Below are 132,969 nucleotides of genomic sequence, written 5' to 3' on the forward strand. Positions count from 1 at the left end.
TGAAATATACCTATCCGCAAACACACATATTTATTACACAATATTTCTAAATGAAAAGTTATATATTTATTCATTTAATAAGTACAGTGACAGACTACAGGTTAAGACAATCGAGAAAAACAACAATATAAACCCCGCCAACTCTCATCCCCTACACCGCACTATATCGCAAGCATGTCGGAATGCTTGCGAAGTGGCGCGTCCCTCGCTGTACTTATATCACAGTAATAAACATTACTCTCGTATATTGCACGTGAAACCGAACCCAACAGTTATTAAATATCTCTTTTGTTCAGAGGTGACGATGCTGTTGCTCTTTATCGAGTAATCAGAAGTTGTAAGTCTGACAACCAGTCATACTATGTACGTTTGGATTTGCCCAGGTGGATCTGGTTTGAGGACGTCAGTTAGGCTGGCAATCGACCCCAACATAAATAAGAAAAAGCTAGGCAGATAATCGAATAATACCTATGTAATTTTTCTTTTTTCATTAAATTGTATGATCAACCACTACGTGACTACCACATGCTTGCATTATAACAGTTCCATATTTGCTCTAAACAAATGACGGCCAAAACAATACGCCTCACAAAAGTCAAAACACATTTCTACTCCTATAAAACCTTCCATGTTAAGTTTAACAAGACCGCGAAATACTTCTTAAATTTCTTTATATACACAAAAAACTGTATTCAATACAGAGTTACAAAACGTATAAAAACTGTAAGTCTTTGCGCATTAAACACAGCTTTACAAACGTTGCTTACAGAGGCACTATACAGTGTACAGCTAGTTTCATATTAAGTCATAACCCGGTGCATCCAGGGCTATTAATTTAGAAAGTGTAAGAGAAAACACGAGAGGTACCACGGATTTAATAACCAACTGCCGCTACTGGGGAAACTCGACTCGAATGGGTATCATGCTACACGTATATTGGCTCTCGATACTGTTAGGAGTGTTTGAAGAAGTGTTTTCACGTGTAAGTTTGATTGAAATGGGTCCAAAATCTTTTTCTTGGCAAGAAATGCGAGTTAAGTGTTTTACGTCTGTTTGATAGAGAAGAGAGACAAGGTATCTTAAATTGTTCAATTGCAATATCAAGAGTTTTTACTAAATATATTTTTAAGTACTTATGTTTCCCACTGTTCCATCCCTAGAGATCTATTTCCCATGCTAGCGTCAAAAGCAGCACTCCTTAATCAGGTTTAGATTACGTTTGTAATCTTTGTCACGAAAGCGTGATAGATAGACATAAGTTACTTTTGCATTCATAAGACTCGAAAATAAGTTCCAAATACAAAATATACTATCGGCCACAAAAATTGAACCGAGACTTTTCACGTGTTCAGAAACTCGTGTTAATCCAACAGAAGTTAATTCAGAGTGGAGCCACACTTTGATGTAGCACCCCACATCACAAGCAATGCGAATTATAAACATTTGTATAAAGAAACCGCAGCAATTAACACGAGTGTGTGAATAAAAAGTACTTTCTAACTTCAGCATTCAGGCCCAGACTGAAACTCTTGGCTTCTTGGCCCAAGGAAGCCCGAATTTAATTATGTCGTGATGAATTACAGGATGTTGATAAAGAAACCTCGTGTACGCAGGTATAAATAGAAATAGACTCGGCAATCATTGTTTTTTGTCTTAATTTGGTGGTGGCTCACAGAAGACTATACGGGCCGCATGAAAGACCACTAATTAAAGAAAAAATCGCCTAATTTAGTCTTTAATATTAATTGAAGCCTCAAAAGGAGCCTCAAAAACCCAATAAAACCTATAAAGCAATGATATTCGTATGTGCGCGGGATTGCTATATTTTAATATTTATTTACCTGTGGAATTATGGCGAGAATTACCTAATACAAGAATTTGGTTTTTAAGGTAAGTAACACTCAATCAACAAAGTGGTAACTCTTTGTGGCTTTCGTATCGATCTCGTGTTGAATATACGTACGTTACGTATACGTTGCTATACATAACGTATTTATTGTAGAGGTGCTTTTTTCGAGCGTTCTAATACAAAAACCGCTTCCGCCTATGAGTCGCGCCATACATCTCACCAGGCATATTGAGTGACAAAAGTGCAAGCGAACGCGTCTACGAGTAATTACGTTTTGAGCGCGACTGTATCGAGTGACGGCGAGACGTGACGCACTCGTGTGCGTGATTGTACTTCAGACGCGGGGCTGGGGAAGGCTGAAATAATACGGAGAAGAAAAGGCTGGGGAAATTACTGCTGCCATTTAGTTTACAATTCATGTAAGATTGATCAAGTTAAGTTTCTGCAAAGGTGAAGAAAGACAAGAAATAGGCAATGTTTGTATTGTAAAGTAAGTTGAATCTGTTCTTCAAATCAGTTAATGTTGAGTGTTGTTATCTATGTCTGCTCCAGTAGAAGAGAAGAGGCTTATGCTCAACAGAGGAACAAAGACGCTGACAATAATAATGAATGACAAGAGAAGATAAGACATAACTATATTATGACTCGGCTCACATTGGATACTGACTGTGGTCTTCATGGCTTCTCGTGAATATAGAATATGCCATATCTAATTAAACGTAATTTGGACACTAGACGCTATTGCATATCCAGTCTAATTTTCAGCTCCAACATTAATTTCGCCACAAAGTCAAATTCAATTTCAGCAAAGGCAAACAACAGCACATTTTCAGGCCAAAAACTGGCAAAAACAAAACAGGGCAACAAATAAACTGCTGTTACACGAGTCTGTTTCACGTCGCTGTTACAATGCGTCGCGACTTTTTCCCTTTTTCCCGGGAGCGGCGCGTCGCCAAGAGTGGCAACACTTAGCACCGTTGTAGCTTAATTGGTACCACTGCGCTTTTTATTTTCTTAAACTGTATTTTTTTCCCCGTTTAAGGGGAGTTTTTAGTTTGCGTTTTGTGTTTTTTTTTATTTTATTTTTATGCAGTGAGGGATTTTTATGGAGCTGTATTGATTTTTAGATGGCGTTTTTGTAAGGCTAGGTGGGTAAGTTTGAATAGGGTACAGCTTGATTTAACTTATGCTAATGACACAGTATTGTAGTATCCACAATTTGAAATAAGTAAGCTTAGGTACCTACTTTTGCGGGTTAGTATTTCACAAATATAATTTGAACAATCAATTTATTTTTAATGCGTTAAAAACATGTTGTAAAAACTGGTAGGTAAGAATTTGTACCATAAAAATTAAATGTATCAATTCATCCACTTCTATCTACCCCAGTTACAAAACAACATCATCCAATCCTATGCTCCGTTTAGCACTTTACCACAAGCTACTAAACTAGCAAGTGTCACTGGCACGCGCCTCACAAGAACCGCCTCGGGACAAGTAAGATTAGATTCTTGGCGACACTGCGCCAGTCGCCACTGATGTCAGTCGCCACTGATGTGACTCGCCCGCGGCGTCTGTGGCGACAGAGGAAATTGACAATACTGGGCAGTGAGTTACTACGACTGGTCGCTCAGAGAAACTTTAAGTGTGTTGGTGGATCTTGAGAATATGTCGTTTACAGACGATGATCGTACGTTTGGGTACAGAGTCGTATAAACCTTAAAAATTCTAAAACCAATTCTATAAAAGGCTACTGATATACTTAATACTTTTTTTCAAGTTTAAAACTCAGATTTACTTTAAACATCTAGCCAAGTGCCGTCACATATTTTGCACCGTTTTTCTTCAGGCCCTACATAACTTTGCAAACCTTTGATGTCGACGACAACATAGCTATTGAAGAAGAATGTAACTTAATCTATATTTACAAGAAGATGGATTCAATCAAAATTGTTAAAGTTGTAATTACGATCCGATCTAACTAAAGTATTCGCCACACAAGTGACCAGTCGCCGGTACCAAAAACAATAGTTTCTACATTATGTTCTTTTGCTTAGCTTTAACTTGTTAACAAATAGGTATGAGCTTGCCCTTACCTGGTGAATCCTCCGACATGTCGGCGTAGTGGTGCGGCGCGCTGGTCGTCTGACTCGCGTACAGCAGGTTCAGCTCCCGCGCCTCGTTCTCCTCCTGCGCCTGCTGCCGCCGCAGCGCCACCTGCGCACACGCACCGCCGTGTAAGAACTATGTGCCGTACAGCACTGGATCATTCGAGTTTCATTCAGGGTAATTGTACATATATTGTGGTCAGATTGAGCACACTGTGGACATCTTTGGAATACTTTTTGGGCAATCAGCCTCAGCTGCTAAGAACTGTGCAGTGAACATGTAAGGTTGTGTGTACCTGTGCAGCCATCACCCGCTGTCTCTCCGCGATGAGCGTGCACTTAGCGCAGACACAGTCGCGCCACCGGCAGTAGCGCTTGTGTCCCTTGAGCGCCGACACCACGCCGTGGTTGCGGCAGCGAGCACACTTCGGGGTCCGCTGGTGGGGCAGAGCAGACTGGTTATTATGTAGCAACTTCTTTTTACTATTGGAGGTGAAGGTAATGTGTTGTTCAGTGCACAAAACACAGGTGACACTGAATACGGGTAACTCTGAACACGGGTGACTCTGAACACGGGTGACTCTGAACACCGATGACTCTGAACACGGGTGACTCTGAACACGGGTGACTCTGAACACGGGTGACTCTGAACACCGATGACTCTGAACACGGATGACTCTGAACACGGGTGACTCTGAACACGGGTGACTCTGAACACGGATGACTCTGAACTCGGGTGACTCTGAACACGAGTGACTATGAACACAGATGGTTCAGAGTCGCCCTCTGAACACGGGTGACTCTAAATGATAAAGGAAGATAAGATGATGTAAGATCGATCTGACTCAGTGTCGTTCTATTCTAGCCAGTAGGTACTAAATGTGTTTTAACCAAAATCATTTTTATTTTGCTTTTGGACAATCTGTCACTGACAATCTGGTATACACTTTAGCTCCAATATCTAAGTTCGCCTTTAACGGTCACAGAACCGCAATCTTTATATTAAGTATAAATTTTGGAATTTGGAATTTCAATAGCAGTGCCATAATAAAGCTACCTGGTCTGACAGGGCCTTTACAGAGTGTCATTTTATTTATCCATCATAGAGAAAAAGATAAATAAATTGTATATCATAGACCCATCCTTCGAATTAAAGACTATGATTTCATTCTGTAATAATGTCAAGTTATACGTTCAGAAATTGACATAGTTTTCCAACCTTATGCAGATGAACAAGCAAATACACTAATTAATAAAAATACACGGTATTAGGAGACGATATCATGGAGCATTGAATCGCCCCGTCTTTGTCTACATAACTTAAATTAAAAGGTTGGATTCGACGCAGCTGAACATTGCCCTTCATAGCAAATCAAATTAAGTAGCTAACCTACAATTAACAATATCCTAATAGCCCTAATTCCGGCCACACACACGCAAAACACAAAGTTACAAAATAATCCCTTTTGCACCATTCATAATTCAATAAACATTACAAAAACTATCCAATTACATTGCGATTACTTACAAATAACACTAACACAATGATTACAAACAATGTAAGTGTTATATTACAATGTTACAGTGTTATTGTTACGAAAGAGGGGAGACACGATACTATAATCTGTGTAATTATTTACAATTTGTTACAAAAGGAATAGAATGTAATGTATAGGTTACAGGAAGTGTTATGTGAAACTGATATTTGTTAATATTTTGTGTTAGGGTCAAATATTTGCATAAGTAGGGTTCTTGACAGAGTATTACCAAAGGAAAGTGAACCCATATTCAAATCATGTTTAAGAATTTATTTATTCATTTTATATCTTACGTAGATAACTGCTATGGTAACGAAAACCTACTAACTCTAATTCTCTGAACTATGAATAATAACCCAATTCAATACAATACTTACCAATTCAATAAATATTATGTTACAAAATAGCTATACCGCACCTAGCAGGCATCTAGGTCCTGGCGGAATATTTTATTAATTAAGATACAATCAGACACTTTTTACCCGACTGCCAAAGAAGGAGGGTAATGTTTTTTTTATTAATATTTTGATGTCGCGTCGGACATATAAGGCGGCAATCATTAATAGTACCTACGTTACAAACGACAACAACATACTTAGGTACTTCAAAATGCTTTACATTTTTTTAATTGTCTAGGCAATAGAGATTAGACGCTCTAGGTATATATTTTACCTACTTATATGTGCCTAAGCTTAAATCCCCAAATAATATTCTCGTACATTACTCTTATATAGTGTTAATGACATTTATGCCTTTGTTTCGGAACTGACCTAGGCTCACGAGGCCTTGTTCACTATTGTTTACATAAAGGCTCGCACCTCTATTATACCAACTAATAATAATAATGTACTTCCTGAACTAAATCACACATTCATAGCTAATATTAATGTTTTACCTCATAATTATTCCAAACTAGATAGACGTTAAACTGTAGGTCCCGGCTGTCATTAAACATCCTTGGCAGTCGTTACGGGTAGTCAGAAGCCTGTAAGTCTGACGCCAGTCTAACCAAAGGGTATCGGGTTGCCCGGGTAACTGGGTTGAGGAGGTCAGATAGGCAGTCGCTCCTAACATAATTGGGAAAAAGGTTTGGCGGATGATTATGAGGTGAACATTATTCCCCATTGGGTGGACAAACGATCTGACCAAGGTCGCCGGGAAGCAGTGGATGAGGGTTGCTGAAGATTGAGCAATGTGGTGAACCTTGGGGAAGGCAGCCGTCCAGCAGTGGATATCTTTCGGCTGATGCGACTTCATAATTCAAATCTACATTTTTACCCGACTGCCAAAGAAGGAGGGTAATGTTTTTCGAGTGTATGTAAGTATGTATGTATGTCTGTTCCTTTGTGACCTCCTGTAGCCTAAACGGCTTGATGGATTTTGATGTATGAGGTATCGTTAGATTTGTCTTGATTACGGGAGTGTCATAGGATACATTTTATCCTAAAAGTCCCACGGGATATTTTTTCTAAATTTCCCTTTAAAAAAATATGTATGCGGTATCATTAGATTCATTTCAATCACGGGAGTAATTAATATAGGATACGTTTTTTCTCAAAATTCCCACGGGAACATGTTAATTCTGCGTCAACGCAAAGCAACTCATGCGTTAGCAAGCAAAAAGCGATTCTTTTGGCGATACAATCACGTCGTCTTGATCAAATGCATGAACGTCGTCTTGATCGTCTTGAACGTCGCATTGGCGGTAAATTTATGTTGCGGAGTAACATCACTCGTAATCTAAAGCCAAATGTCGTCGAAATAATTTAAAATGGTACTTACATATACATAGTCTTCTACATCTACAACATTTTCGTTAAATAAAAACAGCTAAAAGTTATAAATAAAAGAATTATTATTAAAAACAAAATACCCGACTGCACACTAAAAAGAGTAAAACAAGCCCCACAATAATATTGATCAATACAACTTTACTGAATATAATTTATAAATATTGATGGAAAGCATCGCAGGCGGGGACCACCTTGACCGCCACCAACGAAAATTCTGCTAAATGGTGCACAACCGAAATGACTATAAATAAGCCTCTGTTGGTCCCCGCCTGCGATGCTTTCCATCAATATTTATAAATTATATTCAGTAAAGTTGTATTGATCAATATTATTGTGGGGCTTGTTTTACTCTTTTTTTAGTGTGCAGTCGGGTATTTTGTTTTTTAAATAACTACCTCCCGCCCGCGGTTTCACCCACGTCCCGAGATTGCTGCTTCCCGTAGCCGGAAAGAACCAAACTCTCGAGTATGAGGGTGAGGGTTCGAATCCAGGTCAGGCAAGTACCTACCAATGCAACTTTTCTAAGTTGGTAACTTTCTAAGTATATCTTAGACACCAATGGCTGATAAAAAGGTGAAGGAAAGCATCTTGAGGAAACCTGGACTATATAGTCTGAAATCAGCAACCCGCATTGAGCAAGTGTGGTGATTAAAGCTCAATCCTTCTCCGTGGGAGAGGAGGCCGCAGCACAGCAGTGTAACTGTTACTGTAGCCGGATAGTGACAAAAATCCTACTTCCTTTCCCCGGGTCTAAGCTTCCTCCCCTCTAATTTTCAGCTTAATCCAGCCGTAAACTCGTGATGACGTGACCAAGGGATGAAGGGATTAATTTTTATATGCATTTACTGTCACAAAAGAAAGCTTTTCTTACATATATCTAAACTAGGATACAGCAGAACGATTAAAGGTCGAAATAATATTGAAACCACTGACTCCTAAACTAACTAACTTGTATGTTGTGTTGTCACTGGACTTGCCACTATCTATAGGTAACTGTTTGCTATTATCTTGAAGTTCACACTCGACTGCCGTGCTGCCTTTGAACGCGACCGCCTCGTGTAAACAGGGCACCACTTGCCCGCGGATATTATATCCACCTCTAATGTTTGTATAGGGGTTGAACGTAGAATCGTGTTAGAAAACACCCTTTTTTGATCATACTTTTTATAACAAATAAATTGATTCAAGATACTTAAATACTGTGTGAAAAAATACCTACTTAGTTACACTATCCAGAAATATCGCAGTTTACTTTTTTCAGTATTGTTACATCACGCCGCCTTGAATACTTTTTACCGACTTCAAATTCAATACACCTATGCACTTATTCGCCTATAAATAAACAAATATTATATATAAAGATTTGACGAATGACACTGTCTCTGGATGATTGTCTCTATTTTTTTTAAGAACCCCCGATACGTAGGTAAATCCTCGAGAAACCTAAGTAAAGTAAATACCCTATAACCTAAGTATAAGAAAAAAGACGCAAATTCAGTCGCATCAACTGTAACTTACACCCAAACAAATGTTTTCATTGAAGGCTAAAGCATCAATCAATCAAATTATTAGAATTTTGCGACTTGTTGTGAAAATTGAAATGGAATAGGTAATCCAGTAGCAAATGACAGCCGCATATTACAGCAGATAGGGAATATTAAGTAGTCTGAGCTATTAAAAATAAATAAATCTGTTCAGTTCACTCACTCGGTAGCCTGGCTGCAGCTGCCGATGAGAAACAATTATTTTAATGTGTTCTTATTTTAATAAGTACAGCAATCTACCATAAGAACTACGTATAAGTACTCATTGGCTAAATTACATAAAATTATGATTGTTCCTACTTCAGGACAAGGGTCCTTTTACGCGGAAATCTGTCTGAATTAAGAATTTTTAATTTTATTTATTTACTAGCTAGTGCCCGCGACTTCGTCTGCGCAGGTTTAGTATTTCAAACAATATGTTTACAAATTGTAGCCTATGTGTTATTGTAAAGTTTCATTAAAATCCATTCAGTAGTTTTTGTGTGAAAGAGTAACAAACATCCATACATCCATACATACAAACTTTCGCGTTTATAATATTAGTAGGATTTAAAAACATACACACTATCATTACAGTTTATAAACCAAATATTAATTTATATTATAACTTAAGCGTGACTTGAATACTACACTATAATAGCTGAATTTTTTTGAGCTACGATAGATTCAGAGCCACCCGTCGCGAACGTTTGTCGCCGACCGACGCGCGACAACATGTAACACAAAGCATTAAATTAGATTACTAAATACATTGGAGTTTAATTAAAATATTTTAATATGCAAATTCATTCTAAAATATTCTTTATTATTTTCAGTTACGCACTTGACTAACAAAATCTAACTTATCAAATTATCTATAATTTTGTGTGTAGTAGGTATGTGTACCTAATGTGTCTCTGCGTATTTTTTCTTCTATTTTCCATAACGAGGCAAACCTGAACTTAGTCTTCTACACTTTATAAATAGTCACTTACTATATCAAATAGGGGAATCAAGCAAGTTTACAAAGTCACAGTTTATTTTAGAGGATTCCTAAATTGCAAACCAATGTCGGATCTATTTATCTATCATAGATGAGTCTAGTGGTTCAATTATAAAATAAATAGAAAGCTTCTAATTTAATATACCTCCACATTGTAAGCATCAACAAATCCACGGAAATTCAATTAGGTACCTGAGTAGTAAAATTATCCCTACACTACTTATGTAAAAAAAATTAAAAGAAATAACACCAGAAAACACGCTTTGACAGGACGTTTTCAGAAAAACTTACACGCTAATAAAACCTTTTCAACACTTCACGCTATTCATAAATATTAATATAATATCTACCTGATATCGTTCCGAGGCTCTGAGGAAGAATGGCGGCAGCGCGGCCAACACCGGGTGCTGCACCAGCTGCGACACGTCCACGCCGTTCGGCAGAGACATTTCCATTCAAACAGCCAACAAACCAACCAACCAACTAACTAACCAACAGACTAACTACTAACACTGCAATAACATTCTCTTACAACAACACTCAAACAAAAGTCCAATTTTTAAATTTCAAAAATAGAATTACTATTCGAATTTGGAACGCGAACGTTACAGTTAAGGCGACGCACTCCGCCGAGTTGTTTCGAACACTGTTGATTCATTTTGAAGCGAACAGTTGCTGCCGTCCCGCGCGACAGAGACGGAACGAGAGCGAAACGACACACTGTATTCAAACGTATATCTGCGTCCCGCTCCCACTGTAGTGTTAACTGTATATGTTGTATCATCCGGTTATATAAAATGTTGTAAGATGAGAGGCTCTGATCCGCCAATGAGAAAGCTCCGAGGCCCCGCCCCTCGCTCCCCATTGGTTACTCAATGCTGAAACTTAATTTATAAAGGTGACTTTTTTGAGAACCAGTTTTTTTTACGCGGACAAAGAGTGTATTGAATGAATCACAAAAAACACAATTATGTTTGTTATTCGCGTCGTGGATTCCGTTTCGTTTTTATTTCTTTATTGTTTGTGAAGTTTTTTGTTTAATTGTTTAGTTATTGTGGTCTTAATGCGAGGAATATGCTGGAGATGTGGCGATAACTTTTGTTGGTCATATTGTCGGCTGAGCACTGCTGCACTGTGTGATGCGATGTGACATATATGTAGGCTAGCCTTTGTTTCGTAATATCTTGTCATCTTAATTATGTTCCGCGTTTAGATTTTGGGAAAATGCATATTTGTTGCTCGTTTATGTTTAAATAATATTTTATGTAGGGACAAAATTCACCCTTGGGAAAAAATAAAAGCTCTTTCGAAAATCAATTGCGTTATGATGGATTCACATACAACAGACGAAACTTTATTTCGCTAAATGAATGATCCGATGTTGATGTAATGTTAGCTTTGTAATAAATTATTGTTCTTTTAATATACCTATACAGTTCTTTAGTTTATTTTGATAAGTCCCAGTTAAAAATGTTATATTTTGGATGTTAGATTTCAGATCTACTTACTATTGTGATTTGAAAACAGAAGCATTAAGTATTCTCGACTTGTAACAATGAATACCCACCTAGTTGCCTGTTTTAAATCTAGTAGAATTATATAGGAATTAAGTAATGTACCTAAGTTTTCCTTGATTACCAGGATAAAGAATACAATCAAGTGATTAGGAAATAGGTAGGTCTCAAATTTTTAATCAGGCATATTTCGAGTTTACAGCAAGGAAAAACTTAGTAGAAACTCAATTCAACAGAATCAGACTTATCGGTAACCGTCGCCATCTTAATTCCAAATTCAAATATCGAACGTCAGAGCGGAAGGTGCGTTCAAATTGAAATATTTCAATTTACTTGTCGGCGGGAATTCGATTTAAATTACAATGAGAGGGCGGGAGGGGGTGGGAGGGTGACGAGGGTAGGCGGGGGAGGGGGCGACGAGTAATTATCAATGTATAACTGAATATCTGCGCGTTTTGTGTTTAAAGCCGATCGAGAACTTTTGTACGGGGTGTTCGGAGTGCTGAGTTGGTGGAGTTCAATAATAGGCGTCAGGTTTCTTTGATAATCAGGTTTAGATAGCTCTCTAAGTGCTTTTTCTTAAGAGAAAGCAGATTTTTTTACTGTGATTTATAAAGATCTAAGTACTGCTGATCAGAAAATAAAGGTAGATAATCGTAACAAGAAGCTGAGATGACACAAAAAAACTTAAAACTTTACCTTTATAGACATAAAAAATATCATCAGCATAACACTAAAGGTCAACTAAACGACCCTCCCACTACTCTACATTTTTTCTTCTTTAAATTCCCACGTACGTTCTAAATATATTATTCGAAAATCCGGAGCATCCTCTATACGTAACAGATACAGGTGTGGCTGTGCCGGGCGAGCGCGGGGGTGAGGCGCGGGGCACGCGGGGGCGGGGGGGGGGAGGAACGAGGCGCAAATGAGAATTCCGCAGAGCAACGATCAATTCGCGAAATGTGAACATTTCGCAAACGTCTCAACTTGGAGCTAGGGAGGAGGCTGTGTCGATATGTTGTGTTTGTATTAAGACGAGTTATTTTTAACTTGAGAATTGACACACATTATCTAATTAATACAAATACCTTTCAAGCTTGGAGGATACCTGAAAATGGAGTGTACCCAGAAATAACGGGATAATGAGGCGTCGTCCTAATTGGCTGCGATCGCACGATGGCGCGATGCGTTTTTCATCTCACGATCTCACTATCTCACTTGCGAGGTTCAAACAGGACACTCTGATGAAATCTGTATGTTTGAACTCATCGAACGACGAGAACGCATCGTGTCATCGTACAATCGCTGTCAATTAGGACGACGTCTTAGATGAAAAACGCATCGCGCCATCGTGCGATCGCTGCCAATTAGGACGACGCCTGAGACTATTTCTGTTGATCGTCCTCCATCCGCAAAACAACCCTAATCAAACATACTCAGTCACCTGCTTCAACTAAGTACCTGTAATTTGTCTGTAATTTTCCTGAAGATAAGTACTCAGAAATACCTATATAATATTTACGTGCATGGGAGATAGGTATGCCTACTAATCTACAAGAACTTACCAAAAGTATTGCATATGATGAAGACAACATAATTTTTCATATATTTTTTTACAAACATTCCAACATACCTGTGATCATAAAAATAAATAAAACCAACACCTCCAAAAATCTATCGACATCCAAAATCCTGATCGAGTCCATCTCTACAGAAGCGTGGGAGCGCGCGAATATCTTCGCAAGCGTTAAAATGAAATGTTCGCAATTTGAATATCGTTCTACCCTCCCCCTCCTCCCCTCTCCCCGCCTCGCCTCACCCCCGGCGACGCCCGGCCGCTGTCATACAGTGCTAGTTTTATTTTAAATTGCTTTTTCAGCTTCAATGTGGTTTATTTTAGGAATATTTTATTCTCGTTGTGGGAGATTTTTGGAGGGATCAAAAGGGAATTGTTAAAGTATGATTCTTTTAAAGGATATTATAAATAGGAATGCACAATCAAGTATTAAGTAGGTGTAGTAGGCATAGAAGTTATTTCGTAAGCAGTGTCTATCTTACCTAATAAATGTCTCCCCACGTTGAAGGTTTACAGTTGTTTATGATCCTACCCAACACCTACAAATTCACACCTTAGACATCTTAAGCCTTTAAGTTGTTTTTCTCACGACATTTCCGGATAACCATACCTACATAGTACCTATTACTACCGGATAATCATACGTACGTAGTACTCCTATTGCAGACAGTATAAAAGGCACAATATAACGAGAGAGCATATTCCCAGAGATCATAAAGAACAGTTGAGCAGCAGACACAAGTAGCCCCCGGAACAGCGCGCTAGCATTTGTCACGGAGAGACGAGGTACGAGTAGCTTTGAAACAAAAGAGATATGACCGGGACGTATGCAGCAAACGTTTGGATATGCTCAACAAATGATAAAGGTAGGTAACATCAGAGAATATGTATATGTGAACTTGTAATAAGTACGTACATTGTTTTCTAATTTTACCTACCTGCTCAATAGAAATACTCAATAGAAATACTTGAGTCAAAAGCTGGTGATTGTTTGTCATTTAAACTTTATTATACTGCTGAAATGTCTGTTCTATATCTAGGTAAGTTTTATTCAAGTAAAGGTACTTTATATATCCCATACCAAATCCTTGCACAAATAGCAGGCTTTATACCAAGAGCTGACGAGAACTAAGTTCTTACATAATTTGACAGTTCTTGGACTTCTATCAAGCTACATTGACCAAGGCATTGTATACCACATCCTCGCCAATTTGTAGATCCTGTATGTTCTGGCGGATATTGTGTTGAGCAAGTAATTCAGCGTCGAGTGCCGCAGTGTGAGTGCGCCTTTATCTCAGCGGAGCTCGGAGGTGAGGCGCCATTGTACTCGTTACTATTACGTTTACTTATTATGTGACTTTGTAAGTACTGCCATAATGAAGATATGTAGTAGGTATTGTCATTTGCTTGAGTCTATCTTATGTTGTTCTACTCTATTATAAAAAGAGGGCTATGCTATTAAACATGGCATGAAATTCTCATTGGTTGCTAAATGAAGTATGATAATATATGAAGGTAGTAATTGTTAGTGTTTGGAGTACTTAAGTTGTTCTCATGTAGTTTGAGAGAGAACTTGAGAGAGATGGCGGACATTTCATTAATACTACAACAAAATAACTGTTTGTTACTCGACAAACAAGATACCTTACAAACTTACACTTAACGTAAGTTTCTTTTCACCTTACCGTTTATTTACTTACCACCTAGCAGTACATAAGAAAACCTCTTATATACAAAAAAATACTGTCACCACGCACCCTCCCCCTACGCACATACCTATCTCTAAAACAAACGACGCGCAAAAAATCTCTAATTTTAGCGACATTCGCCTTAATGAAGTGCCCGCCCCCGCGCGCCGACCAATCGCGGCGGTTGAAACTGTTGCCAGCGCGCTCATTGGTGGAAACTGTAGCAACTGTGTAGCAACGTTCGGTGAGCCAACCGCGTTTGAAATTGGAACGTAGCCTATGGAGGGATTGCCTACTGAAAGATACATGTATATACTGAAAGTTATATAGGTTGTGTACTTTTCTTCGTGGAAAGTTAAGTTATAGGATGTTGGTCACTAGAATTCTTCTACTTCTTTTGCTAATCGGCATAAACAAGGGAAGAAAGAGAATAAAACAAGTAGCATGACTTTCATGGTGTTTTTAGAGCACCTATAGATCTGCTTGTCTCAGAAAAGTAACTAACAGGACTTTCAAGCATGATTAGGTAGATTAAACAGTAAGCTTTATGTTTACTTGTTAGCCACTACTTGGCTAATAAAACCGTAAAAAACGCTATAAATTCTACTAGTATACGAAAATGTAACATTATTATAACAAAGTGCTACGAAAATGTCGTAGCAAGTGCTACGCACAATCTCGTAGCAACAGTCGCCTACGAGGCGCTACGCTTATTTGACGTAGTAACTATTTATCTTTTATTGTTTTATACAACTAAAAATCGTGTTATGGCTAAGTGACTGTGGCATTGCTTATAAGCTTTAAATAAGCTTATGTTGGGGTCGGCTTCAAGTCTAACCGTATTCAACTTATTTTTCAATTCAACTGAGTACCAGTGCTTTGCAAGGAGCGACTGCCCTATCTGACCTCCTCAACCCAGTTACCCAGGCCACCCAATACCCCTTGGTTAGACTGGTGTCAGACTTACTGGCTTCTGTCTACCCGTAACGACTGCCAAGGATGTTCAATGACAGCCGGGACCTACAGTTTAACGCGCTATCCGAAACACAGTCATTGGTGTCTAAGATATACTTAGGTAGAAAGTACATACAAACTTAGAAAAGTTGCATTGGTACTTGCCTTGGAATCGAACCCGCGCACTCATACTTTAGAGGATGGTTCCTTACCCACTAGCCCACGACGATATTTTTGGGTATAGACTCTATGTCATAACTAAACTCGCCTCTCTTAACATGTTTAAATCGCGGATAGTACATAAACAACAATTGTTTGTATGTTTGAAAGCGCTAATCACAGTAACTACTAGTCCAATGTTTGGAAACATTCTTTCAGGGTGCGGAAGCTAGAAGAACTATGATTTTTTGAAAAAGCTTTGAGTTTTAATGAGTTGATGGTGACCTACAACAGACTTCACGCCACGTGCAACCTATTTTAAGTTCTAGGAAGACGTCAAGTTCAGTGCACGAGCGACTAGGAATAGTCAAACTTTATAATAGTTCTATTTAGATAGAATAAGAACGTAAGTATTTGGCTGAAATAATTATTACTTAAAAAAGTTTATGAGTAGTTATTTTGTCTGTCCTGTCTGTTATAACTCTAGTAGATATCGACTTAATTATATTTTGAAATAGATTTCGATACATACCTGTCTACTCCTGTGTATTTGTATAAAGACACAATAAAACAAAGACGAGCTTTTTTCCAGGAATGTACATAATTGCTTCAATTGCCGTACCTAGTTAAATTGAAATAGTCTGGCATTGATATTTTTCTACATAATACTTCTGGAAATCATAAAAACATACCAGAGATAAGTCTTCAAATACTCGGAATTGGGAAATAATCCCGAAACAGCCATATTCAAATAGTCCAGCCATTCATTTAATCGGAAGACATTTCCTCGGGCGACACAACTAGCCGGCTTATAAATCACTCACGCACACATGTGCACAGGCGTGTAGTCACACACGCACACACAAGCAGTGGTCAGCGCACAAATGACGGCGCTGTGTCACCGCTGACGCGGCAGTTGATGGCAGAATAGAGAGGATAAGACACGAGGAACTATTTTTAAATACTTATTGTTCGCATGTACACCCCGTGCCGATCAAGAATGGGATTAGAAATTGCGACAGCTGTATTCAACTCTCGCTCATGTGCTATACCTAGTGTATGAGCGAGAAGTAAATACAACTGTCGCGATTTCTAATCCCATTCTTTATCGGCACGGATAGTATATTAATGCTTTAAATGACAAATCTTTATGGGGTTAAGAGTACTATTAGCTAGTTATTTTGGAAGAGTATATTCAACCCCTACACACGAATTTTCAAGTTCTCTAAATAATAGATAATAGAAAAAGGAAGTTTTGGTGTCTGAACTATCGGTGGCTTTATCTCTGCTCCACTTGGACACTTATTTTTTTGAAGTTTTCAAGTATTTTTTTATAATAATTCACCTGTGTTATTCTTTAGAATTATTAATGTTATTAATTATTAATTAATTATTAATTATTATAACTTAGCCTAACTGCCTACCGTATAATCTTTTCCTTCTCGTCTCAATCCATCCTAAGGTTGTCTGGAAGAGATCGCTCTTAGCGATAAGACCGCCCATTATGTCACCTACCTTAACTAGATTTAGATCAAAATTGTAAAATTGGTGTACCTAATAAAGTATATCTATCTATCTATCTATCTAATGACTCTACAAGTTAAGAAGTATACATAAGACTTCAAACCTTACCCTGATTTTATTTAACTTTATGTTTAATTCAATTTTAAATTAACCTCCATCTCCCACTTTAAAATGGGAGTCACAATTTCAATACCAAAACGTTTACTCACTCTAATCCGGTCACGTCCACACTGACCCAACATGTACCGTCAACACAAACCGCGCACTCAGCAACTGGCCATACACACTTCTTTTTCTACTCGTTGCTGTTCGGCCTGCAAGTGAGTTTGATGGAGAGCCTCTCTCTCAGAAACGTTGTTTTTTTCAACCCTTGCCCGCTGTCGAGTGGCCACGACTCTTTGTCGCGTGCCCACAGAGTTCACGTTAGAACTTATTTCGAATTATTTTGTGTGTGTTTTTTGGGCGGGTTACAAGGTACCTTCCTATGCCTATTGCGGTGGTTTGTGAAATAAGCTGTAGGTAGGTTGAAGCTTTGGTTAAAGTTGTGAATGTTTGCTGTTATGGAAAATCATTTAAGGGCTCAAATACTTACCTACAATATACGTGTGATAGCTCATTGTTATTAAACAAGAACCAGCAAATATCATCTAGGCAACGGCTACTCAGACAATTATTTCAAGTGAAAACTATTTTAGCTGAACTTCGATGCGAACCGTCGAATAATGATTATTCTACAATTACATAAATTACGATTATTCTACGTACCTATTTCGACATTAATTGTCGGCATGTGGCATAATAATTATTAGTACCTAATGGAATTTCTTATTTAATTTTGTACCCGTGCAAATGTTTCTTGTGTCACGAAAGCCGATTAAACCACATGCAGCGACATCTGTTGCTGAATAGCGAAACTACACAGTCAAACTGTTGTCTGATATTAAAATGCTTATGCTACTCCCCACAAGATGGCGCTTATCTCAAAAGCGCTAACCAAAAAAATGTATTTTAGACATTTTTCTAAATAAGCCTGTTTATCCGTTTGATGTCTTGCTGAACATTTCACAAAGCAGTGCAGTTCGGTTTTGAGTTTCAGGTTTGAAACCCTGTGTCTTGGAGTCTAATAAGTAATAACGTTACACCAGAACCTGGTGACTACTACCTACCTGCCTGTAAGATCCTTATGACTGCAAGTACTTACTTATCTGTAAATATGCATGGTAATACACCATAATACCTCCTCAGTCCTCATATGCACAAGTAGTATTAAGCAGTCATTGATTCAATACAATGACAAATGCCGTCTTTTGATTACCAAAACTAATAAACTACATTGACTTATAAAATTTACTAGCTTTCGCCCGCGGTTTCACCCGCGTCCCGTAGCCGGATGGTGACAAAAACTATCCTAACACCTTCTCTCGGGTCTAAGTTACCTCCCCTCTAATTTTTAGCCAAATCGGTCAAGCCGTTTTCATGTTGTGTCGTGACAACGGAAAGCGGGTTTTATTTTTATATAGGTACGAGAGAATATAGATAGACTAGCGACCCGTTCCGGCTTTGCACGGGATAACAGTATTTAACCACTTTTTAATGTATGTGATTGTACATATAAACCTTCCTCTTTAATCACTTTATCTATCAAAAAAACCGCATGAAAATAGGTTGCGTAGTTTGGAAGATTTATGTGCACAACGGAACACGAGAACAGAAAAAGCGACTTCGTTTTATACTATGTAGTGATTATATCACAAACTGCATACATAAGAGAAGGCGACACTTAACAATACTTACACAGCAGTTACCTCTCTCGTAGTTAAGTCACAAACAAGTCACGCGCCAAAGCCAAATATTGTTGCAAACACCGGACGGTTAGGCAAACACCCTGTGTTTACAAACACGCGGCTTTGAACACATCCTGTAGCTGCGGCTAATGTCGTTCATTTCCACTCGCACCACGGCCTACCAACAAGAAGCTGCTCAAAGTAAGTAAAAAAAACTGTGTAATATTTTCTAATTTCTAAAAAGTACCTTCTTACATACCTACTTATTTCAAATATCTAAGCTCCGAAAAAAGTGTGAAGATATTTTTATTAATATAAATTCTAGGTAATAAAAGTGACAATAAGGCAAATCATATTATATATGTTTTGGTAAGATGCTGTCTATAAAATTCTGCTTCCAAGATAACGATATAAACGAGCATAAAAAAGTAGGTTTAGAAATCAGCTTTATTATTTTCCCACCATTGTTTTCTACCAATAAAAAAACCTAACGAAGTAATTAATGACTTCATATTTATATGTTTTAGGGCAACGCATAGAAAACGAAGATAGGTATTTTTAATAAAAATAAATTGAGAAAATAGTAGTAACGAATGTGTGGTTTGTGGCAGATCGTGGCCGGATAAACAAGGATAAGCTCCAAGCTCGGCCGCTCTGACGTCACAGCTGTCCACAACAAAATGTCCGCGCACACGTGACGGGAGGAGTGTTACACCTGCACGCACAGTGAGTAAACAACAAGCGAAGTTTACTAAACAATACGCTCCACGAGTAAACCTTATCGACCCTAACTCTAACATTGAAATTGTTCTAGAAAGTACCTACCAAAGTCAGAGATGAAGCGGCTACATTACAGACTGCTGTTCTTCACGTTGTACTCCGTCCAGAGCCACGCCATGGTGCTCAGAAACGACGCTCTCATCTCTAAGATGGTGTCAGACTTCCAGAAAGACAATCCGATGGCAGCAACACCACGCAGCAACGACCAGCAATTACAGCAGCAACCTAAAGATGTGATGTCCATGATGCAGAACGTGCTCTGCAGGAACTTCCCCACCATCCCCTGCGACATGATCCAGGAGGATGACACGCTCAGGAACCTCATCGAGCGTTCCATACAGCAGCTCAAGTACAAGAAACTCTCCATGGAGAAGACCACGCCGCTACCCGGCTACCATCTCACACTGTTCCCCACGGTGAACAGCGAAGACCTATCGAACTTCCTTCAAGTGAGCGATACTGGTTACTACACTGGCAAGAATAAGCCAGAGAAATCGAGATCAAGGAGACATAGAAAGAGACTAAAGAATAACGCAGAGACGCAACAGACTGGAGAGAAGGAATCCAAGAAGAAGTCCAAAGCGAAGAAGGACAACTCGAGGACGTCGCTGTACAACGGCCGCAAGAAGATCAGGAAGTTCTACCCGCACAAGATAAAGTACAAAGACAAGCAGAAGGGAAGGAAGGACTTCGGCGACTACTCGGAGGAGAAGCTGTCCATGTCGGTGGAGGTGCCGGACCTGATGCCGGGGCCCGCGCCGGCCTCGCACAAGCGCTTGAACTACAAGGTGGACCCGGCGGACCCGCCCGTGTGGCGCATCGACTACATGAAGCACGGCGAGCCCAGCATCAACGCCTTCCCCTACGAGTCGGAGCGGCTGAAGGAGAAGCTCATCAAGACGGGGCCCAACGTGATCGTGTCGGACAACATGCTGGAGCAGGCGTCGCGCAAGGACGTGCTGCACCCCGACGTCTACATCAGGAAGAACTTCGTCAGGAAGAACGCGCTCGACATCAACTCCGCCCCCATCGACTAGTACCTACTGAGTCTTCATTTATTTTAGGAATTTTTCGAATAAAGCATAAAAAGTTTTACAACGTTTTCTAACTTACTATAACTGTCCTGGTGAGTTATTATCTATTATATCATTATGTCTATCATTCTTTATTCCTAGACTGGACCTTTTTTCTTCCTACGCAACAAAGTTGTAAGAAGATACAAAAACTAGGTACAGCCGATATAATTCAATCAATTAATACATAACATACTTATCACAGTAGCAGTTACATTATTTAGTTATCGCTTTGGGGATAACATAAATACTGATAATAGAATATTGGTGGCTCGTTATCTACGAGTGACGTCCGGGGGGCCTTATGAAATTAATATGTTACAGTTTTTATAGCCGGTTAGACTTGAAGCCGATCCCAACATAGTTGGGAAAAGGCTAGGCAGATTATGACAGTTTCTATTAAGATATTAGAAGATCAAGGCGAACAACATAGAAATCGTAATTTGTTCAAAGTTACAATTATCGTAAACCCGGTGTAGGTAAGTTTTCTGACAGCGCCTGAAACATTAACTTTAGCAACGCTAACTTTACGCTTACCCACATCCGCAGCGTAGTTGCTCTTTGTTTTCCTGTAGGACCTGAAGGACTAACAAAATTATCAAAATAGTGCGTTTTATTATTGTTGATAGCCTATAGAATATGCAAATACAACAGTCTACTGAAAATTATCAGTATTGCCTCGCTTCCTATCTTATAGAACACAAATAAGTATGCTAATTACAATGTAATCTAAAATAACGTTTATCTGTGAGAGATTAGAGTCCAACGCTGTTGTAATTAATAAACACGACGAGAGAAAACATCTTTATCAAGTAGTTTGCGTTTCACCGGCCACGGAGATACACGTAAACAATGTCTCGGCCAGTTTTATCGTCGCATGTATTAGATACATCTACTGGGCGCCCCGCGGCAGGACTATTTGTGGAATTATATAAAAATAAAGACAGTTCGTGGACATTATGGCATAGTTCTATGACGACCAGTGACGGCAGGATACAGTTTCCGTTTTCAAATGACTCCATGGCGGCAGGAACATACAAGCTATTGTTTAAAGTCGGTGATTATTACAAAATGCACGATAAGGAGACGATATACCCATTTGTCGAGGTATGTTGTTATTGCATTTTTATTCACTTCTAAACACCACATAAAATAATGGTTCATCAATTCAATTTCGTAACTACCGTCTTTTAAAAAAAATAACAAGGAAAAAAGGAAAATATTTGTATAGGTAGATATCTATCAAATCCCTAGTTAAGATTAGATCGAATGAAACTAATGTTTAAAGTCAATAATAGATATCGCAAATTAGATAGCTTCAATGAAATTTCACTTTTTGTAACATCTACCTACCAAGTATGGATTGTATTGAGAAAGACTCAAAAGTAAAATAAAATGGTAGATATTTCTAGTTTATGGCCGATAATATTATTCGATATTAACATGCTACCATAGAAGTCAAATAGTCGTTGGTTTTTATATGTATCATTATTTAAAATAATGAATTCATTATGATGTATTTATATTCATAACGAGATGAGTTGGAACAGAGTTTGCTTTCCGCTACTGGGGCAGAGGGCAATGAACTGATGACCTGACCTCGCGATATCAAACGACGTAGTTTATGATGAACCAACCAGATAGTGTTATTTAATTATTTGAATATATTACTAACAACAAATTAAATTATTACTTTCAAAGCCTTGGGAATGTTTTCTATGCGCCATCTATCGGAACCGAGCTCGAACTGACGCTTTTTCTACTCAACAATAGATGGCGCTGATAGTCCTGAGTTCCATTCCACTTTTCCTCACAGTACAATCTTGTAATTTGTTTTTTTTTCAGATCACATTCAACACCAAAGACGGCGAGCACTACCACATACCACTACTGCTGAGCCCCTACGGATATACTACTTACAGAGGAAGTTAATCTACTACTATTAATATTACTAGTCACCACTTTTTAATAAATCTATCTTTACTATTCAAGATGCTTCGTTATTTTATTTTAAGTACCTACAGCAACAAGACTGTTTGGCGACTTTAGGCAGCTATTCAAAATTAATTTGGCTAAAGAGTGCCTACTAAGTTACTTTACTACTGCCGTGACCTATCCTTTCGTGTTTGCGGGAAATAAAAAATAAAATAACATTTCATTGTAACCTTTTATATTGATGCTCAATAAAAACTTAAGCAATCTAAAAAACCTGCAAAATTGTATCGTGTGTAATTACTTAATTAATTACTGTTCATTCATTATCAACAACATGATTGTATACTAATTTATGGACGAAACAAAACATAATCACGTTATGTTATGCCGTTAGAAAATTGTTAGTTGTGTGAACTAACAATTTTCTACTTTTTTGAATGTAATTAGGTCACTAGACATGTAATTACTATCACCACTCGAATAGTTTACGCTTGTAAGGCGTAGTTAAACTATCCAATTGATTATTCGCTCATTAAATATTTTGTTCAAATGCACGAGCATAGCCATCGAGCCATAAAATGAGTACAACGGTTTGATTAATAATCACTATGTAATCAGTACGCGGTGAAATGGCCATCAAAGCGAAGAAAATAGCATAATGTTAACTGTGGTAATAATCATGTTGGTTTAGATATTAGGTTTGCGGCGAAACGTAACATAAGTGTGTTTTGTACGCATCAGAGGTCCCTATAAATTATCAAAGTGTATAATATAATAACATTCCTATAATATTGTAAATAAATGGAGTTTGTTGAGGGATTATCATCTATTAGCTAAAACAAATTAAGTCTCTATAATATTTAAAATATGGAAATTCCCTAAAATTAGTTTATATTCTAGATAAATCCTACTTTATTTCTGGGTGGAGCAGACTTAGTTGTCAAATAGTTTAGGTACTTGTTATAGTTAATACTAATATTATTGCGTTCTTCAAATCGATGACCATTTAGAATCTACAATCATTTGGAAAATGGCAAAAACACGTCACTCACAATTAATTGTACCTAAATTAAAGTATCTCCAACAATTAGGAGCTTAATTAGTGAATAAGTCATTGACCACCCTGCCACAATTACTTATATGTAGACTGCCAATTATTATCTAAGATAATTAACAAACTAAAATAAATGCAATGTATGTTTCATTGTCTTCAAATATGAATATACTTTAACAATTCAACTAGCTATGAACACGAACATAACAACTAAACATTTTGAATATAATTCTTTAAAAATATAAATAAAAAAATAGACATTAAGTTTTACATACTAAGGGCTAAGGAGAGCACATCTCTACTTAAAAAATTGCTTTTCATTTGTAATCTCACAATGTGTGTTCTAGTATCTATATATCTATGAGTATACAGGTTTGTTATAATGTTTGGCAACTCGCAGCGGGGTCTGGCATGTAGTCTCTGTAAGGTAAATGGTCACATTCATCAGTAATGAGCCGTGGGTCGGTCTAGACACCGTTTCTTCAAACACAACACTACAGTCACAGTCTATCACATCGTGTCCATACGTCCGGGTCTTCCTTGCTTCGGCTCGTACGACTTTACTACTTAGTACTGAACATTACCCGATATCGTTGCAGGTATTCAAAGACAAAGGAAATATTGAGCTTGTCATAAATTAACTTTATGGGTTGCAGTCTTCATTGTAATAATCCTTGAATGCTACCTAGTTTGCAAAGGTCACAGCACGATAAATACATTTCCTAAACTGCCGGCTTAAATCAATACTGACTTACTTGTATTCTATAATTTAAACTTTTGGACTTGAGACACATTTAAATCAATGAAAAATAGCAACTTTGCTCTAAACACAACAAATTTTCCTAAATCAACACATCAATGCAGACAAATTTCACCTTATTCTGGAGAGCTAAAAATCTTGATACTCATAAACAAACACATTTGGAGTAAAATTTTGAATGGGCCTCCACTGGCCGTCAAAGTAGACTCGGAACATGGAGTGTAAGACCACCAGACTGTTTCATCATGTAATACATTTACCTGTAGCGAGCTGTGGAAAAATTAGCGTTAGTGTACATTGTAGCGTGATTCAGCCAGAATCAATACTTACCATGTAGGACGTCGAGAGTTCTGAGTGTCGACCCTCAGAAGAAGCATTGAGCGCCGACATCTAGTGTAGTGAAATCAGAATCAATCCATTAGAATCAGAGTAATACGTATGCCAATGCACCACAACCTTGGAACTCAGTGTGAGCCGAATACTTTCTTATGCAATCTTGAGTAATTTTCTTTGTAAAAGCAGTTTCATCTTTACGTTTATGTTATGTCTCCTATGTTGCATTCTTAATAAGAGCATACTTAGTAAGTGCTTCTTAATGTAAATAAGAATGTTGAATTGATATTATTATCTTATCAGTCTAGAATCTTACAAGATAATTGTACTACAAAACCTTGAGAGATCATGAAATAACACTAGATAATGGTGACATAATATGTCAGAGTAGAATTTTTTGACTAGAAATTGACTGACCTGAAATCCAAACCCTGTAAATGAATGTTTGTGAAATAGAAATGAATTATGTCAAAGGACCCACCTATTTCCCTTCCTCTTGACCGACAACCTCTTTATATCTGGCAATCATTAGTTTTTTGACTGTGTCTCTGTATGTCTCCCCAGGGGTTGGAGTATAAATGCCTCTCTTCTGGCCGAGGCCTGCCAAGCTTGGCCTCTGTTCAGCTTCTATGGGAGCGATCCTTCCCTGCTCCTCTTTACCTAGACCTCTACCTTCAGACCAGCCCATTTTTTGCAGCATTTTCCCTCCAATCGTGTCGACGACGGAGGGCGGTGGGTGCGGCGCGATGGGCGGAGGCATCGAGTCTGGCGGCTCGTAACGCTTTCTTATAATAGGCGTTTCGTCTTCACCGAACTTCATTCGCCTCTCAGCCGCCCTGTCTCTGTAGCCATTCATTTGAGGAATTAATTCATTCTTTTTGCGGTACTCCAGCAGGTTCTGTTTGTGCAAGTCTGATAGCGATTTGTGTTTGTTGAGCACTTCAGCGGACGGGAAGCGACGCTTGCAAATGAGGCAGGTCAGTTTGGCCCAGTCTATGATGCCTTCATCGCTGTCGAACGCGTGCTCGGCATCCGACACCCTCTTCATCAGGAACTCGTCGCCGGATGGCGGGGGAGACAGTTCTCTAACGTGAGTCAAAGAAGGTCCAGACCCTAACACTGAGAAACCAATGTCTGCAGAGCCCTTACTGGCACCCATGTCCAGGGGCTGCTCCATTACAATATTGCTCCTAGCATTCTCTTTCTTTTGGTTCAAGGTCCGCGCCCACCTCTCCATGTCTTTAGCTATCTTTTTGGCAACTTTAACTTTGTCTTCCTTGTCCCTCTTCTTCTTTTCCTCTGGCTCTTTAGCTATTGTGTTCTCTGTGGTAGCTGTCGGTGGGTTTGGCAATTTAGGCTGCTCAGTGTTCTGCTGAGCCTGTGTGGCAGCTATGTATGTGCTGCTGGTGGCATCCCAGTACATGTACTGGCTTGTCTGACTGTTGTAGAAGTACTGACTTGTACCATCATAGTACAACCCTGTGGCTGGGTCATAGTAGTAACCGGAAGTCTCATCATACATAAAAGTCCTTACATCAGGGGGAGAATACACAGTCTTACCATCACCTGTGGGGGCTTTAACTGTGGGAGCTGATTGAGTAGTGGAAGACACAAAAACTGGCACACTGACGGGTGTCCAGGCCATGTGGCGGGCCTGAGCAGCTGAAATAGCTGATTGAGCAACGGCAGCGGCCGCGTTTACTCGGTCCGCCTCAGACATGGCCTGTGCTGATGAACTATAGTTAGACATTTGAGCATAGTAAGATGAATAGTCAGCACTAGGGGGTTTTGAAATTTTCTTTGGTTCATTATAAAAACTAACAAGAACTTCACGGCCATCAATTTCTAAAGGAGGTTGTAGGGAAGCCAATTCTGAATGAGCTGCTGTGGAATCAGCAATGGAATTAAAGTTAATATAAGCTAAACACTTGGAGGCCCCAGTTAGAGTCTCTCTGCCAATTGTGATACCAGCAATGGAATCTAAAACAGTCTTTGAGCATCTTTCCTTCAGTACCTCTAATATTTTCTCTTCAGTAGTTAAAGCGTCCAGTCTTCTGAACAACAACCGTTTCGTGATGCCTGCACTTTCAGACAGAATGTTCCGTTCACTGTCACCACCATAGACAATGCCATCTGACCTCTTTCCTTGACAGTTTCGTCTGTAGCACACTTGTCGCCTCTTGAAGTTGTACAGTCCACACTTGCAGAACCAATCCCCCGGGGAGGCGTTGATTGTCTGGTTATCATCGTGTTTGTCTCTAGTGTCGTACTTGCTCTCGTAATCTAAGTCCATTCGGTCGCGACTGCCCGAGCGGCTGCTCGAGCGGGAAGTGGGCCTGCGCTCGACGTCGCTGATGTGGGGCGGCGAGGGCGGCGGCGGCACGTCACGGTCGTCGTGTCGCTTGCCGTCGCGGCGGCGCTCGCGGTCGCGCGGGCGGTCGTATCGCTCGCGGCGGTAGCGGTCGCGGCGCTCGCGGTCGTCGTCGCGGTCGCGGTCGTAGCGCTCGCGCTCGCGGTCGAACCGATCGTGGTGGTGGCGCTCGACGCGCGGCTCGCGGCGCTCGGGGCTGGCGCTGCGCCGCGGCTCCCACACGGGCGAGCGCGGCCGGCCCTCCGCCCACCTGTCGTCCTCGCCCCACCTGGTGTTCCTCTCGTCACGGCCTCGCCACGACATCGCACTGGCCTGTGAACATCACCCGTACGAATAAAGCGACTGTACTCACAAACCGTTCGACGCCGCAGTCCCGTGTCCTCCATGTTGGTTGGCCTATAATCACCGTTCAATAACCTTTCTCCTCGCCGTTCTATTGTTTACCTGCGTAGCAGTCACTGGGATGATAACCTAAGCCTTAACGCAACACGTTTATCACAGTACAAGCTAGTTTAAATTAGAAATGATAATACAATTTGTATTTTTATTACTCAAAAATTACACGAATTATCAAAGAAAATGCGTCGAAGACGCCATGTTTTCTGTAGTAAAGTAAGCGCTAGTGATTTCAACAGTCTCTGTCAATGTCAATAAACTAAAATTGGTTACTAAAGTGTTTAGTACTTTCTAAGATTTTAACACTACAAAATATGTTTTTATTATTACCGTGCAAACGAGTTTACGAATATGTATTTTATTTTTAAAGGTATAGTGTGTGTTTATTACTATATTTAATTATTCTTATTCCATGGAACGTAATCGAGTAAATCGACTAACTGGTTGAGCACCATCTTTTATGAATCGTTTACGCATTATGGCTGCTCCACATCACATGCATCTTTGTCACAGTTGAAATATATTTATCAAATCTTTATTTTATTCCATAGTTGTAGTTTTGCAATGAAGTTCTCGCTCAAAAGTAATTTTCTAGGGTGTTCGTGTAGCTCACGTCCTTATGTATGCCATATGTATAAATAACACGCTTCAAACTGTTCAGTTTTTTAGTACTTTACCATTATAAGATATAATGGAAGTGAGTAGTAAAAATGTAGGTGTAGTACCGCCACTTCAATATACCTTTTAAGCTTTTTTGTTTTTGTAAGCTTATTGCAAGTGTTTTATATCTTCCTTACTTTATATTATTATCCGTGAACATGATGTTGGGGTTGTGCGACGCTGGTGTGGTTTAGAAGTCGCTTACCTAGAAGTCTATTCATACATGCAAAAATGTGAATTAAGAACAAAAAACTGCAAATTTTATTACATTTATTTATTTGAATGACCATGTCATATATGCTAATATTTCATTGATAAAATCAATAAGCAATATACTTAATACCTAGCTAACTAATGACTAAATCGAAATAAGCGCAGAATTCGAAACTATACCTAACTAGCATATAAATCTGACATACGTTATAAATAGTTACATAGACTAAATAATTTAACAGAAGTGTCAATAAGCAAAAATGCCTATTTTAAAATGATCAAATCACTCGCCTGTTTTTGCTAAAATATACACAATTCTAAATAAAGAAACATTCAGTCGTATTTTTATATCTAATGGCATTGTTATGTTACTAATGATAAAACGTGATCCAAAGTGAAACTATAATTAAATTCTAAATGCAAATCACGACATTCAAAATAGTGTTAAACAACAAGGAAGCGTAATCTGTAAACTGTTTACTACTTAACTGTATAATTATCAAGGAATGTGGTTACAATTCATGTAATGCGATGGTAATTGATACATACTACATATACTAATGACACCAGCGTAATATCTTAGTTTAACATCTATTACAGTGTATGTAAATAGAAAACCACGAATCTAAACAGGCCGGGTAAACCTGCGGCTCATTTTATGCACCTATGATTAATGAAATGTATTAAACAGACACCGATTTACTATAGAATAACACTACACTGGAAGTGTCCTTTTATTGGTTACAATATTTGTAACTGAACTTGCAAGTCACACAGGCACTAGAAGCGTACTCGTGTTAGTTGGGTATATAGGATGTTAACACAAGTCAGATTCAAGCGCCTTCCAGACTTGCCAGGAATGTGACGTACGACGGGGGAAGTACTGATATGACAATTAAAGTTTACTCAAATTTTTCTTAAAATTACCTTGAGCAGCAAATTATTGTTAGGTTTTGCCCGATCGCGCGAGTTGTTGGGATCAAATAATAGTTAGTCAATTCTTGTAGTCTTAGATTTATATTTAGACTTGGTTTCTTTTAGGTACCTATTAAAAAGTCTTGAAAGTGCTGTGACTGATATGTTTTCAAAAGTTGGTGTTTCTCATGATGTTCAGACTACAGCGCGATCAGATAATTTAGCATAAGCTAGATGTTCGAGTAAACGTTTAGTTGCTATCAGTGGTGTGTCCCTGGTCGGTGATGTCACAGTCCTGGTACGAGTAGTACTAGTCTTTCCGTCCGGTGAGCAAGTGTTCCCGCAGCGTGCAGATCTCGCGCTCGATGTTCTCGCGAGCTGCGGACTCGAAGCACTCGAACTCCGGAGTGTGGAACAGCTTTGGTATTTGGTTGAATTGGTTCAGCACCTGGAATGGAGAACGTCTCATTAAGATATAGAATCACGGGATTAAAAAACCAAGGGAAACGTCCAGTTGAACGTTTCCCTTGGTTTTTTAATCCCTTTATTTTAATCACCCTTGTTACAAAGTGCAGTCATGCTAGCCGTCATTAGTTTGGCTATTGAAGATTGGTTGTACGCAAACGCACTTTATTACTTATACTAGTTACTTGTTAAGACGACGGTGCGTGATAGATTATAATGTGTGTGACCTTAATCCTGAGCTCGACGTAGTTGTCGTGCGTGAGCTTGGAGTACTCGGCGCGCACGAGCTTGGCGTGCGCGTCGTACTCCTCGCGCGACGCCGCCAGCACCGCCAGCTCGCAGTCGCCGAACAGCTGCAGGTCCCGCAGCGGCGCCGGGCCCGCGGGCGTCGCCGGCGCCGGGCTGCCCGCGCCGCTGCCGCTCTCTGCGCTCGAGCCGCTGCCGTCGCTGCTGGTGGGCGCCGGGCTGCTGGGCTCCGGGCTGTCCCCCGACACGCTGGCCGCCGCCGCGATCTCCACCGGATCGTCGGCCGTCGTCGAATCGGGGACGTTCGACTCGACGATGTTCGAATCGATGTTAGCCGTCGTCGAATCTACTTCGGTAGAGGATACCACTGCTGGCGTGGCTTCGGCCGCCTCCGAAGCTGCCGCCGCTGACGTGGCGGAGTCGGCCGGGCCTCCAGCTGCTTCGTTAGTGTCGATGTCGGTAGCCTCGGCGGCGTCAGTCTCGCCCGCGTCGGTGGAGGACTCGGTGCTGGCGGGGGAGGAGGGTTCGGACTCGTCGGAGCTGTGGCCGCACCACTGCGCCTCGTCATCCGTCAGCAATGCTAGGATGTACGACGTGAGATCTTGCTGTGAATAGACAAGAAACGCCGCTATAGTATGTAGTCCACGTGACATTTTAGCCAAGTCTGGGTATAGCTAAAGTAACAATCACGCATACGTACTTTCAGTCTAATCTACTTATACTCACAGATTGCGGATGCAGGCGCAGCAGCTCTGTGAGCAGCTTGACGGTGAGCTCGGAGGGCGTGTGGCGCAGCACGATGGCGAGCTTGAACGCGGCGGGCTGGATTACGTCATCCATGCCTTTATTTAGTAAGTTTTGCCAGACGCCCGCCTGCAAACCAGCAATGTAGAGCGTTATTATTGATACTCACATTTGTAGGTACTACCTACTTAAATGTAGTCGAGGACAGAACGCACATTGTGTGAACACCCGTTTCAATTGCTTAATGTCGCGATTGTTACATGCAGTGGGAGACATCAGACGCCGGGGGAACGTTGTGTGCAGCGAAAACAGTTTATACCTACCTATGTATTCAAGGAATAAGTGGTGACTGTAAACACTGTAGGTGTGATGTTCGAGAGATAGAAAACACACACCGTACCAACCTTATACTTACATACGAAAAAATAAAATGAACTTTTTTTACTATTTATTTGAAAATTTCTATAAATGTAACATCGTTACATACCTTCACAAAGGAATTGTGATTGTGACTGTATAAAGATATATCAAAGCCACTCGGGTGTGCTCGGTATTTGAAGCAGTGTGAATAATAAATTGATGTCGATATTAATTTGCCGCGCGACTGATCTTCAAGGCTCAATCTTTGATATAAGATAGTACACGTTTCATGTAATATATACATATAGACTATAATAAAACGTGATCTGTCATAAGATCTACTGTTTTAGACTCTTATTTAGTAGAACAACCAGAAGTAATAAATTACTACCATCAGCACTAACTTAAACATTCCAAACCCTAGATCAGTTTTGATGAAGTTTGGCACAGTACAAGGTCATGGAGATGATTACCTGATAAGCGACACAGTTCCTAAGCGTGTGCCACAGCGAGTCCGGGGGCGAAGCCTCGACGACTTGCTTCCAGGCGTTGTCGGCGTCGGGCGCCACCAGCGTGTTGCACGCGTTGCGCCACATTCGCATCGCCGCGCAGCCCTGGGGCTCGCCTGATGGCACTGGCGCTGACATCACTGGGAACGACCATACAACAGTTGGTATTGAGATACAGTAAAAAGAAGTCGGAAGAAATCATCGAAAAATCTCTATTTCAAGAAAATCAGGGGATCGTTATTTTGCGCGCAGCTTCCCAGAAAAGACATCAGAACTAAACTCATTAAAGAAGACAGAAGAATTGGCTATTGTCTGACGCTAAACGAGAACATACTCCATATAAAATCTTTAAATTTTGTTGCTAATTTTAAACTTACCTAGGATTGCAATAAATAAGGAATTAAATAGCAATAGCTTAATTCAACAAACAATATCTTACCCCCCATATCAGGCTCCCTCCACCAATTGTTCGCCATCGCGATGAGCTTAAGGCCGCTGGGCCTTCACTCGAACTGAAAATACAACACCATTTGTTTAAAAAACATTCGCACCCATCACACTGTGCTGTCATCTCTGTATCATTTGTTGATCTGTGACAACACAAAGTGACAATGTAGTCCGTATAGTTAAGATAATTTACTATTTAAAAAATAATACATCAAAATAAACGTATTGATACCAATATTTGCTGGTCACAAAGTAAATAAATAGGTGCTCGAGTTGCATACCGGAGATCTCAATAAAGAACGTTGTCGACAATGGAACCAATATGTCAATTTGATACCGGTGAGAAATCTCAACTCTCAAGCGAAAGCTGCAATTTATTGTGGGGAATTAACTATGAAATGTAAATGAAATAATAGTTAATATATATTTAAGCCATGAAACATTTGGATCAATACGAAAATAAATAAATGAAAAGGCCTTGTTTCTTTAGTGGACAGTGGGTTCATCAATCAATTTCGTACAACAAAAAATACAGGAAAACCGACTAACTAATCAATAGTGTTGTAACTACTACAAAATAAACGAAAAAAATCGACTCACTTGAATTGTCCAGCCTATTCTTGGCAGGAATATTAATATGTATTTAAAAATCGAATATACTATTTTGGTACGGGCCCGGCGCGTAGGGCGCTCTCGCGGAGTGTCATGGCGGCGTGAGGGACGTGCCGCGCTGAGCCACACATCGATAACCGATGGTGTTTCTCGACCAAAGAGTAAAGTAATATATAGGGAAAAGAGAGCCCTCTTGCGTGATAATCATGCAAACCTATTTGTCAATGCGCCATCTCTCTCTAAATTGGCCCCGAACTACCTACATAGCTATAGCTATAAAAATATATATGCATCATATTCATAACATTTTCTATTAGGGTAAATAGCACCATGTAACTATAACATTGGTTATCGTTATAGTTACATTATGCTACTTACCCTAATAGAAAATGTCATCGTTAATATAGTAAAAGGTCGAAGGAAAACAAATAATTATTATGTATTATTACTTTTTATACGCGTGTACGCAGAATGCAAAAACCGCCATATTGATATTTTGTTATGATCGATGATCGGTTTTGTTAAGTTACTTGGAATACTGACACCAGGTCTTTTTAGATTAAAATTGATATTTGTGCTTTTTCAAACCGTATTTAATTTATTCGCCTATTTTATCTTTTTTTTAAGTGTCTAATATTTTCCTCATACTTTTCTCTAATTAATATTGCATAAATAATTTTATATTGACAAACAAAAACGATTATAGTGTAGTGCCATCTGTTGGTAATTTAAAGTATCTTTTAGATAGTAAATAGTTTCCGGGCCAAATAAAAGGTGGCGACTCTTCATTCACTTAGCTGTCAAAATGTACGGAGTGTCTCCCCCCTGTTCTCGACTGAGCGTGTTGTTATGCGATTGTCGACTATTTTCACTGCGAGAGCGACATTGTTCCGTTCAACGCGTTTGAGGGGGCGATGACCGATCTTATACGAGATATTTTTATAATTCGATTTGGCAGAATGCTAAATGTCTTGTTTTGAATCAAATTGCGAAAATAATAGGTAATGGTACGTTTTAATCGGAACTTACCTATATTTAAGCAGATTGATAAGAATGTATGTAGGTGTATAGACCTACTGTATAATATGATTTATGAACAAACAATATTTTGTTTACATAATTTAGTTATCGAAGTATATAAATTAATGTTATACAAATCGGATGAATGACGAACCATTCATTATCGAAAACTATTTACAACACTATTTTCTAGCGAGAGCTTGAGGCTTGAACAATGACAGACAGCGGCGCATGCGTGAAGGACCGAACTTTATCCCTTCACACGGGAAATTAACCATTTTGCCCTTGGAATAAGAACTATAATCAACTGACTTCATCTTCGCTCAAATTCGGCTACGATCCAAATAGAATTTTATGGCGAGTTATAATAAAGACCATTTTGGTATTTACCGATAGAATGAGTCACTGTTAGACGTGAAGTTGAAATCCCGCGAGAGTGACACATTGCTATGACAAACAATGTAGGCGCTTTAATAAAATGAGGATTTACAAAATAAACGTTCAGAATAGTTAGCAAAATAAGATTTTATTGAAAGAATAACACTTTTAACCATTGTTTCGCAGTTATTTAATATTGTATGGGATATAACTGGTCCCACACCGCGAACCGTTCTTCGAATAAGTTCTGTTTGACTGCAAACTGCTTATCGACTCTTAAATAGTTCCTCTGGGCTGGCGTCATGGCTGGCCAGGAGAGAGAGGACAGCTCAGGAGTGTCATCACGCGGATTCGGGTCTCTGTAGACATCAGAAGAAAGAAATAAGAGCGTATTTATTGCAAAAAGTCTTAAGTCTACAATTCAGGTAATTAATAGATAGTTAGCAATTATTATTAGGTTTCAGTTATTGTAGTTTAACATATTATATTCAGCTAATTATCAAACAGTAGGTAAATAGTTCTCAACGGACCTATAATGGTAATTGGCAAATTTCGTTATTATGGCGACTAATATCAGGCATTGTAATCCTCGCAATTTTCTACCAAATAGGTACGGTACTACCTATGTGTTGTGTTGTTCACGTGAATATGGAGGGCAATAGTTGTTAACTCCATAAAATAGGTTAATCGACTTTTTACTCAGCCTTGTGGTAATTAGTAATTACCCTATTACATGTGTTATTGCAGCAAAAAATACAGTCCCAGGGTTGTTTTTTACATGAAAATAAATATTTTTCGTAAATGTAAACAGTGCCTGAATTGAGTTATTGCACGGTATTAATATTAAGGCGTGTCTTAATTTAATTAAATAAATTGCTATCAAATATGAAGATACCTTCATATTTCATATTCATATTTTCATACCACAAAACTACTTTTTAGCATCGGTAGGTAAGTTTGTATATCGGGTGTGTCGTTCATAATCACATTAAATTAAATGCGTTAATATACTGGTTAATATATGTCGATTAACACAAAGATAAAAGAAAAATATGTAAAAATAAAAATATGATTTTTTCAAACAAAGTAAATGGAATAAAAATGTGCAAAAATTAGAACACCATATAAAAGTCAGTCATTACAAACAACTGAAATTCTCCCTTGAAAACTGACAGCTGTCAACTGATCAAAACATACGATACTCCTAACTTTATCACTGCTTTACACATGATGTTGTAAATTATAAAAACGAAAAATGACTCCTGTGGTTAAACCACTGAATGGATTAGGTTATTTTTTTTACAATTCGCCATAGAATATCATAAAGTATATGTGATATGATTTAATGTGATTGTGAACGACACACCCGATATACCCGTATCTAGCGAAGTTGTACCACAGCGCAGTCATCTTGTCCACCATCTTTGAGTCTTCTGTGTCAGCGACATCTATCGGCGGGAAGCGGTAGCTCAGCGTGAACAAGTACATTAGATCGTCATGGTGGGCCGTGCCTGCAGAGACATCGGAAAATTAATTCTTAAGTAATTTACATAGATAAATGTTATGTAAAATCTGACAGCAGCTTTTCCTTTACTTATTGCGATAAGCTATTGAAGAGCTCAGTTCAACACCTCGCATGTGATAAAAAGTGAATGATCTTATTTTGTTTACTCACGAACTGGTTTCTTGGAGATAGAGTCCTCGTAATGGCTGCGGTTGCCGAGGTACGCGAACTCCGAGTAGAACACCGGGTGCTTGGAGTGGCGACACATCAGGTTAGCCATCCTGAAATACACCACACCACTCAGTTCAAAGCAAGTGCTTATTAATTTGTCTTTTATTTAATTTCCCGCAGCAAAGAACAGCATTCCTTAAAAGATATTCTTAAAAGCTTAATTTATAGACAAGCTTTGGTTCAGAAGACTTCATTCGACATCTGAATATTAGGACGTCCTGGCAAACCCACCTGTGCACAGGAAAGCCAGTAATGGAGTCACCATACAGCTTGCCAAGACCATCAGCACTGGCAATGCTGTTCTCCAACGGGCTGTATCCAAGGTATGCCTTCCGGAGTGTTGCCAGCTTGTCGCTGGATTCGTTGCGCGGGAGTATGAATGAGATCGGAGCTATTCGGTCCCACTCGGCGTTCATCGTGCTTAGCAGTGTTTGGTTGTTCAGAACGTCTTTAACAAACATATAACAATTAATGTGTTGGTACCTATAACTTCTAGTGATAATCATTGCATAAGAGCAGTATAAAGTAATGGAATCAGGGAGGACTGTGCCATACATTTAGGGATTATAAAGAGGACCTGGACATTACATTAACATCCACAATGTGTTCTATTTAAAATACTTGGATGCTTCTAAAAAGTTTTCAGCGGTACTTACAGAATGCCTTCCAGAAGAACTCGCCAGTAGTTTGGCTGATGATGAAAGGCACCGAGTGCATCCTGCCCTCTCGAATGGAATCCATCGGCTCCTCAACCAAGAACCGCTCCTGGCCGAAGTCCGGCTCTACCACCGGACGCCATAAACTTAGGGGATCAAAGCCGAACTCCTGAGGAAAATGAAGGTTACTTTAAAATGATTCTTGTCCATAGAACATTCTAGAATTTAGTAAATTAGTCTATGTATCTTACGAAGAATCCCAGCATTGATCCAGCGATCTCCTTCCAGCTCTTACTCTTGAGGCAGTGGAAGAGTGCGGTGGTGTTGTCCTCGGGGCAGTTGGACACTCTCGCCTGTTTGATGGCCAGGTCTATGCGGTCTGGTGGACTGGGCAGCTTGGACGTCGGGGAACCGCTCACTGATATGGCACGGTGGAAGAGACCTGCGAATGAACATCGAGAAACAATTATGTACTTACTATTACAAAAAAAGTATTTGAATTATGTAAGTAGTTATCGTCAGGAAGGAGTCTGCGTAGTTTTCTGGGTCTCTTTTCCATCACTATGTATCACAGTACATTTAACTGAAATACCTATGAGTTATGACCCAAAATCTGACCAAGATAAAGTTATCCTCACCTTTAGACATAGATGATATCATATGCACCATGACACTGACGGCTCCCGCGCTGCAGCCGGTGATGGTGACGAGGTTGGGGTCTCCTCCGAATGCCGCAATGTTCCTCTGCACCCACTTTAGAGCCGCCACCTGGTCCTTGAAGCCGTTGTTACCGGGAGCTAACTTGTTGCCCAGGGCGAGGAAACCTGGAATTCATTTACATTTGAAAATTGGTTCCAAAACAATGTAAAGAGACAGAGGATATATAGGCGAAAGGACCTTATATTGCCGTCCCATCGGGCTATGAGACCGAAGGAATAGTGAGTGCACTTGTGTCTGGGCATATGCTTGTGTGCACTATAATAATGTCCTGCGCAGTTGACTTAGCTCAGCTTACATGAGAATAGCCGCCGTAGCCGATAATCGGCTAGGACGACATCATCATCATAGGCAAAAGGAATAGTTTGTTGTCTTGCATAGATACCTAGAGAGCCAAGCCTGTAGTTGATGGTGACGAGCACGACATCCCGGTCCATGAGGTAGTGCGGCCCCGCCAGGTCGCTACGCCCGGACATGGAGTAGAACCCGCCCGGGTGCATGAAGAAGATCACTGGCAATGGCTTCGAACTGCAAGGAATAGATCAAATTTAGTTCCTCTATTCCCAGTACAGCAAGCATTCCTTATTCAATAAAATAATATTGAATAAAAAATAAAAGTCCTGGTTGCTGTACTTTTTGTGAATCATAAATCTGTGTTTCCTATGAAGTACTTTTGTACTTCTTAACACAACCTGTTAGTTAAGTATCCAGTCCAATTCTTGGCTTAACAGCATGACAGGACGTTGACAAGTTTACCTGTTTATAGCAGGGGTGTACACGTTGATGGTGAGACAGTCCTCGTCCACAGGGTACCCCGGGCTGGCTGGCCGGGGACACGAGGGACCGTCCTTAGTCGCGTCCACTATGGTCTCGTAATGGAGGATGAGTTTCGGTGGCTGAAGAGAGCAGAATTTTGAGATAACACATAGATTATCCGTAATTTCTGCGGTGGGGTATATACCTTAGTGAAATTCAAGATCTAACAGTCAATATAAAAAGGATCATACCCATATTAGTATGGAGTCAAAAGTCAGCAATGCCATGCAATGCTCAAATTCCAGTCCTGTGTCATACGATAACTTTATAGCCATATTTGTAATATTATATAAAGCACTGATTCAAAAGATATTGGACATTAAACATGATAACTTCCTACTGGTTTTTATACATTTTATCGTTTATAGACAGTATTGCTATTAGTTTTTCACTAGGAACTTCATGATCATCATGAATTCATGATTTTATTGTATGTTATCAGATAAACATGTCAGTTATTTGAATATATATATATATACATTAAATGAATATATACATGGGCCAAAGGACGAGATTCCAGACCGTAATAAATAAAGCATGATTGAAACGATGTCATGTACTGCAATTTCAACAAGAATGTCTTATTTTTTTAATTTTTTAACCGGTGCTTTTTAAGACTTCAAATTATCATCATAATTCTAGTTTTAATTTATTAGGGCTATCTTGTAATATACTTTCTCTGGGCGTTACTGGGGCACAGATGGGCATGGTCCTTTGAGACGCCAATGATAGCTGTACTGTATACGAATAATATTCCTTTTTTTATAAACTTCAGAAAAAGCTTGATAATTTTGTTTTTAACAACAACGACAATGCTCTCTTGTGGTAGACCAGCTAGTAAATGGTTTGATAATGTATTCCAACCTGGAACCGCAGCTCCCCAACAGGCGGCTCTGCATATCGTATCCCCCGGTACGCCTGGAAGCGTCGGCCGCGCCGTGACGTCATCCACGAGCCCACGAACTGACCAGACACTGACTGTGTTGTTGGAGCATCTTCAACTTCATCTAAGGAGAGAAGTGTTATTTAAACTGAAATGCTCAAAATCTCTTCATTAACTTATTTAGAATCCAGACGGTCAATATTGTTTGAAGAGCCTATTGTTTTACTCAGGACTTCAGAAAAAAATTGAAACTGCTCTTGGAAGCTGAGCATAAATATCCAAGTAAGTAAATCTAGCACTGGTCATAGATTTTAGAAGTTTAGTAGGTATTTTGTTATTTAGAAAGATAAGAAGTTTAAGCTTGTATATAATATAGTGTGTACGTAATTACTTGTTAATAAAAGACCTGATTGATAATTACAAACATTTTGAACTATTAATTCAGATATCAGAAATTCTTATCCTGCAGACGAAACCCCTATGTTAAAAGACGCAGCTCAATATAAATGAGTGATAAACAGTCAAGAGAGACTGACCTGTACTGCCGCCATCAGCTCGCGTTGCACTCACGACTGCGCACGTAACACAAACCCACACAAGTGCAGACAACATCGTTCTACCACCGGCGCAAGCGCACTGACAAATGACAGTAGACTTTAGTCAGTAGTAGGCACTGAGGTAGCCTGATATAGGGCATTTATTCTGCAACTTATGCATTCAGTTTAAAATATTCCAATGGTTCTGGGTTTTTCAGGAGGTCTTTTTCAAACAGGCTGTTTTGATTTGGGTTTGTTAAGAAGTATTTTCTAGCTGTTTTGTTCTTAAAAGAAGTCTTTCTGATAATGACTTTATGTATGGGTATTTTCTCGTTAAACTCTATATCTAGCCGAAAGAATCTCAAAGGGGAATTTAATATTCTTGTCCGTCCGGGCTTGCGACACAAAAAAAAATCGTATCTACAACCTGACATATGAGCTACTGCAAAGTCAAACAATAAGGAAGTCTTGGTATACGTAAACCACAATAAAACGTGTGTAGGTACAGCATACAGTCATACATTAGCATCAGACTCACGCATGCGCACTGAGACAAAGGAGTTCTTACTAAACCATCTCAATTACGAGGAAAATATAAACATTGCTATCAGGGAAAACCAGCGGCTGTGTTATTGACTAACTAGCTGTTCCCAGCGGTTTCACCCGCGTTCCGATATACCTACCAACTACCCACAACGGGATGAGAAGTCTGAATTTCCTTTCTTGTGCTCAAAATTATCTATGTAGGTATCTAATTTCATTTAATCGGTTCAGTAGTTTTGCTGTGATAGCCAGATAGACAGACATACAGACACAGACAGTGTTACAGGACTTACGAATCTATAATATTAGTAAGTAAGGACTATAGTATGGATTCTTGTTCTTTTAATTCCAGAATAAAAAAGGCAATTGACTTTTCAAACAATTTATTTCATAAAAAATACTCACATATAAAAATATACAAAAATGTAACGTGTGTCTCTTTGAAAGTCAACAGTTGAGGCTTTTGTACTCCAAGATGACACTTTTCTTCTTCACTCAATACGGTATGGGGTACAGTTCCTCCCAGACCTTGAACCGGTCTTCGAACAAGTTCTGCTGGATGAGCAGCTTGTCACCTCGGTGGAGGAACAGCCTCCGGTCGGGCGTCATGGCGGGCCACGTCAGGTTGCCCAGCTCTGGCGTATCTCCGCGAGGGTTCGGGTCCCTGAGGAGAACAATATGATTTAACGCCTGACGAGTGTAAGGGTTTGAGTATAATGGCATCGTATATCTCAAATGATGATGGCTATAACTCAGTTGATAATGTAAAACAATATAACAGCTGAAAAATCTGTGTAATTGAAAACATAAAAGCTAACTGGCTAATGATGACAAACAAAAATACAGCGCTTACACTAAATAGACCAGAGTAAAGGAAGGGATGTGAAGAAGAAGTTTTGAAGAGCTGAAGCTTCTAACTAGATTGTGTGCAAAATGATGGAGAAGAAAAATGGGCAGTTGAAACAATAAAGTAACATACCCGTATCTTGCGAAGTTGTACCAGATAGCCGTCATCTCGTCGACGACGTGCGAGTGCGGGCTGCTGACCTCGATGGTGGGGAAGTTGTAGCTCAGCGTGAACACGTACAGCAGGTCGTCGTGATGGGCGGCACCTAGCAACAACAATCAATATTAAGTTAAGAGTTAGTAGACAACGTAGGCTCTTGTACGCTTTACAGAAAGATAAAAATCTTAAACATTTAGCGTGAGTAAATAAAACTAATTGTTGATTGTAAAAATATAGTAAACACTGTATTTCGTTTTAAAAGCAATAAATGACAAAACTGTGACCAATTTAGGTGTTACTTTATAACAAAAGAAATAATAATGGACAAATACAAAATCAAACGGATAAAACAACAGACTAGCGTCTGTACCGTTCGCGACTCTCTCGGTGACTCGACTTAACTCGACTAAAACTTGCGCTCGCGGCCCGGCGGCGGCGGTGGCGCAGACCGAGCGGCCGCCGGCCTTGATGCGGGCGTAGAAGAGTGCGACAAGATACGTTATACATAAAAGAGAGAGAGATAGGTAGATGCTACACGGAGCCGTCATGCGTAAAGCGAGCTGGCAACTTGTTTCGCGTGGTGCGATGAGGTAGCCTTGACGGCGGCGGCGAACCTGTACGAACCTGTTCCCGCGCTACATCCTCCCCCTCTAAGTCACTAGACCGACCCGGTGGTGACTTAGGACTACTCCTTACCCTGGTAACAGCCAGTTCGGACTCCCCTACACATGGAGTGAGTAAGCCGGTATGGTACCTTCCCTTACCTCGAACCGGGCCGTGTACTATCTCACAGTTAGTAGGAGAAAATACTCGGCTAACCTTAAATGGGCCTAAGCGACGCGGAGTACGTTTCCTTACTTGACCTGGGGAGTGGGTGGTTTCCTGAATATCGTGCTGCTCCTCACGAAGTACATCTGACGTACGATGAGATGTGTCCGCAAAAACAGGTAAAAAATCACGTGATCCCTCTATTTTCTGAACAGGCAGCACAGGAACCAAAGACCCGGCGACGCCGTTCTTCTTCCCCGGTTCGATGCTGGTACGATGCTCTGCACGAACAATTCTTGTGTTCTGTGGAATTAACCTGTACGAGGGGACTGCCCTTGGCGCTCTGCCCCCGTTGTCGATGTGATGCAGCGCCACAGCCGTTGGCGCTCCCCCTTGTGTGAAGCTGTTTCTCCTCGCTGAAGACGAAAGGACTTCTTTTCTCGACGCAGATAACTTAGTTCTCTCCTCCTCACGAAGGGCTACAAAAGAATAAGTTACAGGAGAAACGCCTTTCTCGAAGTCCAACGGGAAGTACCTATGACCTAAAGAAAACCTATTCCGGCAAAAGTCAAGTACCATCCCAGCGTCTCGGATGAAATTCATGCCTAAGAGAGAGTCAGTGGCACCAGGTAAAACTACAAACATCGTCCGTATGACGACTCCTTGCAGCTCTACATCGACAGATACAGTTTCCACCTTTTTCTTACAAACAGAGCCATTAGCTAACTTACAATCTAAAGAAGTGTTAACTAAATTAACATTTTTAGCTACTAAAACCTTTCTTAAGCTATCACTAGCTATAGACAATTGAGCACCAGTGTCTACTATAACACGACCACTACAACCACAAATCTTGACGTCGACTATGGGCCGCGCATCAATCGGCGCAGTGCCCACTGCAGAAATCGACTGGAACGGTGTTGTCGTCGATGAATCATCTCCTCTCTTGCAGGTCCCACAATTCGACCTGATGACGCCCGGAGCCCCACAGCCAAAACATACAACAGGTGCTGCCTGCTTAGGTCCAGTCTCTACTCTAGGCCCTGGTGGGGTTGAGTTCTTCATCTGAATTTTCTTACACGACTCCTTGTCGTGGCCAAACTTTTTACAGTACCCACAACGAGGTCTATGCTTCGTAGTTGTATTGTCTGAGGAACTCGAACTTGTAGGTGTTGAAGACGACATCGGAGGTGAGCGAGTAGTCTCAACTGACTTGGGTGCAGTTGGAGCAGGTATTACCAAGGGTCGCCCTTGAGTGGTGGTCTTATGGCCCTCCTCCAGGAGATCCTCTACTGCGCGCGCTTTTTCTAGTAATTCCGAAAAAGACGAGAAAGATTGCCTGGAGACCTTCTCTCTTATTCGCCGATGCAGTAGGCCATAGACCATGTCCAATTGGACAGGGTTCTCTGGAAGCGTATTAGCTGGCAGCTGAGCTATCAGAGCTCTTGCTTTGCAGACGAATACGTCTGTCTTCTCATTATACTGTTCCACTCGGAACAATTCTCTATAAATCCTATGAGGCGGAAGACGGGGACCAAATGTCTGACGTAAGATATTAACTGCTTCTGTCCAGGACGTCACAGAATGCTTGACGCCCTGCCACCATGTGCCAGCCAACCCGGTGAGTAGCATGGGAAGGCCACGCAACGCAATATTGTCCTCGATGGAGACACATTCTTTATAGATTTCAATTGCGTCAATGAACGCAACAACGTCGGAGTTCTGAGCTCCGTCGAAGCGAGCTGTGCATTTTGCGAAGTTAGCATTATTGTTGTGAACTCCCATAGCGTTTGCAGTAGCGGGCGGGGTCGGAACTCGCAGCGCAGCTATCAACTGTTGTAGATGAAAATCCGTCATGGTGATGGTAGACGTAGACGACGGCGAGAACAGCTGTGTGGGTGCCTCATGCACCGAGGGTGACACAGGCTGTTGAGTCGCAGGTGGCGTCACATGGCCACTCTGAGCAGCGTCAGCGCCAGCAGGCGCCGAGTCAGAACGCTGTCCGGGACTATTCGCGCGAGATCTCGTTAGCACCATTTTTACGAAATTAAGCTTACACGCAACACGATATAATATAGTCTAAAATGCACTATCACGGTCCGACTATAGTACACACAATGAATAAATAATGTTCAAAAGTCAATAAAACATAATAATCAAAAGTCTTTAACAAAACGCACTACTACAACGTGTCCATAAAAGTAATTATTGTGACAAAAAACAAATACAAGTCCACAATAATAAAAATAATGTCCAAACACAATTACAACACTAAATAGTCCTGAGTCCGACGGTAATAAGAAGGCACAAACAAAAGGTTTACTTCCCTTTACGGCAGCGGTGGCAGCGCGAGGTCTAAGGTGCGCGCAGTCACAATGCAGCGCAGCCGCAGCGCTCCAGCGTCGGTATCTCGACAGCAACCCAACCGCGGGCTCCGTCGATGTGGTACCGCACAACCAACACGGGTTGAACAAAACGGCTACCACACAAGACACCAACCGAACTACCGATATGCTCACTCGTCAATAAGAGTCACGTAAATGTCACAAAACACAGGTCACAGTTATAAAACGAAACACAGTCAATAGTCTATACACAAAACAATGTCTTTAATGTCCTAAACTATATTAACAATAACTTACAGTCAACAACAAACTAACGTTAAAAAGTTATAAGAATTTAAAAACACTTATTAGGTCCACACAAATGTATTTACACAGTTTACAAGACCTAAACTCAGCACTAATACTAAATAAAGTCTTACGAACAGCAACAGTCTTAGGCGTTAGGTATCCTAGGTAATACACAACACTAGAGTGAGAATTCGGCACGCACTCTCGCGACATAAAGCCTAATACCTACAACGGTACACTTCACTTCTAGGTTCATCTAGGTCCAACACAAATCCTAAGTACCTAATTACGTTCGGCCAGACGTTGGGCAGCCATTTTTAGCGTGAGTAAATAAAACTAATTGTTGATTGTAAAAATATAGTAAACACTGTATTTCGTTTTAAAAGCAATAAATGACAAAACTGTGACCAATTTAGGTGTTACTTTATAACAAAAGAAATAATAATGGACAAATACAAAATCAAACGGATAAAACAACAGACTAGCGTCTGTACCGTTCGCGACTCTCTCGGTGACTCGACTTAACTCGACTAAAACTTGCGCTCGCGGCCCGGCGGCGGCGGTGGCGCAGACCGAGCGGCCGCCGGCCTTGATGCGGGCGTAGAAGAGTGCGACAAGATACGTTATACATAAAAGAGAGAGAGATAGGTAGATGCTACACGGAGCCGTCATGCGTAAAGCGAGCTGGCAACTTGTTTCGCGTGGTGCGATGAGGTAGCCTTGACGGCGGCGGCGAACCTGTACGAACCTGTTCCCGCGCTACAAACAAGCAATTTGAAAATGACAGTAGTGCGGTTAGACAATCGATCTTACTTAAGGGTCCTGCTATCGTTGACGTTTATTATATGTGTAAGAAGGTGTATATTTAGGTACACAATGGAGCAAATGAAAGCCCTTTTTTAGCAATTAAACTTATAATCAAAAAATATGTGAACAGTGGAGCGGACGTTGACAGAATGAATTGCTACTTTTCTAGCACCGTTAACTTGTTGCGCGGCGCCTGATTATCGGAATGGCAATTGTACACGTATTTGCGGTTTGCTAGTTACAAAGTCGTAGGCGCCGTAACAGAAGGTGATGTGATGAATGACAATAATGTAAATTCCTGATAATGTAATGTGTAAATAATTCTGCTATTAACTACATAATGACGAGGTTGTGTAAAACCTGCCGATTTTTAATCTTATAAGCGTTTTGGATGTATCATCTGTTAGCTTGTAAGAAGCAATGAAATAAATAAATAAATAACCTTGTGGTTTTCCATTAGGATCCTCGTAGTGCGAGTTGTTCCCGACGTAAGCGAACTCGGAGTACCACACCGGGTGCGTTGAGTGACGACACATCAGGTTTGCCATCCTGCGAGACAATACATAAGTATTAGCCAACGGTGGATTCTAATAAATAAAATAGGAAGAGAGTTGTGCACGGCTTAATTGAGCAAAACTTATAAGTTGTCAAAGTTCTGTACCTGTGAACTCCAAACCCAACGATGGAGTCTCCATACAGCCTCCCCAGCGCTTTGGCACTCTCTGTGTCGTTTGCAATCTTGTTTCCTTTGAAATAAACTTCCTTCAGCTTCTTCACAGCCGCGGGTCTGTTCTCCTGGGGCAACATGAACGAGATCGGTGCGATTTTCTCCCAGTCATCGTTCATTGATTTCAAGAGAGTTTCGTTTAGCAGGACCTCTGAAAGAATATATAGGATAGGATAAGTAACCATATTTTTGTTCATGAAAATCTATTGTGATTGGCCTTTAGCTTAATGTCAATGCCGTCTAGTTATTGTTCAATATAAATCATGTATAATATTTAGTCAGTATGGTTATTATACAGTATTACTAACGGTAAGCCTTCCAGAAGAACTCGTCGGTGGTCTGACTGATGATGAGAGGCACGGTGTGCATCTTGCCCTGCTTGACGGCATCCAGGGGGTTCATGGTGAGGTAGCGCTCCTGCCCGAAGTCAGGCTCCACCACCGGGCCCCACAGACCCACCGGGTCACCTGGACCGAACTCCTGTTAATGCAAAGGATTCATTTAATAACATATCCTATCAATCTAAATACTACGCCAAGCATTTTCCTCAAGGTACGGCTACCTAAAAGTGATTCTTACCCAGAACTTGGGGAGTGAGTCTCCAAGTTCCTTCCAGGGCTTCTTGAAGAGACAGTCAACAATAGCTGAGGAGTTGTGTGTGGGACAGTTGAGGATCTCCGCCTGGCGCACGGCGAGGTGGCGCTGGTGGGTCAGGGTAGTCATGGCCTTGGTAATCGGAGACGCACTCATTGCTATGCCGCGGTGGAATAGTCCTGGAAATTAGATAGATAAAGAAATACATAGAACCCTAAATAGAAAAAACAGTCTGTATGAAATCTCATTACCATCCATCAGATCTATTAAATGAAGTTCATCAATTCCGCTAGATACCTTTAGTCATAGGAGACATCATATGCAACAGGACACTGATGGACCCCGCGCTGCAGCCGGTGATGGTGACGAGGTTGGGATCACCGCCGAATGCCGCGATGTTCCTCTGCACCCACTTCAGCGCCGCCACCTGGTCCTTCATACCATTGTTGCCGGGAGCGTACACGTCACCCGTGCTCATGAAACCTGGGACAAATGAAGAAATGAAATCAGCAAAATAATAATGAAAGGGTAACCGTTGTTAGGAAACATAAAGAAAACTTGTGATGGTGAGTGTGATGTAAAAAGTATAACTACTCATTACCTAAAGAGCCCAGCCTGTAGTTGATGGTGACGAGCACGACGTCTCTGTCGAGCATGTAGTGCGGCCCCGCCAGGTCGCTGCGCCCGGAGAACGCGTAGAACCCGCCCGGGTGGATGAAGAAGATCACCGGCAGGGGGTGAGACCTGAACAATTGTTAGGAGATATTGATGACAAGTCATACAGTGAATCTACACTTTGTCAGCCCAATATGCTGCCACAGCGCGAGCACGGCCCGATGCGCTCATTATACTCTCCCGAATATTTCCTTAAGCAAGTAAAAGCTTGAGTTTGCCACCAACATGCAAGCCCAACTCCTGAGAGTACAGGCAATTCTCCCCAGTTTGGGCAAAAGTGTCATAAAAAAAGTTAGAGTGCATATTGTGCAGTTATCAAACAGCATGCAAATACATATTTGAGCCTGTTGTCCAGCAGTGGACGTTTTAAGTGTTTTAAATATGTAGTTCTTACGCATTATGTGCGGGAGTATAAACGTTGACAGTGAGACAGTCTTCGTCCACGTAGTAGCCCGGAGGCGCCGGCAGCGGACACGCGGGACCTTCCTTGCTCGCGTCCACTTCCCCTTCATAGTTCAGCTTCAGTTTGGGTGGCTGAACATAATAAGGTTATTTTAGCTTGCTCAAGTGTAGATTGGAGAGAATCTTTTAAAGATCAGGACATTTCGCAGTAAGAATATGTGGTTTAGCCGGTTCTTTTGAGTCTATTCAGCTGACATTCATTTATAAGCATTAAATCCATAGTAAATAATATTATTATTTTAGTATCTTAAACACACTAATCTCAGGATGTACGGTACGATTTGAAAAAACAATCAGTCCGTAATACATAGCCTATTTATCGAGCAAAGCTATTGACCTTACCTGAGCGTACGAAGTATTTCCGAAGGGATGCAAATGAAACAGGTGCCCTAAGCTAGTATTTCATAATACATCGTAATAAAATCATTTTCCTTATGGAAACCGGTTTTTGCATTTCTAGACAAGACAACATATTCCAAAGTATTCTACTAATTTTTGAAGGGTAAACTTATTAGCGGCGAGTCAGCATATTTCTAGTAATTTTTTAAGAGTAAGTTGTCCCTCACCTGGAACCTGAGTGCTCCTACAGGCGGTTCAGCATAGCGTATCCCCCGGTAGGCCTGGAAGCGTCTCCCGCGGCGCGTCTCCATCCAGGAGCCGCGGAACGCCCCCGACACGCCTCGCGTCAGGGGCCCAGAAGGCGCCACGGTCGAAGAGATAACATTGGTGTGTTCTGCAGGAATGGGCAATGTTAATAACTGGGTCGTAATGGTTGTAAAAATGGGTTATTGGATTATACCTAATAACATTAAAGTTTTTTTTTTAATTTATTTCTGGTGGGACTAAAACGGCTGCTTGTCTGCTTTAACTGTGAAGCATTCGCGCTATTGCAGTCTTTCTTCATTTTTGAACCCACAAGAATGACTTACGACAGGATCTCAAGATTAATCACTATCTATAGCGCTTATAATTATTTATGTAAAACTGAAAACTGGACCACACAGTCCGTACATAAAAACAAACACACAAAGGCACATCCCTTTATCACAAACACTTTCTCACACCCCTCACTTGTTGACGCACTAACCTGTGTTGTGTTTGTATGCGTGCGCGCACACAGCGACACACAGCGCACACAGCAGCGCGCGCAGACACATGGCTTGTGAGCGTCTGTGCACGATGTAGGGAGGCTGACGGCTTTATACAGGGTGCCGTATGACGCACGAGGGCTAGTCTGCTACATTTATAAATACTTCGATTAATAATGCATTAATTTGCATGTTCATTTCTTTGAAAGGTTTTGATGAATTTGTAGAAGAAGCAACCCCTTAGAAGCAGTCAAAAGTTTGTATTCTCAAATAGGTAGGCTTTTATGAGCATCAGACACTATTTGTACCAACGGTTCCAAGCGAGAGACTGTTACAGTTACTTACAGCTTTTTTATCGTTTCACTGCTGGGCACAGGCCGCCTCTCACACGGAGAAGGATTAAGGTACAGCTTTATGTTTATTATTTTCTAAAAAAAACCTCTACATCGGCAAGTACCTGGACGTTTAATTACTTGAAACCCTTCTGAAGTTCCGACTATTTCTAAATATAAGATGATATTTCGATGTTCGTAAGTATTTCTTTGCCACCAGTTTAGCAGGTAAACAAACTATTATGCCGTAATAGATGTTATGCTAATTCTTATCAGTGCATCACCTTGAACTCTGCTAGTTATCAATCACCTTTGATTCGTATTGCATCTTTAACAACAAATATTTGTTATCTACTCGTGGAGAGTATTTATTTATTTTTCCTCAAATCCGACATTATGATTCTCCCTGTAGCTACATAGTTGGTATATATCGATTGGTTCGCGAGATCATCATCATCATAAACTTTCCGTTTGATATCGAACATTTAAAGCTGTATTACCCTGTAAATAAATCTGTCCTTTATTATCAAACTTCTCGGAATAAATAACGCTCTTTAAACTGTACTTAAATATGCAATAGTCTTAGCATAGTAGGTACACTTAATATCCTCAGGTCGTCTGAAATAATATTCTTGAATCTTCGAGGAGTCTCGAATGTCTTCGACGCTGATGGCAAAACACCTTTTCAAGTAGTACCTAATAGGAATTATCCGTTCGTCACATAGGTATACTTTACAATAACAATTGAAGAAGCAGGTATCTCAGAACAAGGAAAACTGTAACTAACAAGGAACGTGTCTCCCAGCCTCGTGGGAAACCCATTCCTATGCGTAGATTAGAAAAATATGTACGTGTACCTATTTATATGTAGCACTGGATGACTATATTCTGAGTCGAAGTACCTATACAATAGTTTTAACATAATTTCCTCAACAACTGATCTGCAGGGCTAGGCAGTGTAAGGTGATGTTAGTCATTTTATTGAATGAGACTTTCACATACATTGACATATCTTCGAAGCTTAGGGCCAGCACATCACAATGGGTGTTTTGCGTTCTACGTACATTAGCGCATCGTTTTCACATAGGTTTTCATTTTCATGCGGCATATTTTTATTCAAAGCTGATGAGATTTTTATTTTTATTGAATTATTGTTTATTTCAGATAGCCAGGCTTTGTATCGCATTGTGGGTTAGTTGTGGCAGCTCACGGGATTTCATACGCTTGCCGCTTACTTACGTCGCTGAGGACATTTTTGTCAGCGTTAGTAATTTTATGATTCCTCTTGAAGAATGGGCTCTTACATTAAATTGTTATTGGCTTTGCTATTGTTGGGTTATGTTAACTTTATTATAATTATTAGTCATGATCATCATGACGATCATGTCATGTACCAACTCATCGGGTTTTTTCTTCATTTCTGGAATATTAGCCAGTGGTTGGGTTTTATTGGGACATGACATGACATTTTTTTTTTTCATTTCTTTTGTTTCACTTCAAAACACGTTAGAAACAGTACCTTTTAAATACAAATGGGGACAATCAAGGACGAAAAAGGAAAGTATATTGAAATATAAAAATCAGTAAATATGTATGGTTTATGTATTTCATTTATTTTAAAAAACATATTACAAACCTCTTCAATACAATGATGATACAAAATGCAATGTCTTCACACTTTCATCTTTGAGCTACAGTCTTTACAAAACACCATCCTTCACTTAGACCGTAACAAGCCACTTCTCATCCAATAGGGTAGTGTCCAGGGTCGAAATAATGAAATAATATTTAGTCCGCTTTTTAGATAATCAAAAAATATTGGATACGTATTTTTTCTTTTTTTAATTAAACATAAAATGACAAAGATAATACACTTCAAAAATTAGGAGTGGGGGCCTTTTACGTCACAGTGTCCTGAAAATTGTAGCAACTTGTGACGTCACACTCAACTTTAACACGCTATATCTTAACAAGTTCTGATCCAATTTAAAAAAGAAAAAATACGTATCGCTTAATTTTGGACAATCTACAAGACGGACTAATTATTATTTTTTAGGAAACTAGCCTATTCTCTTTATTTACACTTCTGATAGTCCAAAGGAAACAGTTCCTCCCACACTCGGAACCTGTCCTCGAAGAGTTTCTCCCTGACCGCGAAGGGCGCGTCCACTCGGAGGTACTTCCTCTCGGCAGGCTTGTACTGAGGCCACGAGAGACCGGCCAGCTCCGGAGTGTCAGGCTTCGGGTTCGGGTCACTAGAAGGTAAGAACATAGTCGGTTTAGTGGCAATAGTGGGTAAATTGATGGAAGTAATATTTTTCCTTCTGTTGATTTTGGTGATGGTTTCTAGTCAAACATTGATCAAACATAAAGGCGAGATTCAAAAAACAAATATGTTCGTTTTGATCTACTCGTTCTAGCAAACAATAACAAATTGGGAGAGAACATTTTTAAATTCTCTGTTTTTGCGCAATCACATTATAGATAGAAGTAGACTCGAATAGCAACTTCTCCAACAATCTTATCCTGCTTTAAAATGTAGGAAAATTTGAGAAGGGGATTCGTCAAATCGTTGTTCTAGCATCTCTTCTAGTTCCATGAAACTCACCCATATCTAGCGAAGTTGTATACGAGAGCAGTCATCTTGTCGACCATGAGCGAGTCGTTGGTGTCGGCCGGCGGGATGGACGGGAAGTTGTAGCTCACGTTGAACAGGTACAGCAGGTCGTCGTGGTGAGCGGCCGCTGGTGGAGAATAGTGAGGGTCATGAAATGATGGTGGATATACATGGCTGACTAACTAACATACGAGAACATGCATTTCAAACGTACATACGAGGTACCGAACACGAAGCTTTCAATAAAAGGGAGTTTCAAGGGGGTTTCAATAAAATAAGGTTACTAACACAATATACTTTATGTTTCCCAGGATCCCACACGAGTTCCGAGAGAATTCTTCATGCACCTAAATAAATAGCCTATAGCCTTTTTGATAAATGGGCTAAGTATCGAACATAAGGCAAATTTTCAAATCGGTCCTGTAGTACAGTCAACTTCAGGTCAGTGGTAACAGTTTTATAGGAAAATCGTACTTATTACTATTGAGTTAAGGTGCATGACAGTTACCACTGATGTGCAGTCTACTGTACTTATTGATTCAGATTATTTTCTGTTACCCTGTACTGCACTATGTAGAAGGTAAAATAAATGATAACTGTTGTCTTACCGATGGGTTTCTTGGTGTCGGGGTCGAGGTAGTGGCTGCTGTTGCCGATGTACCCGAACTCGTAGTAGTACAGCGGCTGCCGCAGGTGACGAGACATCAGGTTCACTAGTCTATAAGGGGATAAAAACGTCATCTTCAGGTTAAATATAAGTAACTAGCCGTTTTCCCGCTGTTTCACCCGTGTCCAGTGGGAACTTCTGCCTGTACCCTTATAAAATATAGCCTATCACACTCAGGAACATTCTAGCTATCTATCAGTGAGAGAATTTTGGAAATCCAACCAGCGGTTACAAAGATTACCCTCTTTATAATATTAGTATCAATTTATTATCACCTGTGTGCTCCAAATCCAATGATAGCATCAGAATAAAGTTTCCCGAAGCCGTCCCCAGTGGCCGTATCGTTGGCGATATCCTTGCCGCCCAGGTAGGCCTGCTTCAGCCTGTTGGCGGCGGTGGTGGCCGTGGCGTTGTCTCCGGCGAGGTAGAGCGCCACGCGCGCCTTGCCGGGCCAGTCCGCGCGCCACGACTCGAAGGCCGACGGGTTGCGGAGAACGTCTGGAGTGAGGTGGGTGATAAGGATTGTGGAAAAAGCACTGACGTCAAAACAAAACTGAACTAAGTCTTTTCTTTATAGTGGGAAGGAAGTTTAACCATCTTATAATCCCGATAGCGTCTGAGACAATTTGAACAAATATCTCAACCTCGGAAAGTAACCACTAGCTCATCCAAGGACTCTCAAGACAACTCTTCAAATTCATTGATAAACTAGTATTTGTTGGGCAAAAAACAAATGGTTAAGATTACCACTTAAGGACTCCTAAGTCCTTAAGGACTCTAATTGTATAAACGCAGACGTGGAAGTGTAACCTTTTGACACATCATGTATATTTCTATCACGAAGTATTCTACCATGTCTTCTTACCAAGTGCCTTCCAGAAGAACTCGTCCTGCGTCTGGCTGATGATGTAGGGCACCTGCGCCAGGTCTGCGCTGCAGAGCGCCTCCAGTGGCTGTCGCGGCAGGAACATCTCCTGCCCGAAGTCCTGCTCGTGTATCGGCACCCACAGTAACACTGGGTCGTAGCCGAAGTCCTGGACAGTCATAGAAGTTATATTATGATCAACACTTTTCACTCAATTCACTAGATTTGAGGAAGGAGAGGAATTTTATTGTAAGCATTTTGTATCAACAGAACGGATTTTTAGATCAAGATATGTTGTCACATAACTTATTTCGTCCCTAAGTAAGGTGTATCTAGTTAGACAAGAGGCTCTATTAATATAAATTATAACATTCTTTTTCCAGTACCTTCTGAAATGTTTCTTAAATCATAATGATAATCATCAGTAGTCCTTTCACTTTCAGCTTTCTTAACTGTTTTATGTACATAAGCATCTACCAATAGCACTATGTTATTTCCAAGTTAAAACTTCACACATTGACCAGTACTTACAAACATCTTATCAAGCGAGTCCCCGATCTCCTTGCTACTCTTAGTCTTGAGGCAGTCGATGATGGCTCGCGAGGAGTCAGTGGGGCAGCCGAGCAGTCGCGCCTGTCGCTCCGCCAGGTGGCGCTGGTGACGAGGGATCTCGATTTGAGAGATCGGGGAGCCGCTCATTGACATCGCGCGGTGGAACAGACCTGGATGATTCATTTCAAGACTTTTTATTGAAGATTAAGTATATAAGCTAGCATAATTAATCCCATAGTCGGAATAGCAGTGGCAATCTAGACAGATAATAACTAAGAAGATCTGCGTTCTACTATTGAATGATATTTATATTCAAATCTGAATTTTTGGAATAAATAACTACTTATCGTAGGTAATTAGTTACTTATTTTGTTTCGTTGCTAAAGGAAGGTAATTAAAGTTGACTTGATAACAATAAGTAGCGTAAGCCACAAAACAAAGCGTCTACAAATTCAAAGTATACAATATAATTGGAGAAATAGATATTTTCGGCGAATACCGATATCGTAATCGCATGAAATTGTTTGCGATAAGTTTGATAACGGCACGCTAACTTAATCCTACGCTTGTAGTGCAAAAATATGTTTACATGAAGTAAGTCTTCGGTAGTATAGTGGTCAGTATCCCCGCCTGTCACGCGGGAGACCGGGGTTCGATTCCCCGCCGGAGAGAATCTTTTTCCATTTTATTACTTCGATTTCTTATACACCATTACTAATTTTATTTATTTATCTATTCTGGTAGCAAACTATAAGCTGCTTCTTATTTACTAAATATTTTCGAAGCTGTATTATTTACGATAGTAGAAAAAAAGATACTTTCCATAAAACCTAAGACATACAATTAGGTAGGTACCCACTTATCATCAGAATTGAGGACATTATACAATTAAACTATTTCAAAAACTAATTATAATGAATAGGTAGATATGTTATTATTATTTTTTTAAATTCCCCCCAACTGTGTCTCCACCCACCTCTAGACATGGGCGAGATCATATGCAGCATGACGCTGAAGGAGCCCGCGCTGTACCCCGCGATGGTGACGAGGTCGGGGTCTCCGCCGAACGCCGCGATGTTCCTCTGCACCCACTTGAGGGCCGCCACCTGGTCCTTGAAGCCGTTGTTACCGGGGGCGAGCGCGTCGCCCGTGCTCAGGAAACCTGGGGGGAGAAAGTGAGGTAGAAGTGTTAGGACTTCTTAACGTTTATGGGCGCCTGGTACTTTCGTTTTTGTGGGCACGGGATTTAGGGAAAATAGTTGAAACTATTTTGAACATTAAAAGCTAAGAAGTTTAGGGACAACATAAACGTCCGTTATTGTTTAGTCAACTATTTAATATAGATTTTTATAACGATGATTTTTTTTTTTTTGAAAAATAGGGCTTTTTACCACCTTGGGAGTTCGATTTCTATATCATATAATACTGAAATCTGCGAGTACTGACCGAGCGATCCGAGGCGGTAGTTGATGGTGACGAGCACGAGGTCGCGGTCCAGCAGATGCTCGGGCCCCGCCACGTCGCTGCGCCCCGACACCGAGTAGAAGCCGCCCGCGTGCATGAAAACCAGCACCGGCAGCTTCTTGCTGTACCACCCAACAGTTCACATTAGCCACAGCTTATATTCATTATACCTATATACCAAACAATAGTCGTTCAGTTTCACCCGGATCCTGGGTAAACTCCTTCCCTTCATTAACCAAATATAGTCCTTGACCTGGTGTCCTAGTATTCACATATTTGTCCAATGTCCGCATTATCATTGGGTAGAAAAACTATTCCACATATCATAGTTGGAGAATAAAGTGCAGTAACAGCAGGAGGATGATGGTCGCATAAACTTATTGTCAAAATGTGAACTTACGCCTTTCCTTCAGCCGGCGTATAGACATTGAGTCGCAGACAGTCCTCGTGCACGGGGTAGTCGTTGTAGACGGGCTGCGGACACGCGGGGCCCTCACTCCGCGCGTCCACCTCGCGACTGTAGTTCGTGATCAGCTTTGGAGGCTGGGTGAGAGAAACACAGTGTTAGAAGACATCCCCTTGTGTACATCCCCCGTGGGAGACAATAGACAGACATGAGACAATATCATACTCTTACTGACTAAAACGCACCATGTTTCTTCTTAATCCATTTATTTTTATTTATTTATTTTAATAATGTCCTTTATGTATCAACGACAGTCTTTGGCCTCAGTGGGCCACACTGGGAGAAGTCATCCCCTCAATTGGAAGTCAACATGTAAAATAGTGCACCGTTGCGGTATTGATTTCAGGCAAATGTGATACACAACTTGTCAGTTGTTGTGTTAGTTTATTGTAGAAAAAAAGGGAATGTTCGCGAATATTACCTGGAACCGCAGCTCCCCAACAGGCGGCTCAGCATATCGTATCCCCCGGTACGCCTGGAAGCGTCTGCCGCGCCGTGACGTCATCCACGAGCCCACGAACTCACCAGACACGCTGCGCGTCACCGGATCTGGTGAAGCTGGGCTCGTGCCTGTGAAATAATCACGCTCTTGACAATAGGTTACTAGACATCAAGACAATTACGTTGTATCCATAATTCAGTTTGAATTAAATTAGAGATAATTCAGGGACTAATAAACAGGTAAGCTCATTTTTATAATATAAGTTCATCAATTGCGCATCATCTTCAGTCTTTTTTACCGTCGAATTTTAATAAGTTTTTCTCACAGAACCCTCACCCGCTCCATGCTGATGATCATGCACGTGATGATGATGCGCTGCGCCCGCGCACACGACCGCGACACTCAGCAACGCGACACACAACATGATGGCGGCGACAGCTCCGCGACACTGCCGCTGACACGTCTGACACACGCTTTATATTCACACTCAGGGAAACACTACAGGACTATTCTGCTCTATTTTTCTTATTATGTAGGTACTTAGTAGGTAAGTTTTTTTTTGCTTTTTTCCTCGTGTAGCTAAATCCGTGCAAGTACCTACATGAAGCTTCATCGCCGTTTGCCATCAGACAGACACAAAGATTTGCCTTGAATTGTCGTTGATGAGCTAAGACCCTAAGCTTTACTGAAAAGTATACAACGATAGTACTTCTATACGATAAAGTGAAGTGTAACAAAATCACAGGATAACACTATTTGTATTGTGTAATGTGCAGACAAAAACAAAACATAGCAAAGAAAGCCGAGCTGTGTGTCAGTAGTGCGACACATTACAAGCTAATCTTAGAACATTCATTATTGTTTACTATAACGACAGATATCGATAGAGGAAATGTTAGGAAATCGCAAGTAAATAAGGAAAATAACAAACATTTCTATGTATTTTCTTAATGATGATACTTATTAAGACTTAGTTGTTCTTTTCGAACTATTTTCTTTCTGGAAAGCCAGAACTTTTCTACTTTATTGGTACCTACGTGTAAAATAAACAACTACAATTCAATTCATGGAGACACTAATAAAGACTGTAATTAATAGCTATGAAGGACTTTAACGAGATTGTAGGAACGGTGCCAAGAATTCGTAGCCCAGTGTTACAAACATGTTTATAAACAAAACTATGACTGTATCTACGCATAAGGAAAATGTCTCTGTGGGAATTCCCGGAGGCAATGGAGACATCTCTATAAGTACATTAGCTATATCTTTATATGTAGACTGTGTCCTTCCTTGTGAATGACAAGTAACTGTTCTGACGTATAAGACTGAGTCGCGTGTCTAAGGATTAAGTGTAATCATTGCTCTCATTGCACGCAAAAGATTGTTTACATGGTCCTAATTTAGGTATAAAATTTTACTTATAATCTAGAACTTTCATCTTCATGTTTTATAGACATAATTGACATAATGCTGTCAATACTCTTCGTTTTACCCAAAAGTATGTTGGAGCAAGGCTGTCTCCCCAAGTTCGCCAGTTTTCCCGGTTTTCAGCAACCCTTATCACTTATCCACTGATTGTCGAGTTTGGCAAGATCGTCCATCGTCGTCATCTAGTGTGGTGCCTGCATGCCCACTCTGTCACCTCTCACTTCGTCGAAATTCATATTGTCGTCGGCTGTTCTCCGAAAATAGAGTAGGTATGTACTTACATCTTCTGATATGACTGTTCTCGGAAATACATAATTATGAATGCTAATCTTATTTATAAGAAACATGCTTTAGAACGCATTATTTTTATAAAATAGTATTATCGCAACATTTTATTTGGTTCTATGTTATAATTAGTACCTACCTCCTAGGTAAAAGTAATTTACAGTTACACTCCAGTGCTCCATGTTGTAAATTACTTTATCCAGTCGGGGTATTCTATAAGCTTTTTTTTTTGGTTTCATCAATCCGTCCTTCAAATCTTTCCATCTCTGCCTGTTGCCAAAAGACATATTTTTTCTAATTAAGAAAGAATAAAATGTCTAAAGCATTTCTACAGTCTTGATATTTTCATCCCGGAAGCGCTTACACTTTGTCGTAATTAATTCTATTGAATCAAATTAAGTGCTTTGTTTTCATCGCAATCAATAATTTCGTTGTTTTTGTCGCAATTTCCATTGTTTATGTTTTTATAAAATGTACTTAGCGCAAATTAGTGATTAATTACAGATTAGCTCGTCGTGTGTCACTTAATATAGTACCTGTGATGTCCAGTGGCGGATCTACCGTAGTTAGTGTGTAACCGGAGTGGCCACCGCTGTGCACATGACCATAACCCTTTCTTTAATGGTATTCCTATTTCTATTCAAGTTGGGAATGTGAAAAAAATCCCTTATAAATCCCCTTATGTAGGTACACATATGTACCCCTTATGCTCCTTAAGTATCATTCTTATACAGGGTATGTCGTTCACAATCACATTAAATCCTATCGCATATACTTTATGATATTCTATGGCGAATTGTAAAAAAAAAATACCTAATCCATTCAGTGGTTTAACCACAGGAGTCATTTTTCGTTTTTATAATTTACAACATCATGTGTAAAGCACAGATAAAGTTAGGAGTATCGTATGTTTTGATCAGTTGACAGCTGTCAGTTTTCAAGGGATTATTTCAGTTGTTTGTAATGACTGACTTTTACATGGTGTTCTAAATTTCGCACATTTTTATTATATTTACTTTGTTTGAAAAAATCATTTATTTTTATTTTTACGTATTTTTCTTTTTTCTTTGTGTTAATCGATATATAGGTATATACCAGTATATTAACGCATTTCATTTAATGTGATTATGAACGACACACCCGATATACTATCCCTATGTAGATTATTTCAATAAATTATGTTTTTCTATACAATGTATAACTGGATAATTGAACCTTGTAATCAGAAAGAGATGTTCCTGCTACAATCTAAACATTTTGCAGTTATTTCCTACAGTCTTGCGGTGCACAAGTAAATAGGGTATTCATAAAACCTTCATTGTGCACCTACATTTTATCTTCAGGATCTAATATTTATGTTCCAAGTGACTGTCAACTAGCTACCTATGTATTTCCATATTCTAGAACAACTTTTGAGATACCTAAATGATAAGTATTAATCAGTTAACTTGCAAACATACTTCATAGAAAGCAGATAAACCTAAAAAGTCAATATCCGCAATACAAGATGAAATGATTGCAAATCAAATAAGGTGTAAAGATAGCAACATATTAATATCGGCTAGCGTATCGTTAGGAAAGCTAGTTTTTCTTTAGTTCCATCTAGTTGTGTTGACGAGCGCTGGCCTACAACCACCTCCATTCACTGATCTACTACATTTGTACTCGTCAGCGCGATCAGCATTACATAGAGCTGTTATTAACACGCTGATAATAATTTAAGTGTGTTCACAAAAATGGAGTTCTTCCGTAACATATTGAAAAGTATTGGAATATTGAGGTGGACTCAGATTGCGTCCTTGAGGGAGCCCTTTTTAGTACAAATAATGCGTTGGTATATTTCAATGCCAATGAATTACATGTCTTTTTTCAGAGAATGATGATGATTTTAGTCCGTGAATCCTAATGAATTGTAAGTTTAGAATTAGAACCTTTCAATAAACTACTTTGTTTATGTGTACGTACAGTATCAATTGCCTATCCTGTTAAGAGGTCACTACTACAAGGTGCAAAGCCCGTCTACTTTGTAATGCGAGTGTGTTTCACAGCTCTAGGTGATGTCCTCTCTCCAAGCAGTTTCAATTTCCCGTTCTGCGGCGTGTCCCGCTAGCAGCCGCCGCAGTGTACACTTCCGAACGCACCGGCCTGACGCCATCGCGCCTACCAACAAAAAAAATATTTAAAAAGTTACGCTGACCGCGCTCGCGATATAACTGGAAAGCCGATAGATTTTTTTTATTTAAAAGAGAAGAACTATCTTTTTAATAATAAACATAAATGATCAGGTGAACTGTGCTACTTTCGAAGTGTTGTGATTTATTATTTTAACGGTTCCCGTGTTTAATATGGCACGACATTCGCTAATATTTTTGGTAAGTCTTGTAATTTGTAACTTTTTTCTTATTTTATTTATATTGAGTAATGGACCATATCAGTAATTTAAAAAATATTCTGACTACCCAAATAGTAAATTTATATTTTAAATTTTAAGTCTTTTTAAAAGAGTTAGGGCTGGTAACGGATGTTGTAAGTTTAAACTCCCATAGTGATATTCCAAGTAATAATTCCATCGCAAGTTATTCAGAATCAATTTCAATAGTTAATGATTCTACGAAAGAAACTCAATAGAAATGAAAAATAATGCCATAAATATGTGCAGACGTAGTGTTGTGTGGTGCAGCGGTAGAAAGCGCCCGCGAGCTGCGGCGATTGCGGAGAAATTCTACGATTACAAAACGAGCAACGCAAATAAAATCGTTCCACATCTCGCAGCCATTGCTCAAATTGTCCACAATGCACGCTCTGCTGGTGAAGTTTCTCTATGATAGGCCAGAGCAGTTTCAATCCCTTCAATGATTATGATAGCTCTTGAGCTGAAAGGGCTATTTGGAGGGACTTCTGTAGAAGATATGTAACGGAAAACTGTAATAGTGTAGAATACGAAGATTCAACGAAAACAATATTAGATGTTGCATTGTTTAAATATGAGAAAGTACTTTAAAACTAAGTACCTACCTCAAGCTGCACTAACAGTATCATCACAAGATTTAAGACACTGATGATCAGATTTGACTGATCATATCAAAATATGTAACAACGAATATATAAAACATATCTTTGACTTGTAATGGGGTTAATGTAGTAGACATTCTTTATAATGAAACTGATTTGCAGCAAGATCATAAACACGGTAATCAATAGTTATTGCTTGATCAAGCATTAATGCCCCTTGGAGCAGTTGATTACATAAACGGTAATTTGGTAACTGTAAAAGAACCATGTCATCCCACTTACATATATTGAAGAGCATCAAGTTATGGTAATCGACACCAATTGACTCACTTAACACAAATTAATGTTGCTTCACAGTTCTTACTAAAGACTTATCAATCAAAAGTGGAGTTATTTATCTTCTGACTGATCTTAGTACTGGGATGGATGTAGGCTTTCTTCAAGAGATTGCATTGGGAAATTAGTAAGCTAAAAGCTTCTGCTAGTTGTTAGTTCTTGACCATCATATTTGTCACATCCATGTATTGAGTCCATAAATTGTACTCTAAAGAAACGGTCGAACTAAAATGGTAACACAGTTGTTGAAAGTTCACGGCCGTTTGTCAGCCCCAGACCTAAATACTGGAGCCTCGCTCCCGCCCACCGGAGCCAGCAACGGTAAATAACATAAACGTATGTAAATCAGCTGCTTGTTTTCGAGGACGTTACCAACACATAAACACAAACTTTCTCTCTTCAAGTGGTGCACTGCACTCGTAACATAATATCTTTGTGTTCACTTCCACTTTTTTGGAATCTGATAATCCCAAAATATTAAGGTTAAGGTTTTTCCTGCAAGATTTGAAATAAATGAAGACCGCGTCGTCATATGACCTGCTAAAATTTGTACTTATCTCGAATTGTTTCCATCTTCGTTTAACTGAGCTCCCTAATTCCTTGGAACACTTTACTGATTATTTACTTTCCGTATCTTGCCACTATCTTCTTTAGAGTTATTCTGCTTAATATCCATAACCAACAAGCTATTATTCTAGTGCTCACAAGTTAGGAATCGAACCGATTGTTTATATCGATTCCGTGTTGTTCGTTTCACATCAATTCCGTTACTTTTGAATATTTTCCGAGAATTGCCCAATAGTCCATAGGCAACACAATTAAATACATTGTACATTGTCTCCGGACCGAGTTTGCTCTATAAACCCACTTGAATTGAGACGATTATTTTTGTTCATCGGTTCCGATTTGTAAGTTTTATTGTATGCAACAATTTTCTACGCACGCATGGGTACTTTTACTTCCTAGAAATGTCTGAAATAATAGATCTCAATGACCTTTTTCTTTTATTGTTTTTTCGTAGCAATTTGGACAACCGTTAAAATTATTATTTAAATTGAATTTGGGAAACAAAAGCTCATTAACGTTAATTTAATGTGTCGTAAAATGTCATAGCGATCGATATATCGTTAAACTGCCCACACGTTTGGAATTTCAGAGGATACACGAGTTCCGTTAAGCTTTCTCTGATCTTTTATGGACAACTCCTAAACCGTTTACAAAGAATTAAGGTCACGTTAAACTGAGATTAATGAGTAAAAGGCCTCACCGAGGATAAAAAACACAACACAAACGATATTTTTCAAAAATTAGTAGAACAGCAAATTAGGGGCAAGATGGTAATCAACATGTGTAAAGAATTTAGCGAAACAATTTAGCGTTATGATGGATTGAAAATGTGCGTACCTGCTAAATTATGTTCTGTGTGTAAATGTTCGATGTGAGAAATAGTGAGGCACGACAATAGCAGGTGTTAATATGACTAATATGACACGCAATATGAGTTCGATGCCCGTGTCAATCGATATTACTGGAAAACATGATGCTGCTGCTGTACCAAATAATACTGTTACAAGTAACTGACATTTAAAAAAGGCTGCAGGACAGTAGCGGCGTAAGGGGGGGGCGGAGGGGGCGGTCCGCCCCGGGTGCCACGTCTCGGGGGGTGCCATCTTGGTCGGCACTTATCTGCATGACCAGGATGGCGCGGGCAGAAGGGACAAGTCACTAAGGGTGCCATTCTAATCTGCGAAGCCTAGGCTCACTATCATTATCATTTACTGCGCGATATTCAAATTTAAACAAAACTACAACAGTGCATGTGCGAGACATCGAGGTGGTCACCCCTCTCAGTCCGACTATCACCCTTCTCTTGTATTTTTGCTTTTATCTGATTACTTAAATTATTTAATCAAAGTATTGAAAAAAAATTTCGCTCGCTTCGCTCGCGCATTTCTCTTCATTTATATTATGTTCTGCGCTTACTTTTTGAGTCCTCAATCTAGCAAAAAGTTAGTTTCTTTTAATTAGTGCTCAATTCTGAGCTAAATTAGAAAGTCCTCAAAAATAACAATTAAAAAAATCACTTTACAGTAGATATTTCTAAGCTATTTAGACGCTTTTTGTAAGCGAAGGTGGGACCCTTGTGACCCCAATCTCAAAAAATTTTGAGCTCGCTACGCTCGCAGCTGCTTCACTTTCCAGTCGTTTTTTCTTCAAACTTGCTTGAGTACTTTTGTGTTCCAAACCTCAAAAATTTCGCGCTCGCTGCGCTCGTGCCTTACACTTTGCAATGCATTTCTTTACAAATCTTTTTGCGTCCCAAATTTCAAAAATTGCGCGCTCGCTACGCTCACGCCTTCTTTACTTTAAAGTGCTTTTTTCAAACAAGTTTGGATACTTTTGTGTTAAAAAACTCAAAAATTTCGCGCTCGCTGCGCTCGCGCCTTACACTCTACAGTAGCCTTCCCTTCATTCTTTATTTACTTATCTTTTTAGGTCCCAAAAATCTAAAATTTCACGCTCGCTGCGCTCGCAGCTTCCCCACACACTCGGTTTTTCAGTGTTTTTTCAAACTTGTTTGAGTACTTTAGTGTTAATTCAGTATGATTTTTTTTACTACGTGATTATATTTTGTCGTTTTTTTTTTGGGGGGGGGTTTGATCAATAAAAGTCGCCCCGGGTGCCACCCGATGCTACGCCGCCACTGCTGCAGGATATTGAGAGGTAAGAAGAACAAATTGAAGCTTTATGAAATTGTACGATCTTAGAACTATCAGAATTTCGTAGCATAACCCACCTTATTTGAAACGATTCTACTGATAGGTTCCACACAAAGCCCTCATTCTAATCCGCGGTTGAAAGGCAACCTGTCTGCAGACCATTCGAGCACACACGACCCAAATACCAGTGACTAATTCCAAAAAACAAAACAGCTTTCTCCCTCATTAACTTAGTTGGTGAAACGAATGAGTTATTTAGTAAAACCTCTTAATTTTCCGGCTGTTGTCCAATCCGATCTGGTGTTATATCAGTCACCTGTCACGTGTGTGTGTGTGCACTTTCTAATTGTGTGCGTGTTTAATGAGGTGTGACGTCATCGCTAGCGAGGAGTCGTGACCTTCACCCAGTGGCCGGTGGGTCAATGTTCGTGCCTCGTTGGCGCGCGGACGCTCCTTTAGTTCCTTTAGTTAATCTATACTGCATTCCTTTGCTGTGTGGAGAGGCGGTTGATTGCCAAAGTCTTTGGATTGATCATCGAAATTGGATTCTTTCTTGTTTGTAGCTGTCTTTTGTTTCATTTGTTAAAATTGCCCTATATTTCTAACCATATGGGGTTCCTGTTACATTGTTTACATCAATTCACAACTCCACTAGCACAACATGGTGCTTCAATGTATACAGTGTAGTGTATTCAATGTATAGTGGGGCAGCGCCCGTGTGCCGTGCGCGCGCGCATTCCACAGGACTTGTTGATTTGAATCGAGAATGTGATCGCTCCTGATTCTTGACCGATGTCACTTATTACTGTTAGAAGCCTACTTTACGAGCTCTCAAATGATGATACATATTTGTTCATATCTACTTAACTTGTTATATCCTGTTTGACTTCCGTTTTGAAATCGTCTCGGCTAAAAATATAAGCCCATAAATACATATAATATTATAACGACACAAAAATTTGGGTTATTTTTATTTAACAATTTCGCTTTTTCATTACAAGAGAAAGTAGAACTTTAACTGGCGCCGGCGCAGCCGTCATCTGGTTCAATGTTATAAAGAGTTATCTTGAGTCATAATGTGCAAGTTCATGCGTTGATTATAAATATGCTTACAATGATAATTCATGCAAGGCAGATTAAATCTTAGTTTTCTTCTTTACTGCTGTCTCTTACGTATCCTGTTCCTGTATTTGAACTAAGCCTAGAGGGAAATACACTGTTACTCAAAGGTCTGTTTCAACTTCCTCCCATTTCTGCATTTATGGGGCATGCAATGAATTTTTGGGGCATCATTACCGTCTTTAGATGTCTCGAGAATCACCAGTCATGTTATGTTGTTTGTCGCCGTAGGAACAGATAGAATCATATATGTATATATTTATCGATCGGCCCTTAACATTAGTGACGTCAGAGGTCTGGTGCCGTTAGCGGAGACGCCTGACCTTCACCCAGTTGTAGTGTGGGCCGGGTCGCTGACCGCTGACCGGTGCCAGGGGACACCATACAATGTGTGCCCGAAGGGACACTCAATACAACTGTGTATGGAGTTACTAAACTTCTTTATACATAGGTAGAGCGTTTTATTTGTATACCAGTATAGCAGTATACCTATGGATCATACCCAACATTTAATGTAGTCATTAACACATCAATTGAATATTTTAGTTGGAGTTTTAAAACCCGATTCAAACTAGAATAAGAGCTTTAAATCAAAAACTTATTACCAGCAGCTTTTCCTTGCAGGTATATTACATACTCGTGCTTGCTTATTCAACCCTTCTCCTATAGTGTGACTGGTTAATCTAACCTGCAATGTTTGTACAGGTGAAAGTAATAAACTCCAGTATGCAGCTGGTCTCTGCTGTCCATCAATCAATTGTCTTGTTCAGCCTCGGCGCCAGGGGCACTGTCTGATATGACTGCATGTCTTCACACTCATTTGACGTGCATTGAACTTTTGGATCCGTCTGCTTAGTGACCAAGAATTATAATTCGATCGTGTAAAGGAAATGCGTGACCCAGATGGGTAAAAGTAGTTTCTTGTTTTATAGTTCTAAAGATATCTAAATGATAATTTCCTAGTAGGTATTTGATATCAATAGTCGTTACTCCTTGTGCGTTTGATATCATCAAAAGGTTGAGTAGTTACTGGTTTCAACATTACCTACGTGTGCTTTATAGTCAACTTGAATAGCCTGACAGCCCTACATTCACATGGGACATCGTCTACTACTAACGGTGCTGTGAACCTTAGCATCATTAATAATATCCCGACTATCTGATCATCAAAGCTGTAGTTAGCTTTGTTCAGTAATCACACATCTTGATAACAGACATGACGCGTTACCTGCATAATAGCATATCGTGCACTAACGTGTGAATATTCACAGCTCACAATACTCGCTCATTACTAGCCGCGACTGTATCTCCGCCGGGCTGCTATTACTTGACACTATCTGCCTCGTACGAGCTTATTAACTTTGTAGCTACTAATTACTAATCAGCATCATCAACATCAGTGATGCTTGCAAACTTAATCAAGTTATCTTATGTTCCCAGACATACTACCTGTTCCTACTGAATTAGGAACGATGATTGATGAATTGAATAAATGCATCATCTATTGTGTTGAGTTATTTATCTTTGGAATAAATGATGGTGTCCCTGTATGCACGTCATCGTATGTCACCTGCTTTCTTGCTACTGTACTACTATTGTTAACATACACTTCATCATCGGTGGTTGTGTTACTTCAGTTTAGTCAATTTTAAAAGTGAAAACATAAAGTTAGATCCTCAGGGGTTAGCTTTTCCGACACTGATGTGATCCGTATAGAATTATCTTTTAACAGTGTTATGTGGACATCGCATGTCTTCCACATTTTCACCAATTTCTGTAGGGTTCGTCGGTGGACTTCATTATGAAGTACTAGTCACATTGATCTAAACTCCTTCAATACAGTGATGAAACAGTGTTGTAACATCCCAGTATCTCTTCTTGGAGGGTGTGTAGTGGATCCGGCTGTGCGCGCGCGTCGGTCGCGCTCTGCTTGCGGCGGTAACGGTACGCGGCGCGTGCGCCGTGCAGGGCGCACCCGGCCCGCGACTAACTGCTCATACTCACTTGTCAATAAACAGCTTTGATTTTGTCTTACATTCTGAATGAACCTATTAAAAGTATGATAATGACATTGTTATCCCAGTATATATGTAGGTATTGCGTTTCCTAAGTATAAGCAATTCCTTACAAGAGGGGTGAAAACTTGAAGAGGTGTTGCTTCCTTAGATTTTCTTAAAGATGACGTATTCGTAATTTCTTCCTCGCTTGACAAACACAAACATAGAGCTAGGTACTGTATGACATGCTCCGAGATGCATAGACTGATCTTGAGTTTTGTCTGATCTGTCACACCATCATTATCACCGCTTGCTACTGCATTATTTTCCTCAAGACAGCTCGTCACTTTCATCAGTGATGTGGCAGACGGCAGTCGGTGGCCAGTGTTCTGTGTTCCCTTTCATTCCATCTCGACGTGATATTATATTGTGACACACATTTTTTACTCTTCGCCACTAAATTGCACTTTCATGCGGTCGGCAGAGGTTTTTGTATTACTTACTTTTTTTTTTTTTTCGTCGTTTTGAGTGTAAATACTGTTTATGACTGACTAATTGGAGCTTCTACATGTACCATCCTTTTAGGTATTGATCGCAAGTTCACAGTCAACTTACAATTTCTGTAGACATTCAGCCTTATCACAATGATGTTCTAGTAACATTACTTTTTCACATTGTTTGAATTGGTGTTCATTTAGTCGTATTAACTTTCCCGAACATATTTTCACCAATTGTCTTTGATTGTTGGATGTTAACAAGTCCAAGCCTTAGCTTAAAATCGTGACAGTTTGGACGCGAAGCAGATGTTTCGCTAACGAGAACATTTAGTACATCAATCACAGAGCAATTTGTACGTGTTGTAACACAAACCACGGCTGGCAGGTCTCGCTAATGACAACCACCCAAACATGACAGGTACGTGACAGCGTCATGCACTCAAATCTCAACCTTATTGCTCGGGAATAAGAACTAAGACAGTCCAAATTATGGCAGGTGAACATGAGGTCTCATTACCCAAAGATGACATGAATACCGGACATGGGAAAGTGGGCTTTATTTCAATTGGGATAAGACTTGTGGTTGACCGAGGGTACATGTATGTGGGTATGAGGCAACTGGTGTCGCAAGCTCATCTTCACAGCACATGGCTATGTGGGTCTGGTTTGGCGACAGAGGCGTTTCAATGGCTGACGTCTTCCACTCTGTTATTACAGTTCATAGGAAACCGTGCGTGGAGTATTTATGCTGCTCTTGCTATAACTTTCTTATCTCTGACTTCGCAAACAGATGCGATCTGTCAAAGGATCGTAAATTGCCACTAAATTACTGGTTTTGGTTCGAGGTTTGGAAACGTTGTCTGCTTTGAAAATGTATTGCACTGATTTCTCTCTTTAATCTTTACACTTTATTCTGTCAATATATTAACAGTCCTTCATACTATGTTATCATTATCGACTTTCATAGAAATCTTATACCCTTGCGCTATGGTATAAAACGTTCAACTTGTTTAGAACTTCAAGTTTCACTTAGAAATTATCAAGTTTAACTTCATGAGTGGAGTTTTATTGCTCGCGGTGGAGTGACATTTTAATTAATTAAAGTCTGCTTCGATTTAAATCTCAATTAATTTAATTACCTATACACATCCGTAACAGAATATAGGTACGCTAAATACATTAGTGAAATGATAAACTTTGTTAAAGGTACTCACAAAAGATCATTTTCTCCATTAGATTGTGCAACCCATTATATTTTTTCATTTCCTTCATCCTCGGTGGTGGTACCTACTGTTAACTAGAAACCAAAACCGTAATTTTCCAAAATTCGTGTTCTGACACCCAAACCCAGTTAATTCAAAATTATCTCTTACCAGAATTGATAGCAATTTTCGAATAGAAACCGCGAAATAATAGCAGTTATTATTGAAATTAACTTGACACCTTTACCGGGAACATTATAATGGCGGAACAAGTACAGGCGGCCCACACTACACACTACGAGTTGGGCACACGGTAATGGTATATCGGAAACAATGAAATTATCAACTCAGATGATTAACCAATTACATTGTTTACACCGCGGAGACAACTAGTCGTAGGAGAAAGTGGTAAGTGTACAAAACTAGCAACAGTTCAGATGCAATACAATTAAATCAATGAAGTGATCTAACAACAAGAAAGATGATATGATACCATACATAAGTCATTTACTGTGATGCAAATTGCAGGATTTATAGGATAATACTCTCATCATCACTGAGAACTTCACTGATTACGCATTATATTATCGGACGTTTGGTAAATACTTGAGTATGATCTGGACAGTGTAGTATGCATGCGGTGTTAGCTGCGGGCGGTATGCGGGTCAGTGGTAACGGTGCGCGCCCTGCCGCGGTACACAAGTGGAGCGACACCACTGGCTGCACCTGCTCTAGACTGTAGGAATTGATACTTTGTGGAGACTGACACTCATTGACGCTGCACCTACAGAAAAGGGGATGATATGAAACGCAATCAATGAGATCCGATGTGTTGTACCTATCCTTAATCTGGTTAATAGAAGTACCTAACTGAATTGCTGAATAATAAGGCGAAGTTTGTACTATGTAGGTACTTCTAAAGTTTAGAAGTTCAGAATCTAAACCGTGATCAAATGTGCTGAGCAAGGAAACTTAAAGCAATCTTGAATTATGATAAGCTGACTTAAATTCAGTCGTCATTGCTTCATCACGTCGCAGGATGTTGTTCACAGTTCGAACAAACAACTAGCACTTATATCGTATCCTATAGTTAGTAAAACTTAGTGTAAGTTAGCACATTGATAGCATTACTACAGCTATTAGCTCGTACATGAAGGTTTGCGGTAACGGTGGTTCAGGTCCGCGGGACATTCTTCGCACACAGACACGCTCCAAGTGGAACATTATACCATTTAAATATAGCTAGACATTAAATAGAGGTAGAGGTATCAATTGAGGGGATAATCTATATCAAACCAATTGTGAGAGCAAGGCTTAGCATGCATATGCGACTGTGGAACCAGCTGACCAGGAAGTACCTAACATCTTTGAGAGGACTCGAATTCTAAAAATTCAATTTCCTATACACTATACACATAGAGCTAAGTATGAGAATTCTTATAATTTTAAATTATAACTAAGCGGATACCAACTTATCTATCTTTAGCATTCAACCAACCACACAGGTGTAATCAGAGTTCCTTCAGCACACAAGTTAAATCTGTGCTTTCCTTTTATAGTTATCATTCCACCGAGGCTTCTACTCCTTATCACGTATTGGCATCGGCTGCATTAGGCATGCGACACACCGCCGATTATCTGGAGCTGGGCGCGCCACTGGCACACTTCTGCGACACACTTCCCGACACTCGCGACAATGTCGCATTGTTGACGCGCAAGTGTGGCGCACGCCTAATTTGTCAGTCTACACACGCAACTGTTTTTGTTGCATTTCTGATGAAGCTGCATGCGTGACACCGCCAGTTTATTTTCAACTGTAGCATTGTAGTATTTACTGTCCACTTCTAAAACTTGGCATTGGTCTTGTCTTGATAACAGCTGTTAAAATTACTGTACCATAAGGTAAACGATCATGATAGTGCAACGTGCATTATTATCTGAAAATAATGTAAGGGGCTCCCGTTAGCTTCGCACTGCGTGACGACTGCTTCTCAATAGTGACAACTTTACGTATATTCTTCACTTTTGCTACATAGGTAGGCATATACATACTGTTGAGGATTACGAGGTCTTGCAGGAATAAAAGAACTGTAGAAATACTCAAGCAACGGAGAAATATAATTTGGTGTTCACAGTACAATGCATGACAAGCAAGTGACGACAACGGTGCATTAATGCGCCTGCTTAAAAATTAACTTCATTAGGCCGTCGGAAACGTGTTGCTATGAAGCAACGGCTAGGCGCTTCAACACATACATACATGTAAACATGCATAGGTAGGCATCTATATAGGGCTTAAAGCTTAATACATAACGGCTCCATATTTTTCAATTCTTCAATGGACCATATTAGTAGATAGGTTATATAATATCCTATTTAACTCGCAAAATTAATGAAACGCCAAAGTACCAAAGCTAATGTCCCTGTTATTGTCTTCAGATGTTATGCCTGAGCCGGTGCGCGCTGCCCGAGCCGACGGCATCACCGACCGAGGCGCCGCCGGAGCCGCGCGAGGAGGCGCCGGCCGAGGACGAGCCGCCCGAGGGGTACTACGCCTTCGTCGAGTCCCCCAACGCCACGCCGCCCAGGTGACACAAGTCAAGAGCCTTTTCTATGTTGGGGTCGGCTTCCATGTGATACAACTGCTCCATGCCAAGACTCGACAACCTGCTCCAAAATGGTTCTTCAGATTAATTCAACCTTTAATCATGGAACATGGATACTATTGCTATGGATTGTTTATTGTGCTCAGTAGCATACAATGTTATCGTCAGTTTGTCTCAGTACAGTCAGTAGTGAGTCTGGTCACGTCTTCTAGGTGTATTTCGATAGTTACTTGTAGGTATTGATATTATCGCCAGACACAATGGTCTATAATAGTTGCTCAAGACAGATCATCAACGTCCTCCTAATTAGGTGTAGTAACCACTGACTGCAGACGTTTAATGAGATCATTTCTATGAGTAGGTAGTGGTAGGTACACTTGCGTTAGACCGTGAGTCTGCCGACTTCTCAGGGCCAAGTGTCAACACATTTCCTTAATCATGTCGAACTTTAAGCAGAAAAAAAAAGATCCCGACGAATTGAGAACCTCCTCCTTTATTTTGAAGTCGGTTAAAAAGTGACTACACTATGAGAAACTGAAATTCATGCACGACAAACGAACATAGAATGTTAATCCAGGTGGTGATTATTCCAAAGACGTTAAACATACGCTGTTTGGGTTATTTTAAGTGGAAGAAAGCTGCAGTTAGTAGTGAACTGTGTCCCACTACTATCACTTGAATTATGGTCATAGCAGCCGCATGTATGTCACTCAACCGCGTAATTGTCGCACTCAGCATTTTATTACTTCTTCAGTTAGGTACAAGGAACTAACGTTATACTACAGTTTATCGTAATTATTTGGCTTCCGCCTTCAAGAACACCTAATGTCATATTATGATATACTCAAGTATCGACCTATTGATTATTATCTAGCTTTCTCTGTTTGCGGAGACAAGACGCGACCATTGACTTCACAATGATTAGTTTCCAAGTGGTATTTCCCGGAACTCTGCACTTCCGATGTCATCTGTTGAGGCGAAATGTACAAAGTGTACATCCTACGTACAACTTCCGCAGTGATGACCACTTTCACTGATTGTAATTTTAGTTGAAACGCCTACTTACTTACATAACCCCAGGTCCCAATGTTTTTGCAACTAAAACAGAACTAAAATACATTATATTAGGAATTCACACATCATTCAACCATTACACATTCCACTATGGAAATTGTTCTTAAATAAATCGTGTAAATGCAGGCACTACGCAGAGTTTCCATTTTCTCGATAGGTCATGTTTGTCGCCTCTTTCGTACACCATAGAATAACTATTTCCGCTGATCCTCGCATCTCCGAAGCTTTCCCAGCCTGGAACTATCTCGACGAAGGCTCGAGGCGCGTTCACTCACTTTCACTAACATCTGTCATGTCGTGTGACAAGTGATTGTATGAACATGACGAGTATTGTGTGCACAACAATTACTGTTCGGCCATCAGACGTGTTTGATCGATCGCCTGACCTCCTCGTTACAGGTCATAAACGTCGGATATCAATGGGCGAATAAACTTTTCATCTGACAAATAGTTTGTAGAATTTACAATAGGATTTCTATTGCTTTTGATTATTGACGTATTAGATACAAATTATTCTATTCTTAAACAAATTCAATAAGACGAGAGAAAATACAAAAGACATGGTCAAATACCTTAACCTCTTCAGCAAAACACTAAATGGTTTACTTTATTAAGGAAGGCTATAGAGAGACAGTAGACCTAGTCAGCCGTAGGTCATAATGTCATCAGCATAGTCACTGTCCCACTGCCGCCACTGTTGGGCTCAAGCCTTTTGGCAGGTAGGGAGAAAGTTGGAGCATTACCTCATCTATGGGTGAATTACAACAGGTCCAATAAAATCTTCATTTCCGTGGATTTTTTACACTTCAACTTTAGAATAAGAAAAAATTGTGTTTACTAAAGTTTTTGATAAGATATGTATTCTTACTTAATATCTAGTAGATAGCTTAAAAAACTAACGAGATATACAAGACTAAAATTTTCATGCCACGGCGGTGAAACTTGCATGCACGGCAATGAAACATGCGTCCATGGCAATGAAAACTATTCCTGCAGCCATCGTTTTGACATATCTTTCTCTTTCTTTTCTTAAATACTCCTCTAGTAAAACAACCTAAGTGAACCTGAACCTGAAGTGGTGTGTGTGTAAGTTTATCATTTTGTGAGGTGAACGTGGAAATATCTTTTTGTAGTTGACTATATAGTACAAATTGTTTTTTTCCTTAATCATGCCGTGGCGATGAAAACATAAGTCACGGTAATGAAACATGCGGCCACGGCAATGAAACGAAATTGTTTTACAAGGCATGGCAATGAAAACTTTTTCATTGCTGTGTATTTTTTTTCATTTCCATAGCAAATTTTGACCACGGAAACCACGGCAATGAGAGCACGGCAATGAATATCAAGGCAAAAACATCAAAAAACTAAAAATCTGTTAATAATTCACAGTAATTAACACGTCACAAATAAACATAAGATAGATGGCATTGTACCGAATGATCGATTAAGAGGACAAACTTACTCAAACAGAAGTAAGACCTATCCACGGCGATGAAAGAAAAAATGTCCAGTGATAAAAAAATTGCATACTTGCATTTATGGCGCGAAAACGCAGGCACGTGCACACGTCATTCCACGTCGAACACTTGACGTCCACTAATATGCAACATTTAGCGCACAGCGGGAGGGACGCAAACCGTTAGAAAAAGCAATATTCTCAAATATGTTTAGGACATGGCGATGAATGGTAGTTCTGGGACAAACTATTTTTTATTTACCATTCGTTGTATTGTTTAAATATTTGAACAAATGTAGTCCGTAAACATACTTTAACTATTCACGAATCAAATAAAAGTAGGTTTTAATATAAATAACTAATACATTTTTATCAATAAGGTCTAGTACACATCAAGGTGACGTGGGGACAAACACGGCAATGAAAGATTTTGAGGTTTAATTTTTTTTTTTGGAGAACCAATTAATCCTATTAACAGAATATTTAGTGCTACACATAGATTACTATTTCACCTACTTAGAAAAAAATATTAGAATATTATAACAATGATTTTTAGTACCGATTTCATCGATGCCACGCAATTTTTGGTCCCGGGAAATTCACCCCTATTTGAGGCGTGTAAGTCGAGGTATCACTTGGAGGTAGGTAAGGTATGCCAGTATATTTGTGGTGTATTGTTTCAGAGTGCGTCCGCCGCCGTACCGGCAGGTGGCGTCGCCGTGCGCGGAGGCAGAGGCCAGCAAGCCGCACGTGTCGGCCGCCAATCTGTGCGGCGACCTCAACCGCGGCCTCATCCCGCGCAACCCCATGGGGCAGAACCCCAACGGAGAGCCCTACCCCTTGTTAGTACACCACTTCTATTTGCCAATACACTTCCTTTCAGAGGAACTTCTTCGCGGACAAAATGTAGCCTGTTAACCAACAGTGAAACAATTTTTCTAATCGGTTCAGTACTTTCGAAGACTTACAAACAAATAAATATTTTCTCTTGGGATATTATAAATTGCATATCAAATAAATAATCGCCTATCAATAAATACTCATCATTTATATTCTTTTTTACATCAAATAACTTACTTCACTACAAATAAACTAAATGTTTAACAAAACTCAAACTGCAAATAATTCGAAATTATACATCAATATGACATTGCTTTTTTTATTATAATGCAATACAGTTAAATTTATTCTTGTACAAAAATACTACATACATAGCATTAATACTGACTGCACAGCAAATTTTCCATTTTTCATAGTAAAATAACTATCCCAGTCGCATATTATCCAGTAAGTATAACAAAACCTGTTCATCATATTTATCTTAATTTTCAAGAAGCCATGCTCGGCAAGTTTAATGATTATTATAACAAAAAAATTCTGTCACATTGCATTATTTCTAAAAACAGAACAAATTAACTGAAAAAGGTTCGCGGTTTCCCGCGCTTTTTCGTCACTGGAGTGTAGAGTGGCGCGAGCGAGTCAGATAGAGTTCAATTAAAAACATTGTATTAAAATTGAAGCTAGTAACGAAAACGAATCGCTGCAAAACCGACTCCACGTAGTCTTGTTTGCCCTACCCTAGAGTGCAATTTAAAACCGCGTAGGCGCGGAGGGGCGAGGCGGCCTGCGAGCTGAGGAGCAGGTAGTTTTAACGCTCGCCGCCGCGGTTGAGGCTGGCCGGCTCTGCCGGCCAGTAAGCCGAAGCTGCGGTGGTGAGCGTGAAAACCATCTGCGACGATAAGCTCGCATGGGACCGCCGGAGCCACGAAGCGCCGGAGCCGTGACAGAAGCCATGCTTGCTGCATGTTGCATGCTTACTTCCATGTTGCATGCCTGCTTACATGCTGCATGCCTGCTTGCATGCTTCAGGCTTGTTTGCATGCTTCTTACAGGGAAATAAAATTCCAAAACTACTTTTGCCAAAAGATGATTCTGACTATAAACATTCTGAAATATGATATTATAATAGTAGCCTTTTAATGACTACTTATATGAAATGTATGCCAAAAGGAAATACTGACAATGACTGAAAATGCACCTGCCCCACTTTTAAAGAACTATATGTATGTGCAAGCAAGCATATCATCGGACTTGCGATCCGACTCAAGTACGTGGTGCCACCTGCAGAAGCTAAAAATGTGCCTATTGGGCAAAAAAGGAAATGTGGACGCTTATTAATAATTCAATAAATTAAAATTTTGTATTTAATTTTATATTTTTTTGCTGATCTCATTATGTGGTAATTAATAAATAATAAGATGACTGTGACTAATAAAATGCTGTTTTATTCAGAAAAACTGCTGTAAATAATATAAAAATAGAAGCTATATTTAAAAGAAAAAGAGTTAACATGTATAATGTGCATTAAGATTGTTAGCTGTGCATTTATGAAAAAGCGTTTGCTTTAGGAAAAATCGCTGTACGCTGGGAAAATAAATTGTAGTGTGTTTAGTGATATTTTGAGTTGAATATTTTGCTGTGCAATCAGTAATTTTGATGGGAATTCGGAATCTTATTGCATAGAAAAAGGATATTTTTTGATATGCGTTTAAATACTACCCTTTTCTCTTTATGTATTAGGTACTATAGACTAGCCGTTTTCCAGCGGTTTCACCTGTATCCCATGGGAACTACTGCCCGTAATGCCGCTTACGGGCTTACACTTGCTCCTTCCTTCCTTCTCCTTATATGAGAACAGCCGCGGTGGCCGAAATCGGCCGTTGACGCTATTATATTATACAGGTGGTACGTTATAGCTTAGAAACAATATGGACCCCATAGGGCACAGCTTAAGCTATTTATAAGCAAGTGGTTGAATGTTGTGTGTTGTTGCAGCGAGCTGATCCGCAACCAGACGCTGCGCTTCCTGTCGCGCACGCTGCCCGTGCTGCGCGCCGACGACACGCTCCCGCGCGTCGCGCACCTGCCGGCACCGCCCGCGTCACAGCCCGCGTCACAGCCCGCTGCAGAACTGCACCACAACCGGTAACTGTACCTTACGCTCCTGTCGCGCACCTGCCGGCACCGCCCGCGTCACAGCCCGCTGCAGAACTGCACCACAACCGGTAACTGTACCTTACGCTCCTGTCGCGCACCTGCCGGCACCGCCCGCGTCACAGCCCGCTGCAGAACTGCACCACAACCGGTAACTGTACCTTACGCTCCTGTCGCGCACCTGCCGGCACCGCCCGCGTCACAGTCCGCGTCACAGCCCGCTGCAGAACTGCACCACAACCGGTAACTGTACCTTACCCTACTAGTGTTTCTGAACGTAGCAAAACCCTCCTGGATTTCGGAGAGCACGTAAAAGTATCTAAATAGATAGGATTTGCCACGCATAAAAAGACAATAGAAATACGTAATAAGAAATAAAGAAAACAAAAGGTGGGTATGGTATGTCTCAGGTTTGCACCGAATTGGGAGCTCAGTCTCAGCATGTGTCATGTAGAATAGCTGACACTGGTATTCTGCTGGATCCCTGCAATGACGACGGACGATCTATTCCCCTCCGTAACAAACAGCCCATTTCCATATTAGACTATGAGCACAGATTACTTGCTAATAGTGTCTCCGAAATGTGCCGCTGCTTGATGGCGTGGCAGTCAATGTGGACGTAGCATTACTTGCTACTACTATCCCCGCGAAGGTGAGAATAGAGTGAAAATCAATGTGGACGACTTTATCACTATGTATCATGCTGTATGTGCAGGCTGGAGGAGCGCAGTCGCCGCTCGCTGGAGGACAGCGAAGTGCCCTCACACGCGCTGCGCGCCGAGCACCGCGGCATTGACGGCGGTGCTGACATCGACACACCGCGGGAGAGTCGCAAGTTCTGCGACAACGGCGGAGTGTGAGTACACACACATTACTTACAGCATGTTTTCAGAAACTACACGAGAATACGCCTCGAAAATGTTGGCATTAGAATGCTGCGGTATAGTTAGGTATAGTTTAGTTACATCTGACTCAGATGTCATCGTAATGTAATAGAAGTACACGCGCGGAAAAACGCTTTGCCTCTAGTTCGAAAGCGCTCTAAATAAAACAAATAAAACACTGCATACATGATCAAAGTTTATTGAAAATGAATAATTTAACAATACTTATAGTTAAAACGTGCAATTGACTACCACTCACTCCGCCGGCACCCGTGTTAGAGCCAGTTCACACAAACAGATAGGAATGGAGTCGATATGAAGTCTTGAATTATAACGATATCCACCAGTATGTGTGAACTGACGTTAATTGTCACATCTCATTCATTATAATTCTTATATACTCTAGTACATGTGCATAGCATCCGTCTCATTCAAGCGTATTATTTTCACGTCGTCTCAACTTTCTCAAAATAATCATTTAAAGATATATTCGTAAGTCAGCGTAAGGTGCGTAAGGCGACTTGCGGTGTATAGTAGCTGTAGAGTTAAATATACTGTATACAAAAATATTTCCAATTTATAAATATCATATTACAAACTTTAAATAGCCTGTAACAAATTTAGCGTTAAGATATCTTATTTACTGAGCCGTAAACACAATGATGACTGGCAGCGGTCATTTGATGTATCTCTGTTAACACGCACGATTTATACAGAGCTTTATGTAAAATTGCCTTCATTGTTTGTTTGTGTCTTACATTATAAATGTTGCATTGAGTGTACTCTCGATATCTCACTTGATAGATGAGTGATTTGAATTCTCGACCTGCCTCAATTCTCATGATCAAAAATAAAGACGAAACATAAGTCTAATTAATTTATCGATTCCTAATAACATTTATAAAAACAAATACAAGTCAATTTTATTAAAACTATAGAATATACCAATGTAATATGAAAAACAACTAATTTTAACTTTACAATATAAAATTGGCTAGATTTTTGGCGACTACACGATCTTAAGCAATTACTTACATATTGGACATTTGCCTAACCAATTAACGCTCCAGTTCACCGATAACATAAACGATAATGTTCAAAGTACAGTTTTAAGAAAACGGACGTTTATGTCGTCGGTGTGAAAATGGGCGTAACTGGGAAATAAATAAACCATCCAATTAGCCGATGGTTACAACTAGATATTTGAGAATTTGCGTTTATTTTGACTTATTCGTAAACATTAAGCGAGCGGCCGAGCGCTGCCGAAGTTGCCCGAGGTTTGCCGATGTCGGCCGAAGTTATCCGAAGTGTAGCGATGACGTCACACGGGTTATGTGTTGAGCGCCTTGATGTCTTCCATCACGATGTCGAAGGCGTCCGCGCGAGTGCCGTCCAATATCTTCACGCGCTTGTCTTTCTCGATCTGTAATTAGAAATTAATTGATGAATACTGGCGGAATGAGCAGATCTAATCAATTACTTATTGTTTGCATAATGTTTCTTGTTTGCATAAGTCTTACACGAGACGAAACATACTGAGTATAGTTCTCGCCAAACATTTTGTCTTCACGTAGGTATCATGGAGTGAGTCGTTGCGTTTGCGGAAGCGAGAACTATACGTAGATCAGTTTTAGAGATGCTAAATCGGTCAAATTAGGTACTTCTATGGATCTTCAACCTTATGACAATGATAGAAGGTTAATGTTTGATTGGTAGATGTATGGTAGTTTGTACCTCTGCCTTGTAGTTGAGATGCTCGGGCCACACGCAGAGCTCGAAGTAGCCCTCGATGTCGGGCGGCTCGTACAACCGCAGCGCCCGCCGGGCTCGGCACTCGCCCAGCTCCAGCACGAAGTAGTATCTGCACACACACATACACATTACATCTCAGTTTCGTTCAAAGTCTCTAGCTAGTGCTTGACAATGTTATATGTATAAAGCCGCATATCGACTGCGATCGGCCGCCGCGAGGCCTAAGGCGCGTACGCACGTACGAACACGAACATAGCGAACACAAACACCAGACCCGAACATTTGGTTCGTAGGTACGTATGGACGGCATATTCGAACACGAACGCAAACATAGTTTGAGTCGAGTTCGCGAACAACAGTCGTGAACTCTATCTTAGTAGCCATGACGGCGCCGTTGGAAGTGGTCGATTGTGAAGTTATTAAAGCGCTTCGAACACCGTCCATACAGAACACACTACAAGGATCGCCGCGAACATGTTTGACGAACAGAGTGTTCGATGTTCGATAGTGGTACGCACGTGCGAACCAAGTTGTTGCATATCATGTAACGCAACAAATTTGTTCGTACGTGCGTACGCGGCTTTAATGTTTGATGGTTTGTCGCGCGCAGTCGATATGCGACTTAAGAATATACAATATATTCCTAGCACAAAATGGTTGCTTGCAAGGTCTTTATGACGTTTGAAGCTCAATTACAAAATGATTAATTTATTTCATATCACTATACATTTTTTAAAGTGCCAAAGCGGTAGGATCAACTATAAATGACGCTGACGTTACGATCAATGCGGCACTGACCTGAGATCACACATCTCCATGATGGGCGGGTAGTTGAGCACGGTGAAGCCCTCGGCTATAAGGAACTTCTTCCCCGGGCGTGTATATCTCCCCGTGACGTCAGTGGTGGTGGCGTGCGCTCGGTCGTCGCCGGCGAGCGTGCGCGTGACGTCACGCAGCATGGCGTCCATGTCGAGCGCGGAGAGGATGTCGTAGTTGTTGTGCGGCAGCGACGCGCAGCGCACGTGCCGCGCGCTGTCGTCGGGGAAGAAGTACTTGTCCTGGTGGAACACGTGCACCGGCGCCAGCGTGCTCGCCAGCTGGTGGGCCAGCGACGTCTTGCCGCCGCATGTCACGCCTGATATACCTGACGAATACACCTACACTTACAACAAACTTCTTGGATGACGCGACATTGCGGAAAAGAAAATAATTTTGGGGTTTCAGAAAAGAAAGAAAATATAAGTCATTGATTAAGATGAAATACACTATCTTCAATATTTCCAACCCACCTACCTATAATAATCCAATCATTGCGTCTGGAGACCATGACTGTAGCGTTGTGTCGGGCGGTGAGACGGGTGGTGAGTCGGGCGGTCAGTGGGGCAGGGGGTCGCGCGAGAGGTGCGGGTAGAGGTGGTAGAGCGTGAAGGCCATGAGGCCGCCCACGAATAGCAGCCCCCAGGCGCCGCACAGCAGCAGCGACCACTGCGGGTCCGGCAGCCACAAGCTCAGCCACGAGTCTGCAACCACCACCAGGTGATACCAAACATGTCATATACTGGTTGTCCAAGGAGACCAGATAGCACTGCGCAGGATATCTTATAGCACAAGCATCTGCGCAGACACAGGTGCACTCACTATTCCTTCACTCTCATAGCCTGATGGAATGGCATATCGACACTACCGGAGGGAGATATTACAAGCAGTGCCGACAATTTAATGTGCTCTCTGAGGTATAGGGGGTATCGTTACGAATTTCCATGTTGCTTTGTTAGTTTCTAAAAACCCCCAAAGCGATTTCGGCCCGACAAGATACCACTTTCACGTTAGTCGAGCTTGCGAACACTTGAACTACTCACAGTATACTGTTCCCGGAAAACATTAAAAACTCTTTGTAAACTCGACACTAGATGTCACACGATCTGGTGTGCGGATAAACAAATATGTTCTCATTTTCTACGAGCGGAAAGGATACGTTTCAACATTGACATTCTAAACGAAATCACATATGATCGAAAATTTAGACGTGGTATCTCTGAAGATATAGAATCTGAATAGTGTAATCAACGCAAATGTATAGGACAATCGACAATGCTCACCTTCGTCAATAAAAGGGTAAGAGTTGACCCAGAGGCAGAACACAGCAAACACGGAGCTCGTCGTCACCAGCACCAACTTGCCCACCAGCGCATCAGGTATGTCCATATATCGGCATCAAACCAATCTCGACCTCACGCCACTAGCAGTAACGCATAGACTCGCTTAACACTTGTGAATGCGTGAGTGGTGGAGATCTAACTGCAGAAGAGTTCCTTCTCGAAGTCCTGGAAGGTCTCTGTCTCGGGGAACAGTATGGACTTGTGGTCGTCTTGCTTCTCCTCTGTGGTGTCGGCGAGCGGCTTGCGTCTCACTGCTCGCTCCACTATCTGAATACACACACACGTCATATGCTACTGTTGATTTTACTGCAGGTAATCACACAATACATAATATTCTACACATACATTGTATATGACCTTTTCTTTCTTATGCAATTAATTAGCACTCTTACATTTAAATCAATTAAAGCAAACTTTTTATCTGTGAAGACACTAAAACACGAGTATTTATAAAACATGTGCTTATCACAGCTGAATGTCAATAGAGCTTGTAATCAGAGGTCTAAGCCAACAAGACTCAAGTGCTGCGAGTGCTACACATGTATTGTTTGTAGATGATAACAGTTGTAACATTGACACACTCAACGCTGTCATTATTACACTACACACTACTCTATGAAATTAACAAATCTCAATGCAATATTAGAATATCCAGGTATCATGCACTACCTACTAGTAGTCACTTGGTTCTAACTGTAGACAAGAAATTGCATTCATGATTTCAGGATTGATTATAGGTTTACTCAAAATGTTTTCCTTCCTCTTCCATCCAGTCATTAGTGTCAAAAATATACTTAAAAAGTATGTATAAGTTAGAGAAGTTACTTATTTACTTGTCTGGAATCAAACCTTTAAACTATTGAGCAATCTTCATTTATTTATAAGGCATTCACACAGTAGCCTTGCGGTGTCATTATAGATAGAGGCTCTAACTGATACATTATGTATACAGGCAAATATATGAGTGACGAACACAGTCTCTCACACAGCATTTCTACTATCTAATCTGTGGTTATGTATCAATTATCACAAGAATGCTGAACTGCAAGCTTGTGTTGTGTGTCTTTGTCCTACTTCAGTTAACTTCCTTTACATAATGAGAGGCATATTACTTATTTACAATCAGCTAATAATATGTGCTAGCTTGCAAATGACCTTGATGTCATTAGTTAGTCAAATTGTGTTTTGTTTCTTAATAACTTGCCTTTCTCCAACAGTTAGGATTTTTTTATATGATTTATAGCACTAAACAAGATCATACCTTTCTGCTTTTATGAAAGAAATTTTACAATATAAACAGTTTTGGAAATATCCTACTACATGCAAATTACATGTTTTAATGTGCTAATCAAAATCATAAAAGCGGTGAATACTGAAAAGATAATGTTCGCAAATATGATCTACTAAATTATTTTGAATAATATATGACTTGATTCAAATAACCAGCAAGTAATTACGGTGGTTCACTGTTGTGATTGAATTGTCCTTCAGTATTGTCATGTCACACAGAGCTGAGTACCTACAACAGACACTTACCTTGTCGGCGACACTGGGGTGTGCGGCGCGCGCGGACAGCTTCAGCAACTTGCTGACGTTGTCCTGCACCTGCTGCTCCTGACTCCGCGCCGGCGCCGCAGGCTTCTTGCTCCTACTCTTGTACAACTGCCGGTGATCTGCACACAGAGCGAGTGTGACGACTCGTTACATAAGCATGCAATAAACCGGACAATAAAACCGGCGCGACTAATCGCGGCAATAGGCGCAATAAACTCGCGACAAGCGACGACTGTGTGACGTAACGTATCGTCGCCTCGACGGTGAAGTTTGAACGAACCTTGACCCGCGTGTCGCGGCCGCGCTCGGCGCCCACCACGCTTCGCCTCGCCGCTGTCTGCAACCAAAACACAACGACGTGTCTTATCGTACGACTCCGAATCACAAACAACTTTAGACTAACAAATATATTAAACTCTCTTCTCTATACCTTCTTGGTCGACGAGTTCCAAAGCCTGTCGTACTAATGCTGAAGACATTTTAATACCACAATGCTTAAAGGAAACATTTATGTGCAATTATTACGGAAATACAACTATAACCTACAAAAGTACAAAAATGAAATATTGAAACTTTACGTCAGACGTCAAATGTCAATTTGACATTGACTTTAATGACAATGGATATTTTTCGCATTGAGATTACGTTTAGTTTCTCCAGTTTCTCTCATGTTTCTCTTCGATTTTTATATGGTTGCTTGGTTGGCGTCCGTTGCGGACGAGCGACCTACGTTCAGCAATGGACGGCAATTGACTGATATGACGATAATGATGATTTAAAAATATAGGTATATAAAAATAGTTTTATGTACCTAAATATATGCACCAAAATACTACTTAGACACCAAAGGACGCGTCTCTGAATCCCTGATATACATAAATATATTTTACCCAAAATGTGATATTTTTGTTCCAGATTCTGCATGCTGTACCGCGCAATCAACGGCGACAGCGAGTCGAGCGCGGGCGTGGAGCGGCGCGAGGACCCCGGGCCGCAGCCGCACGCCGGCGCCGCCGCGCACGCGCCGCATCACCGCTACGAGGGCCCGCCCACGCCGTGCCCGGCGCGCGTGGAGTACGCGACGCCGGTGTTCGCGCGCAACTACCAGGGCGTGTGGCGCTACGTCGTGCAGATACCCTACGAGGGGTACTTCACGCAGACCGTCGAGGTCACCAGGTCAGTACACATACTAACATTTTAGTTGTTCCCTTAAAATCTGCCTTTGCTCATTGGCAATGAACTTTCATATTCATCACTACATAGTATAAAACAAAATCGCTTTTTCTGTCCCTATGTCCCTTTGTACGCTTAAATCTTCAAACCTACGCAACCGATTTTCATGCGGGTTATTTAAATATATAGAGTAATTAAATTGGAAGGTTTATATGTAAAACAACATCATTAAATAGTGAGAAAGTACTGTTATCCCGTACGAAGTCAGAGCGGGTCTCTACTACAGTAATATTGAAGACCGCGAAGTATTGAATGCATAGCTAAGCTATGATCGTGTGTATTGTCAGATGCATGCAGTCGCGCTGCCACTACCTGGACGGCGGCTGCCTGAGCTCGCCGCGTTGGGTGTCGCTGCTGGTGGCCGAGCTGCACTACCCGCCCACCCAGAACAAACACGTGCAGGTCAGCACCAGATACCGCACCAATACAGTTACTCTGCAGCGCCGCGCATTAAACAGAAATAGTGAAGAAAATCATTTCATCGCAATCACATACCTAACAGTTCTATTAAAAAACGTGAAGTTTGTAAATATGTGGGGTTACTATTCGGAGTTCGATGAAATTGGCAGTAGGTAGCTTAAAACGAGTATACCTACGTGACAATAATATAAACTGCTTATTTATTTGTTTAAGAGAAGTACCTAATGCTCTCAGGATGCGCGTGGAACCACGGGGAACAGTTACGACGGTTTAAATTCGACTACATTATCGTCTTCACATAATTTAATAGTTTTGGGTAACGTGTATAATAGGAATGTTTATGTACTTTGGCAGGACTATGAGCAGTACCTACAGAACCGCGCCGGGCAGCAGCCGGAGCCGGAGACCAGCACCGACAAGCCGCCACACTGCGACGGACACGACGAGATGGGCTGCTACCAGGTAACACGAGCTTCAACACTGCAGCTACTAATTTTTGTTGAGAGGACTTATGGCTGTGCAATTTAAGGCCCTCCGACCACGAGCGTCTATCCTTTATCTAAACGAATCCTTCACAGGTCCGTCTGTACTACGACTGGTTCCTGGTGCCCGGCTCCTGCAAGTGCTGGCGACCCGACTACTTCGCGCGCTACGTGCGACGTCGCCAGAACAACGAACTGTAAGCCACACACACTCACACACATACACAATGCACGCATTAATGCTCAATTATTATAACAAACGCACACTCATTGCCAATTTTGTGGAGAATAGTTGGACATTCTGGTAAATCATAACGTCGTCTACATATACCAGTATTCTAATCATATCATGTTTTATTTGAATAATTCTTTGTAAGGACAGTTTTTATTGGCTTAACTTAATTGGCGTAGGTATTTTCACAATTTACACCAAAAGTCATGTCTACGGGATCTGACGATAAGACTTGTCCATGTCCAAATCTAGTTTAAAATCTGTTGGAAGTTGTAAAGCGTTCTTCTATGAAAATGATATTATTATGTTTAATATTAAATTAATATATTCCTAAATTGTTTAAATGTAATGTATGTTACGTTAACTTTGGTGCTACTGCTACTTAACGTTGTGACATTAAGACTGTATCTAATAATAATATTACCTTAGTAGGTACATTTGTTCGTACCAAAATATTATATAGAATTGGGAGGTGAGATCTCTTATCGAATTAGTATAAAACATAAGTTAGATTACAAACAAAAAATCATAAATCCATCCAAATAGTTTTTCACGCTAATTTCTTCCAAGCTTAACATTACATACAGAATGAAAAATAATGAATATTAATGAAGTTCTCCCCCTCCTTGACGCCTGAAATAAATGGATAAATAAATACTCGTTGTAATGTAGCTAGTTGTAAGACGAAACGAATGTATGGAAGCTCAAATTGCATTTATAAATTGTAACTATGTAAAGATTAAATAATCACGTAACCATGCTTTCTTCGACTTTCATGTTATCTGCAGACAGATAACTCTAGTTCTCTGGTCGTAGTCTACAACTGCGTAAGTTTGAGAGAACATGGTTTTCAAAATACTATGCTAGGTATATTAGATGTATCCTCTAAGTTAGCAACTATTTATTTAAACTTAGATTTAAGTTGTTGTAGATGTATTAATAAAGCACTTCGAATTAAACTGTGTACCTATCAATTATTCCGATGTGTTCAGGGAACTACATTGCACAAAGTCATGGAGAAATATAATGTTATATTATAGAACGTTTTATATCCTCCTGATAGTTTCACGACAAACCACGAATAAAACAACATGATTAAGATAAACAAAAATGTATTAATAATTGTAATTGATTTGGAGACAATGTTCCTACAAGGAATATGTTACAACGGTAGTGCGTCGACTACGCAGTCACTACCACAAGCGTGACCCGGGGAACTACAAAATTACAAAATATCTTACATCTAGTCTACAGTCAGGTATCTTTGGTAAGCGAACACCCAGGTAAGTACGTGTTAACATGCCACACAAATATACAGTTGTTACCATTTGTCAACGAGTTCAATGCAATCGTTACTCAAGGCACTTCAAATAAAATTACATCCCTAAACCTTACAATAACTAATTCAACTCTCAGAATCATAAAACAATTGAAAAGCAAATGATCGAATCAATTGTTTCTTGTGTCACTCGCTTGTAATAACGTTGCAAATTATCAACTTAGGTATACAACGCCTTTCCTTTAAATTATCATCAGATATAGGATTATTATCTTTTATGAATGTAACCCTGCCAAGTTTCCACGTAAACTACTTATCGTAAATAAGTGAAACTGTCATTTGAATACGATCGTATCTAATAAAAGGCAAGTAGTTAGTAGTTGAATAGTGTCAGATCGAAGTCTACATCTACTGCTATCCTGTAATATGTAGTAAATATATTATTGAGATCTCGAGAGAGCTGTACAATCTATAGTCGTTACAAAATATTAAGCGCACTATCACTCCTTTGAGCGTTCTCTAAACTCACATACTGAAACGTAATTTAGTTTGTCGTAGATTCTATCTCACAAATGTACCTATTGAGTATTGACCTTTACATTATAATACAAAAATAATTAGAGTCTATGATACAAGTGTATCAAATGTCAGACACACGTGTCAGCGGCACTCGCGTGAGCCGTCGTTACACGAGCAGCGCGCGGTCCGGCGGCGCGGTGTCCGCCGTCTCGTCCACATACACCACTCTGTCCTTGAGCTCCGGCCGACTGCTGTGCGGGGCAGCACTGGCGGCCGCCGCGTCACTGTCGCTGCTCACTGCGCTGAGCCTCTCCACTATCCTACCGTTGTCGAACACTAGCTGTGTGCGCGGCGCCGCGTCGCCGGTGTCGTGCCGGGTGTCGGACGCGGGCGGTGCGGTGTACGTGACGTAGCAGGCGGAGTACGGCGGCGGCGGCTCGTCGCGCTTGGCGGCGCACTCAGAGTAGGGCGGCGGCAGGTCGCAGCACACGTCCTGTGCCGGCGCCGACAGGCGAGCCTCATACTCGTGCTGCTGCACTGAAACATCAAAACATCCGTATGAAACCTTTTTACCCTAATTATATGATAGCCATCCCCCCTCACCCCCTTCCTTCTCCGTGTGAGAGGAGGCCTGTGCCCAGCAGTGGGACGATAAAAAGGCTCTAACTTTCATCATAAAGTAAAATTATTATTGAAATACTTACAACTTGTAGCCATCACATTCGGCGTCGTCCACTCGTCCGATTCCTGTCTTCTCACTGAAATGAAGATAACGTAGGTATGTATCTAATTCAAAATTCTGGAGTATAAAAGAATATTAAAGCCTCTCACATATGAATATCCAAATAACGGTAAGCCTACGGTTAACCTACTATAGCCTATCAACAAGTAAATGATCTACCTTAAACCTTGTAAAGCTATTATCGAACTTAGAGGAGAGTAGAGGACGACATACCTCCTTGCAGTCGGTAGTGTCCCTGCAGCACGTCTTGCTGCATCTCCCCTGCGCCCACATCTGCGCACACAAGCTTGTGTTAGCTCTAGCCTAATGGCGGCGAATATATGCCTACTGGCCACTACTCTTCTTGAAAACTATGCCACAATCTTAGAAAATCAGCGCCCATTAGAGCTTTCAATCACTGTAGGTATAGGTACTTTAGGAAAACATGACAGTCTATTCATGTGGTTGGTTCCAATACCTCCAACACCTCATCATCCTCCTGCCCTCAACCAAATATTTGTGGTCGGCGCAGCATGTTTTCTCCTCCTATACCTACTTACATACATCGTGCAGTAGCTAGATGATTATGGTACCCTAACCAGAACAACCACTGTAACAGGAGTATAGGTACTCACTAGTGTGCATGTATATGGCTTTGAAGAGTTTCTTGTGGAGGCAGTTCTCGGCGGCTCGCACGATGATGACGAGCAGCGCCAGCAGCACCGCGCCCGCCGCCCAGCCGCGCGCCGCGTGCGACCAGCCGTGCGCCGCGCTGCCTGCAGCCGTCGCACTCCCCGCCGACCCCGTCGAGCCAGCCCCTCCCACCAGCGACACCGGCTCGTACGGCCTGAAGCTCTGGATGTTCTGAATGCTCTGCACGGGGTAAAGCGGAGCGGGTGCTATGTGTTTCATCTGCACCTGTAATCGGAAAAAAATTTGGTCGTTCATGTCGAGAACTCGAGAAAAATCGGACATGTCTGATACATTGTGTGACTTTTCACAACTTGTTTGGGGTCGGCTTTCAGTGTAAGGGGATGCAATACTAGTATATATAGTTTGAACTAGTATATATCATATCATACCTACCGTTTATTGCATTCTATAATGAACATTAGGTGAAAATATGTATAAAATGATTCTCCGTGTGAGAGGAGGCCTGTGCCCAGCAGTGGGACGATAAAAAAAAGGCTATAACTGAGATGTATAAAATTATAGTCACAATTACGGACCCTTATTGCCACAGCAAAATAATTAAAAGGCGAAGGCGTTTAATGTAAGATTGTAGTAGGTAGTTGTTATATTATTTACTTAGTTATTAGCTTTTCATAGTTTGAAGAGCACGGGAGTGTTACCTTGATATCAGCCGCGGCCCAGGGGTCGGTGTCGTGGAAGCGGTCGACGCGCCACGTGACCGGCGCGCCCGTCGCCCCCCACTGCCGGTTCAGCAGCAAGCCCTTCGCCAGCGGGTCCAGTCTGCACATACAAACATCTTCAATTACGAAACAATACTACATACCAATATAAACTAATACATAATATCAAAGCATACTCTTTGTCTTCCCGTAAACCCTTCGTCATATTTGCAGGCATCTCTTTAATTGCGACTGCATGTTTATACATTATCAAAACAACTAAGTAGACACCGTAAACACGTATTCAAAAATTGTAGGTAGCTATTAAGTAACCTTTGATTATAGTTCGTACTGAACGTTTCAAATGCCTATTAACAGTAGAGAAGTATTATAGAGTGAATGTGCAGGTGTGATACCCTATTATCATAACACCTGCAAGATTAATGAAAATTAGTCGATAAGGTAATCCTAACATCATGCGTTATCACTTTCTCCATTAGTGAAGTCGTCTGCCATGCACGGTGGCGGTTCAATTCCCAGCCTAGTACGGATTTAATAGGTAGTTTCGCATATATAGGTCCTGCAGTCGTTGCAATAATTCCGTGGAGGCCGGAAGGTGAGTTTGGAAAACTCTAAAAGATGGCTCTCAATGGTCCACTTCACGAATGCGCAAGGAGAGCGAGAAGAGTGGCGACGGATTGTGAAGCTTGCGACCACCCCTGATATGACGACCACGACCACTCTGTCAAGAGTGTGACAAAGAAGAAGAGCCCCAGCGTGCTAGGTCATCAAGTTACTGTAGGCTTCAATATGAACAAAAGAAGCATATGTACATATGTAGTGTATGTAGTGACCTGATGAAGTGTCGGGTGTCCTTGCGCAGGCCGTAGAAGGCGTACTTGTCGGGGTCGCGGCGGCGCGCGCGCTCGCCGGCCGCGCGGGTGCGCGCGCGCCGCTCCCACGGCGACACCCACGCCCACGGCGGCACCGTGCCCTGCATCGCGCTACATCAACAACACACGTTCGTTAGTAACCTGAGTAAAACAACATCTCAGATGATCCTAATCTATGAAAAAATCTTTGTCTTGATATAAGTCTGTGCAGCCGGGTAAAAAACAAATGGTGTACCGCTTTAAATGATTTGCACGATTGCTGTGCTTACGAGAACACAAAATCTAGGTTAAAAGTTGGTGCGTTGGCTTAACGACAACCACCTTATTATTATAAACGTCTAATGCATTCCTATTTCTAAGGCTGCAAGAATGTATTCTGAAATACATGAAGCATAAAATATTGTTCGACGTGACTGGGCTTTAGCTCTGAGCGCAGTAGCTCCTGGTGGCGTGCAATGTGGGGCACTTGTAATCTAATTATTCACTACCCTTCAGACGGCGTTCATGTTAAACAACAGTTTTACATTCTAGCTCTTATTGCACTCTAGTTGTAAGCAATTTCTTTGAATATTGAAACACTATAGCTCGGATCTGCATTTATCGCAAGATGTAGGTACTATTTACATATGTAATATGTATGTAGGTATAGATAAACTGGGTTTTAACTTATTTTCCTTATACCTATACCTACTACAAACATGTGTGAGTTGTCGTATATAAATACGATAAAAGATTTCCAACTAGGAGCTGTGTGACCGATCGTCCCTCGGGTGTCTTGCCTTGTTCTGTATTTATATTATATTATATTGATTCCACGCTTTCTGCCTTCAAGCATTTCAATCTCAATACATATTAACGATGGTTCGTTTGGTTTTATTGCTTACCCTTATACTTAATATTTACCGTCTATGACTAATATTAACTTCGCCACTCCGAAGTAAACTTTCTTACGTCGATGTTGTTTCCGAATATGACATTCGGCAACTCTTCATCCATTACTGACCGACACCCTTACACATGATCAAGACAAGATCTAGACTATTAAATATTCAAAGCCTAAAGTACAGTAACTAAACTAACAGCAACCTTTGCTAATTGCTGACGACAGGCACGTAGACTCTAGGCTCACTTTTAAATTGCTGAATCATTGAGAGATAGAATCCAATAACACGTGGTCTGCACTGACTTGCTATCATACACAAGGTAGCTATGTATTACACAATGCCACCGTACCAGGGTGTGTGCTGTGTAATGAGTGTGTTCCTCGCGTCGGATGGAGTGCTGCAGGATTACTGCAGTTATGGCACTGCTGCCGCCCGTAATGCAGGAAGCACTGTTCCGATGCGTGACGCGGTGACCGCTCAGCTTATGCAAACCTGACTATTTACTTCATTATACACGCCGCTACATGCGTATTGTGAAATCAATACCATTTGAAGCAATAACTGTAAGTGCAAACATTACAATTGTTGACACATTGAACCTCGCAGACAATCCACTGAGCACAGGAGAGATACATAGTATTACTACACTACTATTATTGTATAACGGTTGTGAGTGCAACGTGGACTGTTTTGTCTCTATCAATGTCCTCTCTGCTTCTGTAGTAACAATGTGCGCGACAGGTTCTCTTAGTAACCTGTACCCACGGAGTAAGGAAAGATGTTCTTTGAGACAACTCTGTCGACGAGTTTTGGTATTACAAAAAAACCCGACCAAGAGGCCATTTTCGACTTTCTTAGGCGATTTTTCGTTATGGCAACTCCTCTAGTCATTTTGTTCTCCATGCCTGTGCAGGTGTGACGTCACACATGAGGCGTGTAGTGTGCAGCTCAGCTCACCTGTGGAGCCGCTGGGAGCGCTGGCGCGGGTGCTCGACTGCGGATGCGGTGCTGCTGTTCACTGTCACTGTTCCCATAGCATTGGCGGTACAATCACAGATTACCTTAATATGGTACAAGCAACGCGCGCTCGTCGCCGCTCGCTGCACACAACTAATACGTTACTTCAGTAACCAAGCCGGCAGTTTGCTGCCATTTTCCTGTTGTACGATTACTTCTTGCTAATTGGTTTTTAAGTAACTATTATTTAATGCAGGTATCAACGCTTAGTAATGAGCTTAATGACTCTGAAAGGCTTTACATATGTGCATGTATTATGTTTATGAAATAAGACTGCCTTTGTCTAGGGAATTTGTCAGAACTGCCCGTTTCTTCAGCAGGCTTCCAGATGACACGGAAGCAGAATTATCTTTTAAGACTTCTTATTTCCTTAAGTGACAAGTTTTGTTAAGACAGTAACCCAAAAACAAGTAAATTATGTTTACCACAAGGAACAATACCTACTGCCTATATCGCCCAACTGAATGTAATTCGTCATCCCTAATTATTCCTGTTTGTGAACCACGATAACGACTGTAGGTACATACCTACTATGTATTCATTAATTACATCTACGTCATTAGTAAGCACGTTTCTTAGAACTTGACTCACAACACCTCAGGAACGTGAACTTAAATATTTATATCCTCAGATTCTCTTTTTCCTGAAAGTCTGCTGATCAGCTGAGCGAACTTATTGTAGTCTTTGCATTCTCACAACAAAGTTGTTAGTGAGAAGAGCTTCATTAGAACTTAAACGTTTCATGTTTGGCTTTGACCTTCATTCATTACATAATACTGAAGAATGTTTTAAACTCGATTACATCGGGATCGCGAACTATTGCGTAAGTATACAATCGTCGCGTCCATTGTGTGTCTGCTCACGTTATAGGGGATGTTTACCGACGCACACATAGCTCTCCAAATCAATTGTACGCGGGAATTCATTGCGTGACCCGCTTGGAACACAATGTCCTGCACATCTTGGCAATATCTTCAAGACGGTCCACTTCTGTCTCTATGTAGTCTCCTTATATACAGACAATCATATCTATAGCTATTATTGTCTGTATTAGACAGTTGCGTACAATTGTCTGGTTTCCAGAGCCCTTTCAGACTAGTGTTAGCTAACTCAGGTAGGGCAATGAACAGGGCCCCGATTCTCCTAAGTTAATAATGTCAAAATCGAATAGAAATCGAATCGCAATATGATCGTAATAGCAGTTTTTACCCTATCGGGCATTCTGCTACTAATAAAAGACCAATCGTATTCAATTGACATTTGATTGGTGTGCGATTGGTCTGCTATTTTGATGATTTTGGTCTATACGGTAGTTTGCTGTACAATCATTTTGCAATCGTAAATCATTTGCAGACAAAATGATTCATTATTGAATGACAGAAAAGGATAAAAACGTTTATTTCAAAGAAAAAATAGCGGAATGCCACATATGCTTCAATCGTAATCGAGTCGGGATTGGATCTCAGTCGAATCGAGTCGAACGTCAATCGAAGGTCGCTTAAGTAAAATTAGGAGAATCGGGCCCCTGACAGAAAGTAATGGTTGGGAGAAGAAATGCCTGTCAATCTCGCAACAAAAGGAGCTCGTAATACCAGGCCAATCCTAAACTCAAATTACGAACGCCGCAAATTAGTGTATTGGCTATAAGTGTATGACAGCCAATAAGGAAGGCCAGCCAGTCACCTCGTGTATGTCTGACCACCCAGGTTGTGCGTGCCCAATACCCACTGACCAGTGGCACTGCAATTGAGATCAATATAGTTTAATTGATGACAACTCGAGCATCGCGTCTCGTTACACTATGTAGACAGTTGTCCTCGATTCCCCAGCTCTAAGAATCCCACGTTTGTGCAAATGTTACATTTTCAACATGTGCCAACCGCCGCACTATTCAGTTACTTTCATAGTCCTCACAATTACCAAGTACAACATACCAATCGAAAATTGTAAATGCAACCGATCATAGGGGCTGTCACTGGTGGTGTTAGTTCCGCGGCAATAGATATAGCTAAGTTACCATGGCGACGGGGCCCACACAAGTGGGGGACTGGCGCTGATAACGACGTGAATAACAAACAGTTTGAAGGGGACGTTACAGCGGCACTGAAGTATCAAACGTTCCATAGGAATTCACTCAACAACAAAAACATAACTGATTCTCATAGAATGGAGAATTAGCCTTTGAATATAATCGTTTACTATGTAACGGCCCTGTATCACAACAGTTTGCTCAATCTACAGATAGACCAAGTTCAGAGAGTAGTGTGCACGTTCTTGCTGTTTCCTAATTTTACACAGCAATATTAATCGACATGCCCTAGTCTGCAATGTGAACCTGCTGTACAAGATTGTACTCAATCATGAGTGACGAATGCATTGCGATGACTAACACGGAGTCGACTTGAGCAACAACCAGTGTAACCAGACGCAACCGACACGCGCGGGTGTCGCAACCTGCCCCGTTGCACTCTACCTGCTGCTGCATAGAGCAATACATGAACAAGCTGAGCTTGTTAAAAGTAGCTCCCGATAATGAAAACTATTGAAAATTTTCCAACAAAGAAGAAATATCCGAATCGAATAACTCCTTGTCTGCTCCTTCTTGGGAAGTTGGTGTAAATACAAATGTTACTAGTCTTTCAAACCATTAGGGCTCGCTTCTAGTAAGACATATCGCGGGCAGTCAGCGCAGCCGTGTGCTCGGCACGATCGACCCGTGTCGCTATGCACCGCTGCACCGAGCCGCGACACACCGCGTGTCACAGCGCCATCCCCAAACCTCGTGTCAAGGTCACCCGCTCTACGCAACACCAGGCACTCACCGCGAGCTCCGACTCCCGGGACAGGAGACACACTGCGAGACACAATCAATCAATCTGGTCGCCACTCACATTGTAGTTCACTCAAAGCACAGGAGTAGAGCGCATCGTGCAGTAAGGCATAAGGCGCGTGTGTCACGACGCGCGCTTCGCGGATAAATAAACAGCGGCGCGAGGGAGTGCCGTGCGCGCGCCGCACGCCAGCGCCGCCACGCGCCCGCGCGTGGAACTACCCGCACCCGCCGCCGAGACCGAGGCAACCGCGCGCATTGATTGACCCACACGCAGCCTCCCGGCTACACACTGACATTGCCGGAATCACTTCTGCCTAATTAGGGCGCTCGAGATTAATTTAGCAATCTGTCAACTCACCAAAACAAAGCGAGGACTATTGCCATGACTAGATCACAAATAAAATCAACATTGCGTAGTTTGTATGAATAGTCATGACGCTGCAGACGAACCGACTCTGATAGCTTACACAGACTGATGTACTATTACTGGCAGGGTACAGTAACAGCACAGTTCTCGTGACAATGATGGTAGTATCTCAGGTTGTTTACAGTAAGTTTGCGTGTCGTATGTTGTGTGTATTCGAAGCGTAGCACGTCGTCTCACGAGTCTCACGCTCCTACTGTTTGTGTGTTTGATACACTATCACAACAGAAAAACAAGACTTTAATGTATTTGGATTAGATAATTTATTATTTATTTTAAATGGTTCTTCGGTCAACTTCCTCATCAGGAAAGACACATTTGTTACTATTGGACCACTTCTACGCAAATTGTATAGAAAATATCTTAATACTTAACGATTCGAGATTTGAATCTGAAAACTGCAATAAACTGAATAGAGAGCAGGCATTTGTCTGTAGCAGCAGATGCCAACTCTTTTCAGTTTTTTGAGCTTGTATGTTTATTTGTTTGATTGATAAGAATTTTACGCCTAAGTATTTCAGCTTAGAGCTTGTCGCACTGCACCCCTTGATGTAAACACGCGTGTACATAGGCGTACCACTGAATACTACAGCATATACTTTAACTGCCTCGTTGGTCTCGAAATCGCTTTGTGGGTTTTAGGTACTCTCACAAAGCACACCTGCATCGGAGAGCACGTTTGTGTCGGTCCTGCTTGAGAACTCTCTCCTGATAATAATCGGCTAGGAGGACATTATCATAAAATTGAATGTGCTATACATTGCATTTTTTATAGCTGCATAGTATTGTATGTATATATTGATATGGATAATGTTATGTATTAGTTTATAAGTATTGTTATGTACCATATATGTGTATTTGTTTTTTTATGGGCCCTGGTTGCCTGAAATTAAAGAATAAATAAATAAATATACATCTGTATGTAAGGTTACCTCGCGCCGATGGTCTGCGAGTCCGCGCGACTCATGCGCACGCGACGCTCCACCGACATATACACGAATTGCGGACAATAGTTGGACATTCAATCATTTTTATTGTTCATATTTTGTTCACTATAATCGTCTATTTTTATAAAACATCTGTTGACACTGACACTCCTGGCTGACGTTATAGGAGGCTATAGAGTTTGTAAGAACCATAGATGTATAAGTACTTCGTAGCAAGAACATGCTAATAAAGTTTTGACTTGTTCACAAATATACGAACTGACAAGTCCTTTTTATCATTTGTATAATTGTATATAGGAGCTAAGCATCCACATCCACAGCTAGCTGCCGTGTGTATTGCTAACTGAATGCATTTGCTGTCATAGGCAATTTAACTATGAGTACTAAGATGACGTCACGGCTCCGCAGCGCATCTCGTCGCCCATTCACTTATACAGCGACATACTTTCCATAATGGCTAATGGAAACTCCCTGGCGCCCCAAACCAGACCAACCTTGGACTATTTGTCTAATATCTACCGAATACCTCTGTTGTTTGTTAAAACACTATCACTACACTTAAGAACTTTGATTAGAAATCTCCATTTTTTTTTGGGTCTACTTAAGATAGGTAGCGGGACTTTGAAATCATGGCAAAACTAGAAATATTCATTTCGTAGCTACAAATTGAAAATCGCTCGTAGCATCCGTAGCCAGATGAAAATGTCACGAGCGCTACGATTAGCTACGACTGCTACGAGAGCGCTACGAACGTGCTACGAATTTATCTACGTAGTTTTGTTCTTTTTCTTGATGGTAATGAAATAATCATGTTTATGGGATGACGATTACGTTTATAGAGAACTTTAGGCATGTTAATGTTTCTGTGGAAATGAGTTTGATAAGGAATTTATTTGATTTGAAAATGAATGGTTTGTTTTAAAGTGAGTATGCGATGAAAACTGCAGCGGTGTCAAATAAAGGCAGTTGTTTGAAGTCAGGCTCGGAGCCATCTCTCTGGCGACGGGATCGATGCGCGCCGCCACTCCGGCGCCACACGCCGCCGCCGCAGAGACACACCGGGGACAGCTGCCCAGTTATACGATATATTATAATCGCAAATATATTTCGTTTGTATGAAAAATATTCTAAAATTTTACGAAAATTCGTGAAAGAGTTTGATAAATATCAGAGCCAAAATAAAAAATTAAACGACATACTTATGGTTTTATAGGAAAAAAAAAGAAATCAAATAATTCCAATTCATGTTCTTTAAATGTCCGTAGCTGAGTCTGCTTTTCCCAAATCACCTTCTGCTAACGTCAGCAGTTTTTGTGATCAGATTTTTTTAAACAAAATGACGTGAACAGAGAACATCACAAGTTTGTCTCTGTTGAGAAGATCTCGGTGTGTCCCGGGCGCTCGGTTTTACTCTCGTCGCGGCGAGAGTGCTGGCACACACTCGCGGCCCGAGCGCTCGTAAACAAGCACCCTGTGTGTGCCGCACTCCCAACACCCTGTGCCAGTACCATCACAGCACACACAGCCTACACAGCTGTACGCAACCTCGAAGCTCGTGCACCTTCTCCGTGGAAGCTGTGGTATACCTCATCAACTCGTTGGAGATCAAGTGACCTTCAATCTCATATGAGTGATCATCGAAATGTTCTGAACATGCTGAAGTTTTGAATTTCAGAAAACAAGTTGTGTTTGTAACAACGTGAAAGGTATGTTCTGTGCACATGATATGTAACTCGTTGGCTTAGAAAGTCAGCTGTTGACTCCCACTCAGCTGGTAAATACAGCGACGCACACAGGTGACGCTCTGGATGTGGCGGCGCCGGTACATAACGAAATCGAAACTTGTGTTGACACACGTACACTGGATGTCGATCATGTGATTTCGTTGATCATTGAATTTCAAGTCGTAAGCGAATTGTTAGTGGTGATCATTACCATTTCCAGAGTAACTGATACTCCAGAGTACTGATACGTAACGATCGCGTCACTAGATTTCCACTCACCTATTGCTACGAAAGTTTTCATAATTGTATTTTATTTTTCCTAACTAGTTGTTACTAAAGAAAATATTTAAAAGGAATACTCGATTGATTGAACGTAGATACCTAGTAAGATTGGTAACTTGCATGATTCGAGTATTTTTTTCTGTGGTTTTATAGACATAGACCACGTACGTGGACGCAGTTTGAGTATGTACGAGTATATACGTCCAAGGCCGATTTCAGCCACGGCGGCTGTTCTCGTATAAGGAGATCAGCCAGCTGCGCAGGACATATTATAGAGCACGAGCATTTGCGCCGTCTATTCCTTCATGATGTTGTTTGCTGATGATATCGTTGCCGGCAGGCTCGGGTATGGCGGGCGCGGGGCGGGGCGCGGCGGCGGGGGCGGCGGGGGGCGTGCTGGCGCTGGAGGTGTGCGCGCCGCTGCTGCTGCTGTGCTGGCTGTGCTGCTGGCCCGACGACGCCAGCTCCGGTACTACATACACCATACTTTACATCATCATCATCATCTCTCGAGCCTTCTCCCAACTATGTTGGAGTCGGCTTCCAGTCTAAGATGCGGCTGAGTACCACTGTGCCACAAGGAGCGACTGCCTATCTGACCTCCTCAACCCGGTCACCCGGGCAACCCAGTATCCCTTGGTTAGGCTGGTGTCAGACTGACTGGCTTCTGACTATCCGTATGACAGCCGGGACAGTTTACGTGCCATCCGAAAATAGTTAACATTGCTTAGTAGCTAATACCACCCCTTTCACTAGGGCCAGGGACGTACTTATCCTTATTGGGGCCCAGAGGCCACTGGCAAGACTAACCCCGCAGGAGTACCTACCTGTGGTGGCCAACAGGGGGATGGCATCTAATTTGTGCTCAAGAGGCAGAGTTTACTACGTATTCGAATCATTACAACTATGTTTATGTACTGGCAATTGGCAAGCAGGTTGCTATCGCGTTGGCCTTTATTCAGAAAAGTGTAGCTATTTACAGCCACTACAATAAGGTAGTTAATATCTACCGTTTGATTTCAGACAGTACATCTGGCAAACACCCGCAGAGGCCCGTGCTGTCTCACGCTCACGGTACGTTCACTAGCATTAACTTTTAAGACAGATTGGCGCCCAACGTGGGACCACGCATACTTTGGCTGACCCAGGTTCCAACCTCGTTCCTAGCAGCTAAAATCAATCTCTCAAATCTTTTCCTAGCAGCTAAAATGCGAATTGATAATTAAATAACATAGGAAACCGGTATCCATCGATTGCAGAGCTAGAACTGTTTGTGACGTGTTTCTCGTGTGTGACAGAGTCGGGGTCTCGGAGGCGCTCCAGCGAGGTGCTCGGGCGGCGCGCCGGCAGCAGCGCGGTGTCGCTGCACCTGCCCAGCACCTCAGGTAGCCGAGACCTCATGCATATCATCCGTACATTGACAACAACGACTTGGCAACCTCATCGGGGTCGTTAACATAGAAAGGTCGAGGACGAAGCGATAAGCCTTGACCCACTTGAGTCATGTTGAAAACACGCCAAAACTTCTCGCCAAAGATATTTGCTCCAAAAACTATTGGTTAGATTCACATTTTCTGTTCGCGAACAATTCTGGTGGAATATCGGCGTCAAAGTTGCTTCATTTACAATTAATAATGCAATAGTAATAGATATGTACGACATACATATCTATATATTTTATTTGTAAACGTTTTAATATTGTTAATCCACCCATTTTCACCCACGTAGGTACATTGATAATTAAAAATGCTTTAAATAATTTACCCATATTGATATTTAATACTACTAAATTGTCTCGTATCACCGTATTTTTTTAATGCAAATGTGTTATTGTCTGGTATAATATGTCCAGGCTACAAGAAGCCCCTGTCGGCGCACCGCAGTCACGAGGAGATCGCGCGACGCAAGCTGTCGCAGGCGGAGGCGGAGGCCGAGGCGCGCTACCACTCCGCGCCCAGCGTCATCGACGAGGTGCTGCACCGCCGCGCCTGGGAGCGCTCCGCCCGCGACCTGCGCGTGCCGCTGCACTCCCCCGACAGCCCCCACGCGCCGCGAGCCTCGCCCGAGTCCTCCCCCGACACCCCGCCCCACCCCGCGCCCCAACCCGCGCCGCCCGCCTGCAAGAAGCACCACTCCAACATCAAGTGCTCGCGCCCCAACAAGGAGAAGCTCTCCACCGACATCAAGGACGACGACGAGTCGCCCGGCTTCTACATCGGCGAGAGCTCCCCCCTCCATGGCAATATCGGCGGGGGCTCCCCCCGCCACAGCAACAACGACGAGCGCTGTGACGACACCCCCACCAGGTCGGCGCACAGAGGCAAGGACGACAAGCAATCGCTGAACGAGTCTATCCGCAGCCGCGAGCGTCGCGCCGTGCCCGACGAGCGGCACCCCGCCAGCCTGGGCTTCTGCCTGAGTGACGTCATCGAGCAGCTGGACCGCCTGACGCCGCCGGACCGCTCGGGCGCCGCGCACCGCAGCGCCGAGTCCCGCGCCAGCACGCACCGCGCCTTCTACCCGCCGCCCTCCGCCGGTGAGTAGCGACCACTCACTTGCAATAGACGCATGTGCCACTATCGTATGCTCGTGGCCTGTGAATGACAAAGTGCATGACTATTAACTTTCGGATACCCACACATATGTACAGCCTGGTCTATCAGACAAAGCACACTTAACGTGTGACGACATAACAAGAAAAGGTAATGCGGAGTATTTACTTCACTCCTCGGCCGGGTTCTTCGTTAAATACAGCGCCTTTGAAATTGTATTGCTTACTGCACTTTCTGTACCTATGTCCTTATATCCCAGAACTGAATAACAAATGCTTACATATAAAACCTTACGCAAAAAATGCTTCCGCAAGTGTGTATAAGCGTGCGTGCATGCGTGCATGTAGAGCCGGTGGGGTACGACGGGGGCGCGTGCTACCTGGCGGAGTCGGGGGCCCTGTCGGAGCTGCGGGGCGCCGGGGCCCGCGCCGACCCCGCCGGGGCCCTGCGCGGCCGCCACGCCAGCGACGGCGACATCCTGGCGCCCCCGCACCGCCCCGAGTCCGGCGCCTTCTCAGGTGAGACGGAACCTCCCGACATGTTCCACTACGACAGTATCACCACCTCATCATATTTGGGTAAGGAGACTTCATGAAACCGTTGTTAGAGCGTGACCGATGCTAAGTGCAGCGCGCGTGTTGCAGAGAGCGACCTGGAGCTGGAGCTGGAGGGCGCGGAAGAGCGGCCGCCGCCCTACCACGAGCTGCAGCAGCACGCCGCGCCCGACCGCAAGGAGACCGCCATATAGACGCCGCCTGACTGCAGCCCGCGCCAATACACGTGCCAACCAACAATTGGGAAACTACTTCAATACATTCTGATTTTCACTCAAACTTACTACATAAAAATGTATGTCTGTTGAATTAAAAAAAAAAGTACAATGAGGGTTTTCGATATTTTTTGTGCCGCCAGGCGGCGCTTCGTATGCGTCAGGTCCAAACAGCTGTCAAATAGTATGGAATTGTAGGGTGCGAACTTATTGTTTATTGAAATTCTGTTATATTGGAAGTGTTATTGATTTTATTATGGACGACGGTCAGAATAAGGTTTCCGAACTAAAAATTGAGCTAAGAGAGAGGGTGCAAAAGTCACTGGTACTAAGGAAAAGCTTGTTGAAAAATTTGTTAACACAATATGATTTAGTTTTTTTTATTTACTCAACCTCAATAGTAAAACAATAATGCAGTGCTTTAATTATAAAATAAAAAAAAACCGGCCAAGTGCGAGTCGGACTCGTGCACGAAGGGTTCCGTAAATTACAGTTAAATCAACCTATCTCAAAAACTATAAGAGATACTTTGATCAAACCAAAAATCGTTGAAAGAGTTAATTAGCATGCATCACCTCTATTTTTTTTAGAATTTTATACCCCGTAGTTATAAAAATAGAGGGGGGGGGACATACTTTTTACGACTTTGAGAGCTGATATCTCAAAAACCGTTCACTTTAAGAAAAATGTTTTTTAGAAAACTTTATATCATTTTAAAAGACCTTTCCATTGATACCCACACGGGTATGTACATCGAAAAAAATTTCATCCCTCAGTTACATGTATGGGGGGCCCCACCCCCAATTCTTTTTTTTACTATTTAGTGTCATATTTTTGTAGCGGTTCATACAACACATATTTCCATCAAATTTCATCACTGTAGTACTTATAGTTTCCGAGTAAATCGGCTGTGACAGACGGACAGACGGACAGACGGACATGACGAAACTATAAGGGTTCCGTTTTTGCCATTTTGGCTACGGAACCCTAAAAAACACTAAAATCGTTCACTATTCATAGTAAAGATAAGCACTTTGACAGTTACCTGGACCTGACGACTCGGTGCTGCCACCTGGTGGACGCCATTTTAGAAAACCCTCATTGACTAACAAGCCGAATTGTATATATATGGAGATTTTTGATCAACGAAACTTGTTGTGTTATACTGCGTACTCAGTATGTGCTTCAGCGCCTTTAAATGTCAAGCTTTCCATATTATTTATATAATCAACGGGTAAATATAATAAAAATTATTTGTTACTAGTAAAGCTACCTACCATAAGAGTTCAAAATAGTATTTACGAAAAATTTACATATATTTTATATGAGAATGAATGTACTGTACTGAGAGATATTTACTTACTTATAAGAAAAAAAAATGCTTTAATTATGTAACAGAACCGCGTCCAGGGGTGAGCTTGGAGTGCGTGCTTGATTCAATGTTTGCACCCAACAGTTGAATACGTTGTGGGGCCCAGCGCCAGCCTGATGCGGCTCTGTAACATAACCGTGACTGTACGTTTGTTTCATCAATGAAGTCCGACTAGTCCGAGGGTCCTGCTGACAGGACACAACATAATGCGTGTCCAATTGGTAAAATGTCTGTAAAGCCAATAGTACCTAAGTGTTTGCCGCTGCCTCTGTGACTGTGTTACTAACATTAAGAATGAATACTACCGAAGTTAGTTAGTTGATGTCAATTAGGTGTATGTACGCTGTTCTCTATTAAATCATTCCTGTTGATTATGATAAAGTCGTGGACAACTGTCGAGGCAGATCATACTAGTGAAATAGTTTAAGCTAGACGTGAATATGAGCAGAGTTGCAACTGTCGCTGTGACTGCTTCACTTGTACATAGTGTTAGTGCAAGTAGTTAGGTACATAACAAAGTTCTAGTCAATCGTTTCGTGTTAATAAAGTTTATGTTACGACGTTGTGTTTTATTGGAGTGCGTCGAGTGGCGACACCTGCTGGCTCGCGTCTGCAGTGTGAGTCGCACTGAGTGGAACACACAACTTGTTCGTTCTGTTGGTGACATGCAGGTTACCAGCTCACTCCGCAGACTGTAAGTTATCACTCTTTGGCAAATTGTCTGTAATGAGTAAACATTGAAAGTAAGGTAGGCACTATATCGGGTGTGTCGTTCATAATCACATTAAATCCTATGGCATATACTTTATAATATTCTATGGCGAATTGTAAAAAAAAAATAACCTAATCCATTCAGTGGTCTAACCACAGGAGTCATTTTTCGTTTTTATAATTTACAACATCATGTGTAAAGCAGAGATAAAGTTAGGAATATCGAATGTTTTGATCAGTTGACAGCTGTCAGTTTTCAGAGAGAATTTCAGTTGTTTGTAATGACTGACTTTTATATGGTGTTCTAATTTTCGCACATTTTTATTCTATTTACTTTGTTTGAAAAATTCATTTTTTTTATTTTTACGAATTTTTCTTTTTTCTTTGTGTTAATCGACATATATTAACCAGTATATTAACGCATTTCATTTAATGTGATTGTGAACGACACACCCGATATACGGCCAGCAATGGGATAATCATTATCCATGTAGTTTCTATAGGATGTGAATAAAGTAATACAAATAACTTTATTTAATTTATTAAATAACAACAATAACAAATTGATACAGACACCAAGCCCAAGCGATGTAAAGTCTTTAACATTTTATTACTTAGTATACAACCTTAATTTATTACCACAATATTTAATATTTACTTAGAAAGAGAGACTCGAAAGTTTTGGCACAATATGTTTTTTTTTATAAAATGCATATATTGTAGGTATCAGAATTATGTAAAAAAGATATAAGTTTTATTATAATAATTTGTTATATCCACTTTTTCTACTAATATTGACTAATAATACAAAATTACAAACATTTATTTATAGCACTTATTACGATAAAAAGTCAAGCGTACAACAGCAATTACAGACTCGTCTAGGTAACAAATAGTCAACAAACTGAGAGTCACAACATGAGTACATCGAGTGGACGGGCGGCCGGACCTGTTGCGTGACGCACCTGACATACTGCACACACTCACATGTCGCACGACACGACCAGCGAGGACCAGCAACACTTATATTATTATAACATTACATATAATATTCATAGCAATGCTTGTATAAATTGTTCTTGAGTTAAAAACTTGTCAGAAGGTAAAGGGCGTTAGAAAAGTGAAAAACTATTATTAATTCGTTTTTGAGGTAGTATGAACATAGCTATTGACAGATATCTGAGTTGCAGCATCAACTGCTATACATTACAAAAACATTAACATTACTAGACGGCCTCAGTACGGCCCTGGACTGTTTCTTACATTAACCTGTTATACTAGTGATAAGTGTAACGATAATATGCAAGCATTCCAACCCTTGGAATTCCGAAAGAAATACGTGCTTGATCCTACACGAGCCGGCATTACCGCGCGAGCACGTCGGGCGCGGCGGTGACGGAGAGCGCGGGCGGCGGCTTGTCGGGGCGCGGCTCGGCGGCGTCGGGCGCGCGGGGCCGCGGCTCGGGCTCGGGCCCCGGCGCGGGCGGCGCGTCGGGCCCCGGCGCGGGCCCCCGCGGCTCGGGCTCGCCGGTGCTGGCGCGCAGGGCGGCGGGCGAGGTGGCGACGGGGAACACGCTGTAGCCGCCGCCCGGCACCTGCTTGCACAGCTTGGCCATCGCGCTCGCGCTGTCCCGCACCACTGCAACACACGTGTCACTCACATTAACACTCTGAAACACTTGCTTTGCGCAGCTTCGCACAAACCAGAGAGATGAGTCCACAGACAGTGCAGTCACTCCGTCATTGATAGGATGGTTTTGACAATTCGTTTCATCCTATAAGACTGGATGCCAAACCCAATGCAATACGAGGATTCACCGTAGTGGGCACAGTGGCCATGCATGCCCTCTTTAAATGTACTCCCGTATACTCTCCCTAAATGTATTATCCTTTATATACTCCTCCAATACCTATACTCCCTTATGAAGCCCCTTAGTATTTCTCTATCTAAGCTCCTATATACGTTTTTGTGTACTTCTCCTATGCATACTTCCTTATAAAACCATTTACGAACTCCCTTTATTGACTTCACCCATGGGATGGATATGGACGTCCCAGCAGTTGTATGTAGTGGTGTACCTGGCTGCACGGGGTAGGCGGGCGCGGGCGGCGCGCGGCACGACGCGCCCGGCAGCGACAGCGACTCCGCCGAGCTCAGCTCTGCACAGTAACACACACGTGACGTCACAGCTCGCACACACGCGCAGCACGCAGTAGCGACACATACCGCGGACCTTCTTAACGAAGTAGTAGCAGAAGTACAGGCACAGCATCACCAGCAGCGACAGGATGCCCACCAGCGCCACGTAGTACGCCACGTGGCTCGGCCGCCGCGCGCCCCTCGGCACCCCCGCCGGCGCGCCCATGCTCGCACCAAGCTACGCCGCTACGACACTACGACGTAGCGCCGCTACATCCGCGTAGCACTGCTACATCAGCGTAACACCGCTACATCAGCGTAGCACCGCTACATCAGCGTAGCACCGCTACGGGAGCGTACGCATGATCAACAGTATCACTAAACATTAGTCACACATAATTTATAATTATTAAGTATACATTTGAAATTATCTGTATTGTTTACCAATTACTCATACACCACTTGTATAGTACATACATACTACAATACGTATGATAAACGAAATACGTGACAGGATGTATAGACGTGCTTTAGTGCAATCTCAGTAAATTCGCTATGGTTTTATTAAATGTGATTATGTTAAATAGTTTGTATTGTTTGTATATTTGTTATTTTTAAATAAATTATGATAAAACACACTTGCATTTGATCTCGTGTTAGGAGCACTGATCACTGGCACTACTTACAGCACGGCGCAGATAAGCCAGTGCGTTACATGCTGCTCTTAATCTGATTACAATGTGAACACATACAGATTAGCGCTGACTCATCTACAGCTGCCATCACATCAACACTAATCAAATTATGACAAAGGAGTGTAAACGTTTGAACAAGTCTTGAAGCACATAGTCTGTTAGCTTAAAGCCAGTTTTGCTCTGTAAGCAACATAATATGATTATGGTATTATCTGTGTAATTGCCCAGAAGGCGTCGCGAAATAATGATTCGATTTATCAAACCCATAGAAAATGATCACGTAGGTAACTTAGATATAACTTACCCCTTAGATGAGTAGAGGTCAATGACTCATCCCTTCAGATGACCGGATCACGTGCCAGAGGCAGGTGTAGCGGCTCTCAGACACCCGTGGTGAGCACCTACGGCTGCCAGGCCGACACTCACTGCACTCACATGTCAGTGTCGCCACAACTCATCAAACAAATTGTATGAACCGCGAGAGATGAGCGTCAACTGCCGAGAGATGATCTCCGTCGCGCCGATAACGTGAGAGTGTCGGCGCGGCGCCAGCGCGACACGCCGCCACGCCGCGCCGACACTGCGTCGCGCGTGTCCCCACACAGAGGAACATCTGTTATAGTGCTGCCATGCAACACTGATGATGAAACCAACTATATCACATATGATGAAAGTTATAGTATGCAACTGTCGTGTAGCATGCGTACATTGTGACGAGCGTGGTACCTACAGATGTAGTGGCGTGGTGGGACGAGGCACTGTGTCGGCAGGTGGAACACGCGCGCGACACAGCTGAGCGGCGCGACGACGCAACAAGTGCCCGCGACACTCGGGCGCCGCCTCAGGGGTGTCTACACGCACTCAGCTTATTGTTGCTACCAATCAGATCATGTTTCAGTCTTTTTCGTAGGTTCCCATAGGTATGTGACTGTAACTTTGCACATCCTTGGTGCATGAGGATGAGAAAGAATTGCTACTAATCATAATATCTACCGAAGTTAGCAGGACAGTTCGTAAGATAGACTTGTAATGAACGGCGTGTGTGTGTCAGCCCTGCAGCCGCCGGCGACGTCGCGGCGCCACCCGCGCGCATGCGCACTGCGACGCGTGACGTCACCGCGCTCGTCTCACACTACTAGTGTAGGTGAGACGCAGTACCTCGGTTACTGGTCATCTTGTCGAAAGTAACTGTTCACAGATCTAACAAACATCTCAACTCTGACAGGAACACGAGAACTAGTGTCGTTGACATGGAAACGGGAATGTAACACGGAGCCTCATTAGCGTATTCTCACATATAGGGCCACTAAGCGCCCACTGCCGGCGTGGCATTAAGTTATTTTAAATCTTATTTCAATGACTTCAGAATCTATGTTACTTTATTTGTACCTATACCACGATGCCGCGACGTGCCGCAGAAATCCACAGCATGACGCAACGTGCCGCAGGATGCCACGGCATGAGACGCGACGTGCCGCAGGATGCGGCGGCGTGACGTGTCTTGCTTTTTCATTCCACGGGATGCCGCGGCGCGCCACTTCATGCCGCGAGACGTATCGGACACTTAGGGGCCCATATAACCATTTTTGCGAACATAACGTAACCGTTTCGACACTTAGTGTCGACACTGATCTATCTCGAAACATAATCTCGTCGACGTTCCGTGTTAGCGCCGTCGCTGCAACTAAAAATGGGGAAGATCTCGACACAATAAACAAGTAACATTTGGTTTCTAATTTACGTCGCCGTGTCGTAACATTGTTACCATATTTTAACCAGAGTTCGCACTAATCATTCAATCATTCATTCGTTCGATCAATTTCGTTGGCTCGTGCGTGAGTGACACGACGAAATAATACAAAATACAAGAAATCCCAAAATGATGGTTGAAGTATGATAATGATAATGAAGTAAACAAAGTTTTAGTTTTCATTAATTAATATGGTTTATAATGCTCAAATCTTATTGGGAAAAAAAGTTTACTGTGTAATTTCTTTGAATATGTTGATATTTCCAACGCGCCACCGTAATATCATGTTTTAATAATTCTGGCGAAAGAAAAACTTTTGTTAAATAAAATAAAAATATAAAATGATGCACATCGAGTGCTCAATAGCTTCCATTTAAATACAATATCAAATATTTTAATCCTAATACAAATTATTTTAGCAAGATTTACTCATTAAATTGGTAAATAATGAACTATGAAAAAACATTTTTGATGTTTGTTATGAAAAATATGGTCGTCGCAACTAGTCACAAAGTTACGATAATGTGTCGACACGTGTCGACAAATTGTTACAAAATTACTAGATTTTTAAGATGGTTTCTCTTAATATTTGGTTACAGTGTTTTCCAAAGTTTTTATCAAGTCAACATGCCTTTTTGCATTGTTCATCAGAATTAATATCGCTTGTGCCGAGTACTTGGGTTAAAGACGAAGACGTCTTGTTTTGGCCGAGAAAAAGAAAAAACTGCGATTTGGAGCTCGAAAGTTGAAACTTTGGCACTAGGGACGATACCACTAAGCTCCTCCACTAAATTCCGTACTGTTTTCCTGTAAATGGCCTAGAAAAGAATAAGTTTTAAGTTCAATAAAATGGGTATCCGTCAATTTGCCCTACCAACAATGCAACATCATGAAAAAAATATTATTATAATAAAGAAAAACTTGTGTACGAGTACAATTAGGGACCAGAGATATTTTGGGACTTGGTACTTATTTCTTTAACTCTTCTGTAAAAAGTTGAAGTCCATCGGAATTTACGTAAGGTTTTTGGTTGTTTACTCATTTTAAATTTCATTAAATGGTTGGTAACGGCAGAAAACATAGACAGTTTGAGAATAACTGGCTCTCGTCATGTTTTAAATGTGTTAAAGGGTTCTGGAACATCGACTACACCATGTTACTACCCAGTTACAACACAATTGTGTCAACATTGCTCACTGGTTACAAACCAAACGCAAAGTTTCTAAAATGTGTGGTTACAAATTAAGCTGTAAAATATCGACACAGCGACCACACAAAGGTACTGAATCTAGTTTCCGTCACATTTTTACTGAACCGTTACAACACATAAAAGCTAATCCCTACACAGTCACGTTGTGTCGTACCTGTTACGAAACTGTTGCGACTTGTTACATCCCAACCAGCAAAAGTTAGTTGTATAGAAGGCCATAGAACGTTTTGTAAAAACTAATCGATGGTCAAATAAAAGGCCAAAGAAGGTGCACCTACAAAGAAAGTGGCGCAATTATATCTCCATTCAGTCTTAAAGTACAACTATAACGATATCAGGCATGACAATTTGGGCCCGTTGCAGTTGATGTAACAGTAACGCAATCTCTATATTTGGTGACATACAAGCCACAGCAACACTACTAAACACTTTTTAAGAACTGTAGAAGAGTTCATGAATCCATTACAATATTCATCATTCATTCATTTTACATTCGTTCACTCTGCTGCAGTGTTTTATTTAGAAGACAAATAAAAGATAAATCAGAAGAGACGAGGAGACCGTGGTAAGTTAGATATTATTTTGTAATCGAATTATTCGTCTCTTACGGGGAAAATGACGTGCGCCTGTAATTTTACTGATAAACTATGTATGGGTTTACGACAATATTTGAATGCCCCCTTCGAATTAATGAGCTTTAACTAAAACAATTACGAATTTTAAGTCATAAACATACTTCCAGCTTCCTAAACTCTATTATAGTACTCGTTATCATAGATATTACAGCCACCATTACATGAAATTAGGGTTCCTTTTGAGCTTGTTTCTTTGTTTTGTTGTTTGTCCTTATTCCATAATGTGATGAATACTTAGTAAACTTATAAATATACCACGTCAGAAAATATGGGTTTATACTACGACGTCAGAGTTATACTTTTTCAATTTTGTCAATTTTTTTTAAATTAGCTTGTGTTGTCCCACTGCTGGGCAAAGGCCTCCCCCAAAGGTTGTCAATATAGTGTTGTTTTTTTTCTTTTTCAGTGTAATGTTCTGCAAAATGGTAGTCATTATAGACATCGATAAGTTTTTGACTCGTGACGATTTCAAGCTACTTGCAGAAGTGGAATGGCCGTGGGAAATTACACATTTTGTGTTAAATAAGAATTGTGTTAACTGTGGTTTACATACCAATTCATCTTTACCGAGGCACTTCATCATGCGCAAAAAATATATGATATCTTTACCAAGCTTCATTTTTTTCTGGTGTCGGGGCTGCGGTATTATGTCTATTTATGACCACTACATCCCTGATGAATGTTATTATTGTGATTAATTGTTCTACCTATGGGCTAAAACTTTTCGTACTACAAATCCATTAGGTATTTTACTATTTATTAATTATAGAAAAAATAAATATCTCTTATTAATTACGTTGTTTTGAAGTTTACATAGCAAGACAAGCATTAAATCTACGTACCTACATGTCTCCATCCGATTAATTTTGTTTCCCACACTGCGCCTCGCGCCGCCTCACTCACTACTGTCCCACTGCTGGGCACAGGCCTCCTCATACACGGAGAAGGATTGAGCATTAATCACCACGCTTGCTCAATGCGGGTTGGGGATTTCAGACTTTATAGTCCAGGTTTCCTCAAGATGTTTTCCTTCATCTTTTTTATCAGCCATTGGTGTCCAAGATATACTTAGAAAGTGCATATAAACTTAGAAAAGTTGCATTGGTACTTGCCTGACCTGAAAAACTGTCACATCTAGAATCATTGTAACCATTTGAATAATTCTCCATTTCTTCATTGACGTGAACTATATTTTGTACGGAACCATTTTCTATAATTGGGTCTTCAAAAAATATTGGTTGTCGCATTAATTACGCAGCATCAAAACGTCAATATTGTTGTAGAAGAGCGATAGAAGTGCCTTTACGAAACCGAATTAGCATTTAAGACCATTGCTAGCCTGCTTTTATACACAGTAATAATGTTTTAAAAGAGATAAGAGCTCCGTTATACTACTATTGTGTAATAGAGGGACTATAATAGTTATAAAAAAACAATACTCTTCTAAAAAGTGTCTTTGTGATAAGTTTATCACTACAACTATAACGAGCGTTAACAACCTTATATATGGCAATTAAGCTACATAAATATAATTTGAAACTCAGCTATATCACCAAATCACTCTGTTGTAGACTTTTTGTGCCCACTATAGTACTATGTACTGTAACGACGATCTAAAATGTCTCAATATCACAATATCGTCCTATTCTTGAGTTGTCATCTCTACTACAACGAAAGACACATTATAGTTCGTTTCGAACCTTTATTGCGCAAATCAGGTGCATTAGGGCGACAGTAAACACTGTTATAAAGTTCTATCGTTGTATACCAGTAACAATGGAGGTTGCTATAACGCCTGACTATGATGTCCTCCTAGCCGATTATCGGCTACGGCGGCTGTTCTCATGTAAGGAGATTAGCCAACTACGCAGGACATATTATAGTGCACGAGCATTTGCGCAGACACAGGTGCACTCACTATTCCTTAACTCTCATAGCCCGATGGGACGGTAATCCGACACGACCGGAGAGAGATCAGGCGCAGGACCGACATTTACGTGCTCTCCGATGCACGGGTGTATCAATCACCAGCTTCCAAGCTCCGGGCTGCTTTGTGAAAGTCTTCTAAAACCCACAAAGCGATTTCGGCCCGACTCGGGAATTGAACCCGAGACCTCGTGCTCAGCAGCCGCACTTGCGACAGCTAGACCAACGAGGCAGTTAACAGCTATATAATGTTGTGAAGTAAACCTTTACATCAATTCTTAATAGGTCGTTTTTGCTGTATAAACTTATAAAGCCAAAATGTGTTGTCAAACGCTTTTACACAACAATCAGTCACCACCGAATCCTTCATACATCGTTCACCCAGCTTTTTTGAGATATAAGGTTTGGTTATAGGGCAAAATTGTTGGTTGGGATCTTTATCATATCTGCGACCAAAAATGGTTGTATGGGGGTCGATGAATTATGATTGCTGTCTAGTTGAAATAAGGTTGAAACTTGTGCAGCATTTCGGTGGGGCGCAGGGCGCATAACTGATGAATGCCAGAGTGGCTGGGCTTTCAGCTAGATACCACGGCATGCCACTGCACGCCGCGGGATACCACTGCATGCCGCGGAATGCCACTGCACGACCTGCCGTGCCATGCCGTGCCACGCCGGCCCTAATGAATATGACTCGTCATCTATATCTAGCAGTTAGGTACTTTTTCTACGATTAGGTACATATTTAATGGACGTGTGTAAATTATGTAGTCAGTGGGGGATTTACCGTAGCGGGCAATGAGGCTATGTCCTGAGTGCTGTGTGTGTGTACAGCACCTATCTGCTTGTGACGTTGGAACATTTCTTTTACCGTACTCCATTATGTAGGACAGTATGCCCCTAAAATAATACCTCATGTTCTTATAATTACAAATACATACTTATTGAACTTCAGCTGATAGTGCGTTGATGACGGCCAGACTACTTTTTTTTTTAAAACCCGACTGCCATCAACTCTCTCTACTTAAAGATTTATTTGTTTAATCTCAAACTTAGGTAAACTGTATTAATTTAATTGAAACAAAATATTATTATAGAAAGGAAAGGATGTAATAAAATTAAACAAAAGCAGAATGTCTTGCGAAACGCAGTTTTATTGAATATAATATTTCTTTACCAAAATTAGAATACACTTGGTGACCACTTACATAACTAAATTGGAAATATACATTATAACAAAATGCACCTTAACGTTACAACATAAAGCTCAAAATAATATTTGGAAAAAATACAGTATCCTTATCGTCTAGGGTAAATAATAGTAATCTGCTATAATCTCCAAGTGGGAAGGTAATATAATAGTAGATATATGTACTTATGTGTCGCTCGACGTATCACAATGTATGCTTAACTACTTAACATTAACAGTAGGTACTGTCGCGAGCACAAGTGCTGCGCTCCGCTGCGCCGCATTGCGCCACACTGCGCCGCACTGCGCCGCACTGCGCTGGCTGCGGCCGCGGAGCGCAGCACTGCGCTAGCTCATTACGTACAGCTTGGCAGAGCAGAGAGGTACGTGCCGCTCGCCGCCGCCACCGACCACGCACTGACAACCTCCCCATGACTCTGAACTGATCCCCCATTCATGTAATCGATGCCATTGTAGCAAGTATCGAGTTGTTGGCAGTCGAAGCGTCATGTCGCCGGCGGACGGCGGCGTCGGGGCCGATAGAGAGGTAAATACACTGAACACAATACTGAACGCATCCATACGACTCGCTCCTAGGGTCCGCGGCGGATAACGCTCTCACTTGCTACATACCTACAAGATATATTCCAAATAGTTCCAACACTGACTGCACCAGATTAAAAGATAATTCAACAAGATAAATTTCATAACAAATAAACATGCTTCGTACAAATTAATGCATAAGATTTTAAATCACATTTTATCGCTACTCTTTAGTCGTGTTTCCTTCTCTCGCCGAATCCATCAACAGTCGATTACAATAGGTTACTACTTATAGTATAACGTACCGTTATATGTACATTTGTGTTTAATTCCGAATATTTTAATTACAATCAATTAAAAATAATTAAGAAAATTTAGATTTTAATTAGGAATTGAAGTATTATTTACAAAATTTACTCAATAGAATTCAATAAGTTATCGAATTGTTTTTTTTACTACAATTAAACACGATGAATCACACCAGTCGTGGTAACAACATGTAAGTACTAGTGACCGCGACTGTACAACGTGTAGGTGTGTGTGTGTCATCATGTACTCTACGCAAAACTGAGCAGTTGAGTACGCCGTGACGTCACGCGGCTACACGCTGTGTGTGTATACAGGATGCTGTCATACTGGATCACACAGAATACGTTGACGCGACTACTTAGTGACAGCAGGAGAGAGCAGCCTGTATACAGCAGATAACAGTGACATTGGCGAGATACAACTTATTACATGTACTCATTACAGCGACATTGAACGTCGTAAGCCTCCGACAGTGTCGCCCGTGCGGCCGGTCGCTGCACGCGATACTCACCTCTGCGTGCACAGACACAAGACACAGTGTGCCGCGCACTGCCGCCGCTACCAGCTCGCCTGTCAGTCTTCAACAGATCATTGTACTCACAACAATTACTATAAGATTTGAATAGCTATACAGAATACAGTTTATAAACTAATCTAGAGCCGCACCGCCAGTGTCACTCGAGCGGTCTGTCGGCCGATCGTCGAGTCACACGACAGTGCACCTTAACATTTGTAAAATTGTGACTATTACACACATTCATATAAATATTTATGTACTAACAGGTAGTCGTCGGTGAAGCCGACATTACAGTATATTGTTTACATTGTAAATAAATCCACCAAAGCATTAACTATTGTAACTTTTATAAAAACAAACGCACAAATAGTGATCCCTGTTGAAAATAATTCGGAAAATATAGACTTTAAGCAATCTCATAAGAAACTAATACATTATCTTAAATAAATACAATCAGTTGATTTGGTACGCTTACATCGAAGTGTGAATACCCTGCTTCACTAAATAATGACAATTCAATCGGAAGTGCACATCACTCGCTGGCTGTGTGCTTGTCCCCGGCCCCGGGAGCAGGCGCAGTGCGCTAGTGCGGCGCGTGCGGGTTGTAGGGGGGCTGCTTGTGCGCGTGCTCGCCGCCCATCACCTGCTCGTACGACGGCGGACACGCTGCAACACACACACACACACATGCTTACATCAGCCGCTGGCACTCCACTCACGAACACCTTCTTTGAGATCATTTGCAACAAATCAACCATTCCTCTTATCTAATAGAGGCGTACTCAGGAGACGTCCTTGCGATACTATTCAAAATAATCAACAGCAGTTTTACTTAAAACAGCAGTTTTACTTAAAACAGCAGTTTTACTTAAAACATCAGTTATCCTTTCACTAGCATTTAGGAAAGAGACAATATAGTTCGCGCAACTAAAATACAAGGCATACTTAAAAAACATCTTTACGACAGTTTCTAGTCGGGAACGGAATTTGTGTTTGTGTTTGACTTGATGCGGGTTGATATGTTGCAACAGATCTCACACGTAATGAAGGAGTGGTCATGAGTGCGTGTGACGTCACGCGTGCCGTCGGAACGCTGGCGGGGCTCCCCGCTGCACTTCTGTTCAAGTATTGCGATGGCATGCGATAACAGTATCAATTTTACTTTCTATGGAATTCTACGTCAACACACATTTAAATAAAGTACTACTTACCTAAGAAAAAACTGTTCAGTAAGTATAATAGCTTAAAGATTAGGTACCGACTAAATAAAGCAAGGCTAATCACCAATTTCACCGGATACTGATTAAATCTCTGATAGGCTATCAGAAATTAATCTGACACATAAACTGACTTATAACAGGTTTCACAGGTCTCGGATAAGAATATCTGTTAACAAAGTATTTAGTAAACTGTGATAAGTCGCAAAAATTATAAGCAGCCTTTATCTGGCAGATGCATTAACTATGAGATAACTAATTGTAGGTAGCATGTGAAACCGGGCGTAAGCCTTACATTCGCACTTAACGTACTGCGTGCAGTTGGGGTGCGTCTACACGGTGCATGTAGCTGGAGCAAGTTAACATGCGCAAGTGACAAGAGCACGCGGGTGGGTATTTCGCTGGACTCGCACGTTTTTCAATTGCATGTAACCTGCGCATGTGCCTCAACATGCACAAGCTACTTGCACCGCGTAGACGCACCCTTAGCAGCGACATGCACGCCATGCTTCACTACCACGTCCATACACCATCACACGTCACTAGCTAGCCTAGTGAGGGATACACAGACATGCCGAACACACAATAACTAATCATCGGATACGTTGACGTGATGCCATTCAAGCTACCAGAATGTGTTCACTTGCTAATGTTAATAGGAACATGCGCGGATGTCGCAACAAGTCCTCGTGTACGCATCATATTTGTGCACTATCGCTCGTTATCGCTGGAGCGATGTCTGCGCGATAACTGACTATTATTGTATTATGATTCAGAATCAACATCATTCCAATGTTATAAATCTACGTATTAAACAGTTAAGTGTTGTCTTCCATCCTCTGTTAGAATAGGAATGGCTTCGAAGCCCACTAGCTAGGAGGAGCAACTAGTGTTGTTGTGTATCGCTACAGGTGCGGGAGGAGTGAGGGACCCACCTTGCGCGCTCCAGCCGGGCGGCGCCACTCCGAAGAAGGCTTCACACAGAGTGATTGTTAGTAACGCTTTGTACACCGCATACGTGTTAGTGCACCCGAGCACCGCCGAGCGCTGCCGAGCGCTGCCGAGCACTGCCGAGCACTGCCCGCACAGCACTCGTCACACACTGGCGCGGTCTCGTGCTCGCACAGTGCCGGCAGTGCTCGGCAGTGCTCGCACAACAAATTCATTCAATAGCCCATAACAGTCGTCCCATTTTTAGAATTACTTACAATAGCCAAATCATGTGGGTAAATCCTAAGACTTAGTCTTAAATCTTAAGATTTACCGTAGTTGGAGCTTTTACAGTAACATATACAGACGGAATCCCACACGCTTGCTTGACACATGAACGCTAAGTCTGCCGCCCGTCTGCCGTCCGCTAAGACTGCAGATACGTGCATACTCGTATGTTTGATTACACTAACAGTTATTAGAAACATGCAAATGTTTTGGAGGATGGTCTCAAGCGTTGGATGCACTTTTGGTGCCGACTGAGCGTTCAAGTGGCGAGATATTCTGAGCGCAGCGTACATACGAAGGCAAGATTGCAGTTTTTTAGTTTGGTCTGCTCGAGTACTTGTTACATTAACATTACTCATAGTAATAATTGAGGCTCGGATGTGTACTGTTTCATTATTTAGGGACTAGTGACAGATAAGCGGCCAGTTATCCGGCGACGGAAGCGATGTCGGCTATCGCGCCGCGCACAGGGAGTCTACTGTCTCATCATTACTAACCACGCTACCCCTTCAAAGCAACGCGTGGTCAAAGCAATCCCCAACACTTTGTCAACTAACATCGTACTAAGCAGTGGACTTGATAAAGTTTCCATTAATTGAAGGACAGACGATCATTTACATGATGGTGATATTTTAGGGCAGAGCGAGTAAAACTGCGCGTGCTACCTACTAATTAATGACCTTTTATTTGGCCTGTTGTCCACATTGTAGTGAGTATGTGTGTGTACATGTGGTCGCTAATTAATTGTGTTGTGTAGCGCGCCGGGAGACGGCGGCGCTCGGACACATGCCGCCACGAATCACCTACCCCATTCGACTACTTCTACAATTTGAGAGTACTTTCCCCAATTTAATATAGTGACGAAGCTATAACGACACGGAATTGTTTCTAGTTAGCTATCATTACACGAATGGACGCTAGGTTGACCTGATAATTGAGTTGCCGCCGCACATCGTCTCCCTTATTCATTTGAATAGAGCTATTCGCCTGATAGGATGAGGCGCAGAATGTCCCATTTGCCGAGTACTTGGTACACGAGCACCTGATCACCTCACCCCATTCGATTCCACAGTTCATTTATGTACACCCCAACTCCAATAGACACTTACACTATTAACTGTTATGTGATATTGTTTAAGAGTTCAGTAATATAGTATCATACATGGCACACACAACGGTACAATCGCTCGTTAACATTCGACGTGTCAGATCGATCGCAACGGACAATCGATGGTGTTTGACTAAATTGTTAATGATGTACTTGATGTAACGAGGCATCGCAGAGTTAAGCATACATCGTAGGAGTGTGGCTGTTTGCTCACACTCGAGCTAGGACGTGAAGTGGCGGGAGTGGCAACACATCGTTAAATGGAACCGACGCGATTGATCATTCACTATTTTGGATTTTCTCAGGTTCATCGTAACGAAAGACTGTACCGTAAACTGTACCGGGTGATGTAATTATAGTAGGTATTAAGTAAGTGTGCTTACCGTTGGCGTCGGGCGCGGTGGGCGCGGCGTAGGGCGCGGGTGGGGCGGGCGCGGGGTACGGCGTGTTGCTGGGGTAGGGCGCTCCTGTGGGGTACGGCGCCCCTGTAGGGTACGGCGCGTTGGTGGGGTACGGCGCGGCTGCGGGGTACGGCGCGGCTGCAGGGTACGCGGCCGTGCCCACCGGGTACACTGTCACAGGTTGCGCTGCCGACACACAAGCCGCGCGGTCACAACTACTCACTAAAACACTCCATACGTGATATGTGCCGGAGCATTCAGTTTCAAAGGTATATGTTTCGGAAAACGATAAACTATAGGTCAGGGTTGTCATTTGAACATCTTTGGTAGTCGCTACGAGTAGTCAGAAGCTAGAAAGTCACAACCAGTCGTATCAAAGGGTATTAGGGTGACCTGGATAACTGGGTTGAGGACGTCAGATAGGCAGTCACTCATTGTTAAACACTTGTACTCAGCGGCATCCGATCCGATTAGACTGGAAGCCGACCGCAACATAGTTGGGAAAAGGCTCGGCAGATGAGGATCTATGGGTATGGGGTATGTGTGAGTATGTGTGTCTGTTTGTGTGCTCACCGGGGAACACGGCGGCGGCGTACTGCTGCTGCGGGTAGGGCGCCGCGCCGGTCTCGTTCAGCGGCGGCGCTGCAACACACACCACTCATCACGCTACGAGAACACCACACCGCTCTCCCGACCACTTGTCTAAGACTCGCTCAAAAACTGTACTTGAGAAATACCCCAAGCAAGTCGCATTTAACATGGTAATCCCATTACACAATAAAGCAGTATAGTTGCTCAATGATTAGATAGCAGAAGGTTGTGGTGACGTCACGGCGTGAGATGCTGTGCCGTCGGCGGAGAAACCCGCGCGGACATATCAACCGGAGCGAGGCGATAAGTTCCGCGTGACGCCGCACGTGCGTCGCCACAACTACTGAACTCTCTCAAGGGGGATGTTCGCAAACAATTCATTAAGTTGCTACTTTTACTGCCCAGATCCTCTAATGAAAAGTGGTAATTTTTGACTTTTATTCTATGAGAGTTCGGTTCACAAGCGGATTGCGTGCGGCTGCGGGGCGGAGCATCCGCGACGAATTCGCTGCACGCTTAAATGCGATAAGTAGGGCGATCAGAAATCATCCGTTTCATGGAAACTGGGCAATATTGAGAGAAATATAAAGTATGTAGCAAACAGCGGGTGTATACTGACGTGCGATGACGCGGCCGCGCGAGTTGCCGCGGCAGCAGCAGCGGCAGATGAGCGCCAGCAGCACCGACGCCACCACGGCCGCCGCCAGCCACAGCACCAGCTCCATGCTCGGCCCGTGCCCGTGCGAGCTCACCGAGTGGCCCTGAGTCACCAACACATTACACTTTGTACCATGTACTTATAGTAGATTACAAACCATGAACAGATTTGAATGAAATTTGGCAAACACACTATAGCACCGTCAACTTGTTGAAAATAAATGTATTCACACCATAGTAGATAAGTTAGTTGATAGCCACATGCAGTGCAGACACAAGTAGGCGCGTGAAGAGACAGCCCAAACATGAGGATACAGCCACACACTAGTAATCTGAAGTGAGCCGGAAGCCGTGGGCGCTGCCACTGCTAGATAACAACCAACTGCCCATTCCGTACCTACAGCGCCACTTGCCGGCTATGTGACCTTCACTTATGTATTATGTAGTAAACTAAGCAATATTTGTTTAATACAAGAGCACTACGTGATTTTAACAAACTCAGCTCTGATGTAGGCTACATGATTCTTTGCCTAGCAAAGCACAGTTCATACAAATCAAATACATTTTAATAATTGATTATATTACATGTGTCAACTCATTAAATTATAATACCTAGCAGGGTCATTTTGTAACAGCAAAACTACATACTGTTACTGTTACAGCCTTTTTATCGTCCCACTGCTGGGCACAGGCCTCCTCTCACATGGAGAAGGATTGAGCATTAATCACCACGCTTGCTCAATGCGGGTTGGTGATTTCAGACTTTATAGTCCAGGTTTCCTCAAGATGTTTTCCTTCACCTTTTTATCAGCCATTGGTGTCTAAGTATAATTAGAAAGTACATACAAACTAAGAAAAGTTGCATTGGTACTTGCCTGATCCTGGAATCGAACCCACACCCTCATACTCGAAAGGTTGGTTCTTTACCCACTAGGCCACCACGACAATTTCAATTTTTCAAAACTACATGAATGTAATAATATTCAAATAAATAAATAAATTCAAGTATCATATTGAATGCTGAAGCCCACATGCGTAGTGAAGCACAAGTGCAGGCCTCTGAGTCTTGTCAATAAATGCTGATGTCACAGTTTGTTATCAATAGTGACCACACATACATGAAGCATGTGAAAACTGCACCAATGTTCCCTCTAGCTGCAGGGCCTGGGCGCTCAGAGCAGCAGCCGTGTTACCGTGCACTGAAGGATATAAATAAATATCTCATCCACTGCCTCATTGTGTGAGAGCAGCCACAAGCCTACATACCAGTTGCACAGCACTTATCTACCAGCACAATGCACAGTACCGGCGCTGCAGGCTCAGCCACAATGCCACCACACAACACAGTAACGTTACTAATTGTTAGCACTATTCACTGCTGCCTACTGGCCAGGCATTCCAGCACTGAGCACCACTGTCCCCGAGATACCGCCTGTTTCCTATCTTGCTTATTTTTAATCACAATTTAATTTACACTATTGATAAAGCTGGTGAGTAATCAACAACCGCGCGGAGTGACGCGCCGAGCGCCGACTGTGCTGACGCTCGTGACGGTCCCACCTACCTTGAAAAAGTCATCGTCGAACTCATTGGACTCGAACATCACTTCCAATTATAAAACAATAACAAACGTGTTGATCCACTTCAGTGCGCCGCCAAAACACTACTGACTGTGACCACTGACCCGCCAGCGCATGCTATAAACATAATACTGTGATGTACGGCCAGTACGGCGCTGTATGAGTCACCTTCCCCGACAGATGCACTCGACGCACGGGGTTTTCCAATGTTTTAAGGAAAACAAGATCCGAAACGAAACGACCTACCTCGCAACAATAGAATCTCAAACTAAGGCAAATTGAGGTCTAATGAAACGTTGCTCGTATGCGAAAGAAAGGTAATTATATTCTCTAATGAAACACGTACAAAAGAAACATCGTTATCAAAAGATTTACGAGAAAAATCCTAAAAAAACATAGAAAGACTTACCTGCTAAAGAACAGAGCAGGAACTTTGAGGGGAGGTGACAAGGGGGTCGGGGACGGGAACGTGAACTATAGTGATGTGAAATTGTATTCGGTGGATGAAAAGAAACTCGCCAACAAACATTACACGACTAAACTAATAAATAGGGGTTTTCATATAGAGATAGACTCAAAATCCTCAAATGATGAATGGACACTTTATACTTGGATGCAAAGACTTACAAAGGACGCAGATTTACAAAATAAAGTTGAAATAATAGAATAATACAGTTAAGTTTACAGTGAAACAAAACGTTTTATAGAAAATTGACGGCTAGCGGCAGCAAGTGTCAGCGAACCATCTGTCAGTGTCATCAGTCAAACTGAAGTCAAATGTTCAAAATATGAATAACCTCAATTGAGAAACTCGCAAACAGTTTATAATTTAATATTATTTTATTAACGATGCTTCTGGGATTGTTAAGAATGACATTACGCGCGGCGTGCATTGCACAGTCTCCGCAGCTGCACACCACTGCCGCCAGTTATGCTGCCGTCAAGAAAACCACATCTGCCGCTGGAGGTGATTTTTCTGATTACTTAATTCCCTGCCCTAAAATATTGAAACCTGGCATCTGCTTACCAAACATAATATTATTCTATACTTCTAAACCAATAGAGGTTTTTTTTGAGAGGTTGTATCCTCGAGGTCCCAAAACTACTAAACTGATTTGTAACTTCTTAACTTCTTTCTCTGTTGAGAAGCTAGACAATCCCCGAGTAATATAGGGGTCAGTAATCAGTGGGTTGTCCTAGGTTATATTTTATCTAGGTGTGAGAAGTATCCTTGGGAATACTGGGATGCGGGTAAAACATTTCACATTGACTAGTGATACGCCCTAGTTTCATACGGGTACCAGTATTTCTCCTCGATTTATTGCATGTTATTATACACATGAACCTTCCTCATCAATCACATCTATTTAAAAAAACTGCATCAAAATCCACATTTGTATTACATTTGGTCAATGTGTAGTTTTAAAGATTTAAGCATACATAGGGAAATAGGGACAGAGAAAGTGACTTTGTTTTGTACTAGGTAGTGACGAGTGAGAAACTCCTAATGTTGTGTACACAAAGCGACTATTGTGTACCCTGTGAGTATGAGGTGTTGAGGGACAGTACTACTTTATGTACAACAGCAATACTAAGTAGCACTTTGTCAAGGAGTATTAACTAACCAATTGCAGGAGTGATGGGGCTGGGCAAAGGCAAGAAGAAGGCAGGCAAGCTGACTGCCATGGAGAAGAAGGAGATGCCGGTGGAGAGCGACCCGCAGCGGCTGGTCAGCCACGTGTGCGGCTCCAACATATACACCACCGGGGAGGACATCAAGGTGAGTGGTGGGGGTGGTGGGCGTGGTGGTTGAGTGTAGCGCGGGTGTGTGGTGCTCAGTACAGCGGCGCGTGTGCAGGTGCAGGAGGACAGCGCGTACCCCGCGTGGCTGTGGTCGCTGCCGGTGGGGCGGGCGCCGCCACTGGCGGAGCTGTCGCCGCTCGACAAGCGCTACTGGCTGCGCGTGCGCGCGGCCGGCATGCGCCGCAACAACAAGCTGCGCTCTATGCGACGCTTCTAGTCGCCGACACCTACTTGCAAGCTTAGCTTTAACTAGACTAAATGTTAACAAATAAAATACTTACCAAATATAAGTTTATTCAATTCACAAAAACTCCACCATATAAACTGTTCAAAAACGATTTACAATTTTTTTATTCCAAAAAACTACTCTCATTATTGGAAATTTACGACAAACTCTAAATTACATTACGATAGTCGGTATCACTTGAACAATAATCATTTTAACCGCACCTACACAACAATTTGACCATTCAAAAAAATATCACAATTCAATATAAAAAAATGTTCTGAATCCAATCATGTTTGATTTCTAATACAGGTGACTTTACAGTTCACTGGACTATACGATTTTTTTGTCGATTTTAAACTCATACAACATCACTTACGTGTCATATGCATTAGAAACCTTCGATACGATTTGTTTTTGTATAATATCTCCGTATGCCTCGGTACGCTTGAGAGGTCCGCTACTGCGCAGGTTCCTCGTCACAGGCAGTCCATGGTGTCCTCCTTGATGATCATGGGCGGCGCGTAATCGCCGTGCTTCGTGCCGAACGAGTACGAGTAGGGGTTCTGCAACGTGAACATGGCGTTAGTGGTGTTGTGCGGCGCGGCGAGCTGTGTGTAGTGGACCACTCACCTTCTTGGTGTTGTAGAGGTTGGGCGGGTAGGCGGCGGGGCCCGGCGTGCGCGTGGCCTTGCCGGCGCCCTCCAGCCGCGCGCCCAGCGAGTACACCGGCTGCCTGCACACACACACACGCATGAGTGGCGCGTCGAGCTACACACACACACACACGCGCGGCGCGCGGCACTCACTTGCACTTGTAGACGTTGGTGTCGCGCTGGAAGTAGACGGCGGGCCCGGGCGACTTGGCCTTGGGCATGAAGCCGACGCGCGCGCCCATGGTGTAGGCGGGCGTGCCGGGCCCCATGCGCAGCGCGTAGGCGTTGGGCGCGGGCCCGGGCCGCTTGAGCGCGAAGCCCAGGCGCGCGCCCATGGAGTAGACGGGCGCGCGCGGCTCGCGCATGGGCGGGCAGCGCTCGGGCGCGTGGGCGCCGGGGCCCGGCGTGCGCAGCGTGGAGCGCGTGGCGAAGCGCGCGCCGAAGCTCCACGCCGGCGACGACATGAGCCCGTCGCGCGTCACGCGCTCGATGCGGTAGGCGGGCCCGGGGCCCAGGCCGCGCAGCCGGTACCCCGCGTTGGTGCCGAACGAGTACATGGGGTTGCGGTAGCGCGACGGGTCGTGCTGCGTGAAGCCCACCGTCGTGGGCAGCTGGTAGGCGCCCGGCCCCGGCCCTGCACAGTGCTCTCGGTCAGTCGGTACTTAAACGTCACCCGATTGAAGCGATATTGTGTTGACAAGGTAAATAAAAACTGTATGACTCACCGACGCGACGCTGCACAATACGTACCTACTCACGTAAAGGCGTTTCATCCTCTACAAAATGGGATGAATGAACTGCTGACTTTGTGAAAAATTGTACAGTTTACCTAATTGATACACAAATAGCCATGTGTGTAGGTAGTCCGCATAAAGTATATAGCCACATGGTTTTATGGTCTCTGGTACAACGATATACGATATCAGATTACGTAACCCAACTGTCTCCATGTAGGTAGTTTCTCACAAATGTTAAATGCCTTAAACATTTCAATTCTTATCCCTATTTCTTTGATCTGAGTTCTTATCTATGTACTTGTGCTATGCTAACTCCTCATGGATGCCACCCGTCGTTTGCAGACGCGCGCCGCGTCACCTAATCCGAAACATTCATAGCTTGATAGGAACCAGGAAGGCTCATCACCACGTCATCCGTATATATGATGTCTCGATCACAGGGATACACTCGGGAACACATTGCTCCGTGTGTGTAGGTAATGGTTCATGAGACAGCACTCGGAGCGGCTGGAGACGCCAGTGTACACGCGCTACACACTACAGGTACGTGACTCTCACTCACCCAGCGGTTTCTTAGACATTTTGTGTTTGTTTGTTTACTTTTGTACTGAAATTTAATCACATTGAATAGTTTGCGTAGTGTTTGGTGTTACTGTAATTTTGACATGGATCCGACGGCCACGACTGCTGGGATATAAACAAATGAATTTCAAACGTGGAAACATGGCGGCGGCGTCGCTGTGACGTCACGCGCTCGCCAAGGAGGCCGTATGCTGCGCGCTGCTAGTCTATCGGCTGTCGTAGGTAGGAGGTACGAATTAACAAGAGAAACAAAGTAAACTAGGTAATTTATTTATATGTAGATAGACTCACCAGCCCCCTAAACTTATACCTATATCAAAAGACGTACATTTATTGTTATGTAAGTTAAATGCAATCAAAGAACGTGTAGCATCATGGTGATAGCAGTAGAGGTGAGTCGTGCCCGCGGCGTCTACCGCGGCGTCGCGAGCGGCGTGTCCTCTGCGTCGCTGTCTTCGTCCAGCTCGACGGCGCCCCACTGCAGACACACGGGTGAGGTCAGGCTCAGCGGTCAGGTAGCCGGCACGGTGGGGGGGGGGCGCTCACCTGCTGCGAGAGCGGGTGTCGGCGCAGCGCGCGGTACAGCGCGCACACGTACAGCAGGTTGAGCACGCCCAGCGCGCGCATGGCGGCCTCGAAGCCCACGCACCACGCCGCCGCGCCGCCCAGCAGCGGGCCCAGCGCGTACGCGGCGCTGGCGGCCGCCTGCAGCAGCGCGGCGGCGTGCGGCGCGCGCCGGGCGTGCCGCGCCAGCAGCGCCGGCACCAGCGCCGCGTCCGCCGCGCCCAGCCCCGCGCCCAGCGCCACGTGCGGCAGCGCCAGCGCGCGCACCTGCACCCACACTGTCTACTTGCTCAACACTATACATGTGTACAGTTACCGGCACGGATGTCGGGCTCTCGGCGGAAGAGTGGGGATCGCTTTGCGCACCCGTACGCATAAGGCAATAAGGCAGTAAATCGCTTGTGCGCAGGTGAAGGTCAGGGCTCGACATCCGTGCCGGTAACTGTACTCGAGTATGCTGCATGAACAATACTGACGGAAGTGGCGTGAGGCACGGCCAGCGCCGCCAGAGCCACCGCCAGCTGGCCCGCCAGCGCCACGCGCTCGGCGCCCAGCCGCCGCGCCGCGCCGCCCAGCAGGCTGGCGGCCAGCAGGTAGCCGGCGCTGTCGGGCACGAACACCGCGCCCGCCACCCAGCGCTGCGGGTGGAACTTGTGCTCCAGCCACAGCGGCAGGCAGGGCTCCAGCGCCGCCATGACGCACGTGGTGAGCAGCACGGCGCCCGCGCACGCGCCCGCCGCGCCGCGCCGCGCCAGCGCCGCCACGCCGCGCCACGACACGCTGCCGCCGCCCGCGCACGCCTGCACACCACCGCGTCACCACAACACCTCGGGTCTTACTCATACATATGCACCTAGTTGCAAAGCTACGTACGCTGTTGTACTCGTCCTTGTTGAGGAACATGTACTGCAAGCCTGAAACAGAGGAGTGATGAGGCACGGCTCGGCTCGCGGAGTGGTGGCGGCGTGGTGGATACGCACCGAGGTTGGCGAGCAGCGCGCCCGCCAGCAGCGTGAAGGGCGCGGCGCGGCTCCACAGCGCCGCCGCCGCCCCGCCGCACGCGTACCCCACCAGCACACCTGCGCACACCAGCCCGCTCACATTTATTATGCCAAACAAATCTACCTAGTAGATACTGACAAAATATAGAATAGTGTTCTAAGCCACGTTGGTTGTCGAATAGGGCAGCTATCTGGAATGGTGGTGACAGATACAACCATGCATCGAAGAACACGTGAATGTTGCTGATCTCTCTCTGGTAGTGTTCCGTCTCATCGGGCTAGGAGTGTGAAGGAATAATGACATATTTGTCTGCGCAAATTCTCGTGCACTATAAATATGTCCTGCGCAGTTGGCTAATCTCACAGTCGCCGAATAGCCGCCGTGGCCAACAGTCAGCTAGGAGGACATCATCATTATCAGTATTGCGTATCACCGAGCGCGACGGCGCCGAGCAGCGCCCCGATGGCGCGGTCGCGCTGGTGCAGCGGCAGCGCGCGCGCCGCCAGCGCCAGCCCGCCACGCCGCCAGCGCCGCGCCGCGCCGTGCGCCGCGCGGCCAGCGCCACCGCCAGCGCCGCGCGCCAGCCCGCCGCCCGACACGCCCGCGAACACGCCCGCCGCCGCCGCCAGCGCCGCCGTGCCCGCGCGCAGCACGGGCGCCGCGCGCCGGCACACCGCCGCGCCCGCCAGCGGCGCCGTCAGCAGCTGCGCCGCCGCCTTGGCGCCCAGCACCGCGCCCAGCAGCGCCTGCGCGCCGCCCGCCTCGCCCTCCGCCGCCGCCACCGTGTGGTTGAGCACGCTCGCCAGCGGCGCGCCCTGCCCACGCCACAGCGCCAGCGACGAGCCGCGCACCCAGTCCGGGATGATGGGCACTGCGACACCACACACTGCTCACGAACAACTGACTATCATCACGTCATTATCATATCTGCCTGTTGCGCTCCACTCCTGAACGTAGGCCTCCCCCGGTGAGCGTCAGCCCGGTTAGGGGCAGCTCGTACCCGTCACCTTGATCACGGACGCACTTGGACGTTACGCGTTAGGTGAACCATTTAATCACAACCTCAACGTCTCGAGCCTTACTTCAGCTCTGAACGACCTTAGACTTGTGATTTATTGTGGACGGAGATTTACAGCAAACCAAACATAAGCCTGACCTAGAACAGTGAGGAGTACGTTGTCGAGGAAGAATGTGAAGTAGATGAGTGCGAAGGCGATGGCGCCCCCGCGCGGGTCGCTCGCGTCCTGCATGCTGGCTGGCGGGAGACTGCGACACGTCTGGTCGGCGGCGGTAATGCGGCTGGCTGAGCCGCGCGACAGTGGGGCGGGGTGGGGCAGGGTGGGGCGGGGTGTTGGGTGCTGCGGAGTGTCGGCGCGCGATAACCAGATGCGATACATTTTCAATCAGCGCGCAGCGGCGCGTGTGCGCTTCCTGATTCAATTTTCTGGTCCGCGCACTGTAATGGCGCCCGACGTGGGACAGATTGTGTCGAGATAAACGAGAAGACTCAGCGACATGAGCAACCCTGTGCTAGTAGCAGTAATGACTACATATCACAATTGAAAGCCGGCCGTTTCCCAGGGAGCGTGATGACTCGAAAAGGCCTAGTAAGAGTTTCAAACTCTTACTAGGCCTTAATCATCGATCCCACATAAATATAGAAAATCATATAGAATATTATAATTAGAATTTATAATTTTATAAATAATTAGAAATGCAAAGACATCATACGTCTTATCAGATTGATTATTTTTATTTATTCATTTCATGTGTCGGCATCGTGTTTCGCTGACTGGTGTCACGAAGCCGTTCCACCTCAATTTCCACCGCATCTGATTGGCGGGTATAACACGAGACTATCGTATACTATAGGTAGGTATGTTTGTTCGTAAACATTCAAATGGGTTCTATGTTAATGTGGATAAAGAATCTCATTATAGTGATCAGGCGAGCAGCTGAGCCCCGTCCTCCCCCCGCGCGCCTCACTCGACACATCTGTGGTAGGTACTCCTATATTTCAAAAGGTAACAACAGAGAGTAGGTAAAATGCAAAGATCTATGTAGGTACCTACTTTCAAGCGGCGTCATAATTATCTGACCTAAAGTCTAAATTGTCAATAATGAGAGAGGCACTGCCTTTTAAAGAAGCACGAAGATAATGCAGTTTGTTTATTTTGTCTATGCTCTCATTATTATGTATGATGGAAATAAATGTGTCCCTAAATTCTAGCCAGTCATGATAGCTGCCAGAAAACTTAGGTAAATCAATTTTGGGTAGACGAACTGATGTGTGTTTGTGTGTGTGAGAAGTACCAGATACAACCTCAGACGCGGAATCCGCCGACAACTCCCGGCGAGCGTTGCCGACCAGCTGACGCGCAGAAGCAAGCAGCGCGTAGTACAAGTTCTCGAATTCCTCGCGTTCCGCATATTGCTCACTGGGTTCCTCCACTGCTTCTTCCAGGCTGATCTGTAACGTATCATATTTCTCATATGAGTTTTCGAACGCAATTAAACGTTGTTCAAGTTCAATGAGCTGAGTCTCACTTAACTTTTCGCAAGACTTGACTACATTTAAATAATTTGTGAATTGCGTAAGCTTAGCCTTAAGCGCAGCTCGCTTTTTAATAAGCGTTTTAATGTCAGACATATTTACTTACTATTTAATAAAGCTACAACAGTAATCTAACTTCTATTTAAATGCCTGATGAAAAATTTAAACAAAGATTCAAAGCGAGATTTGCTATTAACATATGTCCAGGCGCTTAACTATCGCAAAGAGCCTATTAAAAAAGTAAAGGCAATATGTTGCTTAATGCAAAAAGCCTAGCAAAAAAGTATAGCAATACGCTGCGGAAATAACACTAGTTTACACGGTTTTTATACCCCAGATAAAAGTTGTTGAATTTGGTCTATCTATCTATAGGTAGTCTAGGAAAAATACTAAAAAAATCTGTCACGTCCACATTTGGAATTATATTTAATTAAAAAAACACGAGAAAACGGACCATAAACAACTAAATATTATTAATTTTGGACTTCTTTTTGTAGGTTTCGGAATCGGTTTCTTTTAATATAGACCAAGAGTAGTCTCCCAATATATTTTCGTCCCAATAGCCTTGATGACGATTTTCAAAAGCCTTTAAATCCTGGTGAAAATGCTCTCCTTGTTCGTCGCTCATGCTTCCTAAGTTTTCCGGGAAAAAATCCAAGTGGGAATGTAAAAAATGAATCTTTTGACATGTTGACACCCATCTTGTGATAATTTTGTAATGAATCACTCACTATCTCTTTATTGTTTTTACTTTTACTATTGCTTAGAAAGTCTCTAACAACAGTTTTATATGAATTCCAAGCAACTTTTTCAGTCGTAGATAAAAGAGTATCAAACTTAAAATCACTTATGATTTTGCGTACTTGTGTAACACCCCCTTTTTAAGTGACATATGCATATACAATGCCCGACTTAGTTTTCCTATTAAAACCCGAAGTCTTAGTAAAACAAAAGTAACAGTCATTTTCGTGATTAGCTGGTTCCCTGCACAACATTGGTGTACCAAATGGCAGGTGTACGTTGTCCCCTTAAGACCATCACAGTAAAGTGATTCTACAGCTCTCACAAAACACATAGTGAGTCCAGTTTTTTTCTTGATTGGTCACAAGAAATCCGAAATAATGAAGATATGCAATTTTCAACGATTCTGTCATATAACTTTGCTTAAATATAAATTGTCCACAAACATAACAAAAGCGATCACAACTTTGTTTACACTGTCTACGCGACATTTTATGTGAATTAAACAAAAAATATCTCCTAAACTAAACAAGTAATGCAACACCATAGATCAGTAGTTAAGAATGATTCCTAAATACAAATATTTGGGGGTAGAAAAAAAATGTGACGTGATAGAATTTTTATGTTGTTACTTTTAGAATGTACAAAGGTGGCGGAAGATTTTGTGAGGGGTATTGTAGCAGCACTATCACTTCTACATAAAAATTTGTAAACTAGTGTAATTATTTGACTAAATTGCAGAGGCGTGTTTTGCTATGAAAATTTTACAAGGAGCTTAAATGTGCATTAAATTGCTTTGTCACTCTAAACACAAGTTGATATGTTAAAACACAGTAAAATTAATTTAAATTGCATAAATGATAAATGTAAATGAATACAATGAGCACTAAAGGTGATTAAAACTAATCACTAATTGGATATGGAATGATGGAACTTGATAAAGACGGTTGCAGTAGCCGTATCGACGTTCACGAAGACCCAAATGCAGACGATGACACGCAAAAATGATGATCTTCTGCGAAGCTTGAAGGCGAAGACGAAGTTCTTTGTTCTCCAACCGATGAACCGTTGGCTTTTTGAATTTGAAAAATTCCGTTTTGGTTTCAACTTCACGGGAGAAGGACCAATGGACGCGACGGAAAATAAGAAATGCGTAAGCGCAGCCGTGCTCGGAGCGGTGCAACAGCTGACTGATGTGAAGGGCGCGCGGGGCAGCCGGCGCTCGTCGCTCGTGCTCGCCGGTGGCTCCACCCGGCGCGATGGTATTAGTATGTGACTCAACAGTAATGGTAGGTCAAGAGGTCACCTAAAAATGATAGGAATATAAATAAATAATAAGAAACAAAAGGTCAACTCTTATACATCTAGAAAAAAATGCAAGGTACCTATAATAGTAGATAGATCGTTTTTTTAAGAGCAATGAAATACTTATAATGTAGGTAGTAATTGTTTTTTTTAATTGTACCAAAATGCCCACATTCTGAAGTTGGATTAACCATCTGAACTGAATGAATGTAGCATTTGATCCATATTTCAACGGACATCCTGTTGATAATATTTTTTTATATCCCAACTAGCGGCCCGGTACGTGCTTTACTACGAATAAAAGAAGAACCGCTTGACCGATTTTGTGCAAACTTCACATAATTATACCATCTACGAAATAGCACAGATTACTATAATAGTTATACGTATCTGAACCATCGAACCATCGAGCTTAGTTATAAGTCAATGATCCTGAACGAGCCTACACATTTGATTGGTTGGTGGAAACGAAAAAGGGTATTAATTTTTACATATGTCATCATCATCCGACTGTAACGACTGGAAGCCGACCCCAACATAGTTGGGAAAAATGCTCGGAGGAAGATGGTCATCATCCATAAAATAATATCATTAATTGTACAAATCATGTAACTGTTTGCAGTAACAAAACGCAAAGTAAACTGTCATCTACGTCATACGGTGGCTGGCTTAGAGATGTGATTTTATCAACTATGCTCCACTGAACAAAATATTATCAGAACTAGAGATTTTATTTTGATAATAAAATAAATGTTCCCAAGAATATGGCAGTTGGCGTTGTACCTACTACGTTACTGGACCTTTGCCAAAATGCTAAGGTTAAAAAAAAACATTGCAGCGAGGAGCCTTTAAATGGCTTAGTTCAATAAATTCATGTTTTTTTTTTATTTTCTGGGACATTTAATCACTGTAAAAACGGTTTTATACGGACCATATCACGCTCCTTCTCATTAGAATTTTTTTTTTTAGATTTAGCAATTTTTTGTTTATTGTTTTTATCGATATCGACAACTAACTGCAGTGAACCTGAACGAAGCGTTGGCAGAGTGGG

The 132,969-nt window shown here is 42.0% G+C and overlaps 17 protein-coding genes and 1 non-coding gene across 43 annotated transcripts in view; 6 read left to right on the plus strand and 12 right to left on the minus strand.

Moving 5' to 3' along the window:
* Positions 1-10,483, minus strand: part of LOC110380671 (doublesex- and mab-3-related transcription factor A2) — a 24,532-nt gene extending 14,049 nt beyond the window's left edge. Inside the window, exons 1-3 of one of the 2 annotated variants that reach the window (XM_021340732.3) lie at positions 10,165-10,483; positions 4,254-4,394; positions 3,946-4,066 (exon numbers count right to left, since the gene is read on the minus strand). In XM_021340732.3, coding sequence (XP_021196407.2) covers positions 3,946-4,066; positions 4,254-4,394; positions 10,165-10,269 — 367 coding nt within the window. In that variant the 5' untranslated portion in view covers positions 10,270-10,483. Of the gene's footprint in view, positions 1-3,945; positions 4,067-4,253; positions 4,413-10,164 lie in introns of both variants that reach the window. The other variant, XM_021340731.3, reaches the window with a different exon arrangement.
* An 8,569-nt stretch (positions 10,484-19,052) lies between these two features.
* On the plus strand, positions 19,053-20,883 carry LOC110380669 (uncharacterized). 3 transcript variants are annotated; one of them, XM_049850220.2, is made up of 3 exons: positions 19,053-19,217; positions 19,628-19,742; positions 19,835-20,883. In XM_049850220.2, exon 3 carries the CDS (start codon positions 19,853-19,855, stop codon positions 20,831-20,833), a length of 981 nt encoding a protein of 326 aa, XP_049706177.2. In that variant the 5' UTR covers positions 19,053-19,217; positions 19,628-19,742; positions 19,835-19,852; the 3' UTR covers positions 20,834-20,883. The 3 variants fall into 3 exon arrangements, with proteins under 3 accessions (XP_049706177.2, XP_063897309.1, XP_021196403.3); XM_064041239.1 differs by having other exon boundaries at positions 19,054-19,217; positions 19,544-19,742; positions 19,831-20,883; XM_021340728.3 differs by having other exon boundaries at positions 19,054-19,217; positions 19,831-20,883.
* Positions 20,884-21,670: 787 nt separating this feature from the next.
* Positions 21,671-22,860, plus strand: LOC110380660 (5-hydroxyisourate hydrolase). The gene is made up of 2 exons (XM_021340714.3): positions 21,671-21,976; positions 22,715-22,860. The coding sequence occupies exons 1-2, from the start codon at positions 21,722-21,724 to the stop codon at positions 22,799-22,801; spliced, it is 342 nt and encodes a 113-aa protein (XP_021196389.2). The 5' UTR covers positions 21,671-21,721; the 3' UTR covers positions 22,802-22,860.
* Positions 22,861-23,022: 162 nt separating this feature from the next.
* LOC110380659 (RNA-binding protein 5-A) lies at positions 23,023-27,948 on the minus strand. 4 transcript variants are annotated; one of them, XR_002429843.3, is made up of 3 exons: positions 25,433-27,948; positions 24,949-25,008; positions 23,023-24,278 (listed from the first exon to the last, which is right to left on the minus strand). XR_002429843.3 is itself a non-coding variant. In XM_049850195.2 (2 exons), exon 2 carries the CDS (start codon positions 27,623-27,625, stop codon positions 25,433-25,435), a length of 2,193 nt encoding a protein of 730 aa, XP_049706152.1. In that variant the 5' UTR covers positions 27,626-27,634; positions 27,767-27,948; the 3' UTR covers positions 23,023-25,432. The 4 variants fall into 4 exon arrangements, 3 of the variants coding, with proteins under 3 accessions (XP_049706152.1, XP_049706153.1, XP_049706154.1); XM_049850195.2 differs by having other exon boundaries at positions 23,023-27,634; positions 27,767-27,948; XM_049850196.2 differs by having other exon boundaries at positions 23,023-27,634; positions 27,729-27,948.
* A 683-nt stretch (positions 27,949-28,631) lies between these two features.
* Positions 28,632-33,041, minus strand: LOC110380662 (uncharacterized protein). 2 transcript variants are annotated; one of them, XM_049850217.2, is made up of 6 exons: positions 32,878-33,041; positions 32,270-32,342; positions 31,795-31,970; positions 30,944-31,090; positions 30,199-30,822; positions 28,632-29,954 (listed from the first exon to the last, which is right to left on the minus strand). In XM_049850217.2, exons 2-6 carry the CDS (start codon positions 32,304-32,306, stop codon positions 29,817-29,819), a joined length of 1,122 nt encoding a protein of 373 aa, XP_049706174.1. In that variant the 5' UTR covers positions 32,307-32,342; positions 32,878-33,041; the 3' UTR covers positions 28,632-29,816. The 2 variants fall into 2 exon arrangements, with proteins under 2 accessions (XP_049706174.1, XP_049706175.1); XM_049850218.2 differs by lacking the exon at positions 32,878-33,041 and adding an exon at positions 32,559-32,787.
* Positions 33,042-34,416: 1,375 nt separating this feature from the next.
* LOC110380661 (juvenile hormone esterase) lies at positions 34,417-39,786 on the minus strand. Its single transcript, XM_064041184.1, has 11 exons — positions 39,631-39,786; positions 39,076-39,218; positions 38,152-38,291; positions 37,781-37,923; positions 37,317-37,502; positions 36,930-37,120; positions 36,679-36,847; positions 36,254-36,470; positions 35,963-36,072; positions 35,663-35,798; positions 34,417-34,646 (listed from the first exon to the last, which is right to left on the minus strand). Exons 1-11 carry the CDS (start codon positions 39,704-39,706, stop codon positions 34,478-34,480), a joined length of 1,680 nt encoding a protein of 559 aa, XP_063897254.1. The 5' UTR covers positions 39,707-39,786; the 3' UTR covers positions 34,417-34,477.
* Positions 39,787-40,668: 882 nt separating this feature from the next.
* LOC110380678 (uncharacterized) lies at positions 40,669-56,833 on the minus strand. Its single transcript, XM_064041030.1, has 22 exons — positions 56,675-56,833; positions 56,318-56,466; positions 55,831-55,973; positions 55,413-55,552; positions 54,943-55,128; positions 53,946-54,136; positions 53,415-53,583; positions 52,825-53,047; positions 52,491-52,600; positions 51,874-52,009; positions 51,344-51,520; positions 48,933-49,042; positions 48,412-48,578; positions 47,778-47,917; positions 47,310-47,452; positions 47,006-47,191; positions 46,694-46,887; positions 46,423-46,594; positions 46,049-46,265; positions 45,830-45,936; positions 41,153-41,285; positions 40,669-40,837 (listed from the first exon to the last, which is right to left on the minus strand). The coding sequence occupies exons 1-22, from the start codon at positions 56,760-56,762 to the stop codon at positions 40,669-40,671; spliced, it is 3,450 nt and encodes a 1,149-aa protein (XP_063897100.1). The 5' UTR covers positions 56,763-56,833.
* On the minus strand, positions 41,328-45,822 carry LOC126055191 (uncharacterized). The gene is made up of 2 exons (XM_049843277.2): positions 44,635-45,822; positions 41,328-44,602 (listed from the first exon to the last, which is right to left on the minus strand). Exon 2 carries the CDS (start codon positions 43,982-43,984, stop codon positions 41,711-41,713), a length of 2,274 nt encoding a protein of 757 aa, XP_049699234.2. The 5' UTR covers positions 43,985-44,602; positions 44,635-45,822; the 3' UTR covers positions 41,328-41,710.
* Positions 54,566-54,637, plus strand: Trnad-guc (transfer RNA aspartic acid (anticodon GUC)). The gene has a single exon. It is a non-coding gene; the product is annotated as a tRNA-Asp (tRNA).
* A 1,103-nt stretch (positions 56,834-57,936) lies between the features above and the next one.
* On the plus strand, positions 57,937-85,837 carry LOC110380667 (uncharacterized). The gene is made up of 11 exons (XM_064041053.1): positions 57,937-58,035; positions 60,100-60,423; positions 71,374-71,522; positions 74,757-74,915; positions 76,909-77,009; positions 77,274-77,310; positions 77,783-77,923; positions 84,332-84,592; positions 84,937-85,051; positions 85,424-85,531; positions 85,648-85,837. Exons 2-11 carry the CDS (start codon positions 60,397-60,399, stop codon positions 85,750-85,752), a joined length of 1,203 nt encoding a protein of 400 aa, XP_063897123.1. The 5' UTR covers positions 57,937-58,035; positions 60,100-60,396; the 3' UTR covers positions 85,753-85,837.
* LOC110380665 (nicotinamide riboside kinase 1) lies at positions 78,135-82,001 on the minus strand. The gene is made up of 5 exons (XM_021340724.3): positions 81,803-82,001; positions 80,997-81,223; positions 80,502-80,847; positions 79,686-79,812; positions 78,135-79,374 (listed from the first exon to the last, which is right to left on the minus strand). The coding sequence occupies exons 2-5, from the start codon at positions 81,028-81,030 to the stop codon at positions 79,282-79,284; spliced, it is 600 nt and encodes a 199-aa protein (XP_021196399.3). The 5' UTR covers positions 81,031-81,223; positions 81,803-82,001; the 3' UTR covers positions 78,135-79,281.
* A 1,041-nt stretch (positions 85,838-86,878) lies between the features above and the next one.
* On the minus strand, positions 86,879-96,760 carry LOC110380664 (uncharacterized). Of its 5 annotated transcripts, none has more exons than XM_064041054.1 (7): positions 96,638-96,711; positions 90,509-90,658; positions 89,655-89,775; positions 88,938-89,220; positions 88,537-88,596; positions 88,286-88,339; positions 86,879-88,118 (listed from the first exon to the last, which is right to left on the minus strand). In XM_064041054.1, exons 1-7 carry the CDS (start codon positions 96,694-96,696, stop codon positions 87,748-87,750), a joined length of 1,098 nt encoding a protein of 365 aa, XP_063897124.1. In that variant the 5' UTR covers positions 96,697-96,711; the 3' UTR covers positions 86,879-87,747. The 5 variants fall into 5 exon arrangements, with proteins under 5 accessions (XP_063897124.1, XP_021196397.3, XP_021196394.3 ...); XM_021340722.3 differs by lacking the exon at positions 96,638-96,711 and adding an exon at positions 95,271-95,429; XM_021340719.3 differs by lacking the exon at positions 96,638-96,711 and adding an exon at positions 92,389-92,542.
* A 565-nt stretch (positions 96,761-97,325) lies between these two features.
* Positions 97,326-102,712, plus strand: LOC126056610 (uncharacterized). The gene is made up of 6 exons (XM_064041303.1): positions 97,326-98,358; positions 98,999-99,127; positions 99,682-99,732; positions 99,957-100,043; positions 100,511-101,194; positions 101,855-102,712. Exons 2-6 carry the CDS (start codon positions 99,007-99,009, stop codon positions 101,956-101,958), a joined length of 1,047 nt encoding a protein of 348 aa, XP_063897373.1. The 5' UTR covers positions 97,326-98,358; positions 98,999-99,006; the 3' UTR covers positions 101,959-102,712.
* Positions 102,713-104,587: 1,875 nt separating this feature from the next.
* Positions 104,588-108,377, minus strand: LOC110380679 (uncharacterized). Of its 3 annotated transcripts, none has more exons than XM_049850226.2 (4): positions 107,202-108,356; positions 106,290-106,548; positions 106,142-106,222; positions 104,588-105,701 (listed from the first exon to the last, which is right to left on the minus strand). In XM_049850226.2, the coding sequence occupies exons 2-4, from the start codon at positions 106,426-106,428 to the stop codon at positions 105,427-105,429; spliced, it is 495 nt and encodes a 164-aa protein (XP_049706183.2). In that variant the 5' UTR covers positions 106,429-106,548; positions 107,202-108,356; the 3' UTR covers positions 104,588-105,426. The 3 variants fall into 3 exon arrangements, with proteins under 3 accessions (XP_049706183.2, XP_063897349.1, XP_063897350.1); XM_064041279.1 differs by having other exon boundaries at positions 106,290-106,491; positions 107,202-108,353; XM_064041280.1 differs by lacking the exon at positions 106,142-106,222 and having other exon boundaries at positions 106,290-106,491; positions 107,202-108,377.
* Positions 108,378-113,552: 5,175 nt separating this feature from the next.
* On the minus strand, positions 113,553-122,308 carry LOC110380675 (nematocyst expressed protein 4). Of its 7 annotated transcripts, none has more exons than XM_064041203.1 (6): positions 122,158-122,308; positions 120,131-120,272; positions 119,494-119,562; positions 118,903-119,106; positions 117,129-117,167; positions 113,553-115,642 (listed from the first exon to the last, which is right to left on the minus strand). In XM_064041203.1, exons 2-6 carry the CDS (start codon positions 120,234-120,236, stop codon positions 115,560-115,562), a joined length of 501 nt encoding a protein of 166 aa, XP_063897273.1. In that variant the 5' UTR covers positions 120,237-120,272; positions 122,158-122,308; the 3' UTR covers positions 113,553-115,559. The 7 variants fall into 7 exon arrangements, with proteins under 7 accessions (XP_063897273.1, XP_049706179.1, XP_049706182.1 ...); XM_049850222.2 differs by lacking the exon at positions 122,158-122,308 and adding an exon at positions 121,733-121,981; XM_049850225.2 differs by lacking the exon at positions 122,158-122,308 and adding an exon at positions 121,435-121,702.
* A 179-nt stretch (positions 122,309-122,487) lies between these two features.
* LOC110380677 (large ribosomal subunit protein mL54) lies at positions 122,488-123,841 on the plus strand. The gene is made up of 3 exons (XM_021340745.3): positions 122,488-122,715; positions 123,383-123,528; positions 123,607-123,841. Exons 1-3 carry the CDS (start codon positions 122,598-122,600, stop codon positions 123,766-123,768), a joined length of 426 nt encoding a protein of 141 aa, XP_021196420.2. The 5' UTR covers positions 122,488-122,597; the 3' UTR covers positions 123,769-123,841.
* Positions 123,826-125,884, minus strand: LOC110380674 (ciliary microtubule associated protein 1A). Of its 2 annotated transcripts, none has more exons than XM_021340739.3 (4): positions 125,733-125,884; positions 124,587-125,067; positions 124,411-124,513; positions 123,826-124,343 (listed from the first exon to the last, which is right to left on the minus strand). In XM_021340739.3, exons 1-4 carry the CDS (start codon positions 125,749-125,751, stop codon positions 124,257-124,259), a joined length of 690 nt encoding a protein of 229 aa, XP_021196414.1. In that variant the 5' UTR covers positions 125,752-125,884; the 3' UTR covers positions 123,826-124,256. The 2 variants fall into 2 exon arrangements, with proteins under 2 accessions (XP_021196414.1, XP_049706178.1); XM_049850221.2 differs by lacking the exon at positions 125,733-125,884 and adding an exon at positions 125,159-125,703.
* Positions 125,885-126,006: 122 nt separating this feature from the next.
* Positions 126,007-131,984, minus strand: LOC126056609 (synaptic vesicular amine transporter). 6 transcript variants are annotated; one of them, XM_049850205.2, is made up of 7 exons: positions 128,475-131,980; positions 127,752-128,189; positions 127,297-127,395; positions 127,190-127,230; positions 126,793-127,116; positions 126,299-126,583; positions 126,007-126,230 (listed from the first exon to the last, which is right to left on the minus strand). In XM_049850205.2, the coding sequence occupies exons 1-7, from the start codon at positions 128,713-128,715 to the stop codon at positions 126,165-126,167; spliced, it is 1,494 nt and encodes a 497-aa protein (XP_049706162.2). In that variant the 5' UTR covers positions 128,716-131,980; the 3' UTR covers positions 126,007-126,164. The 6 variants fall into 6 exon arrangements, with proteins under 6 accessions (XP_049706162.2, XP_063897271.1, XP_049706161.2 ...); XM_064041201.1 differs by having other exon boundaries at positions 126,793-127,230; positions 128,475-131,984; XM_049850204.2 differs by having other exon boundaries at positions 127,190-127,395; positions 128,475-131,982.
* Positions 131,985-132,969: the final 985 nt, after the last annotated feature.

Source organism: Helicoverpa armigera, chromosome 24 (genome assembly GCF_030705265.1).
Source record: "Helicoverpa armigera isolate CAAS_96S chromosome 24, ASM3070526v1, whole genome shotgun sequence".
Taxonomy (NCBI): domain Eukaryota; kingdom Metazoa; phylum Arthropoda; class Insecta; order Lepidoptera; family Noctuidae; genus Helicoverpa; species Helicoverpa armigera.

Bases quoted from the DNA above. Each gene is read 5' to 3' on its own strand.
- LOC110380677 (XM_021340745.3), top strand. From the start codon at position 122,598: ATGCTTCTGGGATTGTTAAGAATGACATTACGCGCGGCGTGCATTGCA. The intron at 122,716-123,382 runs GTGATTTTTCTG...AACCAATTGCAG, and splicing joins AACCACATCTGCCGCTGGAG to GAGTGATGGGGCTGGGCAAA. The intron at 123,529-123,606 runs GTGAGTGGTGGG...GCGCGTGTGCAG, and splicing joins CCACCGGGGAGGACATCAAG to GTGCAGGAGGACAGCGCGTA.
- LOC110380660 (XM_021340714.3), top strand. From the start codon at position 21,722: ATGTCTCGGCCAGTTTTATCGTCGCATGTATTAGATACATCTACTGGG. The intron at 21,977-22,714 runs GTATGTTGTTAT...TTTTTTTTTCAG, and splicing joins CGATATACCCATTTGTCGAG to ATCACATTCAACACCAAAGA.
- LOC126056610 (XM_064041303.1), top strand. From the start codon at position 99,007: ATGGCGGGCGCGGGGCGGGGCGCGGCGGCGGGGGCGGCGGGGGGCGTG. The intron at 100,044-100,510 runs GTAGCCGAGACC...TAATATGTCCAG, and splicing joins GCACCTGCCCAGCACCTCAG to GCTACAAGAAGCCCCTGTCG. The intron at 101,195-101,854 runs GTGAGTAGCGAC...CGCGTGTTGCAG, and splicing joins CTACCCGCCGCCCTCCGCCG to AGAGCGACCTGGAGCTGGAG.
- LOC110380675 (XM_049850222.2), bottom strand. From the start codon at position 121,771: ATGTTCGAGTCCAATGAGTTCGACGATGACTTTTTCAAG. The intron at 120,273-121,732 runs GTAGGTGGGACC...TTGGTGACTCAG, and splicing joins TCGACGATGACTTTTTCAAG to GGCCACTCGGTGAGCTCGCA. The intron at 115,643-117,128 runs GTGGGTCCCTCA...TGTGTGTTGCAG, and splicing joins GCCCGGCTGGAGCGCGCAAG to CGTGTCCGCCGTCGTACGAG.
- LOC110380661 (XM_064041184.1), bottom strand. From the start codon at position 39,706: ATGTTGTCTGCACTTGTGTGGGTTTGTGTTACGTGCGCAGTCGTGAGT. The intron at 39,219-39,630 runs GTCAGTCTCTCT...TTCTCTCCTTAG, and splicing joins AGCTGATGGCGGCAGTACAG to ATGAAGTTGAAGATGCTCCA. The intron at 37,924-38,151 runs GTAAACTTGTCA...TATTCCTTGCAG, and splicing joins TACACCCCTGCTATAAACAG to TTCGAAGCCATTGCCAGTGA.
- LOC126055191 (XM_049843277.2), bottom strand. From the start codon at position 43,984: ATGGTGCTAACGAGATCTCGCGCGAATAGTCCCGGACAGCGTTCTGAC.
- LOC110380667 (XM_064041053.1), top strand. From the start codon at position 60,397: ATGGCACGACATTCGCTAATATTTTTG. The intron at 74,916-76,908 runs GTTAGTACACCA...GTGTTGTTGCAG, and splicing joins AACGGAGAGCCCTACCCCTT to CGAGCTGATCCGCAACCAGA. The intron at 77,311-77,782 runs GTAACTGTACCT...CTGTATGTGCAG, and splicing joins GCAGAACTGCACCACAACCG to GCTGGAGGAGCGCAGTCGCC.
- LOC110380665 (XM_021340724.3), bottom strand. From the start codon at position 81,030: ATGGTCTCCAGACGCAATGATTGGATTATTATAG. The intron at 80,848-80,996 runs GTAGGTGGGTTG...TGTATTCGTCAG, and splicing joins CAATGATTGGATTATTATAG to GTATATCAGGCGTGACATGC. The intron at 79,375-79,685 runs GTACAAACTACC...TTCTAATTACAG, and splicing joins ATCTCAACTACAAGGCAGAG to ATCGAGAAAGACAAGCGCGT.
- LOC110380674 (XM_021340739.3), bottom strand. The intron at 124,514-124,586 runs GTGAGTGCCGCG...GTGTGTGTGCAG, and splicing joins ACCAACGTCTACAAGTGCAA to GCAGCCGGTGTACTCGCTGG. The intron at 124,344-124,410 runs GTGAGTGGTCCA...TTCACGTTGCAG, and splicing joins ACCTCTACAACACCAAGAAG to AACCCCTACTCGTACTCGTT.
- LOC110380659 (XM_049850195.2), bottom strand. From the start codon at position 27,625: ATGTCGTGGCGAGGCCGTGACGAGAGGAACACCAGGTGGGGCGAGGAC.
- LOC110380664 (XM_021340719.3), bottom strand. From the start codon at position 92,465: ATGGGAACAGTGACAGTGAACAGCAGCACCGCATCCGCAGTCGAGCAC. The intron at 89,221-89,654 runs GTAACACTCCCG...TTCCGATTACAG, and splicing joins GGGCCGCGGCTGATATCAAG to GTGCAGATGAAACACATAGC. The intron at 88,340-88,536 runs GTATGTCGTCCT...TCTTCATTTCAG, and splicing joins ACACTACCGACTGCAAGGAG to TGAGAAGACAGGAATCGGAC.
- LOC110380679 (XM_049850226.2), bottom strand. From the start codon at position 106,428: ATGGGCGCGCCGGCGGGGGTGCCGAGGGGCGCGCGGCGGCCGAGCCAC. The intron at 106,223-106,289 runs GTATGTGTCGCT...GTTACTGTGCAG, and splicing joins CTTCGTTAAGAAGGTCCGCG to AGCTGAGCTCGGCGGAGTCG. The intron at 105,702-106,141 runs GTACACCACTAC...CGTGTGTTGCAG, and splicing joins CGCCTACCCCGTGCAGCCAG to TGGTGCGGGACAGCGCGAGC.
- LOC110380662 (XM_049850217.2), bottom strand. From the start codon at position 32,306: ATGGCGAACAATTGGTGGAGGGAGCCTGATATGGGGG. The intron at 31,091-31,794 runs GTAATCATCTCC...GCTGGTTTGCAG, and splicing joins GGAACTGTGTCGCTTATCAG to GCGGGCGTCTGGCAAAACTT. The intron at 29,955-30,198 runs GTCACACACATT...TCTCCATTCCAG, and splicing joins ACGTCGAGCTCAGGATTAAG to GTGCTGAACCAATTCAACCA.
- LOC110380678 (XM_064041030.1), bottom strand. From the start codon at position 56,762: ATGTTGTGTGTCGCGTTGCTGAGTGTCGCGGTCGTGTGCGCGGGCGCA. The intron at 55,974-56,317 runs GTAATATTCGCG...TCTCTCACCCAG, and splicing joins TTGGGGAGCTGCGGTTCCAG to CCTCCAAAGCTGATCACGAA. The intron at 52,601-52,824 runs GTGATAATAAAT...ATCCCCTTATAG, and splicing joins ATTGGATTTGGAGCACACAG to ACTAGTGAACCTGATGTCTC.
- LOC110380669 (XM_049850220.2), top strand. From the start codon at position 19,853: ATGAAGCGGCTACATTACAGACTGCTGTTCTTCACGTTGTACTCCGTC.
- LOC126056609 (XM_064041199.1), bottom strand. From the start codon at position 128,715: ATGTATCGCATCTGGTTATCGCGCGCCGACACTCCGCAGCACCCAACA. The intron at 128,190-128,474 runs GTCAGGCTTATG...GTGGTGTCGCAG, and splicing joins CGTACTCCTCACTGTTCTAG to TGCCCATCATCCCGGACTGG. The intron at 126,584-126,792 runs GTCAGTATTGTT...GTGTGGGTGCAG, and splicing joins CCGTGCCTCACGCCACTTCC to GTGCGCGCGCTGGCGCTGCC.